A 120,546-nucleotide genomic window follows, 5' to 3' on the forward strand; every position below is an offset into this window, starting at 1 on the left:
GGTTTAATAACAGGGGTTTATTGTCTCACAGTTCTGGAGCCTAGACATCCAAGATCAAGGTGTCTCCCGAGGGCCGCTCTCCTTGGTTGGTACATGGCCATCTTTTCCTGTCGTCACACGGTCTTACTCTGAGTGCTGTGTGCTAATCTCCACTTCTTATAAGGAAACCGGTTATACTGAACTGGGTCGACCCATATGCCCACATTTTATCTAATTCACTCTTTAAAGGCCCTAGCTCCAAATACAGGGACATTTTGAGATACTGGGGTTTAGGATGTCAACATATGAATTTTGGGGTGAAACAATTCAGCCCACAAGTACTTTTTTTTTTTTTTTTTAAATTCACTCAAGGACATTTTTCTATTTATCTTTAGACAGAATGGGAGGGGAGGAGAGAGAGAAACATCAAAGTGAGACACATCTCACTTGGTTTCCTCCCACACGACCCCAACCAAACCACAACTGAGGTTCATGCCCTTGACTGGAATAAAACCTGAGATTCTCTGGTCCTCGGGCCGACACTCTAACCACTGAGCCAAACCGGCAAGGGCCACAAGTACTTATTACATTCAGTTGCATATAATGTCAATTCCCCAGATCTCTTCATTGTGAGGATACATGTTTCCCTTCCTAAATTATCTGTAGGATGAAATTTGAATACCTGTGACTTTCCTATTCCTAACCATTCTTTCACCCATTCATTTTTACCATCATCCATTATATTCTTGCCTAAAATATTATTTTAAGACTATAAAGTAGTAGTTTTAAAATTTTACCATCCCTCTACTTTTATAAGCTGTCATCCCTTTGTGAAGGTAAGCCTTCAGTCTTGCTGCACTCCTATTCAATGTTGAGCAACATCAGAGTCAACTTTCTTAACAACTGCTTAAACACTTTGACCCTTTTCCCGGCCCTGAGGGTTAGGTAAAAACTCCCATACATGACCACTAATGGACTTCAGTCTCTTCTTTCCTTATCAGCACTTGATAAATCAGCAAAGGAGTCTGCTGGTTTACTTCAATTCATCCTTCAGGACTCTGCTGTTACTTTCTCCCTGCCTTTCTCCACCAAAACTACCACAGCCTCTTGAGCATTACAGATTTTACTATAGCATATAATGTAACTTTGTAACTTGTGGTTAATTGCCTCATTGAGAGGCTTTAAGCTATCTGAGGATTCACCTCAGTCTTGTTCATTCTTTTTTTTTTTTTTATCCTCACCCGAGGACATTTTTCCATTTTTTGTTCAGATAGAGTGGGAGGGAGAGAGAGGAAGAGAGAGAGAGAGAAATATCGATGTGAAGGGACACATCGAGTGGCTGCCACCTGCGTGACCCAACCAGGGCCAGGGACAAACTGCAACCGAGGTACATGCCTTTAGCGGGAACCGAACCCAGGTCTCTCTGGACCACAGGCTGACGCTCTAACTGTTGAGAGCAACCGGCCAGGGCAGTCTTGTTTATTCTTGTGTTTCCCAGTACCTCTCATAGCCCTTGACACGGAGTAGGCAAGCAGCAATTATTAATAAATTAATGAGCCCCGGCTGGTGCGGCTCAGATGGTTGAGTGTCGTCCCATGCACCAAAAGGTCACCAGTTCCATTCCCAGTCAGAGCACACGCCCGGGTTTCAGGCTTGATCCTCAGTAGGAGACATGCAAGAGGCAGCTGATAGATGGTTTTCTCTCACATCGATGTTTCTCTCTTTCCCTAAAAAAAAAAAATCAATAAAAACATAAAAAATTAAAATAATTAATGAGAAATACTATATACACAAATCTATGTATACTGTGTTTTATGATTGACATATAGAATTTACATGTGTAATTTTAAGTAAAAGTGATTTTTCACATAATTTGTTTACTGGAGGCCTAACCCCTATGGAGGATAAATTTTGCTCTAAAAATAATAAATATTTCCTTGGTATCAATTATATGCAGTCCTGCTCTAAGCGTGAATTATTTTAGATTTAACTCACAGAAGCCCTTCAGTATAGGTACTATTTGCTCTATATTATAGACAAAGAAATTAGAGAATATCAGACGATTAGTAAACAGATTAGATTTGAACCAGATGTCTTTAAATAATAATGACTTTGTAACTGATTACTTTCTTAAGAAGAATTCATTTTTCTCATTAAAGCTGACTATAAATATATCACCTATAGCTATTTACTGAAGCCCATGTTTTTGGTTCAAGTGTATAGACATATAGAATGTAAAGCATTTATAATACTAAATACCGAAGTAAGAAAACTTCAGAGTGCAAAAATATAAAATGTTAGCATGTAATTTATCCCCAAAACTGTGCTTTTACTAAATTTAAGAAGATCTAGGAATAAAAAGAATTTTGAATTATGGTTGTTTGTAGAATTTGAAATGGCTAAAGGGATAAGTTATTTTGACAGGGAGGGAATCTCTTTGTAAAGACCAATTCAAGAAGAAAAATATATTTACAGGATTGATTACAATGTCATATGAAACATGACATTTGCAAAATGGCAAACACATAAGAATAATTTCAAGGTAAGAATTATGACAACAAAGATGAGAGGCCACAAGTACAAATATGGTAAAATTTGAACCTGGATGTGTGAGTTGAATATTTGCTGTATCAAGTACCATCCTTATATTGTTAGCGTAGACAACAACAAAATGGTGATGACACAATGTCATGAGTAAACTGAATAACAAGAACATTTGGAGAAAAATCTGAGGTCTTGTGTGTCTGAACTCAAGTTTCTAGTTGAGATTAGTATGACAATTATAAGACATGCATAAGTAATGCACCCCTATGTTCACTGCAACATTATTTACAATAGCCAAGATTTGGAAACAGCCCAAGTGTCCATCAGTAGATGAGTGGATAAAAAGCTGTGGTATATTTACATAATGGAATACTACTCAGCCATAAAAATGAAGGAAATTCTGCCATTTGCAATACCACAGATGGACCTGGAGAGCATAGTGCTAAGTGAAATAAGCCAGACAAAAACAAGTACCACATGATTTTACTCATGTGTGGAATCTAATGAACAAAATAAACTAGCAAAAAAAAAAAGAAAAAAAAGAAAAAGAAACAGACTCATATATAGAGAACAGACTGACAGCTGTCAGAGAGGAGAAAAGGGTTGTGGGGATGTGTCAAAAGGTGAAGGGATTATGCAAAAAAAAACCATGAAAAACCTCGGCTGGGAAGGTCCTCCATGAGGAGTGAGGAGTCCCTGTCCCACAGCAGGCGCCCACCATCTTGACCAGAAGTCCCGTTATGCTTTATTACATGCCTTTTATACCTTACAGGAAATAGGATCTTCTTGATATAATACCCAGGGCCACAGCAATGCTGTATAGAATTAGTTTGCCTTATGGATAACAGGAATACCCAGGAACACCCAGGTATTTCAGGCATTTCAAGGTACATTGAGTCACACTTAGCCCCGAGCTGCACGAACACAATGTAAGACTGGTTCCTTGACATTGTGGGGAAGGTCGAGTCTCTGACTTAAGACCCCCAAGCTCTGTGGACTCTTGTCAGACACGTAGTGGGCTCCCAACAATTTCTTGGTTCAGGGAGTATTCCAATTTACTGATGTTGTTTTGACTAAACAGGTTCAGCTAGAGGGCATACAGTGACTTTCCCAATCATCAATTATGGAACAGCACAATAATTTACCAATCATCATTTATGGGGTTATAAACACGCCAGCACAGGGGGAGGCAGCTTGAAAGGCACCAGAGACATATGGGGAAGAATTGAGTTGTTTGGCATTGGGGCAAGGGCTGGAAAGGGGGTTTTGTCCTGGACAGATGTGCTGTCAGGGACCTTTGCTTCTTTGGGGAACCCTTCCCTGGGGTGGCAGACAGCCGCCATATCTGGGACTCCAGCAACCTGGCTCACACTGTTTGACCCGCCCTAGTGATTCCCTGAGGCCCCATCCCACCCAACTTTCAGGCTCACCCAAGTTGTTGTCAGTTGCTTTACCATAGGATTGGCCTGTCTTATTCAGGTTTTCTTGATTTTTTTCAAACAAGCAGCATCTGGTCTCAGCTGGCCCCATACTTCTTGTTAAGTAATACTTAAAAACAAACACAGGGAGGCAGCCAAAACGAGGAGACAAAGAAACAGGTCCCAAATGAAAGAGCAGAACAAATACCCAGGAAAAGAACTAAACAAAACAGGGATAAGGAACCTAAGAGATGCAGAGTTCAAAACACTGATTATAAGGATGATCAATGAACTTAGTGAGGGCCTCAAGAGCAAAAAAAGAGGACCAGTCAGAAATGAAGGATGCACAGTCAGAAATGAAGGAGGCACTACCTGAAATAAAGAATAATTTACACAGATTCAATAGTACAGAAGGTAAAACCAAGAAGCAAATCATTGATTTGGAATATAAGGAAGCAAAAACACCCAATCAGAGCAGCAAAAAGAAAAAAGAGTATAAAAAAAATGAAGATAGTGTAAGAAGCCTCTGGGACAACTTCAAGCATACCAACATTCACAACTTGGGGTGCCAGAAGGAGAAGAGAGAGAACAAGAATTTGAAAACCTATTTGAAATAATAATGATAGAAAACTTCTCTGACTTGATGAAGAAAACAGACACACAAGTCCAGGAAGCACAGAGAGTTCCAAACAAGATGAACCCCAAGAGGCCCACACCAAGACACATCATCATCAAAATGCAAAAGGTTCAAGACAAAGAGAGAATCTTAAAAGCAGCAAGAGAAAGGCAGCTAGTTACCTACAAGGGAGTTCCCATAAGACTGTCAGCTGATGTCTCAAAAGAAACTTTGCAGGCCAGAAGGAAGTGGCAAGAAATATTCAGAGTACTGAAAAGCAAGAACCTACAACCAAGATTACTCTATCCTGCAAAGCTGTCCTTTAGAATCGATGGCCATATAAAGAGTTTCCCATACAAGAAAAAGTTAAAGGAGTTCATCACCACCAAACCGTTATTATATGAAATGATGAAGGGTCTTTTTGAAGAAAAAGATAAAATATATGAACAAACAAAATGGCAATGAATACATATCTATCAACAATGGAATCTACAAACAAAACGAACAGGCAGAACAGAAATATTTTTATAGATACAGAGAACATTTTGTTGGTTGCCAGATGGGAGGGGGGTTGGGGAAATGGGTGAAAAAGGTGAAGGGAAAGAAGTACAAACTGGTTGTTAGACTGACAAACCTCAAAGGGAAGGGGACTGGGGTGGGAAGAAATAAACCAAAGAACTTATATGCATATATGCATAACCAATGGACACAGACAATAGTGTGGGGAAAGGCAGGAGGAGGGCGGGAGTGGAAAGGAGGGGGGTCAATAGGGGAAAAATGAGAAACATCTGTAATACATTCAACAATAAAGATATGTTAAAGAAAATTTCTGTAAACAAACAAAAAAGAAAAAAAAATTAAGAAAGGAAAGATACTACATAATGTATGCTCTTTAATGAGAAGTTACTGAAAAATCAAAATTATGTGCTGTATTTAGAATTTAATTCTTACTTTTCCCCAGAAATGTAATTTATGCAGTCAGCAAAACAAATCAATGTTTCTTCTCTCTCTTTCTCTGTTTGTCTCTAAAATCAATCAATAAAATAATTAAAAAATAAAAGTACAGGGATGGATTCTACCAGTTATAAAGATTGAAGACCTCTTTGTCAGGGTTTCTTTCTTTTTTTTAATCCTCACCCTAAGATATTTTTCCATTTATATTCAGATAAAGTGGGAGGGAGGGAGAGAGAGAGTAACATCGTAGTGAGAGGGCACATTGACTGGTTGCCTCCCACATGACCCAAACCGGCTGGGGATGAACCACAACTGAGGTACGTGCCCTTGACCGAAAATTAACCCATGACTCTTTGGTCCGCAGGCCAACACTCTAACCACTGAGCAAAACCAGCCAGGGCTGTCAGGGTTCTTCATGTGAAGTTCACAGAGCACTATGGGTTCTTTGAGCCTGATAAAATTACGTAAAATCCATTGTGTGCATATGTAGTTTCTGGAATGCATTCCATAACTTCTTAGAAATTAAATTCTCAGAAGAGGTTCATGACCATCCCCTCTACCTCCCCAAATTAAGAATGATTACTCTGGAAAAAGAAGTATTTGCTTACAAATTGGTAATATTTGGCTTAGTTTCTTGTTACCAAGAAAGAAAGATCTATTTAGTTTTATGATCTGGTATCTTGTATTTTCCATTTCATTTTTGTGTGTAGGAGATGACATTAGTTTACACAAGTTTCCATTATCAAACAGGTGTGGTTTACATTTTAAAACTATCAAGTTAAAAAGGAATCCGGGTTTGCAAATTCCATTTTAATCTCTGTTGCTGCTTATCATTTTGCTTGGTTTCTTATTCAATTCAATTCAAATTTGGAAGGGTTGCTCTTTCTTTTAATTGCTTTATGATTTAAAAAAAAAAAAACAAAACATAAAGAAAATAATTCCTTTTAATTCCCACAAAGTCTTTCCTCTTATTGAATGAAGAAATTTGAGGATTCTATCAAACATTTTCACTGACCCCTTTTCAAAACTAACAGGAAATTAACAGAAATGTGTCATCTCTGTTAGTCAGGGTTTTATGGAAAAACAGTACCAATAGGATATGTAAGTATATAGAAAGAGATTTATCTTGAGAGATTGGATCACTTGATTTTGGAGACTGAGACATTGAACCAGACTACAGTGGGTCCAGGCTGCCTGTCACTACTTGAGACAGTAAGCAGAGACACAGTTGAATCATATATGAGCATTTATTCCAATATTGCCAGCAGTATAGGAGAGCAGCGAGGTAGATCACCATGCAAAGATCTGCCCTCCACTCCCTCCATAGCTGGTCATTTATATTGGGTATTACATGGGGAAGTAGGTAAAAGGGTATATCAATGGGTAAAATGGTTAGAGATTACAGGAACAGGGAAGGAATGGGAGCTGGGGAATGTGGGCTGTCTACAGTGCACCCCCCCCATGACTCAAGTCTTTCCATGATTGGGGGCAGAGGGTGAGGGTAGGGGGTTGGGGGCAGTTCTCAGGTAAGGAGAATGGAGAGCATTCCTGAGGTAAACTCCCGGGGCATACAGCTTCCAGCCAGGTCAGAATGGGCTTTCTTTAATCATAACAACGCAATCATGATTAACAGAGCAAGGATGTTCAGCATTTCTTATAACTATGGCTAGCACCCCACTATGATCCAGTCTCCATTATTCTCTCCCATCCCTTTCAAAGTCACTCTGCAAGCTGGAGGTCCAGGAAAGCTTGTGGTGTAGTTCTAGTCTAAGGCCCAAGCTCAGAGGCCAGAGACCAGGACAGCAGAGGATGGATATTCCAGCTGAAGCAGAGAGAGTGAATTTGCCCTTCTTCTACCTTTGTGTTCTATTCAGGCCCTTAGTGGGTTAAATGAAACACAACCAATTCAAATGCTAATCTCTTTCAGAAACAACCTTATGGACACCATACTTGAGTAGTCTTTTTTTTTATCCTCACCAGAGGACATTTTTCCATTTTTTGTTCAGGTAGAGTGGGAGGGAGAGAGAGGAACAGAGAGAGAGAGAAACATCGATGTGAAAGGAACACATTGAGTGGCTGCCACCCGCACAACCGACCAGGGCAGGGGACAAACTGCAACCGAGGTACATGCCCTTAGCGGGAACCAAACCCGGGTCTCTCAGACCGCAGGTCGACGCTCTAACCGCTGAGCCAAACTGGCCAGGGCTTGAGTAGTCTTATTCAAACAGTTCTATTTCACAGTCTATACTAATAAAACTTTTTTTAATTAAAAAAATTTTATTTATTGAATTCATTGGAGTGACATTGGTTATTAAAATTATATAGGTTTTAGGTGTCATGAAACTTCATCTTAACTACCATGTGGCATTACATAAAAACACAAATTAGAAATGATAATGCTTTTCAGTGATTAAGTATATATTGCTAAAGAAGAGATGCCTTTAGTCTCATTTATACTACTGAGAAAGAGGAATTGCATATTATTGTGGGAAATAATTCTTCCAGCAGAGAGAAAGTATGGGGACACACAAATAAAGTCTATTCGATTATGGTGTTTGAACTCAGCTGCTCCAAAACTGAGATGACTAGGAAATAGGCCTAAGATTTCCAGACAGTTGCTGAGTCAAGGTATTTTAAGATAGGAAAATAAGGAACCCTTTGATTCTAACTTAAAATATCAATATACTTGAGACAAAAAAGTATAAAAATGTTTGGATGTTTCAATGACCTATTACTGCATCATAAACTACCTCCAAAATGTAGTGGTTTAAAACAGCTATTTGATTGTATCTCATGATTTCACAGGTCAAGAATTTGAGCCACACTTGCTGAATGATTCAAATTTTATCATTTCTTTCTCATATACTAATTGGAATACTTTTTATAAAGAAACAGTTTCCTTCATCTAGTATTTGATTACTTATAAAAGGCGGAATAAAAGCTTGGTTCTTTTCCTCTTCTTACCAGATTCCATGATAATGAATTTTCTTCCTTTCATTCTCCAAAGACAACCAGTTAAAAAAAAAAAAAAATCATAAAGAACTCATGTATTTGATGGCTTTCAAAAAATTGTGATTTTTAATCTTATTAAAGTTCAAATCGCCGCATCTTTTGCCAGTAGTGGAAGCCTCTGGAAGTTGACTCCTGATCTTTTGAAGTAATGCTAGTTAATGGTCTTTGATAACTTCCTTGCTTTTTGGTACAGAAAAATATTCCAGGTTCATTCTGAATATTTCCTATCCCAGACTGGAATCTGTCCTTTTTACAAAAAGTTGTGATTTCCTTTGGTGCTAAATGGTATTTCAAGACCACCATCCTGGAGGTAGGGATATATATTGGGCTAGTCAGTTCCTAGGCCTTTTCGGTGGACACAGATAGGAAACATACACACACACATCATATATATATGTAACTAGTATGTGTGATTGCATAAAACCTCATAAGTTTCTACTGATATTTCCAATTCAAAGAAAAGACCATGCTGCACTTAAGGATTTGCTAACTCCTTTGTCACATCTGTATCTTCTTCCTTCTTTTTGGTAATTTTCGAAGAAACAGAAATGATATTTATTTGCTTATCCAACAATATACTCAAAATGGTCTCAGAATACCACAACTAATACATTTACTCCAATATAACTACTAAAAAGTTAATTATTTTGTATATGTTCCTACCATTCCCTCTCCATTTTAACAGGTGTGTATTGACAGATCACTTAAGAATTATATACTATAATATTTTCCTTTTATTTTTTTAAACAAAGTTTTTATTTTGTTTGTGTTTTATTTTGTTGCTTTTTTATTTTTATTTTTTATAATCAATTTATTTATTTTTATTACAGATGTTTCTCCCCCCCCCGCACTAATTCCCCCCTACCCCTCCCTGCCGCCCCATCCCGAGCTTTGTTGTCCATGTCCATTGTTCATGCACACATGCATATAAGTTCTGTGGTTTATTTCTCCCCCACTGCCCCCTCTTCTGGGGATTGTCAGTCTGTACCCCACTTCCATGTCTTTGGGACTACCCCATTCCTCAGACAGTTATGTTTATTATATTCCACAAATAAGTGAGATCATGTGATATGTGCTTTCTCTGTTTGGCTTGTTTTGCTTAGGATAATACTTTCCAGGTCCCTCCATGTCATCTCAAAGGATAAGAGATCTTTCTTTCTTACAGCTGCATAGTACTCCATTGTGTATATGTACTACAGCTTTTTTAGCCATTCGTCTACTGATGGACATTTGGGCTGCTTCCAGATCTTAGCTATTGTAAATAGTGCTGCTATGAACATGGGGGTACATATATTCTTTCTGATTGGTGTTTCAGGCTTCTTAGGGTATATTCCTAGAATTGGGATCACTGGGTCAAATGGAAGTTCAATTTTTATTTTTTGAGATAATACCATATTGTTTTCCATAGTGGCTGCACCAGTCTGCATTCCCACCAGCAGTGGACTAGAGTCCCCTTTTCTCCCCACCCTTGCCAACACTTGTTGTTTGATGATTTGTTGATGGCGGCCATTCTGACAGGTGTGAGGTGATACCTCATTGTTGTTTTAATTTGCATCTCTCTGATGATTAGTGATGTTGAGCATTTCTTCATATGTCTCTTAGCCATTTGTATGTCCTGTTTGGAGAGGTGTCTATTTAGTTTCTCTGCCCATTTTTTAATTGGGTTCTTTGTCTTCCTTTTGTTGAGTTGTATGAGCACTCTATATATATTGGAAATTAACCCCTTATCTGATATATCATTGGCAATTATGCTCTCCCGTACAGTGTGTAGCTTTTTCATTTTGATGATTGTATCTTTTGCTGTGCAGAAGCTTTTGAGTTTGATGTAGTCTCATGTGTTCATTTTCTCCTTTGTTTCTATTGCCTTAGGTGATATATCAGTGAAAATTCTGCTGCGTATGATGTCTGAAATTTTGTTGCCTATGGTTTCTTCTAGGATTTTTTTGGATTCATGAGTCACATTTAAGTCTTTTATCCATTTTGAGTTTATTCTTATGTAGGGTGTAAGTTGATGGTCTAGTTTCATTTTTTTGCATGTAGCTGTCCAATTATCCCAAAACCATTTATTAAAGAGGCTGTCTTAACTCCACTGGGTGCTCTTGCCACCTTTGTCAAATATTAATTGAGCATATTGCCTTGGGTCTATTTCTGGGTTCTCTGTTCTGTTTCACTGGTCTATATGCCTGTTCTTGTGCCAGTACCAGGCTGTTTTGATTACGGTGGCTTTGTAGTATAAACTGAAATCTGGTAATGTGATCCCTCCTGCTTTGTTCTTCTTTTTCAAAATTTCTGTGGCTATTTTCAGGTCTTTTTTGGTTCCATATGAACTTTTGAAGTATTTGTTCTAGTTCTGTGAAGTATGTCGTTGTATTTTGATGGGGATCGCATTGAATCTATGATTGATTTGGGTAGTATGGACATTTCAATGATGTTAATTCTTCCAATCCATGAACAAGGTATGTGCTTCCACTTTTTTATATTTTCCTTTATTTCCTTTTTCAATGACCTGTAGTTTTCTGCAAATAGGTCCTTTATTTCTTTGGTTAAGATTATTATTAGGTATCTTAATTTTTTTGCTACGATGGTAAATGGGATTGTTTACTTAGTTTCTTGCTGTGTGAGTTCATTGTTGGTGTATAAGCATGCCATCGATTTCCTGACGTTAATTTTGTATCCTGCTACTTTACTAAATTCATTAAGTCTAGTAAATTTTTGATGGAGTCTTTGGGGTTTTCTAAGTATAGTATCACATAATCTGCCAATAATGACAGTTTCACTTCCTCCTTTCCCATTTGGATGCTTTTTATTTTTTCTTCATGTCTGATTACTGTGGCTAAGATTTCCAGTACTATGTTAAATAAGAGTGGTGAAAATGGGCATTCTTGTCTTGTTCCTGTTCTTAAGGGAAATGCTTTTAATTTTTGCCCATTGAATATGATGTTGGCTCTAGGTCTTTCATATATGGCTTTTATTATGTTGAGATATAATCCGTCTATTCCCAGATGATGAGCGTTTTTATCAGAAATGGGTGCCAGATTTTGTCGAATGCTTTTTCAGTGTCTATTGATATGATAATATGATTTTTATCTTTCATTTTGTTTATGTGGTGTATCACATGTATTGATTTATGAATATAGTACCAGCCTTGCATCCTGGGATGAATCCGACCTGGTCATGGTGAATAATTTGTTTGATGTATTGCTGTATTCGATTTGCTAATATTTTGTTCAGTATTTTGGCATCCATGTTCATCAGGAACATTGGTCTGTAGTTTTCTTTCTTTATAGTGTCTTTTTCTGGATTTGGAATTAGAATGATGCTGGCCTCATAAAACGAGTTTGGAAGTCTTCCTTCTTCCTGAATTTTTTGAAAGAGTTTGAGGAGAATGGGTATTAGTTCTTCTTTGAATGTTCAGTAAAATTCCCCCATGAAGCTGTCTGGGCCTGGGCTTTTGTTTGCTGGGAGAGTCTTGATTACATCTTCAACTTCTTTTGTTGTTATTGGTCTGTTCAAGTTTTCTATCTCTTCCCAGTTCAGCTTTGGGAGTCTATGTGTTTCTAGAAATTTGTCCATTTTGCTTGGATTGCCAAATTTCTTACATTGCCAAATAATTGGTCATAATATTTGTTCACAATCTTTATATTTCTGTGGTGTCAGTTATTATTTCTCCTCTTTCATTTCTGATTTTGTGTATTTGGCTTCTCTCTCTTTGTTTCTTGGTGAGTCTACCTAAGGCTCCATCAACCTTGTTTATCTTTTCAAAGAACCAGCTCTTTGTTTCATTGATCCTTTGAATTGTTTATTTTGGTCTCTATGTCATTTATTTCTGCTCTGATCTTTACTATTTCCTTCCTTCTACTTTCTCTGGGGTTTTCTTCTTGTTTGCTTTCTAGTTCTTTATGTTGTGAGGTTAGATAGTCTATTAGAAATTTTTCTTGCTTCTTAAGGTAGGTCTGTAGTGCTATAAACTTTCCTCTCAGAACTGCTTTCACTGCATCTTATAGATTTTATGTTGTGTGTTTATTTTCATTGGTTTCCAGGAAGTTTTTAATTTCTTCCTTGATCTCCATGGTAATCCATTCATTGTTCAATAACATGCTATTTAGCCTCCATGTTTTCAAATGTCTTTTCATGTTCTTGTTGCAATTGATTTCTAGTATGCCATTGTGATCTGAGAAGATGCTTGATATGATTTCAATCTTCTTGAACTTGTAGAGACTTAGTTTGTGCCCTAACATGTGGTCTATCTTTGAGAATGTCCCATGTGCACTTGAGAAGAATGTGAATTCTGCAGTTTTGAGGTGTAATTCTTTGTATTTGCCATGCAGAAGTTTTTTAGTTTGATGTAGACCCATTTATTACTTTTTTTTCTTTATTTCTCTTGCCCTAGGTGATGTATCAGTGAAAATTCTGCTATGTATGATGTCTGAGATTTTTCTGCCTACATTTTCTTCTAAGATTTTTATGGTTTCATGAGCTACATTTAAGTCTTTCATCCATTTTGATTTTATTCTTGAGTATGGTGTAAGTTGGTGGTCTTCAAGAACATTTTTTTTCTTTTTTTTTTTTATGTTTATTGTTTAAGGTATTACAGATGTTCCTCGTTTTTCCCCCATTGACCCCCTCCTCTCTACTCCCGCCCCCCTCCTGCCTTTTCCCATACTGTTGTCTGTGTCCACTGGTTATGCATATAAGTTCTTTGGTTTATTTCTTGCCACCCTCCAACACCCTTCCCTTTGAGGTTTGTCAGTCTAACAACCGATTTGTACTTCTTTTTTTTTTATTCTTTTTTTTTTTTTATCCTCACCCGAGGACATTTTTCCATTTTTTGTTCAGATAGAGTGGGAGGGAGAGAGAGGAACAGAGAGAGAGAGAAACATCGATGTGAAAGGAACACATCGAGTGGCTGCCACCCGCACAACCGACCAGGGCCGGGGACAAACTGCAACCGAGGTACGTGCCCTTAGCGGGAACCGAACCCGGGTCTCTCAGGACCGCAGGCCGACGCTCTAACCGCTGAGCCAAACCGGCCAGGGCCAATTTGTACTTCTTAATCCCTTTACCTTTTTCACCCATTCCCCCAACACCCCTCCCATCTGGCAACCAAAAAAAAATGTTTTCTGTATCTACGAGATTGTTTCTGTTCTGCCTGTTCATTTTGTTTGTAGATTCCATTGTCGATAGACATGTATTCATTGCCATTTTGTTAGTTTATATATTTTATCTTTTTCTTCAAAAAGACCCTTCAACATTTCATATAATAATGGTTTGGTGGTGATAAACTCCTTTAACTTTTTCTTGTCTGGGAAACTCTTTATATGGCCATTGATTCTAAATGACAGCTTTGCATGATAGAGGAATCTTGGTTGTAGGTTCTTGCTTTTCATCACTGAATATTTCTTGCCATTTACATCTGGCCTGCAAAGTTTCTTTTGAGAAATCAGCTGACAGTCTTATGGGAACTCCCTTGTAGGTAACTAACTGCTTTTCTCTTGCTGCTTTTAAGATTCTCTCTTTGTCTTGAACCTTTTGCATTTTGATGATGATGTGTCTTGGTGTGGGCCTCTTGGGGTTCATCTTGTTTGGGACTCTCTGTGCTTCCTGGACTTGTATGACTGTTTCCTTCACCAAGTTAGGGAAGATTTCTGCCATTATTGTTTCAAATATTGAAGTTCTTTGATTTCTTGTTCTCTCTCTTCTCCTTCTGGCACCCCCAAGATGCAAATGTTGGCATGCTTGAAGTTGTCCCAGAGGCTCCTTACACTATCCTCATTTTTTTAAATTCTTTTTTCTTTTTGCTGTTCTGATTGGGGATTTTTTGCTTCCTTATATTCCAAATCGATGGTTTGCTCCTTGGATTTACATACTCTATTATTAAAGCTGTGTAAATTATTCTTTATTTCAGTTAATGCTTCCTTCAATTCTAACTGTGTATCCATGATTTCTAACTGGTCCTTTTTTATGCTCTTGAGGCCCTCCCTAAGTTCACTGAGGTTCTCTCTAAGTTCATTGAGTATCCTTATAAGCAGTATTTTGAACTCAGTATCTGTTAGGTTGCTTATCTCCATTTCGCTTAGTTCTTTTATTGGGGTTTTGTTCTGTTCTTTCATTTGGGACCTGTTTTTTTTTTGTCTCATCATTTTGGCTGCCTCCCTGTGTTTGTTTCTGTGTATCACTTAACGAGAGGTATGGGGCTAGCTGAGACCAGATGCTGCTTGTTTGAAAGAATTTAGGAAAACCTGAAGCAGGATCCAAGACAGGCCAATCCTATGGTTAAGCAACTGGCAACAGCTTGGGTGGGTCTGAAAGTTGGGTGGGGCGGGGCCTAAGGAAATCATCAGGGCAGGGCAACCAATATGAGCCAGGTTGCTGGAGTCCCAGATATGGCGGCTGTCTGCCATCCCAGGAAAGGGCTCACCAAAGGAACAAAGCCTCTGACAGCACGTTTGTCCCGGAGAAATCCCCCTCTCTAGCCCTGGCTCCAATACCAAACAACTCAATTCTTTCCTGTATGTCTCTGGTGCCCCTCGAGCTGCCTCCCCTCCAAGCTTAGAGAGAGTGAGTCTGATAAGTTTGTGCACAGGCCCTTTAAGAGGAGCTGCCTGGGGCTCCAGGTGCCTCAACCTCCCTGAGCCAAAGTTCCTGCTGGTTTTCCCAGCCAGAAGTTATGGGGATTCTTTTCCAGGCACTGCAACCCTGAGTGGGACACCTGGTGTGGGATGGGGACCCCTCAGTCCTCAGGGAGGACCTTCCCAGCCGAGGTAGCCTTCTGATTTTTATTCACCACACATGGGTGTGGGACCAGCCTGTCTGCCTCCATCTCTCCTACCAGTCTCGATGTGGCTGTTTCTTTAATTCCATAGTTGCAGGACTTCCATTCAGCTTGATTTCAGGCAGTTTTGAATGATGGTTGTTCTGTAGTTTAGTTGTAACTTTGATGTGGTTGTGGGAGGTCACGATACCGCGTTTACCTGCGCCACCATCTTGACTGGAAGTCCTCAAGGACTTTTTAAAGTTTCTCTTTAAAGCCTAAGTTTTCTTAGAATATGTCTTGGTTTGGGCATCTGGGTTGATGTGCTTAGATACACAGTGTTCTCTTTCAATATATAGTTTGAAATTTTTATAATTTTCTGTAAATAATTTTTGAATTAAAGGTTTTAGGTTTCTTTGCCTTTGCCTTGGTTTTTTTCTGTAGTGACTCCTATTGTAATTATGTTGGATCTTCTTTGCTTGTGTTCAATATTCATTATTTTCTCTTTAAATCTATTTACCTTTTCTATTTTTATTTTAGTTTCTTTCTCTTTTTACTCTATTTTTCTTAAGGCATTATCCATTATGTTTATCTATGCATTACACCTAGGTTAATCTTCATTTCTAAGAAAATTTTTTTCTTTTACTTCTCTTTCTTTCTTACGTTATGTCACCACTTTTCTGAAATTTAAAATCTCTGGTTTATATTGTTCTTCCATAGCATGTATTATTCTGAAGATAGTCAGTTTATTTTCAAATTTATTTGTGGTTATCTGTATTCTTAGGCATTTTACCTAGTTATTATTATCATTCACTTACTCAACACATATTTATTAAGCATGTACTATATGCAGAAAGGCACTGTAGCCTGAAATTGAACCACACAGTTATTATTATATTTAGATTATTGTTAAATGCAACTAAAGTTTTGTGATTGTTTGCCCTGGCCAGTGTGGCTTAGTTGGTGGGCATTTTCCCATGCACTAAAAGGCTGCTGATTCTATTCCCAGTCAGGGCACATGCACGGGTTTCTGGCTCTATCCTCCATGAGGGCCATGCTGGAGAAAGCCAATTTATGTTTCACATCGATGTTTCTCTCTCTCTCTCTTTGTTTCCCTTCCTCTCTCTCTCTAAAGATCAATAAAGACATGAAAAGAAACAAAAGTTTTGTCATTGTTTGCTATTCAACAAAAAGCTAACATACATATTTATAATTATTAAGTCCTGTATTTAGTCTTCATGGAATCCTTTTACACCACGAATTCTCTGTTCTTGAAATCCTCATTTTTGACCCTGTCAGCTGAATTTATGTCTTTAGAAACACATTAAGAAAAATATATTTTCCAGGAATTAAAAGTATGAAATTGAATTTTTCTTCCCTAAATGAATAATATATATGTGATCTAAAAAAAATAGAGTCACAATACTTTCTCTCCGGATCTTTGTAGATTTTGTATCATTACCTTCTGGCATATAGTAGAATTTTGATAGATTAAAAAATATATTTTTATTAATTTTGAGAGAGAGAGGAAGGGAGAGAGGAAGAGAAAGGCAAACATCAATCTAAGAGTGCTATATCATTCAGTTGCCACCTGCACACCTCTCGCCAGGGATCAAGCCCACAGCCGAGCATGTGCCCTGAACCAGGAATGCAACTGGCAACCCTTTGGCACACAGGACGATGCCCAACCAACTGAGCCACACTGGCTAGGGGACAGGTTTTTTTTTGTTTTTTTTTTTTGTCGTTTTGTGGGCTGCAGGATTTTTCTGAAAAAGAAATAACAACACACACACACACGCACATACATGCACACACAGACACCAAAAAACAACAACCAAAAGAACAAAAACTTACAAGGCATTTTTTTCCCCCAGAAATTAAAAACAAGCCCTGGCTGGTTTGGCTCAGTGGTTATCGTGTTGGCCTGTGGACCAGAGAGACCTGGGTTCGGTTCCCGCTAAGGGCACGTACCTCGGTTGTATTTTGTCCTTGGCCCCAGGTGAGGTCTTGTGTGTGGCAGCCACTCAATGTGTTTCTCTCACATTGATGTTTCTCTTTGTCTCTTCCCCCTCTCTATCTGCTCTATCTGAAGATAAATGTAAAAATGTCCTCAGGTAAGGATATTTTAGTTCATAGTTTCTTTTAATTGATTCTGCCTTGAATTCAGTGAGCTCTTTCACTTGCAGATTAATGAGAGCTCATAAACATATTCTACATTTTTCATTATTTATTCTGTTCATTTGTGCATATGGATTCTTTTCTTTGATTATAGTACTAATCAAAGTTCTCAGTTCTCTGACTCCTACACCATTTCTTTAAATCTCATTAATTTCATCCCTTTGTCTTTTTCTTCTGCATTCTAGGGGGAGATGTGGTTTTTAAATATTTCTTCCATATCAATAATTAAATGTTTATAGTCAGTTAAAAAAATGTTAGGTTTAATATGTTATAATTTATAAACAGTAAAATTAACCTCTTTAAGTCCATAGTTGAGTAAGATTTGACAAACACATTTAGTCACCACCATAATCAGTCCACTCTCGGAAAGAGTCGAGTGAGAGAAGTAGAGGACCAAGAACTGGACTTTGGAGAATGACCGTATTTTGGGTCAGTATGAGACAAGCTAGTAAGCCAGGACAAGTGGAATAGGGACACTGAGACAGATAGCTAAATGGCCAAGCAGTTTAAAGCAATCTAGTAAATCACAAAATCTTATCTTCCCTAAACCAAGGACACTTACGAGTAAATGGTTTATGTTTCTTCCCAACAGACATTGATGCAAGAGAGAAACATTGATCAGTTGCCTCCCACACGTGCCCCAACCAGGGATCAAACCCTCAACCTGGGTATGTGCCCAGACTGGAAATCAAACCCAACACTCTTCAATGCATGGGATAAGCTCCAACCAATTGAGCCACACTGTCCAAGACTATGCCTTAACTTTTCTACAAGGTTTTGAGCTTTGAAATTTCTGTTCACACAGATCCAAGAAAACTAACTGACTTTTCCCCAGGTCCTTCCTGTTGAGGGCCAATGCGCTTCCAGTATCCATATCCTTAGACCTAACATGTAGTAAAAGGCCCCTATGCCCAAGAGGTATCCAAGCAATGGAGTATGGGTAGGTTTGCCAAATAAAATACTGGATACCTTGTTAAAATGAACATCAGGCAGACAACTGATAATTTTTTGGTATAAGTTAAATTCTAAATATTACATGGGATAGTCTTGAACTAAAAGACAATTTCTTGCCCTGGCCAGTTTGGCTCAGGGGTTGGAGTGTCAGCCTGCGGTCCAGAGAGACCCAGGTTTGGTTCTCGCTAAGGGCACTTACCTTGGTTACGGTTTGTGCCCGGCCCTGGTTGGGTCATGTGGTTGGTGATCACTCCATGTGTCCCTTTCACATCGATGTTTCTCTCTCTCTCTCTCCCTCGCTCTCCCTCCCACTCTATCTGAACAAAAAATGGAAAAGATGTCCTCGGGTGAGGATTAAAAAAAAAAACAACATTTCTTGTTTATCTAAAATTCAAATTTAAGAAAGGATCCTTTTGCCCTGGCCGGTTTGGCTCAGAGGTTAGAGTGTCAGCCTGCGGTCCAGAGAGACCCGGGTTCAGTTCCCACTAAGAGCGCGTACCTCGGTTGCAGTTTGTCCCTGGCCCTGGTTGGTCGTGCGGCTGGCAGCCACTCAATGTGTCCCTTTCACGTCGATGTTTCTCTCTCTCTCCCTCTCATTCTATCTGAACAAAAAATGGAAAAATGTCCTTGGGTGAGGATAAAAAAACAACAACAAAAAACAGAAAGGATCCTTTTTAAAAAAAATATGGCAACCCTAGGTGGTGTCAGAGTTGGACATTTGAGTTGTGTGTCCATATGTGTGAGCACAAGGGATCTAATTCTATTACAGTGGGAGCAGGTAACATAGGGAAGGCAGGATACATGGGCCAACCAATTCTCCTTGAATCACTCACATTTTGTCTGACACATAAATTCAACCTTTTCCAGGTCATTTTCAAAATAGGACAATATAATATATTTTATTTTTAATTTTTTGTTAGTCCTATTTATGATATTTAAATATTTAGACATATGGTATGTGAGTCTCCATTTGTCACCGAAAACTGTCCTAATAGTCATTACAAACCACATTTAGAATATGGGGAAACTAAGGCTTAGGGAAGTTATATATAATTTTTCCAAAGTCATTTACTAGTAGGATCCATTTTCAATGTTCAATCTCTCTGAATATAAGGCAAGTATTCTTTTTTATTGATTGATTTTAGAGAGCTAGAGAAAAGGGGAGAGAGAGAGAAACATCGATTTGTTATTCCACTTCTTCACACATTCATTGGTTGATTCTTGTATGTGCCCTGACAGGGGATGGAAATTGCAACCAACTGAACCACCAATTTTTCATGCTTTGATACTGACTTTTATGGGTCCAGACACTTATTTTATGTGTGCCCACGTTTGTAAATTTGTGGGTTTGTGTTACCGCTCAAAACACTGATTTATAAAACAGAAAAGCAATTTAAGTTTACAGTGACCAATGTATTTGGTAGATTAGTGATTTGTAGTAATTCCTTTTTAACCAGAGGAGCAAATTACAACTCAGAAAACTGCCTGTTTCTTCTAACGTTAGAATGGGAGTAAATATTCTTAAGGTAATATTTCCATCAAGATAGGTGAATTGTCATATTCCACTCTAAGAACAATCCAGCCAACGGTGTGGAGGCAGTTTGCATGCTTTGAAGCTGAACATACCCCGTTTCTAACTCCTTACTAATTAACTAGTCAACATCTGCAGGCCTCAGGTTCCTCAGGCTTCTTTGTAAGAGTTCCTATTATAGACAAAACATTTAGCACAATATTGTTATACTATCTCTATGTTACCTAACATATATTATAACATATGTAACATTATATATTATTGATATGCTACCTATTGTCATTGTGCTTTTTATTATTGTTCTATTTAAGAACTCTCTAGCTGACCTAGAGAAACAGGCCATAAAGCCCTCTTCCCAGGCAGAGGCGGGTACGAGTTACCATGGCAACAGCGCGCGCCCAACCATTTTCCGCTCGCGCGTCGCTAGGGAAGGGAAAAAAGGCTTTGCTGCGTGTTGCGTCATCACTACGCGCTCGTTGGCTTTCTCCGTGCTATTTTGGACGGTCCCGGCTGGGCTCCCGTCGCCCACGCCAGGAATTATTTTTTTTCTTTTCAACCTTTGTTACATCGCACGGAGACTGCAAGACTGTAAGTACTGAAGGAAGGAAGGAAGAGAGCGAGCACTAAAAGAGATGCCCCAGCACTCCCCACCTCTGAACCTTCCCTGTGTTTTCTTGATCCTATCAGCTTCCTCTCAGCTGGGATCGCGCCGCGTCAACTTCCGGGCGGGTGCCCGCCAGCACGGCCTCCGCCGCTCCCCTTCTTTGGCCCCTTTGTGTCCCCGCAGTGCCGAGGCGCGGGCCCTGGCACGTCCTTTCGCCAGGCAGGCAGCACCGTAGTGCAGGGAGCCTCTCGCTGTGGGCGGGCGCACGGCTCACAGGGGGGTTGGAGTGGGGAACGTGCCTGCGCGTGCTGGGGTAAGAGGTTGCACGAGGGTCAGCTTGTGGTTTGAGGAAGGAGGGGTGTGCGTGGGGTGGGGGGGTGGGGAACGAAGGGGAGTGAAAAGAGCAATGGAAAGGTTTTTTAAAGATACCTCTGTCCACCTCATCGTTGTGGCCTAACAATGAAGCGCAGCCATAATAGTCATCCTGAGCCACTGGCACAGTTGCGGTCTCTTAATTGCCCTGGGAACGAAGTGCTATGGCTTTGTATTTTATATTGTCTTCATGGCCTCATTTTCTCTGTATATTTTCTCCCTGCAGATAGTTCATTTAAAACTCCCAATCCCACAGGGTGGTGGTTTCTACCAATATGAATCTTTTCAACCTGGACCGTTTTCGTTTTGAAAAAAGGAGTAAGATTGAGGAAGCTCCGGAGGCAACCCCTCAGCCCTCGCAGCCTGGCCCTTCTTCACCAATTTCTCTTAGTGCTGAAGAAGAGAATGCTGAAGGGGACGTTAGCAGGGCAGGCACCCCTGATTCAGATATAACTGAAAAAACAGGTGAGTTACAATGTTACAGATTGATGGGACATGAAGAGATCTTTTTAAAAGATGGAAGGCAGAAGAGATTCTAATTTTTATTCTTGATGTCATACATGTTAATGCATTGTCTTTCACCATGCTCTTTTAAACACAGTTTTGAGACTGCCCTAGGCACCATGTACCTCCTACTGAGCGTCCATCGGTAACTCCTTCACTTTTATATGAATTCTTGAAATATGGCCCAATGATGAAAGTTGAAATCAGAATTTAGGTCATCTTTAGGTCAGTCCTATGAATCACCTAATTATTTGGCCACACGTTTACACTGATTCCAGTATTTCTCCAAAAAATATTGATCACCTTCTGTGAGCTAGAGTATTCAAGGTGCCTGAAGACAACCTCTGTGAACAAAAGAAGATCAGATCACATTCAGATTTTGCCACTACTGGACTTCCTGGAGATCCCCGAGTGCAAAAGAATAATTGGTATTTTTCATGGTGAATGAAGCATTTTTAACCTGCAGCAGGTTGTCAGGGACAGTAGGGTTTGAGAAGCCCAGAATTAGCATTTCCATTTTAATCTGTTATTCAAACAGTTAAAAATTAGAATATATTTGAAATTTTACTATGTTTAGACTTAGTGCTTAGGCTTCACATTCTCTCATTTCATTAGCACGACAGTCCTATGAGATATCCACATTTTCCAGCCATGAGAGCCAGAGAGGTTAAATTGTCAGGAAGTAGGTAAAACCAGAATGCAAATCCAAGCAATCTAATTCTTGAGGTGAAAGATATGTTACAAGATTTATTTTAATGTTTATTCCAGTAATCTCCCTTTTAATGCAAAACTCACTATTTCACAAAGTTTTAAAATGAATGTGGCCCTGACAAGATTAGTAATATATATGTCTTAACCCTTGTTATCTATTTTGTTTGCTACTCTTCTGTTTAAATAGTGATTTCAAAGTTCCTACAAGTTATCATTGGAACAACGTTTTTAAATACTTTGGTGTCAATGGAACATGGTGGAATGATTTGGTCGGTCGGATTAAGTAGTAATTAGGAGTCAGATTTTGAAAGGCTTTGTCTAAAGAGTTTTGAACTTGTCTGAATTATGTGGGGAAGCACTGAAGGATTTTAAGCACAGGAAGGGAATCCCTGTGATTATTCTTTCAACAGATAATTTGATTTGCATAACATGCTATAGTTAATGTCTAAATATCTAGGTACTTTACTATTTTAACAGTGAATAAATTAATCTGTCTCTTATGTAGTTAGGGCAGGGAGAGTTGTAGGCATGGGATTTTGAGTCCTTAGAAACTGCTTTTCATCATTATAGTTAAATGGGACATTGGACAAGTAACTTAAAATCTGAGATCCACAATTTTTTGGTATGTAAAATAAAAGCACTTTGTAAACTGGAACTCAATGGAGTGTTTAGTTATTTGTCAATATTAGTAATGATAAATTCTTGATTGCCTTTTCTAATCAGAGTATTCTTTTCTGCTTTATTTTTTGTTTCTGTCTGAGGAGCTTCTCTTCTTTTTATTGAGACGGGTTTTTTGGTACATAAATTCATCTTGGAAACTGAGATTACTTTTAGGAATCATATGGTCAGTCTTGATAACACTGGAAAATAAGAAAATTAAGTTTCTTTTGGAAATAGTGAGAATTCATCCTGTTAGGAATAGAGAGCTTTGCTTTAAGAAGAGATTATTGTAAATGTATTATGAATTTTGAAGAATCTTGAAAACTATGGCTAAGTTTTTAATTTACATTATAGGTAGTAGGGATTTATTTTTTTTTTTATTTTTATTTTTTTTAATCCTCACCTGAGGGTATTTTTCCATTTTTTGCACAGACAGAATGGGAGGGAGAGAGAGGAAGGGAGAGAGAGAGAGAAACATCGATGTGAAGGGACACATAGAGTGGCTGCCACCCGCACGACCAACCAGGGCCGGGGACAAACTGCAACTGAAGTACATGCCCTCAGCGGGAACCGAACCCAGGTCTCTCCGGACCGCAGGCCGACACTCTAACCGCTGAGCCAAACTGGCCAGGGCGGTAGTAGGGATTTATTAAAGACTTTTCAGGTGGAAAGGTAAAATGATGAAAGTTTAGTAAAAAAAGATAATCTAGAAGTTGTGAGTACTATATATTTTTATTATTTATTTATTTATTTTTTGGTACGTGCCCCTAGTGGGAACCGAACCCGGGACTCTCTGGTCCACAGGCTGATGCTTCAATCGCTGAGCCAAACCAGCCACGGCAATACTATATATTTTTAAAGGGTAGGGTTTGAAGAGAAATCATTTAGGAAGCTTTTATAGTTCAAACTTAAAGATGGTACTAAAAATGGAGAAGAAAGAAATGTGAGAGTTTTCAAAGTAAGAAAGGGCAACGTTTTAAACTAGATTGCTGGGGCCTGGCCGGTTTGGCTCAGTGGTTAAAGCGTCAGCCTGCGGTCCAGAGAGACCCGGGTCCGGTTCCCGCTAAGGGCACGTACCTCAGTTGCAGTTTGTCTCCAGCCCTGGTTGGTTGTGCGGGTAGCAGCCACTCGATGTGTTCCTTTCATGTCGATGTTTCTCCCTCCTTTTCACTCTATCTGAACAAAAAATGGAAAAATGTCCTTGGGTGAGGAAAAAAAAATAAAAAATAAACTAGATTGCTGGGCCCTGGCAGGTTTGGCTCAGCTGTTGGCGCATTGGCCTATGGACCAGAGAGTCCCAGGTTTGGTTCCCACTGGGGGCATGTACCAAAAATACCCAAAAGAGTAAACTAGATTGCTTGTAGGAATGAGATAAAATGAATGATAAAATTTTTAGTTAGGTAGTTGGAAAAAAACGGTTGTTTTTTACATCAGGATAGATATGAAATATCCATTGTAAGCCATTGGGCATGCCTTTAAAAATTAAGAATCAAAATCTTGTCCCAAACTAGCATTTCGGAGTAGACCAAAGACAACTTAGCATGGGGAATGCAGATGCTGCATTAAGTGTATGGGCTTTGGGCTGTGAAGAGCACAAGATACCAAAGTTAGGTTTAAGGTCAGGACTGATACAGGATTGGAGAATTATCGGTGGGATACAAATGTTTATCTTACTTCATCATCATATGGTAACTTCATATTCTGCCATTGTGGGATATTGCTGTATTTGTTTATTTATAATAGAGTGTTAGAGTGTTATGGGATAGGAATTTTAAAATACTACCTGTAGTCACTCTTTTTAAGCTAATCCTGTTGTTTATCTAATTTGAATTAAGATTTTTCTATATATATTTTTACTGATTTTTAGAGAGAAAGGAAGGGAGAGGGAGAGAGAGAGAAACATCTATGTGAGAGGGAAACATTAATTAGCTGCCTTCTACTGGGGATCAAGCCCGAAACCTGGGCATGTGCCCCGATTGGAAATTGAACTGGCAACCTTTCGGTGCACAGGACAACATCCAACCAACTGAGCTATTCAGGCCAGGGTCAAGATTTTATTTCATACCACTCTCCTTTAGTTACTGTGACACAGCCACATCATTTCTGGAAAGTTCCAAACACAGACCAAGCTTTTCTTCTGCTTCCAAGGTTCTGCTCATATTTGCATATGACAGTCAGCTTCTTCATTAGGGCCTAGTGAAATGTTACCCTTTTTAGAAGGTCTTTCCTTGATCACTCTTTCTGAAGTAACAATTCCCCTCCACCCCCAGCTTTACTCTTATGTATTTTATCACTGCCTAACATTACATTATGTATTTGTGATCCTCAAGGATCACCAGGGGAAAAGGACATGTAAATATATATAGCTAAAATAGATATTAAACAGTGTAGGATCACAGTCCAATTCACAAATGATCATTCGTTCTTCCTGGGAGGATCAGAAAAAGCCACGGAGAGATGACTTTGAGTGAGCCCTAAGCAATGAATCATTGTTTATTCGGTAAATGAGAAAATATATGTTAACTTAAAGAGTCTGGGCTGTGTTTATGGAAAGGGGGAGGTTATCAATGGACGAGGAGGTTTAGGGCAATATAGATGAAACTGAAAAGAGAAATATAAACTGCTGGGTTTTTAAAGACTTTGTATGTTGTGAAGGGAGAACCGACTTTATTTGGCACAGATTGGAGAGCATTTCAATATGACCAGACAATGCAGCTATTTCATTTGAAGCCTAAATATAGGGAAATGACAGGGATGATACAGGGCAGTTTAGAGAATTTATATATGACATGTATTTTATGGTATTTGGGAAAGTTTAAAGATAAATCTTTCTTGCTTAAACAGCTGGGTGATTGATATTATCAACTGAATTAGGCATTACACTTAGAAGGACGATACCAAATCATGTTGCATTTGAGTTAGCTTTTATATTTAAGTAAAGAGGTCAATTTATTTTATTTTTTTTGTGGTACGTGCCCCTAGCGGGAACCAAACCCGGGACTCTCTGGTCCGCAGGCCGACGCTCAACTGCTGAGCCAAACTGGCCAGGGCAGTAAATAGGTCTAATAGGGTTGTACAACGGAGTTTGGAGCCTGAGAAATCAACTTTGGAATCACAGTTGTGGTAGTTAACTAAAAATGTCCTAACAAGGTGTATAGTAAGAAACATCAACATTTAATGATGATCAAAGGAAGTGAAACCAATGACATTTGTAAAAGATGATCACCGTAGTCATAGAAATGATAGTATCCTGGAAGCTAACGAAAGAGTTTACAGTTTGGTGTATAGTGAACAGTATCAAATGTAGAGAAGTCAAGTTGGATAGGGACTGATCAGGGACCACTATTCTTGGAAATTAAAAATTACTGTTGATCTTTGTTTCAATAGAAAGGTAAGGAGGTGGCTGCTCTTGAAGAAAGGACAGAAAGAAACAGCTTGACAGGGAAGCAATGTCAAGAAAAGATGTTTCAGGATTGTTGAAAATTGAGTATTTGTAGAGACATCTTAGGTGGGGAGGGGAGTGAAGGAAATAAAAATAGATGGGTTCATATATTGAGGATGGAATGAAGGAAAGTTTTAGTATATGCTTGGTGAATTTCTTTTCTTGGTGACATAAATGCCATCTAAAGTGGTTGCCATTTCAATGTGGTTGTTCTGTTGAAAGTAACAGTTGTTAATAAGTGAGAGAAGAATTTTAAATTAGTTATCAGAAAAAATTTTCAGAGAGCACTGCTCTGCCACAAAGAAATGATATAATCTTGGGTACATCAGTGGTTTTGGACTTCATTTCCTTTGCCTAGATGTTCTCTGAAGGCCCTGCAAACAGTAAAATGGATATGATCCTTCGAATGATGACACAGAAGATAGCATTTTAGCGTCATGATTCTATAACCATTAGGTGTTACTCAGTCTTTTTCAGATGTGTGTATCCAAAATGTGAATCATCACTGTATCTTTGTATAGTCATTCTGGCGTCTTAACGTCTGCTAGTGTAAGCTGAAAATCAGTACTTGGTAAAAGATTTAGTGTTGAATTGTTCCATTAGAAAAATACAAGTACTCATACTTGAGCAAAAATCTTAGGTACATTTAAAATATACATTTTTTTGTGGTTTTTTTTTTTTTTTTTTATACCTTTTTACTTTACATGCTTACCTATTGTTCAAAATACAATGTTATAAAAAAATTAAATGATACAACATTGTGAATTGAAGGGAGCATTTATACTATTCCTGTCAGTTCATATAGAATATGCTATACCTCAATTTTTTTAAAAATGACTAGAGTATCTTACTATATAGATATATTGTAGTTCATGTAGAGTCCCACTAATGGATATTGGTTATTTTAGTTTTTGTCTTCCTTTTTTTTTATTTGCTATCAAAAAATGCTGTATTGACCATCCTTTTACTCAGATATTTTTACGTGTGTATAATCTCGGAAAATTCCTGGAAATGGAAGTGTTAGAGCAGAGGGAATAAAAGTGATATTTTAGTAATTGCTAGATCAACCTACACAAAAATTTTACCAGTTTGCACCAGAGTACAGCTTGGTTTTCAGATGTCAGGTTTTTAATACTAGACCAAAATATTGTGAACTTTTTTTTTTTTTTTTTTTTTTTTTTTATCCTCACCCGAGGACATTTTCCCATTTTTTTGTTCAGGTAGAGTGGGAGGGAGAGAGAGAGAGAGAAACATCGATGCGAAAGGAACACATCGAGTGGCTGCCACCCGCACGACCGACCAGGGCCGGGGACAAACTGCAACCGAGGTACATGCCCTTAGCGGGAACCGAACCCGGGTCTCTCAGGACCGCAGGTCGACGCTCTAACCGCTGAGCCAAACCGGCCAGGGCATTGTGAACCTTTTTAATCCTAACCAGGCCAGTAGGGAATTATATTGCTTTATTTTTAAGATTAAGTGTATTTTCAGTGTATTAGCCATTTGGTATTTCTATGTTTCTTTGTCTCTTTTTCTGATAAATGATTTATAAGTTTTTAATTTTCTTCTTTTAATTCCCTGTTTGTTGTTTGCTATAGAGAAATTTTACATTTTTATGTGGTCAGTTTGTTCTTTTCTCTTTTTTTCAGTCCTCCCTGGAGGATATTTTTCCATTTATCTTCAGATAGGGAGGAAAGGAGAGAGAGATTGATGTGAGAGAGCGAGAGACATCGATTAGTTGCCTCCCACACGACCCCGACCAGGGCTGGGGAACAAAACTGCCCTTGACCAAAATTGAACCCAAGACTCTTCGGTCCTCAGGCTGATGCTCTAACTGCTGAACCAAACCATCCAGGGCTATTTGTTCTTTTCTTTAAGGCTTTTGTTTTTAGATCCTGAAGGACAGGCATTCCCTACTACCACATAAATACTTTATTCATATTTTCTTCTAGCACAACTGTGTTAACTTTATTTTAATTGTTGTAAAATACACATAACATAAAATATATCATCTTAACTGTTTTTAAGTGTACAGGTTAAGGAGTGTTAAACATATTCACATTAGTGTACAACCAATCTTCAGAACTCTTCATCTTGCAAAATTGAAACTTTGTATTTATTAAACAATTTACCTCCTACCCTCAACCCCTGGGAGCTACCCTGTATTTTCTTTAAAAAAAAATTTTTTTTTAATTGCTTTTTGGAGAGAGAGAGATACACAAAGAGAAACATCAATTTGTTGTTCTACTTTATGCATTCATTGGTTGATTCTTGTATGTGCCCTGACCAGCTTTTAAGATCAAACCTGCAACCTTGGCATATTGGGTCAACCCTCTAATCAACTGAGCTACTTGGCCAGGGCTTACCCTTACTTTCTGTCTCTGTGAATTTGATTACTGTAGCTATGTCATAAAAGTAGAATCATACAGGATTTGTCTTTTTAAACTTATCTTTTTTATTGAAAGTATTACAGATGCCTCCTTTTTCCCCTGTTGACCCCCTCCTCCCCACTCCTGCCCTCCTCCTGCCTTCCCCACACTTCCCTTACATTTTTGCCCATTCTTCCAACCACCCTCTCATCTGGCAACCAACAAAAAGTTATCCGTATCTATGAGTCTGTATTCTGCTGTACATTTTGTTTGTAGATTCAATTAGTGATAGATATGTATTTATTGCCATTTTATTGTTCATATTTTGGTTTTTCTCTTCTTCAAGAAGACCCTTCAACATTTCATATATTACTGCTTTGGTGGTGATGAACTCCTTTAGCTTTTTCTTGTCTGGGAAACTTTATATGTCCATTGATTCTAAATGATAGCTTTGTAGGATAGAGTAATCTTGGTTGTAGGTCCATGCTTTTCACCACTTTGAATATTTCTTGCCACTCCCTTCTCATCTGCAAAGTTTCTTTTGAGAAATTGGCTGACAATCTTATGGGAACTCCCTTGTAGGTAACTAACTGCTTTTCTCTTGCTGCTTTTAAGATTCTCTCTTTGTCTTGAACCTTTTGCATTTTGATGATGATGTATGTGTCGTGGTGTGGACCTCTTTGGGTTCATCTTGTTTGGGACTCTCTGTGCTTCCTGTACTTGTATTTCACCAAGTTAGGGAAGTTTTCTATCATTATTGTTTCAAATAGGTTTTCCATTTCTCGTTCTCTCTCTTCTCCTTCTGGCACCTCCATGATGCGCATGTTAGTATGCTTGCGTTTGTCCCAGAGGCTCCTTACAGTATTCTCATTTTTTTGGATTCATTTTTCTTCTTGCTGTTCTGATTGGGTGTTGTTTGCTTCCCTATAATCCAAATCGGTAGTTTGCTTCTTGGCTTCACCTGCTCTACTATCGATTCCCTGTAAATTATTCATTTTTTTTAATCCTCACCCGAGGACATTTTTGCATTTATTTTCAGTTAGAGTGGGAGGGAGAAAGGGAGGAAGTGAGAGAGAGAGAGAAACATCAGTGCGAGAGAGACACATCAACTGGTTGCCACACACACGACCCCAATCGGGGCCAGGGACAAACTGCAACAGAGATACCTTCCATTAGCAGGAACTGAACCTGGGTCTCTCTGGTCTGCAGGCCAATGCTCTAACCCCTGAGCCAAGCCAGCCATGGCAGAATCCCTGTAAATTATTCTTTTTTTCAGTTAGCGCATCCTTCATTTCTTACTGGTCCTTTTTTATATTGTTGATATTCTCACTTAGTTTCTTGGAGTTCTCATTAAGTTCCTTGAAGTTCTTACTCGGTTCATTGAGTATCCTTATAACCAGTGTTTTGAACTCTGCATCTATTAGAGTGTTTATCTCCATTTTGTTTTGGTCTTTTCCTGGGGTATTGTTTTTTTCTTTCATTTGGAACATGTTTGTCTCCTCATTTTGGCTGCCTCCCTGTGTTTGTTTTTGTGTATTAGGTGGAGTTGCTATGTCTCCTGGGCTTTGTAGGGTGGCCTATTGCAGTATATGTCTTGTAGGGTCCAGTGGCACCCTTTATCACCCCAGCAGGGCCCTCGAGGTGCACCGCTTGTATGGACTGTATACCTTTCTGTTGTAATTGAGTCTTGCTTGCTGTTGGCACCTCAGTGGGAAGGATTTACTCATGCTGATCAGCTGCAAAGACTGGCTGTGGCCACTAACCACTGACCTCTGACTACCTTGAAGGATTAGCTGTGTAGGCGACCACCACAAAGAGCAACACTTATTTCAGTAGGCCTCTGGTACCCACTGAGTTCACCCCTTGGGTGTGTTGCTCATAGAGGTGGTTGGGTGGTGGTGCTTCAACATGGTCTGAAGTTGTCCATTGGGTCAGCCACTGCCTGTGTTTTCTCCTTGGCAACCAGGCATAAGCTACAAAGTAGTCTGCAGATGGCTGCTTCTTGTGCTGGACCTGGAGGTGCCCAGGAAAAGCCAAGTTGTGAACCAGGGCTGGCTGCTTCTAGTGCCAGGCCTGGGGCCACTTAACGAGAAGTATGGGGTCGGCTGAGACCAGATAATGCTTGTGTAAGAGAACTTAGGAAAATTTGAAGCAGGAGTGCAGACAGGCCAATTCTGTGGTGAAGCTACGGGAAACCGCTTGGGTGGGCCTGAAAATTGGGTGGGGCAGGGCTTCAGGGAATCACCAGGGCGGGGCACACAATATTATTGGAGTCCAAGATATGGTGGCCTTCTGTGGGCCCGATGGGGAAAGGGCTCACCAAAGGAACAATGGCCTCCACCAGCACGTCTGTCCTGGAGAAAGCTGTCTCTCCAGCTCTCGCCCCGATGCCAAACAGCTCAGCCTCAATTCCCATTGGTTTTTACAGCGAGAAGTTATACAGACTTCTTTTTCTGGTACTGGAACCCTGAGCTGGGGGGCTTGGTGTGGGACGGGGACCCCTTGCTCCTCAGGAAGGACCTTCCTAGCCGAGGTATCCCTCTGATTTTTATCCTTCACAAATGGGTGTGGGACCAGCCCATCTGCTCCTCTGCCCTTCCAAATAGTCCCAATGTGGCTTCTTTAATTTTGTAGTTGTAGGACTTCCGTTCCACTTGATTTCAGGTTATGAATGATGGTTGTTCTGTAGTCTAGTTGTAATTTTGATGTGGTTGTCGCGAATGACTTATTTCACTTTGCATAATGACTTCAAGTTTCATCCTTCTTGTAGCATGTCAGAATTTCCTTCCTTTTTAAGGCTGAAAAATACTCCATTGTGTGTGTGTATATATATATACTTATTTTGTTTATTCATTCATAAATGGATACTTGGGTTGCTTCCATCTTTTGACCCTTATGACTAATGCTGCTATGAAATACGTGTCCAGATCCATCTTTGAGACCCTATTTTTAGTTCTTTGGGGTATATATTCAGAAGTAGAATTACTAGATCATGTAAGAAACCACCATATGTTTTCTATAGCAGCTATACAATTTTACTTTCCCACCAGTTGTGTACAGAGTTCCAGTTTCTTCACATCCTTGCCAACACTTGCTATTTTCTGTTGGTCTTTGTTTTGTTTTTGTTTTTTGATAGCTAAACTAATGGATATGAGTTGGGTTTTGTGTTAACTTTTTCAAATAATAAATTTTTTTTTTTTTAATCCTCACCTTAGGACATTTTTCCATTTTTTGTTCAGATAGAGTGGGAAGGAGGGAGGGAGGGAGAGAGAGAGAGAAACATCAATGTGAAAGGGACATATTGAGTGGTTGCCACCCGCATGACCCAACCAGGGCTGGTGACAAACTGCAACCGAGTTACGTGCCCTTAGCGGGAACCAAATCCAGGTCTCTCTCGACCGCAAGCCGACGCTCTAACCGCTGAGCAAAACCGACCAGTGCTCAAATAATAAATTTTTTAAAAATATATTTCTATTGATTTTTAGAGAGAGAGGAAGGGATAGGGAGAAAGAAACATCAATGTGAGAGAGAAACATCCACCAATTGACTCCCATACTCATCCTAACTAGGAATTGAGCCTACATCCTGGGCATGTACCCTGACTGGGAATCGAACCAACAACCTTTTGGTGCATGAGACCTTGCTCAACCAACTGAGCCACATGGGCCAGGGCTTGTGTTGCCTTTTTTAGCCATAATCTCATTTGGAATTCATTTTGTTATAAGAACTACAGAAAGGGTGACACAGGTTTCCCCTTTACTCTTTGACATTTACAAGTCAGTTGTTTCAGAACTATGATATGTATTGACAAATCTTTTTTTTATATTTGAAATATCATTAAAGTTTTATTTGCATCTTATGACCCATTCATCTGTTTCTTTAATCTTACATTAGCTTACCACATTAATTGTTTTAAGTGTTTTTTTTTTTATCCTTACCCAAGGACATTTTTCCATTTATCTTCAGGTAGAAAGAGAGAGAAACATTGATGTGAGAGGGACACATTGGCTGGTTGCCACCTATACGACCCCTACCAGGGCTGGGGATGAACCACAACCGAGGTAGGTGCCCTTGGCTGGAATTGAACCCAGGACTCATTGGTCTGTGGGCTGATGCTTTACCACTGTACCGGCCAGGTCAAGTTTTGTTGTTGTTGTTGTTTTAAATCCTCACCTGAGAATATGTTTATTGGTTTTAGAGAGAGAGGGAGAGAGAAAGAGAAACATTCGGTTGCCTTCAGTACAAGCCCTGACTAGGGATTGCATCTGCAACCTAGGTATGTACACTGACTAGAAATTAAACCTGGAACCTTTTGGTGTATAGGACAATACTCCAACCAACTGAGTCACCATACCTGGCCAGAGCTACCACATTATTTTCATTGTTGCTGTGTTATGTTTTATTTATATATAATGTATTGTTGATTTTTGTAATAGCTTTCTTGATTTTTCTTCTGTTTTTACCTGAAATTTCAGTAAGTGGTGTTATGGTTTTTATTTCTTTAAATTTCCAAGTGGCTCAAATTTTACTTTAATGTTTTTATTAACATTTACTTCTAATATCACTTTTCTGGGGCCAGAGAATGTGGTCTGCAATATTTCTTATTTGGTGAATTTATTGAAATTTTCATTGTGGTCTAATGCACAATTTCTGTAAAGGTTCTAAGAGTACTTCAAAAGAAGACATAATATAATCCAAATATAGATATAATGATGTGCCAACTAATAGATAAGTTTGATTATTTATATCATTTTTTCCCACTGGATCACAAATGTATCATAAATTCAGTTTCTTGGATCCTGACAAAATACATACAACTAATTTTTTTTTTTTATCCTTACCCGAGGACATTTTTCCATTTTTTTGTCCATTTTTGTGGACATTTTGGGAGGGAGGAGGGGAGAGAGAGAGAAATAAACATCGATGTGAAAGGGACACATCGAGTGGCTGCCACCCACACAACCTAACCAAGGCCAGAGACAAACTGCAACCAAGGTACATGCCCTTAGCAGGAACAGAACCCGGGTCTCTCTGGACCACAGGCCAGTGCTCTAACCTCTGAGCCAAACTGGTCAGGGTTATAACTAATTTTTTAATGGAGTATAATGAATATAATTATGAAAGTATATCACTTACAGTAAAGCCTCTGAAACTTTTGTTTCAGTTATACATGTCTGCCTAACAATTTGTGTGTTTAGGGTTATAATCTAAACTGTATCTCTTACAGTGGGTCCTAATCAAAAATATTTGGGAAAGTACTGTTCTATATCTTAATTATTTTTTGTTCTCTATTCAGAGAAGAGAGTTATAGCCTCATATTTATCTCTGTTAACTGTTTGCCTTATATGTCCTGCAGTGTTTATGCATTTCATTATTAGTATGTAGTTGAGATATTTATATTTTTCTTTTTTTTTTTCTTTTTATTTTTTATCCTCACCCGAGGACATTTTTCCCTTTTTTGTTCAGGTAGAGTGGGAGGGAGAGAGAGGAACAGAGAGAGAAAGAGAAACATCGACGTGAAAGGAACACATCGAGTGGTTGCCACCCGCACGACCGACCAGGGCCGGGGACAAACCGCAACCGAGGTACGCGCCCTTAGCGGGAACCGAACCCGGGTCTCTCAGGACCGCAGGCTGACGCTCTAACCGCTGAGCCAAACCGGCCAGGGCGAGATATTTATATTTTTATTTAGATATAAATTGATATTAAAATTACCTTTCAGGTTTAATACTTTTCCTTTGTCCAACACTAATAGCATGACTTTCTTTTCCTTTACACTTTTTGTATTTCTCTTTTCTTTTTATTAAACTTATCTTTGTTGTTGAATATATTACAGATATTCCTCTTTTTTCCCCTATTGACCCCCTCCTCCCCGCTCCCGCCCCCCTCCTGCCTTTCCCTACACTGTTGTGTTTGTCCATTGGTTATGCATATATGCATATAAGTTCTTTGGTTTATTTTCCCCCACCACCACCTCTGTTCCCTTTGCGGTTTGTCAGTCTAACAACCAATTTATACCACTTTTTTTAAAAATCCTCACCCAAGGACATTTTTCCATTTTTGTTCAGGTAGAGTGGGAGGGAGAGAGAGAGGAAGAAAGAGAGAGAGAAACATCGACGTGAAAAGACACATCGTGTGGCTGCCTCCTGCACAACGTCACCCGGGGCTGTAGACAAACTGCAACCGAGGTACATGCCCTTAGTGGGAACCAAACCCGGGTCTCTGGACTGCAGGCCGACGCTCTAACTGCTGAGCCAAACTAGCCCGGACCCAATTTGTACTTCTTAACCTCTTCATATTTTTCATCCATTTCCTCAACACCCCTCCCATCTGACAACCAACAAAATGTCTGTATCTATGAGAATGTTTCTGTTTTGCTTGTTCATTTTGTTTGTAGATTCAATTGTTGATAGATATGTATTTATTGCCATTTTGTTTGTTTATATTTTTTATCCTTTTCTTCAAGAAGATCCTTCAGCCCTGGCTGGTTTGGCTCAGCAGTTAGAGCATCGGCCTGAAGTCTAGAGAGACCCGGGTTTGGTTCCCGCTAAGGGCACGTACCTCATTTGCACTTTGTCTCCAGCCCTGGTTGGGTCGTGCAGGAGGCAGCCACTCAGTGTGTCCCTTTCACATCGATGTTTCTCTCACTCTCTTCCTCTCTCTCCCTCCCACTCTATTTGAACAAAAAATGGAAAAATGTCCTCTGGTGAGGATAAAAATGAATGAATGAATGAATGAATGAATAGAAAATTTAAACCAAAAAAAAGACTCTTCAACATTTCATATAATACTAGTTTGGTGTTGATGAACTCCTTTAGCTTTTTCTTGTCTGGGAAACTAAATGGCCATCAATTCTAAATAACAGTTTTGCAGGATAGAGTAATCTTGGTTGTAGGTTCTTGCTTTTCATCACTATGAATATTTTCTTGCCACTCCTTTCTGGCCTGCAAAGTTACTTTTGAGAAATCAGCTGACAGTCTTGTGGGAGCTCCTTTGTAGGTAATGGACTGCTTTTCTCTTGCTGCTTTTAAGATTCTCTCTTTGTCTTGAACCTTTTGCATTTTGATGATGGTGTGTCTTGGTGTAGGCTTCTTGGGGTTCATGTTGTTTGGGACTGTCTGTGCTTCCTGGACATGTACTTCTGTTTCCTTCACCAAGTTAGGGAAGTTTTCTGTCATTGTTATAAACTAGGTTTTCAATTTCTTGTTCTCTCTCTCCTTCTGGCAGCCCCAAGATGTGAATGTTGGTACGCTTGAAGTTGTCACAGAGGCTCTTTACACTGTCCTCATTTGTTTGGATTCCTTTTTATTTTTTTATCCTCACTGGAGGACATTTTTGCATTTATCTTCAGATACAGCAGGAGGGGGAGAGAGAGAAACATTGATATGGGAGAGATACATTGAGTGGTTGCCACCCACATGACCCAAACTGGGGCCGGGGACAAACTGTAACTGAGGTACGTGCCCTTAGTGGAAACCAAACCTTTGACTCTGGTCTGTGAGCCGACACTCTAACCGCTGAGCCAAACTGGCCAGGGCTGGATTCTTTTGTCTTTTTGCTATTCTGATTGGTGTTTTTGCCTCTTTATATTGCAAATTGATGGTTTGCTTCTTGGCTTCACCTACTCTACTATTGAATCTCTGTACATTATTCTTTATTTCAGTTAGTGCCTCCTTCATTTCTGACTGATCCTTTTTTATGCTCTTGAGGCCCTCACTAAGTTCATTGAAGTTTTCACTAAGTTCATTGAGCATCCTTATAAGCAGTGTTTTGAACTTTGCATCTGTTAGGTTGCTTATCTCCATTTCAGTTAGTTCTTTTCCTGGAGTTTTGTTCTGTTCTTTCATTTGGGACCTGTTTCTTTGTCTCCTCATTTTGGCTGCCTCCCTGTGTTTGTTTTTGTGTATTAGGTAGAGTTGTTATGTCTCCTGGGCTTCCTAGGGTGGCCTATTGTAGTAAATGTCCTGTAGGTCCAGTGGCACAGCTTCCCTGATCTCCCAGCTGGGCCCTCGAGGTACACTCCTTGTGTGGACTGTACACCCTTCTGTTGTAACTGAGTCTTGATTAATGTTGGTACATCAATGAGAGGGTTTTACTCAGGCTGATCAGATGCAAGGATTGGTTGTGCCCACTAGCCACTGACCTCTGACTGCCTTGGATGATCAGCTGTGCAGGGGCCCACCACATAAAGCAAGACTTACTTCAACAAGGCTCTGGTACCCACTGAGTCCATTCCTTGAGTGTGTTATTTATGGAGGTGGTTGGGTGGTGGTGTTTTGAAGTGGTCTGAAGCTGTCCACTGGGTGTGCTGGCTCTGGGGCCAGGTCAGCCACTGCCTGGTGTTCTACCTGGGGCCACCAGGCAGAAGCTACAAAGCGGTCTGCAGATAGCTGCTTCTTGTGCTGGGCTTGAAGGTGCCCAGGCAAAGCCTACTTGTGAACCAAGGCTGGTTGCTTCTACTTCCAGGCCTGGGGCCACTTAATGAGAAATATGGGGCTTGCTGAGACCAGATGTTGCTTGTTTGAAAGAGTTTAGGAAAATCTGAAGCAGGATCCAAGACATGCCAAATCCTATGGCACAGCAACTAGCAACAGCTTGGGTGGGCCTGAAAGTTGGGTGGTGAAGGGCCTCAGGGAATCACTGAGGTGGGGCAAATGGTGTGAGCCAGGTTGCTGGAGTCCCAGGTATGGCTGCCCTCAGCCTGCCCTGTGGGGGAAGGGCTTATGAAAGGAACAAAGGTGCTTGCCAGCACGTCTATCCAGGAGAAAGCTGCCTCTCCAGCCCTTGCCCCAGTGCCAAACAGCTCAGTTCTTCCCCATATGTCTCTCGTGCCTTTTGAGCTGTATCCCCCATGTTGGAGCCTGGAGGGTGTGAGTCCAAGTAAATCCGTGCACGGGCCCTTTAAGAGGAGCAGCCTGGGGCTTCAGCCACCACAGCCTCCCTCAGCCTCAGTTCCCGCTGGTATTACAGCCAGAAGTTAATGGGGACTTCTCTTCCTGGCACTGGAACCGTGAGCTGGGCGTGTGGTGTGGACGGCGACCCCTCAGTCCTCAGGGAGGACCTTCCCAGCCTGATTTTTTTTTTTTTTTTAATCCTCACCTGAGGACATTTTTTGTTCAGAAAGAGTGGGGGAAAGAGAGAGAGAGAGAAACATCGATGTGAAAGGGACACATTGAGTGGCTGCCAACCACACGACCAACCAGGGCCGGGGACAAACTGCAACCGAGGTACGTGCCCTTAGCAGAACCATTCCCGGGTCTCTGGACCGCAGGCCGACGCTCTAACCACTGAGCCCAAACCGGCCAGGGCCCACCCTGATTTTTATTCGCCACATGTGCATATGGGACCAGCCTGTCCGCGCCTCTGCCCCCCTACCAGTCTCAATGTGGCTGCATCTTTAATTTCATGGTGGTTCTGTAGTTTAGTTGTAACTTTGATGTAGTTGTGGGAGGAGGCGATACCGTGTTTACCTTCGCCTCCATCTTGACCAGAAGTCTTTATGTTTTTTTTTGACTTATGTTCTTCTTTCTCATTCATCTTAGTGTGATGTGTAAGAAACTACTCCTCAGTCTTGTATTGAATTTATTTTTCATTTTCAGAGCCTTCATCAGCGAGACAGTTCTGATGTATCTTTTATAAGATGCTAAAGGTATTTTCCTATCTAATGTGACATTCAAATTAAAAACTCCCAAATTTTATAATCTATTGTTTTGGTAATAACCCTTTTAAAAGGGCAAATATATGATGTGTTTTACTTGCCGTTTAAAGGAACTACTTTGAAATTCAGTTGCCATGTTAAAGAATTGAACTATTGTAGAGCAATACACAATTAGGAATATCAGAAATGGCATATTTTGTTAAGTCTCCAGATGAGCATGGAGGCTTATGTGTTTTCGTTTTACTTTGGGAAATCACTTTATTTGTGGATTATCAAATTTATGTAGACTATTTCTGTTTGAACTCATAATCTCCTTGTAGTGATTTTGTTTTGTATATGAGAGGTCCTTGATCTTGGATCAGTGAAATCAAGTGGTGAAATCAGTGGCATGCTTAAATGCTTTTGTTTCATGGTAGACTTAGATATGAGAATGAGTATAAGTATACTAGAAAAATTTGGAATGTACAGTTGTCTTCTCATATGCACCCCACTAATGGGGAATTTTATTTGGAATTACCCCCTGGAATTTTGGAGTCTTAGACCTTGCATATGCTAATTATTTAGGTTCCCATTACCTTTGGTAACAAGAAATTATCATCATCTTCTATCCCCAAAACATAACAGGCTTTTAAATTGTTTTTATATGAAAGGACAGGCTGTTTTCCCTCATGTTCCTATAGCATTTTGTTTATTCCTCTCTTGCATTACAGATTAGATCTCATAACAGTTATTTGTTTTCATGGCTACTTAGCTCCTATTATTGTGGTTTTTTTTTTTTACGGCAAGTTGAACTATAACTTGCCTTTTTTTCCCTTTATATCCCCCACTTCCTGGTAACAGTGCTTTAAATACAGAAGGCATTCAGCAAATGTCAGAGTTGAATAGTATCCAATGTCTTTATAATTGTTTTTTCATCTTTCCTATCTTCATTTGTGTGTGTGTGTGTGTGTGTGTGTGTGTGTGTCCTTGTCTCCTTTGTGCTGCTGCTTAAAAATGCTGGTTTGCTTTGGGTTGAAAAGCATCATTGCATCAGAAATATCTTAGCTATTTTTGCTGTTTGCTCATTTCTAAAAATAGTCCATACAAATCTAGATATTCAACACTATTCTAATTATAGATTATTGACTATTTTGGAGAGTTGATATTTTATACAAACAAATCTTTACTGTATCCCATTAGTTTTCAAAGTGTGATCTAAGAACCTTTGGGCTCCTTCAGGTCAAAAGTATTTTCATAGTAATAAGACATTACTTGCCTTTTCCACTGTGTCGATATTTGCACTGTGATTATACAAAAGCAATGGTAGATAAAACTGCTGGTGCTTTAGCACCAATCTAGGCCAAGACTCCAAACTGTCCTAGTAGTCATTGTATTCTTAAAGATTTTTTAAATACCGGTTTCACTTAAGAATATTCCTGATAAAGCAGTAAAAATTACTAATTTCAGTAAACCTCATCTTATCAGTAGGCACTTTTATAATATTTGTGAAACAAAATGTGAACTACCTTTTGCCACATACTGAAATGCAGTGGTTATTTCAAGGGAAAGCATTTGAGCAATTGCTTTGAGTGGTAAGCTGAACTTGATTTTTTTTTCCATAGAAAACCATTTTTACTCGAAAGGATGATCGACCAACAAACCATAGTTATGCAGACTTCGGTATTTAGTAGACATTTAAAAAAAAAATGAATAGCAATATCAAGGAAGACAACTGATAGTATTTATTGCTAGTCATAAAATTCTAGTTTTCAAAGGAAAATTTGGATTTTGGGAAACAGGTATTCACGACTGGGAGTTTGACAATCTACATATTTAGCGATCAGTGGTGATATTATTGAGTCTAATTTTTAAATATGAAATATGTCAATATTTAGCAGATCTACATTAATCAAGGAGTGAACCAATATTTTTCAAATGACCAATTCACAGTATTACAAAATAATGTAGGGATTAAAATTCTATTAAAGTGCAAGGTAGACCAATGGGTTTTAATATAATGTAATGCAAAAGTTTATTCATATGATTTCCGATTCTAAAATTTAACCTTTAAAATATTACCACCTGTCCATTCGGTGTGGCTCAATGGATTGAGTGCATCCCATGGACTGAGGGGTCCCAATTCGATTCCCGGTTAGAGCACATAGCCAGGTTGCAGGCTCAATGCCCAGTAAGGGGTGTGCAGGAGGCAGCTGATCAATGTTTCTCTCTCACATCAATGTTTCTCTCTTCCGTCCTCTCTCTCCAAAAAAACAATAAAAACATATTAAAAAAAAATACCACCTGTCACATTTGGGTTTAGTGTCAAAGAGGAACATCCACAATAATGTAAAAAGGCTATAGAAATAATCCTTTTCTTAGTTAGATAACTGATGAGGCATAAACCAAAACAAAAACAGTATGCTGTAGCAGATTAATTGCAGAAACAGATAAGAAAATCTAGCACTCTTCTATTAAACCAGAGATTTTCACAAATGTAAAACAATACTGCTCTAACCCTGGCCGATGTGTCTCAGTGGTTAGAGCGTCAGCCCTTACACCAAAGGGTCTCAAGTTTGATTCTAATCAAGGGCACGTACCTGGGTTGCAGGTTTGATCCCTGGCCCCAGTCCCGGCTCATTTGGTAGGCAACCAATCAATGTGTCTCACATCTATGTTTTTCTCTTTCTCCCGCCCTCCCTCTTCCCCTTTTCCTCTTCCACCTCCTCCCCATCCCTCCCTTCCTCTCTAAAAGTCAGTGGAAAAAATACCCTTGGGTGAGAATTAACAAAAAATCAACAAAACAAACAAGCCAATAATGCTGCTCTCTTCTCACTAAATTTGGTGAGACATGGGGGAGGAAAGAGGGTATGTAGTTTTCATAAAAATATTTGTTAATATATGAAGAGTTTGTTTAATAAGTAAATATTTAAATATTTTCTGAATTTCTGTTCTCTAGTATAAATGTCATAGTTATAACCAACATGAACATACTCTTTGGGACCTTTAATTTTTAAGAGTTCAAAGGGGTCCTGAGTTTGAGAAATGCTATTGTATTGTAATCTTTCCTTAACCTCCATATTATCAAACTACTTCCTCTAAATGCCACTTGGTTTAGTGCAATATACATGTTTAATGTATATATTTTGATGGTATATATTATATATCCAATAAAAACTATCCAGTAAAAGCTCTAAGTAACTGAGTACATGATGCAGAGTAAGCCACTTTTCCTTTGTATTTTTTGTCTTGTTAGTTAAACATATTAAAACATTAGTTTTAAAAATTGGTATGTCTTCATATATTTTGTAGTATAAAATAAAGGGAGACAAAGAAAATAAGAATATATAATTAAGTTCAAGAAACTAGTTTTCCTAATACACCAGAATTTTTAGACACCCCCCCGCCCCGCAAGCACTTAGACATTTAAATGACTAACCTTGAAAAGATTATTCTCCATTTTATATAAAGAGACTGTGAAGAAAAGACAATCCAAATCATTTTGCCATAAGCCCTTTTAAAATATAAGAAAGCAGGACACTATTATTTAAGTGTTCAGGTGATACACATTAGCTTTAGGTCAAATTTTGATACGTTAAAGATCTAATTTTTAGTTTTGTGTATGATTTGTGTGATACACCAGGAGCACTTCGTGAAAGCAGAATCTATATAGTACCATTATAGTTATTTTACAGGAGTTGGATTATAATTTTATTACTTTACATAATTATAAGAATTTGTAAATATCTTCATATTTATGACAGTTAACGCAGCTATGTTTTGTTCCAATGTAGAGTTCTTAACCCAGGGCACACTCAACATTTATAAAATTGTTCTTTTGGAAAAATATTTGCTTTTTAATAGAGATATTTTCATTGATTTTAGAAAGAGAAGAACGGGAGGGGAGAGAGAGAGAGAGAAACATCTATCAATTGCCTCTTGTACACACCCAGGATCCAACCCACAACCTGGGCATATTCCCTGACTGGGAATGGAACACGACCTTTCAGTGTATGGGACAACTGCCTCAACCTATTGAGCCACAGTGCTGGGTTTTTAAGTGTTGATGGGACTTCATTGTAAGAAGTAAAGAAATGTTTTTGTTTTAGTGCCCTCTGGGGAGGACAAGAGTTTTAGAGTACTAGAAAGATTTAGGCTTTCAAGCTTGGATTTCAGATCTGCTTTCTCCTATATAACTGAACAAGTTGCTTTCTCTCAACCTGGGTTTATAAAATGATGTTAAAATGTGTGCCCTAGGGGTTATTGGAGGATTAAAAATGTTTTACTTGAGAACTTGAAATTCACCTAAAGAGGAGATAATGGTAGCTATTTTTTTCCGTTTTGAATTTTTGGAGGTGACTCTGGTTATCAAAATTGTACACATTTCAGGTGCACAATTCCACAACAGGTAGCCATTTTTTTAAATTGACACCTTTGAAGTAAAGAGTTATCTGTGGTCTTATTTTTTTTTTGATCACTAGACCAAGGAACTGACTGCTTTAACTTTCACGTGAATTCCTTAAATCTGATCTCTTCCTCCTTGAATATATAAGGGAGAATAATTTTGGAACTCAGCCTTTGAAGAGAGGAGACCTTGGTAGAATACTCACCTGTTCTGGGCAGACAGATGAGTGGTTTTTTGTTTTTTTAGTTTGTGAGGGCTGCGATAACAAAATATCACAGACTGAGTAGCTTAAACAATAGACATTTAATCTTCCCACAGGTCTGGAGACAAGAAGCCCAACATCAAAGTGTTGGCAGATTTGGCTTCTTTTGAGGCCTTTCTCCTTGGCTTGCAGATTGCCACCTTCCTGCTGTGACCTCATGTGGCCTTTCCTCCATGCCAGCACATCTTTAGTGTCTGTCTCTTAATGAGGACATCAGTCATATTGGATTAGGGCTCCACCCTAGTGGCCTCATTTTAATTCAGTTACCCCTTTGAAGGTCCTATCTCCAAATACATTACATTCTGAAGTACTGTGGGTTCGGAACTTAAACATGAATTTTGGAGGGAACATAATTTAGCCCATAATACCACCATTACGTAAGAATGATTATTGGCTACTGGCTGTGTGCCAGTATTGAACTAAATGCTTAATATCATCTGATTTTATGTATATATTAGCCCTGTGATTATTAAGCATCTGTATATTTTATAGGTGAGGACACTGAGGCTTAAAGGATTAAGTAATTTGGCTAAGAAACAGGGTTGAAGTTCAAGTTTTTTAGGCTCTGGTGTCCATGTTCTCTTAGGTAAGACCTGAACTAGGAAATAAAGCACAGAGAAAAGGATTAGAATATAAAACACAAACCTCACTTTTGCAATTTTTCACCACGGTTTTGCTAATAAATAACCTGTGAAATGGAAAATCATTTAACACTAGCCTTAGTTGATTAGTAATTTTTTTTTTTTCTTTAAAAAGGTGTAGAAATGTTTGGTTTTAGAATGGAAATGGTGAATGAAGTTAAGGATATTTAGTTCATGATTCTAATTATCAAAAATGTTTTATTTTCAAGTTGCTCAAAATGCCTTTCTCTTTTTCTTTTTGCAGAAGATTCTAGTGTTACAGAAACTACAGTGAACGAAAGAAAACCAAATATATCATATTTCAAGAATCAAGGAGGAATACAATATATTGATTTGTCTTCTGACAGTGAAGATATTGTTTCTCCAAACTGCTCCAATACAATTCAAGAGACAAAATTTAACAAAGACACAGTGATTATAGTGTAAGCAGCTTAATAGATTCATTATATCTGCATATGTAAGAGGGTTTTTGAGAAAAGGTTACTTAATTTTTTTTTTTTTTTTAATCCTCACTCTAGGACATTTTTACATTTATCTTCAGATAGAGCGGGAGGGAAAGAGAGAGAGAGAGAGGAAGGGAGAGAGAGAAACATCAATGTGAGAGAGACACATTGAGTGGTTGCCACCCACACGACCCCAACCGGGACAAACTGTGACCGAGGTACGTGCCCTTAGCAGGAACCAAACCTGGGACTTTCTGGTTCGTGGGCTGATGCTCTAACCACTGAGCAAAATCAGCCAGGGCAAGTTACTTAATTTTAAATACCTTTTTTGCCTTTTTCCTGCTACATCTTAGTTATTTTTTCCTAAGTTAGAAATGTAGAGAGGTTGTATATGTATGTGTGTTTCTGGATAACAGTGATTTTCAGTAAATTTAGTGAGAGCAGATATTTAATTTTTTAAAACTCTCCATAGGTAGAATATTTATTTTAACAAATGCCTTTTTTCATTTATAACTGCTTTATGATTTGTTCTTGAGTCCCAGAGTCAAATCATTTAAATTTTTTAGGCATATTCTGTGGGGTAGCACAGAATTTCTATTGTAGTCAGGTAGAAATATAATAAACATAAAAAATACTATATGTGCAATAATAGATACTGTGGGCAAAAGGGGAAAGGAAAAAACATGGAGTCCAGGGCCAAGGGTAGTGCATGGTTTCTTAAGAGCACAGTTAGTAGAAGGCTTCATTGAGAAGATGATAGTAGAGCAAAGACTTAAAGGGGTAAGAAAATGAACCATGTGGAAAGGGGGGCAGAGGATGTATTTCAGCCATTGGGAATCACCTGTTCAGTGACCCTGAAGTGGTTTTATACCTGGCATTTTTTGGAAAGTTAGGGGCAAATGATGCAGAGTAAAGCTCCTGAAGTCAGAAGGGGTAGAAGAGGGGCTTAATCATGTTAAGCCCATAGGCTGTTTGTCTTTTATTCTGGATGAGAAGGGAAGCTGATTAAGCAGAGGAGTAAAATTATCTGACTTATATATTTGAAAGGTCTTTGAGGTTGTAGGGGAGCAGTAGTGGAAGCATGAGTGTTGTTTTAATAACCCAGGCAAGATGATGAAGGTTTAGACCTGGCTAGTACTTGTGAAAATGATGAAAAGTGATAAGATTATGCATATACTTTAAAGGTAGAGCAGAGAGGATTTATTGACGGATTTCATGTGAGGCGGGAGAGAAAGGAGTCAAGGATGACCAGAAGATTGTTGGCCTGAACAATTACAAGAATGAAGTTACAATTAACTGAGATAAGAAGACTGGGATGTGGTAGGGGAGCTCATTTTAAAGGAAAGATTAAGTCTTGAATATGCTGTGATCGAGAAGTTTCTTCGACATAAGCAGAAATGTCAAGTAGGCAATTGAATGTGACATTTGAATTCTGGAGAAAGATCTAGGTTACATACCTAATTTTAGAAGTTGTCAGAATATAAATTTTCTCTTTTCCTTTTTATTGAATTTAATGGGGTGACCCTGGTTAACAAAATCATACAGGTTTCAGGTGCACAATTCCTGAAACCTGTATAATCTGTACCCTGTATTGTGTGTTCACTGCCCCAAGTCAAGTCTCCTTCCAGAATATAGATTTGATACTTAAAGCCGTATGGTTCGATGAAATCACTAAGGGACACTAGTAATGGAAAAGAGATCTCTTGGATTTAGATTTAACAAGTAACATTTTTTTTCTGTTAGTTTTATTTATTATTGTCAGTGGTTTTCAACCTTTTTTTGTCTCATTGCACACATAAACTAATTCCTAAAATTCTGTGGCACACCAAAAAATATATTTTATATTTTGCTGACCTAACAAAAAAAAATAGGTATAATTTTGATTCATTCACACTGGATGGCTATTGTTGTGTTGGCTCTTGTGATTTTTCTATTCGACAATCTAAGGGAAAAGGGGTCAGTGCCCTTGACTATATAGTTAGGTATTGCATGTTTTAAAAATTATTGCAGCACAATTGTTCAAAATCGCTAATTATTATTATTATTGGCTGACATATATTAAAGTAAATTACAAACATCCCAACATTTCTCCCTTTAATACTTAGTTATACAACCCCCGTCCTCCCCCCAAAACCAATACTGTTATCAGTGAATAAATCTTTACTGTCATTCCCAGTTTATGTTCAGATTTGATATGTTTTGTACCAGGATCCCAACAAGGAACATGCACTGCATTTGGATGTTAATAACTCTTAACTCTGTTTTCATCATAAGCAGTCTACTCCCTGCCTCTCCTCTTTTCTAAGCATTTTTAACTTATTGAGGAGATCAAGTATTTTCTTAGAGAAAATAGGTTTTTCTGATTATTTCCTCATGATGGTATTGGATTTATTTCTCCCCCATCTCTATTGTTTGTATTTCCTGTGAACTGGACATTAAATTCAAGGCATGATCAGATTTGTCGTCAGCCTGAATATTTACATCAGGAGACACATGAGTTTGTCTCTCTGAATGGTCATGTTCTTGGTCATTAGCGTTAGGTTGTCATGCAGAAGAGTAAGGTTTTGTGAAAGAGGAGGTCCAGAGCAGAAATTGTAAAAGGATTCCAAACTGAATACTTTTATTTCTCAGTAAACTAGGAGACAAAATCAGATAGGAAACATGAACTTAGTGAGACAGAATGAGAATTCAGAGTTGAGTACATTAGGAATGAGAAGTCTGGGTGTAATGAAAAGGGAGACACTTGTAATTGTCATCAAATACTGAAGGACAGGCATAGTGACAAAGGAAGAGATTGATTTTACCTTGTTACCTTAGAGCAGCTTGTCAGAGCATGGTTCAAGAAGTCAACCTAAGAAGCTTAAAATACATGTTCCTGCCCTGGCCGCTTTGGTTCAGCGATTGGAGTATCGGATGTAGGCCAAAGGTTCTCGGGTTCAATTCCAGTCAAGGGCATGTACCTGAGTTGCAGGTTTGATCCCTGGCCCTGGTCAGGTGAAACCAATCGATATGTTTTTCTCATATCCATGTTTCTCTCTCCCTCTCCCTCCCTTCCACTCTATCTAAAAATCAATGGAAAAATATCCTCAGGTGAGGATTGACACAAACAAACAAACAAAAAAACCATGTTCCTGCCAGTGCTCTAATAAGTACAACTGATCTAATGTGACTAGGCATAGAGAAGTTACTAAACTACAGGTTCTGGATACGTGTCTGAGAGAGCTGTCAAAAAATAGAACTAGCTGCATAGCAAAGTCTGCATACACTCTCTGATATCCAGAATGCCTACCATGGTAGAAAACAAAAATTTCAAAATGAGATATTTTTTTGTTTGGGAAATAGATAAATAAAATTTGTCCCCTAATGTCTTTTATAACAGGCTAAACATATAAACTGAAATGGAACATGATTAAAGTTAGTTGTAGAAAAAAGCCTCATGGAATAAACGTTCCCTGTTTGCTAAAGAAGTTATTTGGTTCCTGATATTGATGGGACCATTTCAGTTTTAACACAGATTCTAGTCACCTAGGCCACGAATATTATTTTTTCTCTGTATTCGTGTAGGTTTCATAATTTCTCAGAAGCAACATGACAACACTCATCTGATATGCAGAAAATAGGTGAAAAATGTAGAAAAGAGAAATGGGCATGCAATAAATGTGTGTGTATCTTAAAATAAATGCCAGTATTTTGTTCTTTTTCATCCCAGCCCAGGTAATTTGAGATATTTTCAGAGTATACAGATTTTAGGGATGTAGATTTATATACATAAACATTTTGAAATGAAAAAGTTTTAATTTTTGACAGATGTAGATTTCATTTAATATTGAAAAGAACTGCAGATATGCTGTATTTCATATATACACACACATATATACACAATTACAATGAAATAATATTAATATATTAAAATTTTTTTCTCTGAAAATATTTTTAGTTCTGAGCCATCTGAAGATGAAGAGTCCCAAGGCCTTCCTACCATGGCAGGTAGACATAATGATGATATTTCAGAATTGGAAGATCTTTCAGAATTGGAAGACCTTAAAGATGCTAAACTTCAGACCTTGAAGGAACTGTTCCCACAAAGAAGTGACAATGATTTACTTAAGGTTATACCCTTTTTTAGTAATTGGTATACTGTAGCTGTAATGATGATTAAAATCTCTCTTGTATCTAGTGCTGTATTTAGTCAGTTTTTTAAAGATACTTTATGTTTTAAGATAATTATTAACTTTTATTTTATGTAATAATTAAGGAAAATGCCAGAGATTTACATGAAAGTGTTAGTAATATGTGAGGTTATTCGCCTATAAGTAATATAATAATGTGAGTTTTCCCCAATAGCTCTCATACCTAGCTTGTGAATTTTTGTGTGCTTGAATGGTTTTATTTTATTTTTTAATATTTTTTTCTTTATTGCTTTTAGAGAGAGAGGAAGGAGAGGGGGAGAGAGAGAGAAACATCGATGAGAGAGAACATAGATTGGCTGCCCCCTGCATGCCCCCCACTGGGGATTCGGTCCACAACCTGGGCATGTGCCTTGACCCGCATTTGAACCGGCAACCTCTTGGTGCATGGGTCTACCTACACTCAACCACTGAGCCACACACATCGGCCAGGCTGTACTTGAATGGTTTTAAAATGGGGATACTCACCTCTCCCTCAATCTGTCAAAGAAGCTCACAAATGTCAGGAGGCTTTTTTTTTCATAATGACAAGGGGTTGCTATTGATATTTATGGTGGACACTGGTATAAGGTATAGTACATGCGCTTTCTAAAAGAAATAGTTGCTCTTTAGCTGCTACAGGAGATGGCCATGTGATCATCAATGATAGCCCATTTTTATCTGACATTCTGATTTTTAAAATAGAGTGAAAAGGATGGATTTTTATTTAGTGTTGATCATCAATTTAATAGTTTTATTGAGATATAATTTAAGTGTTATAAAGATTGCCTATCTAAAGTATATAATTTAGTAGCTTTTACTCTATTTACAGAGTTATACAACCATCACTATAATCTAATTTTAGAGCATTTTAATCATTTCAAAAAGAAACCTTATACTGCCCTGGCCGGTTTTGCTCAGTGGTTAGAGCATCGGCCTACAGTCCAGAGAGACCCGGGTTCGGTTCCTGCTAAGGGCACCTACCTCAGGTGCAGTTTGTCCCCGGCCCTGGTTGGGTCATGTGGGTGGCAACTACTCGATGTGTCCCTTTCACATCGATGTTTTTCTCTCTCTTTCTTCCTCTCTCTCCCTCCCACTCTATCTGAACAAAAAATGGAAAAAATGTCCTCGGGTGAGGATAAAAAAACAGAAAGAAACCTTGTACTTATTAGCAGTCACTCTTCATTTCTCTCCCCTAGCCGTAGGCAACCACTAGTCTCTGAATTTATAGATTGGTCTGTTCTGGCCATTTCATATATGGGATCATATAATAATGATCTTTTGTGACTGGCCTCTTTTCACTTAGCATAAGGTTTTGAAGTTCATCCATGATTATCAGTACTTCATTCCTTTTTATGGGTAACTACAGAAGAACAAAATACCGTTCAGGGCAAACAAAATAAGTCTGAACTGAAGGTATTCTGGGCCTGCTAGTTTGAGCTCTGAAGTGTAGATTAAGTTATTCCTATTCCGTTTCATTTTTAACAGGAATCTTTTTGTCCCCCTAATATCATTTTGATAATTTCTCAGTGTTAACTAAAGGAAACTTCAGTGTTATCTTGGGTGCACATTTTTTTTTTTCTGCTAGCAGTATTATTTACCTCCTTCTTATTCCCTAGAATAAGTAAAACAAGAAATGTAGATACAGGGGTGTTGGAACGAGTTTCCAACAGAATAAACATGGAGTTCTAAAATATTCAAAGAAACAAATCTCAGTTTCAAAATACTTTTTAGCTTGTTACCAAATTTTTATGTGGTTCAAGGGGATTTTTTTTCCTGTAGAAATATTTATTTCTAAATTTATAATTTTAATGGGAAAACAGGTTTGATACACAGACTTTATTTATATGTTTCATCAATCAAAAATTTTTGGAATTTAGCATATCACTCACCCCAAAGCAGAGCACTCTCTTGAGGTAATCTGGATTTCAAGCTATCTCTCTCATTTTAAGAGATTTTCAAAGGTGACATTTATAAATTACTTTACACAGGTTTTTAGACCTATATAAAATAATTCAGGTTATAAAATACATATTTAGACTTAGACTTGTTAAGCATATGCTTTGTATATTTTGAAAAGGAAGAAGTACTTGCAGGATATGTAAGATTCCAAGATTAGGAAAACTAGTATAGAAGACAGCATTCTCATTTGATTGGAACCTATTTATATTTAATACAAAAACAGTGTATTTTAAAAAGTAAAAAAACATTTTTTTAATCCTCACCCAGAGTTATAGTCACTGATTTGAGAGGAAGTGGGAGAGAGACAGAGAGAGAAACATTGATTGGTTGCCTTCTGCATGCCCAAAACGTAGGTAAATACCCTCACTGGGAATCAAACCCACAACCTTCTTGGTGTATGGGATGATGCTCCAACCAACCGAGCCACCAGCTAGGGCAAAACTAAAATCTTTTAAAAACAAATAACCTATTGGAAATATAGAAAACTTTAGCAATAGAAAATTATGGGTTATTCAGTTTCTTTTGAGATTAAAATGTTCCAGACCTGTGTAAAAATGTTATATTTAAAATGTTAATTAGCCCTGGCCAGTTTGACTGAGTGGTTAGAGCATCAGCCCTCAGAATAATGAGTCTCGGGTTCAATTTTGGTCAAGGGCACATACCTCGGTTGTGGTTCTTCCCCGGCCCTGGTCAGAGTTATGCGGGAGGCAACCAGTGTATGTGTCCCTCTCGTGTCGATGTTGCTCTCTCCCTCCCTCCTTCCCACTTTATCTGAATATAAATAGAAAAAAATGTCCTCTGGTGAGGATTGAAAAAAAAAAGTTAATTATAGCCCGGCCAATGTAGCTCAGTAATTGAGCATCAACCTACCAGTGGTCAATGGTTCGATTCCTGGGCAGGGCACATGCCCAGGCTATGGGCCAAATCCCCAGCAGGGGGCATGCAGGAGGCAACCATTTGATGTTCTCTCTCATGCATGTTTCTGTCTCTCCCTCTCCCTTGCTCTCTCTAAAATCAATTAAGAAAATTATCTTTGGAAAAACACTAATTATAGAAGTAATATATAAGTATGTTCTTGAACAAATTCAGACACTTCAGAAATAGAGTACAAATCAAAAGAACCCTTTATCTTACTCATCTAGGAAGTATTAGATTTTTTTTTTTTTTTTTTTAATCCTCATCCGAGGACATTTTTCCATTTTTTGTACAGACAGAGTAGGAGGGAGAGAGAGGAAGAGAGAGAGAGGGAAACATCGATGTGAAAGGGACACATCGAGTGGCTGCCACCCGCACGACCAACCAGGGCCGGGGACAAACTGCAACCGAGGTACGTGCCCTTAGCGGGAACCGAACCCGGGTCTTTCCGGACCGCAGGTGGACGCTCTAACCGCTGAGCCAAACAGGCCAGGGCAAGTATTAGATTTTTTAAAAAATGATTGCAGAATTATGATATGCCAGTGTCTACTGTTAAATGTCCGTTAAAAAGGAATAATATAAATGTCTGTCAGTCTTCCCCTCTCCCTACCTTTTCTTACCCTTCCCTTCCCACAACACACTCAGTGCCTGGAAACATATATCAAAAGTGTTTAAGGCTCCAGTGCACACCATGTAATTAAAATAACAAAAACTTTGAATATGCTGTATATATTTATGTTTTCATTTTTACTTTGTAGTGATGATGAGTTAAGTTGATTCATTTTATGGTATGCTTAGATAAGTTCATACTTTTAGATAAACCAAGTTGTCTGAGAATTTATCTTAGGACTTTAATGAATTTAAAACTATGACATACAGCCCTGGCCAGTTTGTTCAGTGGTTAGAGCATCAGCCTGATGACTGAAGAGTTGCGAATTCGATTCCCAGTCAAGGGCTTGTGTCTTGTTTGCAGGTTCGATCCCCAGTCCTGGGAGTCAACCAATCGATGTGTCTCTTTCACATTGATGTTTCTCTCTCTCTCCCTCCTTTCTTCCCTCCCTTCCATTCTATCTAAAAATCAGTGAAAAAGTATCCTTGGGTGAGGATTAACGAAAATATAAATAAAATAAAACTATTACATATTTTCCAACCTTATATATATTTAATATGTTTGTTCTTTAATATTTTGGTAAATGAAATAATTCTCAGTGTTATTTTTTAAAATATTAATCTTTTTTTATTCTGTTAGTTGATTGAATCAACCAGCACAATGGATGGAGCAATTGCTGCTGCCTTGCTGATGTTTGGTGATGCAGGTATGCCTGACTTAGTTTCAAGCCATGTTGATTTATTACATAATATCTTTTCATTTTTAATATTGCTTTATAATTTACTAAGTTCCTGCATGAATTTTTATAGGATACTTACAAGGTATTAATAAGTTCTGCATTTTTAGATGAAGAAGCTGAGTCATAAGGTTAAGTGACTACTTACCCAAGGTCATACAGCTATTTGGGAATCAACCCAATATTCTAGGTTGATTCTCCCCGACCCTACTCCCCCAAAAAAGGGAAGGATAGCTTTTCATTGGTAATTTTGTTTGTTTTCTACAGATCAAATCTCATAACTGAAGTTTTGGAAGGTATATAATTTTTTCTTAAGTATCCTTTCTAATTTCATTGTGGTTTTATTTACAGGTCTACAAATCTGAGTCAGTAGGAACATAATATCTTGTGGAAAGTCCTAGCTGGTAATCAGCATTCCTTCATTTAGTAGATATTTATGCTATGTTCCAGGCTTGGGATATAAAATAAATGCATTTGAAGGAGCTTGCAGTATAAAAGCAATTTTTAAAGTAAATGCTATTTTGATTTTTTAAAACTTGTACATAAGAGGTAAAAATAATTTGTAATCTCACTACCAAAAATGTATTTAAGGAAGGAAAGCAAACCCATACTTCATTAACCATCTTAAATTTGTTCTGTATCATTTTCATCTTTTCCATTGCTTATACATACCATTATACAACACACATATACTAGGTTATGAATGTAATTATAATACTGGTTTGCATTTTTTTTTAAATTAAATCTATTTGGTAAACATTTGTTAATAACATTATATAGGTTTCAAGTGTACAGTTCTATATACTGCATTGTGTGCTTACCACCCAAAGTCTAGTCTCCTTTGGTCGTCATATAGTTGACCTCCTTTACCCTCTGGTAACCACCATACTGTGTCTCTGTCTATGAGTTTGTTTTTGTTCATTTGTTTCCGTTTTATATTCTACATATGAGTAAAATCATAGTCTTGTTCTTTTTCATCTGACTTAATTCCCTTAGCATGATACTCTCAAGATTCATTCATGTTGTTGCAAATGGCAATATCTCATCCTGGAATAGTAATATTCCATTGTATATATGTACCACATTTTCTTTACCCAGTCATCCATGGGAAGACACTTCGGTTGTTTCCATGTCTTGGCTACTGTGAATAGTGCTGCAGTGAACATAGAGGTACATTGTCTTTACAAATAAATGTTTTCAAAATTTTCAGGTAGATTACCAGAAAAGGGATTGCTGGGGCATCTAGTAGCTCTGTTTTTTATTATTATGAGAACTTGCATAATGTTTTTCATAGTGGCTATACCAATTTACATTCCCACCAGCAATACATGAAGGTTCCTTTACATCTTCACCAACACTTATTATTTCTTATGTTGATAAAAGCTATTCTAACAGGTGAGGTTAACTCCTGGTTTTGATTTGCATTTCCCTTATAACTACTGAATTTGAGCATCTTTACACACATCTGTTGGCCATTGTATTTCTTCTGGGAAAATATATACAAAATAAATGCAGTTCCTCTGTTCAGTTCCTCTGTCCATTTTTAAATTGGGTTGTTTGTTTTTTTGTTGTTGAATTATATGAGTCCTTTATATATTTTGGATATTAGACCCTTACTGAAGGTATGATTTGCAAACATCTTCTCCCATTCTTTGGTTGGCTTTTTGTTTTGTTGACGGTTTCTCTTACTTTACAGCTTTTTAGTTTGATGCAATCTATTCATTTATTTTTGCTTTTACTTCCCTTGCCTTTGGAGTCAAGTTCATAAAAACCTCTCTGAGATCCTTCAGATCCATAAGTTTACTACCTGTGTACCTATGTTTTTTCTATGTATTTTAGTTTTTCAGGTCTTTTTTTTTTTTTTTTTTTTTTTTTTTTTTTATCCTCACCAGAGGACATTTTTTCCATTTTTTGTTCAGGTAGAGTGGGAGGGAGAGAGAGGAACAGAGAGAGAGAGAGAAACATCGACGTGAAAGGAACACATCGAGTGGCTGCCACCCGCACAACCGACCAGAGCCGGGGACAAACTGCAACCGAGGTACGTGCCCTTAGCGGGAACCGAACCCTGGTCTCTCAGGACCGCAGGCCGACGCTGTAACCGCTGAGCCAAACCGGCCAGGGCAGTTTTTCAGGTCTTATGTTAAGTCTTTTTTTTTTTTTATCCTCACCCGAGGTCTTTTTTTTTTTTTTTTTTTTTTTTATATTTTGTTCAGATAGAGTGGGAGGGAGGGAGGGAGGGAGGGAGAGAGAGAGAGAGAGAGAGAGAGAGAAACATCGACGTGAAAGGGACACATCGAGTGGAGAGAGAGAGAGAGAGAGAGAGAGAAACATCGACGTGAAAGGGACACATCGAGTGGTTGCCACCCACACGACCAAACTGCAACCGAGGTACATGCCCTTAGTGGGAACCGAACCCGGGTCTCTCTGGACCTCAGGCTGATGCTCTAACCGCTGAGCCAAACCGGCCAGGGCTTATGTTAAGTCTTTAATCCATTTTGTGTTAATTTTTGTGAATAGTGTCAGCTAGAAATTGTTTCATTCTTTTGCATATGGCTTTCCAGTTTTCCTAGCACCATTTATTGAAGGGGTTTCCTTTCTCCATGGTATGTTTTTGGCTCTGTTGTCAAAAGTTAGTTGCTCATGTATGTTGCTTATTTCTGGGCTCACAGTTCTGTTCCATTGGTATGTGTGTTTATTTTTCTGTCAGTATCTTATTTCTGGGCTCGCAGTTCTGTTCCATTGGTATGTGTGTTTATTTTTCTGTTAGTATCTTATTGTTTTGTAGAATAATTTGAAGTCAGGGAGTGTGATACCTCTGACTTTGTCTTTTTTTTTCTTCAGGATTGCTTTGGTTATTCAGGGTCTTGTGTGGTTCCATACAAATTTTATGGGGTTGCACTAAATCTGTATATTGCTTTAGACAGTATGGCCATTTTAACTATGTTGATTTTTTTCCCAATCCATGAACATAGAATATCTTTTTGGGTTTTTTTAAATGTCTTTCAACACTGTCTTATAGTTTTCAGTGTATAGGTCCTTCACTTCCTCTGTTAAGTGTATTCCTAAGTATATTATTATCATTTTTTGTTTTAATTGCTGATGTGATTGTTTTCTTCATTTCTTTTTCTGATATTTCATTGTTAGTATATAGGAATGCAGCAGATTTTTTATTTTCTTTTTAATTAAAAATTTTTTTATTGATTCCAGAGAGAGGAGGGAAGGCGGTGGCGAGGGGGCGGGGTGTGTTGGCTGCCTCCCACATGTGCCCTGACCAGGAATTGAACCCTCCATCCTTTAGTGTACAGGACAACACTTCAACCAACCAATTGAGCCATATTGGCTAGGGTGGAATGCAGCAGATTTTTGTACATTGATTTATATTTTACTGTATTTATTTATTGTTTCTAAGTCTTTTAGGTTTTCTATATATAGAATCATGTTATCTGCAAAAAGTGAGTTTACTTCTTCATTCCCAATTTGATATTTATTTCTCTTGCCTGATTGCTGTAACTAGGACTCCCAGTACTGTGTTGAATGACAGTGGCAAGAGTGAGCATCTTTGTCTTGTTCCTAATCTTAGAGAAAAAGCTTTCAGTTTTTCACCATTGAATGTGATATTAGCTGAGGGTTTGTTATATGGCCTTTATTATGTTGAGATAATTTCCTTCTATACCCTTTTTATTGAGCGTTTTAATCATAAGTGGATGTCATGTCTTACCAGGTGCTTTTTCTTTATCTATTAATATAATCATATAATTTTTATCTTTTATTTTGTTCATGTGGTGTTATCACATTGATCAGTGTGTACACGTTGAACCATTCTTCCATGGAAAGCTCCCCCATTTGATTGTGATGTATTGTCTTTTTAATGCATTATTGTATTCGATTTGCTAGTATTGTTTAGGATTTTTACATCTTTGTTCATTAGCTATATTGTGTGTGTGTGTGTGTGTGTGTGTGTGTGTGTGTTTCTTGCCAGGTCTTGGTATCAGCTAATGTTGGCCCCATAAAGTGAGTTAAGAAGTATTCCCTTTTTAATTTTGGGGGAGTTTGAGAATGATAGGTATTACATCTTAATTGAATGGTAGAATTCACTAGGGAAGCCATCTTATCCTTGACTTTTGTTTTTAGGAAGGTTTTTGATCATTGTTTCAATTTTCTTACTGTTGATCAGTATGTTTAGGTTTTCCAGTTCTTCGTGGTACAGTCTAGGAAGATTGTTGTCCATTTCTTTAGGTTATTGAATTTGGTGGCATATAGCCTTTCACAGTAATCTCATATAATTCTTTGTATTTCTATGGTGTCTATAGCAATTTCTCTTTCATTTCTGGTTTTATTTATTTGAGATTTTTCTTCTTTTCCATAGTGAGTCTAGCCAAGGTTTGTCAAGTTTATTCGTCTTTTCAAAGAACCAGCTCTTTGTTGCATTAATTAAAAAAATATATTTTTTTCTTTATTGATTTTAGAGAGTGAGGAAGGGAGAAGGAGCGAGAGATAGAAACATTGATGAGAGAGAACATTGATTGGCCTTCTCCTCCATGCCCTCCACTGGGGATTTGGCCCACAACCTGGGCATGTGCCCTGACAGGGAATCGAACTAGTGACCTCTTGGTTCATGGGTCGATGCTCAATCACTGAGCCACACCGGCTGGACTGCATTAAATTTTTCTATTATCTTTTTGTTTCTTTATTTCATTTAATTCTGCTCTGATTTTTAGTATTTACCTCTAGTGACTTTTCACTTCATTTATTCTTTTCCAAATTCTGGTGTTGTGTGTTTTTTTTTTTTTTTATTGAGTTTTAGAGAGAGAGGAAAGGAGAGGGAGAGATAGATAAAAACATCAATGAGAGAAACATTGATCAACTACCGCCTGCATGTCCCCCACTGGGAATGAAGCCCAAAACTCGGATGTGCTCTGACTGGGAATTGAACCAGCGACCTCTTACTACACTAAGCCTTGCCGGCCGGGCTGTTCTTTTTCACATTCTTTATTATTATTTTTTTTTATCCTCACCTGAGGACATTTTTCCAGTTTTTGTTCAGATAGAGTGGGAGGGAGAGAGAGGAACAGAGAGAGAGAGAGAGACATCGACGTGAAAGGGACACATCGAGTGGCTGCCACCCGCAAGACCAACCAGGGCCGGGGACAAACTGCAACCGAGGTATGTGCCCTTAGCGGGAACCGAACCCGGGTCTCTCTGGACCACAGGCCGATGCTCTAACCGCTGAGCCAAACCGGCCAGGGCTTTTTCACATTCTTTAAGTTCACATGCTAGATTGTTTACTTGAGATTGTTCTTGTTTTTTGAGTTAGGCGTGTAATGTTATAAACTTCCCTCTTAGTACTGCTTTTCCTGCATCCCACAAATTTTGGTGTGCTATATTGCCATTCTCATTGGTCTCCATGTATCTTTTACTCTCTTATTTCTTCTTTGTCCTAGTAGTTCTTCAGTAGCATGTTGTTTAATCTCCATATATTTGGTATTTTCAGTTTTCTTTTTGTAGTTAATTTTAAATTTTATACTGTTGTGGTCAGAGAATATTCTTGGTATGATTTAAGCTTAAATTTATTGAGACTAATTTTGTGTCCTAAGATATGGTCTGTCTTTGAGAATGTCCCATGTGCACAGGAGGAGAACATATATTCTGTTGTTTGGGGGATGGAAAGGTTTACAAATTTAACAATTATGTCTATTTGGTCTAAAGTGTTACTTAAGGCAGATATTTTCTTATTTATTTTCTGTTTGGGTGGTCTATTCATTGCTGTCAATGGGATATTTAGGTCCCCTGTTATAATTGTATTTTTGTCAGTTTCTTTTAGGTCTGTTAGCTTTATATATTTTGGTGTTCCTAGTTTGGGTGCATGTATATTGATAAGTATTATATCTTCTTGATGTATTATCACCTTTATAATTAGAAATTGTTCATTGTTTTCTCTTGTTACCATTTTTATCTCGAAATGTATCTTATATAAGTACAGCTACACTTGTTTTTCTCTGGATGCTATTTGCTTTGAGTATCCTCTTCCACACCTTCCTTTTGAGCCTGTTTGTCTTTGAAGCTGAGGTGGGGCTCCTGAGAGAACACGTGATTGGGTCTTGTTTTTTGATCCATCATGCTACTCTGTGTCTTTTAATGGGTGAGTTTAGTCCATTTCCATCTTGGGTGATTATTGATATCTGGTGAGTTACTATAGCAGTTTCATCTTTTGTTTTCTGTTTGCTCTATGTCACCATTGTTTCTTTTCCCTGTGTTTCTGTCTGCTATTTTTGTTTGGTAATATTCTATAATTTTTTCTTTCCATTTCCTCTTTCTTTGTGTCTCAGTTCTAGCTTTTTGTTTTGTGGTTACCGTTAGGTTTATGTAAAAAAAATTTATACGTACAATAGTCCTTTTTCTCTGATTTCATCTTATGTTCCTTCACCTGTGCAAGTTAAGTTCTTTTTATCCCTTCCACGTTTATGTTTTTGTTGTTACAAATTGTCCCTTTTTATGCTGTGTATTCATTTCCAAATTGTAGAAGCTATGGTGTTTTTTTTTAATGCCTCACCCCCTTTAACCTTTATATTATATTTAAGTATTTAATACTCTATTCTGAATAAGAGTTGCAATTTTTTGCTTTTGTCTGTCTGTTATCTTACAGTTTTGTTTCTTTTTGTCTTTTTATTTCAGGTAGAAGAGACTCAGTATTTCTTATGTAGGTCTTATGGTAAATTCCCTCAGCTTTTGTTTGTCTGGGAAAGCCTTTATTTCTCCTTCATATCTAAAGGATAATTTTGGTAGATACATTATTCTTGACTGGTGATTACTCTCTTTTCAATATTTGAATATTTGATTCCACTCATAGCAAAATGATGATAGCTAATGGATTTTTTTTTTTTTTTTATAGGCTACAGTCTTCCTTGGCTGCCTTGAGAATTCTTTCTTTGTCATTAACTTTTAACACCTTTAACATAATGTGCCTTAAATAAGGCCTTTTTGCATTGAGATAATTAGGTGCTCTGTTAGCTTCTTGGATTTGAGGGTCCAGCTCTTTCCATAGGTTTTGGAAGTTCTCATTTATTATTTGTTTCAGTAGGCTTTCTGTTCTCTTTTCCCTTTTTTCTTCAGGTATACCCATTATTTTAATACTGCTCTTTCTAATGGAGTCAGATAGTTTTTATAGATTTCTGTCGTATTTTAAAAACTCTCTATTCTCTCTTTTCTTCATCTGAGTCACTTCTAGATTAGATCACTAATTCTTTTTACCATGTTCTATTTTATTCCCTAAGCTCTCTAAATCATTCTTTTTTTTTTCTTTATTGATGTTAGAGAGGGGAAGGGAGAGAGAGAGAAACATTGATGAGAGAGAACATTGATTGGCCACCTCCCACATGCCCCCCACTGGGGATTGGGCCCACATCCTGAGCAGGTACCCTGACCAGGAATGGAATCAGCGACCTTTTGGTGCATGCTGAACCACTGAGCCACACTAGCCAGCACATACTACTTTTTAAAAAGGTTTTGCCAATTTATTCTTTCATTAACTGTGAATAAATGCCCATTTACCTAAATGAACATATTTTAGCTTTAAATTGTTCTGAAACCAAAAAATACACAAAAGTAGAAACTATATAGTGTATTCCCCTGAGCTTCTCATCCCTCTTCAATAGTTATCTACATCATGTTTTACCCCCACAACAGATATTGTATTGAGTGGATTCCAAACTTGATATTATCTTATCCATATGAAATATTTAAAATCTTTAATCTACTCCAAGGGAACAGTATTGTGCTGTGTTGGGGCTACCTATGCAGAATAAGATCCTCGTGTTTCTTCCACTTATTGTGTGGCCTTGGACGGAGTTATGTAACTGTTCTGTTTCTCTGTTCTTTTAGCACTAAAATAGTATAAGAATAGTACTGTAGTACTGAACTGATAGGTTGTTGTAAAGAAGTGATGAGGTCAGTGTAAATTTCCTGCTGTGACACATAGTAAGTACATAGTAAATATTAGCAATTAGTCCCTCATAATTGCCATATGATGATAGGAAATGGTATAAGAGAACGTTGACTCTCTTTCTTCTTACCATATCCCAGCACTAATTGTAAAAGTTTCTAAAAATTTGTAGTTTTTTTAAAAAATTAACTAATTAATTAATTTTTGTTACAGATGTTTCTCCTTTTTCTTCCATTGACACCCTCTTCCCCATTCCTCCCCATCTCCATCTTTGTTGTCCATGTCCATTGGTTATGCATACATGCATATAAGTTTTATGGTTTATCTCCCCCCACCCCTCTACTGAGGATTGTCAGTCTGTGACCTACTTCCACGTCTTTGGGACTACCCTGTTCCTCAGACTGTTATATTCATTATATTCCACAAATAAGTGAGATCATGTGATATGTGCTTTCTTTGCTTGGCTCATTTTGCTTAGGATAATACTTTCCAGGTCACTCCACGTTATCTCAAAGGATAAGAGATCTTTTTTTCTTACAGCTGCATAGTGCTCCATTGTGTATATGTACTACAGCTTTTTTAGCCATTCGTCTACTGATGGACATTTGGGCTATTTCCAGATCTTAGCTATTGTAAATAGTGCTGCTACGAACACAGGGGTACATATATTCTTTCTGATTGGTGTTTCAGGCTTCTTAGGGTATATTCCTAGAAGTGGGATCACTGGGTCAAATGGAAGTTCAATTTTTAGTCTTTTGAGGAAGAACCATAGTGTTTTCCGTAGTGACTGCACTAGTCTGCATTCCCAAAATTTGTAGTTTTAATAACCATCTGTTGAGTTACAAAATGGTTTGGAAGAGTTTAGATATTCTTACTTGTTCACATCATACCTCAATAATCCATAATCTTTCCATTGAAAACTTTCTGGAATAACTATTCTGCACTAGTATTTAATCTTTTTTCCCTTGAGCAATATATATCTATTCAGCTTACTCATTAACTTAACAGTTATTTATTTTGCACTTAGTACTACGTGCCAGGTGCTATTTTAGCCACCGAGGGTGCATAAGGAAGAAAAATGGGCAAAACCTCTACCCTCATGGGTTTACAATGCTCATTAAATTTGAACTTCAACTTTTTTTCTTTCTCATTCTGTAATATACTTCAATATTATTTCTGTTTTAAAAAACGTTGCCCTGGCCTGGTGGCTCAGTTGTTTGGAGCATTGTCCTGTACACCAAAAGGTTGCAGGTTTGATTCCTAGTCAGGGCACATAACTAGGTTGCAGATTGTGTATGGGAGGTCATTGATCTATGTTTCTCTCCCTCCTCCCCTTCCTCCCTCCCCAAAATCAATAAAAACATGTTCTTGGGTAAGGATTAAAAAAAAAAAAAATGTTGTCAAGTGGCAAGTTACGAGGAAAGGAAAAAATTAGTGTTTCCTTGTATTTTAAGTAAACTTCCATACTTCATCTTAGAAAGGACTGGACAGTCATATCAGTCATCTTCATCTTTAGTACTATACATAGAATGGTGGCTTTGTCTTACCAAGATAACATAATCTTTAGTGTATGAAATCATTAAGATGGGAAATTATTTTGGGTATATTTAGACAATTTTCAACAAAAGGCTTTTTTAAATAACCAGTAAGAGATCTTGGACAATTCCACAAGCCATGATGTTGAACATTGGTTTTACAACAAATTTATCTGCGATAGACAGTATCATCTTGCATATTAAATAATAAGGGTATCTTTTATACATTGCTTTCTGAAAGTTTTTATTTTATGAATACTAAGTTACAAAAAATAATATCCAAAATTTTTACCCTCATTTTAAAAGGTACATATATGAATTTATTGATGTTGTCAGGAGTTTCACCAGCTATTTTTTCTACTTCTTTATATGTATAAGAATAGGCAAGGCATTTTTATGTGTTTATTATCCTATTATACCTGCTGTTTTATAACTTATTTATTAGAGACATCTTTACTTTTTTTTTAAGTGCCTCTTTTATAAGAGTGGCATTTATGTGTGTATTCTAATTTGTCTAACATCTTAGGCATTTTGGTAACATTTTCGTATATATGCTTAAGCAAACATTTCCATCAGTTCTGTGGAATGAATACATGGAAAAGGAATTAATTGTTGGACTAAAAGATATATAGAGCTAAAATTAAGAGATGTGTTTCTAGGGTTGCCTTCCAGAAAGGCTATTACAATGCATTAATTCGCACTATTTGCCTTGGCTCCATTTACTACTCTTTTTTTTATTTTTTAAATTTTTTTTTTTTTTAAGGGAGAGAGAGCTAGAAACATCGATGTGAGAGAGATACATTGCTCCTGCACGCCCCCTACCAGGGATCGAGCCCACAACCTGGGCATGTGACCTGACCGGGCATTGAACCAGGACCTCTAAGTCTATGGGACAACGCTCAATCCACTGAGCCACACCAGCTGGGCCACTTACTACTCTTTTTAATCTTAGGATGAAAAAAATTATTATTTTATTTAATTATTAATTAGGTTGAGCCTCTTTTAATTTTATTTTCTGTTGAACTGCTTTTTTGTCCATGTTTTTATCAGTTTCATGGTTCATCTTTTATTTTTAAATATTGACTTTACATGAGATTTATTTTTATATCTGGGGTTTGAGGTACATCTTTTTTTTCCTCCCTTAAAATTGGTGATAGGTGCTCTCAATAAAAGATGAGAATTTATGAGACACATAATTTGAAATAGATGTATAGTGTAGCATGTTAATTTGTTTTCTTTAGATATGTAGATGTTTAATTAATAATTATAAATAGAATAGCTTTAGAGATAGGTATCCAAGCATCATGTGCTGTTATATAACCTTTCGTACTAAAATTTTAGTTTTGAATTTTTTCCCACATTTAATTGCTAAGTTTTGCCTTAGTCATTTTATATACATGTAAAGATATGGTGTTCTAATATTAACACACCAAAAAAACCCCCAAAAAACGATGTATAAACAAATATTTAACGCTATAGAATTCTGTATTGACAAAGCAGTTTTTGTTTTTTAGGAAAGAAACATGTCTAGGTCACATGGCATAAATTACATAATTTGAAGTTTTTTCAGACTTAGACTATTCCTAACAGTATTCACTTAACCCCAACAAATATATGGGTGATGATGGGGTGGTGGTTATATTTACCCCTTCTTAAAGTGGATGCTGGAAGTTAGTTGGCATATGTATGATGCACATTTATGTTATGAAATAAATTGAAAAATATTTATGCTAACATGTATTAAACTTTAAAAGGTTACTAGCATTCAGTTTATTTTATTATAGTTATATTATGAAATTTTCAAGCTTATAACTTAAAAGTTGTCACATTTATATTTATTTTGAATATTATATTTCTACAACTTTCATTTCTAACTGCATAGTTAGGGTACTGATATAATTAATACTGAAATCTTAAACCTTTGTGAACTTAACTATTAGCACAGTAGTTTAACTAAGGAATTTGCTCTCTGAAAGAAAAAGATCATTGTATACAAAGTACAAATAAGTAACAGCTTTTTAAAATCCTCTACAGTGAGTCTTTTTTTCTTTTAGAATATGCAAATATTTATTACTGTTTGACTCTTGTGTTATACTTATTTTTAGTTTAAGAGCATTAATTGAGCTATCTATTTTAGTTCCTCTTCATTTGTTAAATGAGACTATTACCTACTTTGTAAGTTTATTTTGGAAAGTAAATGAAACATTAGTTTATAAAAGCCCTCTGCAAAGCCTGGTACATAGTAGACATTTATTAACGTCAGTGATATTGCTCAGATAAGCCACTGTGAGGGGACTCAACTTTTTGTTACTGATGAACCCTAAGTCACTGGGGAGAACCCTTCTTCCTCTCAGTATCGCTCTGAAGAATTACTCGTCAATTTAATGATGTACACTTTTAGCATTAAATGTGATGGTTTACAAATGCGTTATTACAGTGATTTCTACTTTTAAAAGACTGAAGAGTCTCTGATTATTTTTCCTTTAATTCTGTTAACATTTGCTGGGAATACATTTTATGTCGAAGAAACAACATTGGACCTGAAGTCAAGAGAACTGTCTACAAATGTATTCATTATAATAACATTTTTGCTTTTGTTTTGCATTAATTATTCTTATACTTATCTGTGCAAATTTTGAGTGTTCTTCTCTGTTTTAGAAGGTGGTGGGCCCAGGAAAAGAAAATTATCTTCTTCTTCAGAGACATATGAGGAAGATGAATTTAATGATGATCAGTCCATAAAGAAGAAAAGGCTGGATCATGTAAGTTATGTTCCTAATGCAGTATCAAAATTAGCTGCTTAAGCACAGAATATATTGTTTATGAACATCAGACCTGAAAATCCACCTAAATGAATCTTCTTTTTTCTGTCTCACTGCCACGTCAGAGAATCTGTTTTTGCATTTCATTTGTGACTCTTGTTTTCCTTTTATCTAGTATTTATTGCTCATCTCTGAATTAGAAAATTAATTTTAAGAAATATTCTAATGGTATATAATACACTTTTAAATTTATTTCACAAAAGTTGTACATATATATGGCTATATAACACTGAGGAAAAACTGCTTTTGCCAATACCAGCACCACTTCCTCCTTCCCAGTGGCAGCTACTTATAACTCTTCTAGATGACTCTTGATATTTAACTGGTTATCTAAAATAGTAGTGGTTATGCTTTATTGAGTTACTCTAGTTTTTTTTTTTTTTTTTTTATCCTCACCCGAGGACATTTTTCCATTTTTTGTACAGATAGAGTGGGAGGGAGAGAGAGGAAGAGAGAGAGAGGGAAACATCAATGTGAAAGGGACACATCGAGTGGCTGCCACCCGCACGACCAACCAGGGCCGGGGACAAACTGCAACCGAGGTAGTATATGCCCTTAGCGGGAACCGAACCCGGGTCTCTCCGGACCGCAGGCGGACGCTCTAACTGCTGAGCCAAACCGGCCAGGGCGGGTTACTCTAGTTTTTTATTTTATTATTAATTATTTTTAAAACTTTTTACTGATTTTTAGAGGGGGAGAGAGAGAGCGAGAGAGGGAGAGAAACCAACTTGAGAGAAATATCAATCAGCTACCTCTCGCATGTATTCCCACCAGGGATCAAACCCACAACCTGGGTATGTGCCCTGCCTGGGAATCTTACCCAACACCTTTTGGTGTATGGGACAACACTCCAACTGACTGAGCCACACCAGCCAGGGCGACTCTAGTTTTTTATTAACTTATACTTATATTATGAATAGAACTACTAAGAGGCCTCCCAGTGAAACCAGATATAATCTTCCCTATTTCTGCACTCAGACCACATAATTTCTTGGTAATCGAAATCAAAATAAAACACTACAACTAATACAGTAAGCTCTTTCTTTGACTGTGATTTAGGTAGTGTAAGAAGCTCAGGTGGCATTCTCTACCTTAATTTAGTGGGACAGTTGGTTATGTCCCTACATAGAAACATTCTTCCTTGGGAACTAATACTGAAATTCTGTGAGTGGGTTTTTAGGTATGAGGAACAGCTGTAGTGTGAGCGATGAGGCCCACATGTTAGCTTATAGACTTAACGTATAATGACTATAGGAAAATAGCATCATAATTATTGCTGATTCTAAACATTTACCCTGCTTGTACATCCTGTTGAACAGCACATCATGGTGTTATCTACAAGTTCATGTGCTGAACTTCCACTAAATAATACTACTGTCTGTAAGCCAGCTGCTCCTAGGTGTTGAGGCACATGGCAAAATCAGTGAACTTCTTGAGCATTATTCCATTGACGTACTTGTCTTCCTGGTGAGAAACACTGTTGTACTATGACTGTGAATCAGGCTTTCTGTGTATCTGTATTAGATATATTAATTCTCTAGGGATGCCATAACAAACCACAAACTGGTAGCTTAAACAATAGAAATATATTGTCTCACAGTTCTGGAGGCCAGAAGTCTACGATAAAGGTGTCAGAAGGGTTGATTCTTTCTGAGGGCTGTTCCATCCCTCTCCTAGATTCTGGCAGGTTGCTGGCAACTTTAGTGTTTCTTGGCTTGTAGATCTCTGTCTTTACCTTTACATTGCATGCTCCCTGTATGCATGTCTTTCTCCAAATTTCCCCATTTTATAAGGACACCAAACATTAGATTTGGGCTCACTCTAATGACCTCAGCTTTACTTGATTACCTCAGGAAAGACCCTGTCTCCATATAAGGACACATTCTCAGGCACTGGGGTACAAAATTAAACATATGAATTTTGAAGGGACATAGTTCAACCCATTACTGGTATTGCCAGAAGCAGATGAATAGGGAAAATAGATTCAAACTCAGCGCAAGTTTCTATTACAGTCTTTTCCCTATGAAAGGGGTTCAAAGTAGTCAATTTCCCGCCAGACAACTGGTTGAATCTGCCAGAGAATGGTGCTATCATGGGAACTCTTTGTTGGCTCTGCTGTTTGTAGGTTGAGTACTCAGTAGTAGTAGTGGTCAGATAAATACTGCTATGGGAAAGTCTTATCTTGTTGATCTGGATGTATAGTCCCAGTCCCTGTTGTAATACCATTTTTTTTATATAGAACCATTAGGCAAGCATCCAAGTGGCTATGATCTTATTGGTGTTCACAGAGTGGATCATCTTGTCTACCTGATTATTAAAAATCTCTGCAACCTTTACTGAGTATTCACATGGAACACTATTAGTTTTGCATTCTGTTTTCAGAAAAGCTCCTAAGAAGTTTAGCTTTTCCCAGACTTCTGGTCTCTGATCTTCCACTCTTGTTCTTTTTCTTAGCTACTGTCCATGATATATCATTGATCTGTACCTCTGGCCATCTTTTTCTGTACAAAATGGACAGCAAGGTACACTGTCCCAAGTTGTGGACAGGGCTTCTCTCTTAAATGAGATTTTATATATGTGTAGTTGTTCACTTTCAGCTTCTAACAATTATGTAAACCCTTTGAAAACCAAGTTCAAGATTTTCCCCTCACTTAATCCGATCATAAAGAATTCCCCACAAACCTGAAACTTATATAATCTTATTAACCAGTGTCACCCCAGTAAATTCAGTTTAAAAAAATTCCCCAAAGTGCCGTACATACTAGCTGAGTCTGAGACTTGTTTGTACCTTGAGTCTGAGACTTATTTATACCTTATTATTTGTACTTGCAACTTATTGGTACCTCATGTCCAGTCTCAAATATACCATTTCCATTTGCTGATGCTCATGCTCAGTGTTAGGCTTGGTGGGTCAGATACCCAAATCACATAACAGATCAAGTCTCATGGTCAGTTGATGTCCCATGGCCAACCATTTTTCTCCTCTCAGGACTCCCTATCAAGCCAACAGTTGTTTCACAAAGAGATCAGTCCATTCTGTTTTACAAATATGAATTGTTCTAATGAAGTAGATATGTTAAGAGAACAGTTTGAGTATTATCTGAATTTTGCAATGTCCATGTACAGTTTTGTTTATGATAGATACCAAGCATATGCAGAAAACTACACCCAGCCGAACTGGACCACATAGGAATACATAAAATAATGCACACACCTCAAAATATCTACTTGCTGCCTCATTTCACTGTGTTTGTATCCCATGAGGTTGTATTTTACGGTTGTTTCACATTTGTAAACTTCACTGTTTGAAAAAAGCAGTCATTCAACATCCCAAACATATCTAAGCATTCTGGTTCAAAAATACCAAGCAGTGCATACAAAAGGAAAGTTTTAAGTGTTGAGGAGAAGCTTGAAACAAATATTTGAAAGAAATGAGAACATGTGATATATCCTGAAGGAATCCACGATGTCACAAAAATAAAATAGCCGGTGTGGCTCAGTGGATTGAATCATCCCATAGACTGAGAGGTCCTGGTTCAATTCCTGGTCAGAGCCCGGGTTTGAGCGCGATCCCTGGTAGGGGGTGTGCAGGAGGTCAGTGTTTCTATCTCTCTCTAAAAAAATTAAAAACATAAAAGTATATGACTGGACCACCTTCAAATGCTGTGAAGTCATTAAGAACAGGTAGAAAGCCTCTATGGAAAATAGTTTGGAGTTTCCTCAACTAAAAATGGATATACCATATAGTCCAGAAATTCCAGTTTTGGGTATTTATCTAAAGGAAACAGAAATACTAATATGAAAAGATATATGCACTCCTATGTTCATTGCGGCATTATTTACAGTATCAAAGATATGGAAGCAACCTAGATGTTCATTGATGGATGAATGGATAAAGATGTGGTGTGTGTAGCCCTGGCCGGTTTGGCTCAGCGGTTAGAGCGTTGGCCTGCGGTCTGGAGAGACCCGGGTTCGGTTCCCGCTAAGGGCACGTACCTTGGTTGCAGTTTGTCCTGGCCCTGGTTGGGTCGTGTGGGTGGCGACCACTCGATGTGTCCCTTTCACGTCGATGTTTCTCTCTCTCTCTCTCTCTCTCCCCCCCTCCCACGCTATCTGAACAAAATATCGAAAAAATGTCCTCGGGTGAGGATAAAAAAAAATAATAATAAAAGATGTGGTGTGTGTATATATAATGGAATATTACACAGCAATAAAAAAGAATGAAACATTGCCATTTGTGACAGCATGGATGATCTAGAAGCTATTATGCTAAGTGAAATAAATCAGGCAGAGAAAGACAAATGATTTTACTTACATGTGGAATCTGAAAACAAAACATAACAAAACCAGACTCATATAACTAATATAAGATTCTATATTAACTATACTTAAATTAAAATATACATTTTTAAAAAAGCAATACAAGAAAAGTTTGTTCAGCACTTAAAGACCAAAGAGTGAAAAAATCATAGCAGCCTTTTTCACTTGTGTCTTTATATATAAAGACCTTAAACAGAAGTCGCGTATCTTACAGAAGTAGCTCCTTTTAGTGCCAGTAGTGGTTGCTTTAGTAGTTTCAAACAGTGCTACAAATTAATAAGCCATCATCTGTCACACAAAGCCACGACTGCAAATGGGAAAGCTGCAAAATAATTTTCCGACAGTGATACAGAAGTAAACTGAAGAAGGCGGCTATACATTGAATTAAATTCTCAGTTTAATGAAGCAAGGATCTGTTATGTATGCATACTTTAGAGTACCCAAGTCTGAAGACAGAAAACATACTCTTGGATTTAAGACTTGGAAAAGTAGCATTGCTGTGATGCTTGGTTACCAGTGTCTGGTAGATGCTTGGAGCTCAAGTCAGTATTAGTTTATCACTTCTCAAACTGAGCCTTTTAAAAGAAATACTTAGTCAGCCTTAGAATTTATTACAGGTGGACTGCCCAAATCTGCCTTGATATTTTTACTTAACTCTTAACCTGTTATATAGGATTATTACAAAAATAAAACCAAAACTCCAAAATGAAAAAAACTTAACTTTTAAAATCTTATAGAGCATCAAGTCTGTCCCGCTGTACGAAAGCTGAACTGAACCAAAATTCATTTCTTTTTTCTTCTTTTTGCTTCTAAAAAAAAATCTCTGTTACAGCCTCTTGATAAAAGTATGACAGCAGCATTTATGGCTTATTATTTAAGGTGAACATTTAAAATGTTAATTGCTGTTACTGAAGGTAGGATAGCAGATATGGTTACAGAATTTTGGAAGAGATTTAACATCAGAATAGCATTGCTACCCTTGTAGATGCCTGTAGTGATACTATAAGAGTATTACATTAGATGTGGTAGGAAATTCTCCTTGATTTGACTTGTGATTCTTCAGAGAAATTTTTAAAATTCCAAACAAGTTGTTGACATAGGAAAACAGGTTGGATTTGAGGAGGTAGAAAATGAAGATGTTGAAGAGTTTCAAGGGCCCCATTCTGATTTAGCCACAGAAGACTTGAAACATGTTGCAGCCGATGGCCATGTAGATGATGATGATGGCCATGTAGATGCAAAAGGTGATGATGATGGTGATGATGATGAAGAAAACCAAGTCTTCACCATGACAATATAATACAAGTTATCAGGTCATTTAAGTATTATTGAAAACAGTCACACTAATTTGAAGATGATGGCTTTACTGCTGAATGTAATAGGCATGGCATCCAGTTCTATTTGGAACCATACAGTATGAATGGAGGAAGCTAGCAAAGCCCCATAAATTTATCTGTTTTTTTAATTCATTATTTATAGTTTCATCCAGGATAGCAGAAATAATACAATTACAATGAGCCATGCCCTTCCATAGCTGGTGTTGCAACTTTCTGTTCATTTTCAGATAGCCCTCCTTCTAACATTCACAAGCTGTGACCCTTCCAGTGCTAACACCCCCAAGAAAATGTTAGTTCATATTTGTCATGCCATATTTATTGTAGTATTTATGTATTAGCCATTGTGTGTAAAATTGCTCCCCCTTTTTTTAAGGTTCCTTGCTCTTTTTTTAATGTGTCACTGATGAAGCTTTTGATTGTTGTGCCTCTAACTGTAAAACCAGTGTTAATTGGTTTATAACTCTAGTTTTTATTTTCATGATTTTGCATAGCACAGTAATTTTTAGAAATGCGTATGTCAAGTTATAGCAGAACAAACTGTAGTCACTGAAGCAGATCTGACCTTGCTTAAAACCATGTGGATCTGTGCTGTGATTTTCCTGTTAGGACTTGCCAGAGACTTAATATAGCATCCTTATTAACCCAGATTCTTTGAGAATCATTACATCTGCTTGCTAGTCATAAAGCCCAAGTGGCAGAGCACATTGTACTGCACCCTCGACCTACATCAGAGTCTTCTCATAATCTGGATCTTATTCATAACTGACAGTCTTAAGGGCTATTCATAAACAGATTAGAGCAGCACACATTGCAATGAAGTACACCTTGCCTCCAGTATCCAGAGGCCAACCAAGTGTTGTCTTCTTTCTGTTTAAGAGTAGAATGTGCAACATACTCCGGATTGGACCGCCATAAAAATCTTGCAAGTGATGGGCCCCAGAATTGAGGGTGGTTATTTCCCACTCTGACATATATGTATCTTACTAAGGCCATGTAAAACACCATTGCTCCTGCTTATCAAGTTCATTCAGTGTGATATCATCAGTGTAGAAGAACCAAGTGATATTCTACGTACTGCGCAAAAGCAAAGTCTTTGAGTACTATGTTATGAAAGAGAGCAAGAGTTACCAAAACCCTGAAGATGGTGAAGGTGTATCTGTCACTGACTTGCCCAATTTAAAGTTGCTTCTACTTGTCCTTTCTAATTGGGACAGGGAAGAAAGCATCTGCCAGATTGATAACTGCATAATTATATTGATCTGCTCCAGAAAAAGTATCACATCTAGTATAGCACCTGCAACTGGAATCATCACCTGTTTGTTTGGAATGATTTTCCAAGACCCATCCAGCTTTTGTATAGGCCAAGGATGCACATTACATTGGGATGGGATGGTGGTGTCAGTTTCTATAGTTCCGTTAGGAATAATGGTATTGCTGGTACTGCTGCTGTAGAGGGGCAAAGCTGAGGACTTGGATTTGGTATTTCCTTAAGTAATGGCCCTTACTCCATGGGTCAAGTAATACCGGATTTCTGCCACTGCCAAATATGCCTGTTCCAATTTTGCATTCTGGAACCAAAAAAATAACTACAGGGTTAATTTATAACCCCTGGACCCACAGAGACAGATTTGAGTCCAAGCTTCAATCAGCTGGCATTTTATAAAGCTCTGGTGTAACCTCTGGACTGCATAGGTATTTTCTTTTCTTTCTTTTTTAAAATTTGTTGTTGAGAGTATTACAGATGTTCCCCACCCCCTTTTTTTTTACCCCATTGCCTCCCTCTACCCAGTTCCCACCCCACCCCAGACCTTCACCACCCTATTTTCTGTGCCCATGGGCAATGCATATATGCATGTAAGTTCTTTGCCTTATTTCTTTCCACCTCCCACCCCCTTCCTTCTCAAAATTCTGTTGCCTTCTGATTAATGACCTCAGTTTGGTACTCCAGGCCTTATGCAGCATTAGTTCTGGGTTGTTTTTTAATTTTTTTTATTGTTGAAAGTACTACAGACCCTTTTCTCCCCATTGACTCCCTTCTTTCCACTCCCACCTCCCTCCTGCCTTCCCCAGCTTAATGTCTGTGTCAGTTGGTTATGCATATATGCATATGAGTTCTTTGGTTTATCTCTTCATATTTTTCAGCCTTTAGCCTATCTATAGTCTCTGTGCTTTAGCCCAAATGGGCCACTTACTATTACAAAAACACATGCAGTTTTCTTCCTGCTCCGAACTTTCATATTTTTTTTTAGTGGTTCATGAAACTTTAATTTCAATTATAAATCTAGAGGTACTGTACATACATTGTACGTAGCATTTTATTTGTCTCTGTCTTGCGGGACCTCATCTTATTCCTGTGTTCAAGTGAAGTACACAATTTATTTTATTTTTTATTGATTAGAGAGAGAAGAAGGGGGGGGGAGAAACATTGATGAGAGAGAACATCGACTGTCTGCCTTCTGCATGCACCCAACTGGGGATCGGGCCCACAACTTGGGCATGTTCCCTGCCCAGGAATCGAACTGGCTACCTCCTGGTGCATAGGTTGATGCTCAACTACTGAGCCCCACTGGCTGGGCTCACAATTTATATTTATCTTAGGTAGTGACAGAAGAAAAATAGAATTCATCTGTTGGATAAGAAAGGAGGTAGAAGAGAAAGTACGAGACTATTTTTCTCTCTCTTGTTTGAATAGCAAGCAGTACAGTTCTAGGCACACTAGACAGATACGTGCTTTTTGATTGGCCGAAATACAAGATTTTTCTTAGGCATGAACACAAGGAATCTTTTTTACTTAAATGTGACACAGAAAGAGGAAAGAGATTGTGTGTATGAGTAACCACAATTGGAATTCCCAGATTGATGTTTAATTTTTATATTGTTTAGTTTCACATAAGGGTTTTTTTTTTTTTTAATTTATTGATTTTTAGACAGAGAGAAAAACATTGATTTGTTGTTCCACTTATTTATGCATTCATTGATTGATTCTTGTATGTGCCCTGACTGGGGATCAAACCTGCAACCTTGGCATATCAGGACAATGCTCTAACCAACTGAGCTACCTGGTTAGGGCCCACATAAGTTATATCACTTTTATGTTCTGGCTGAGTGATTTATATTTAAGCCATTCTATGAATCAACACTGAAGGAAAAGTAAACTTTTTTTTTCCTCACAGTATTTGAAATTGGAAATATGAGACCGAGCACAGATGAGATTTTTTTTTCCCCCATTAACTTGGAGAGACTTCAATATACCTAAATTATTTCAAATTAATTTGGGAAACATTCTAGTTTTGTTTTGTTTTTTCTTTTTAGCTGAGTTGTCAATTATTGGATATGCAATCAAGGTCTTTCAGAGATCTTAACCAGCAATATTTTTTTATCCTTAAAGACTTAAATGTGTTGTCAATTTTCACATGAACAAAAAGAAACATTTTTTTTTATTCTTTTGATCAAATGTGATAACTTCCAAACGAAGTCAAAATACAAATGTAATTTGTTTTTAGATTCTGGGGTTTGATCTCTTACATTGGTTCTCTTCTTTTCCTCATTAGGGAGAGGAGTCAAATGAGTCTGCAGAATCTAGCAATAATTGGGAAAAGCAGGAAAGTATTGTATTGAAATTGCAAAAGGAATTTCCCAATTTTGATAAACAGGTGAGCAGCATACAGAGATTTAATCAATGTGCACTAAATGTTTATATTACAAAATAGTGTTTGAGATAAAAAAGCTTTGGATGAGTCTTGCATTTTTCTAATTAAGTATTTTTATTAATATTATAAAATATTTTATACAGCTTGTTAATTCTTTACATTATTTATCTTTATTTGTGAACTGTAGTATCAGCATTATAACCATAACAAACATAATTGTAGTAACAATTTTGAACTTATATATAAAATGTAAATTATCTAGAAAGCAATCTATAATCCCAAGTCGGCTGTTTTAACTTTTTTAAAATATTCTTTTTCTTTAAATTTCTCATAAAGAATTTTAAAGTGTAATACTGCATTTCATTGTGTTAATATTTCGTAAGCTTTGTTCTATTTGCCAGATAGTGAAAATACTTTCAGAGTTGTTAAAGACTCATACCAAGTATGCCAGTGCTGAAAAGACCACTGTTCTTAACCACGATTGTATATAGAAGCTCATTATTTGTTTAACATTTAGAATACCTTTGTACTTGGCATTTAATTTATTTAGGTAAATGTACAGGTAGTACATATTCTTAATTCTAATAAGCTGAATGCAAAATCTTGCTTCTATACTGCTTCTTTGCATATGTTGAAACTACATGTTTTGAAGTTGACGGTTTGTAAAAGCCTAGCTGCATGTTGAAATTTAATTGAGCAAACACTTTTTGATCTCCTCTGACATTCAGAGCACTTCATAGGGAAAGTAAAAATGCAAAAAATGTCAAGTTTCTTTCCCTTTGATGACTGTTGTATATTTTTAGAGGTGAAATTATATACACAGAAAGCATTTGTAAAACAGCATAAAAACAAGTGTGAAATAATCAGATAAATTCTATTAAGTTTTCAGGTGATTTTCTTATTTTTAAAAGAGCATAAAATATTTCTGTGAGGTGCTAATTTTAGATTTTTAACAAAAACATCAATAACTTATTTATAGGAACTAAGGGATGTACTCAAGGAACATGAGTGGATGTACACAGAAGCCTTAGAATCTTTAAAAGTGTTTGCAGAAGATCAAGGTAATTATCCATTCTGTGTTATTACTAGAGAAAATATATACTTCTATTATAGTCTGTATTTTAGTATATAACAAAATAGTAAACCTATTATTATCTAGTAATTAGAGAATTGGATTATAAAAGGTGTTAGAAATGATAATGTGAAAAAAAATTTAAATGAGCAGTTCCCAAATGTTTTGGCTTATTCTTAATGACAGTGTAAAATGAAACAATAAACATCCTTTTCTGTTTGGATAACTTTCTTAGATATTTATGTCTATTGTAAACTACCATATTTTATTGAGTACAAAAGAAACATTACAGCTCTCTAAATGGATCTTAATGATTGCTGGTGTCATAATCACTGTAATGTAATGTAGATGTCCTAGTTTACACTTCCATGAGTGTCCAGAGTACCAGTATCAGAAACTTACAAAATGGGAATCACTGGCATGGAAGAAAATCCCTGTTCCCACAGTGGAACACTAACTTTAGGAACCAAATGGTATATGAGAAGCAGTGGGGAAGAATTGAATCACACGTGTTTAAAAACATTCTTAAGCAAGAATTACATATACGAGCTCTTTATAATTGGCTTTAGGTTTTTTTTGTTTTTTGAAAATGATTTCTTTTAAGAAAGGCTGTACCACAAGTGCTTTTGATGGCACAAAGAATGATATTGTGTGGAGAAAAGAACGCCACCAATATTACCAGTTCTGAGTCTGAAAATTGATTCAGAAGAGATAGATTATGAGTGTGAAGAAATTTGAGGAATACCTTATTCTGTTTATTTTGTTCTTTTTTTTTTTTTTAATATATGCACAAGAATGAGGGTGTATGATAATCAGAGTGTAGGTCTAAAAGCTTTTTGCGTAAATAAAGCAAAAACATTCTAAATAATAAAGTATCATGTAAAGATTAATTAGTACATATTTTCTTACTGGTACATTAAATAACTGTATATTCAACTACAGGCATCTTAGAAATCTGTGGAATATGATCCATTAATCAGTGATAAAGTAGTGGTGCCTTTTAATATATTTAAATATTAGAGTAATGATGAACTTAGACTAGTTGGAGATGGTAAGGGAACAATTAAGTATGGAAGGTTTTAATTTAGGATGAGCCTTGTTTTTGCTCTGCCCATCAGTTTTGGCATTGGGATGGGCTGCTAAGTAAATCTGGGACATGTTGTGGATATGCAGCTGCCATTTATATTTTCAGGACTTTTGTTAGAAAATGGGGATTTATATGTAATTCACTTTGAAAAAAGAAGTCATTACCTGTTTTTGAAACTAACTATTTTAACTTATTGTATGTAGAACTTCAGATTCTACTTTGGCATTTCTCTTTAGTGTGTATCAAGATTTAACAAATTATAGTTGAATCCTATGTTCAGAAGGAAAAAATGTTTAAATATTTTTCTTATCTCATTTGAAGTGTTATATCTTTATATTTAATTTATATCTTTGTCATTTAGTTATTTTTGTCTTTCTTTGTATACAGATATGCAATATGCTTCACAAAGTGAGTTTCCAAATGGAAAAGAAGTTTCTTCAAGAAGTCAAAATTATTCTAAAAGTGTAACTAAAGCAAAGCTAAAACAGAAATGCTCCATGAAACCACAAAATGGTTTTAACAAAAAACGTAAAAAAAATGTATTTAATCCAAAGAGAGTTATTGAAGACTCTGAATATGATTCAGGTTCTGATGCCGGTAGCTCACTAGATGAGGACTATAGTAGTGGTGAAGAAGTGATGGAGGATGGCTATAAAGGTAAAATTCTTCACTTCCTTCAAGATGCTTCAATTGCTGAACTTACTTTGATTCCTCAGTGTTCTCAGAAAAAGGCTCAGAAGATAACAGAACTCCGGCCCTTTAATAGTTGGGAAGCTCTGGTAAGGCTACATTCTTTTTTTCCCCCTGTGTGTGTGTGTGTGTTTAATTCACAGTACCGTTTATAGTCAATGTGTCTTCAGCCCAGGGAAGCATAGATGGGTGGCCTTATCCTGTGTAGAGTCAAACATTACTTTCATTGTAAGCCAATAGTATTTGAAATAGTGTCATATGACCTAATTTTGAATGAATTAAGGGGTGATTTTCCTGAAAAAACCCAAGCTGATTGGCTGGGCATACTGTCACTCATTCTTTTGCATAGAAACTTGGTTCATTTCACTGCAGAAGAAGAAATTAGAGCTTTCATTTAGAAAGGAGTTGTTTGCTAGCCTGTTCTGATCTGTTACTGCTGAGACACCATGCAGAAAGCAAGAATGTGGCAGAAATTTTACTACAACTACTTGAAGAGCAGTAGCAACGTCCAGGGGAGCTCCATGATTCAAAATGCCAGCCTAAGTGTTTTATGCTTCACTACAAAAGAAGCAATTGTTTATTTTCTTTTTCTTTTAAAAGTGACAGCTCAATTTCTAACATGTTTTTCTTGGTTAAACAACGCGGCCATTTTATGGAATGTAGCAGGCTGCAGCGTTTTTAATTGGAAAGATAGAAAAGTGTGGAAGCCTAGAATTCAAGCGTTAGGTGAAGGGAAGGCATAAGCACTGGTAAGTACATTCTGCATGATCGTTTTCTGGAATTTGATTTCCTATAAACGAGTTTTATTCAAAATACCTGTATTTTGAGTTTTACAGATGTCAACAGTCAGCAAATCTTATTCATACAGAGAAATCTAAGAACTCTGTTTTTAAATTTTTGCTTAAACTTTTGTGAGAATGTGGGATTTGTGGCATGAATTATATATAGGCCCTGCCATGTAAGCAATAGGATTATTTTTTACAGCTTTAGAAGATAAACTAACTCTTGATGGTTTATAAATGTTTAGGTAGTTTTTATTCCCTAATTTAGGAAGTTGCTTTTATGATGAATTTTATACTTGTGACAAACATATATGAGCATACGTTCCCTTGATTAGTGTCTTGAAGTGGTGTTATGGGAGGGTCCCTGAACAATGGTTGTAAAAGCATGATTTAAACATTAAAATACTTGAAAAATATAGAAACAAAATTACGAGTATTTCACAGCTTTATAAAAAGTCATTTGTTTTGCTTGAAGCCTTTTCTCATCCAGAGAACATCTGTCAAAGCAGGCCTTTTCAAAACGTGTTCAGCTTTGCCTGAGTGATTTATTTGTTAAAGTATTTGCTGAAGGGCTTTCTTGTTCTTCTTTTCTTTCTTTTTAAATTTCTTTTCATCTTTAATGGTCTCCTATGTTATTGCAGGGTCTCATTGCTCAGGCTTGTTGGGATTCTAACTTATTTAATAAGGAATGCAGTTATCTGTACTAGTGTGTTCAGTCACTGTAACCACTTGCCCAAATACCTTACAGTAACAGTAAATTAAACCAGAGTTCTATGTGCCAGATGCTTTTAAAAATATTCAGCAACTTAACATGTAGAAAGCATATTTCCTCTACTAATTAATTGGCGTAGTTTAAATTAGTCTTTGCATGAATTTGTAGATTATGTTACCTACTTAAACCTTGTCCCCTTTCTAAAAGTTGAATACAAAGACTATTTTTTGCTAGCTATACATGTAAATGTTGATTATTTTATGTAACATTTAAAAGGTAAACTTACTACTTGAGTTCAGTGAATTCAGGGCTTTGCTGTCCTGAACAAAGTAGGTAAATGAAGAAGTTTTGAAATGAATAGTTAAAATTAACAAGTCAGTGTAAATAAGCTTTAGTTTTAATAACTTAGAACTTTAAGCTTCTACTTTCAGTTACTTTGGAATTTTGAATATGACTGATTATAGAGCTATTTAATATCTTAAAATTATCAAGAAAAGGAACAAATATTTTGGTAAAAAGCTATGTAATTTACTCCTTCCCTGTTCATCAGAGGTTTGGTAATGTAATTGTAAACAACTTCAAAATGAAACAAAAGAAAAATTTCTATGAGAATTAGTTGAAATTTTAATTATGTTACTCAGTCATACTTAATGAAAATTACAACACATTATACAAGGTATGGCAAAAGTAGGTTTGCTGTAGTGAGTACGTGAAACAGTTTATTTTTTATTGTTATTTATTATTGTATTATTTTTCATACAAACAACTAAACCTACTTTTGCCCCATCCTGTATATTAAGAACAGCATGCAAAAGTCTAGTAAACTCTTAACATTACTGTTGAAATTTATTTGGTCTTATGGATTTGGAATTTGGTAATTTTTATTAATATTTCATTAAAATGCATACTAAGCCAACAAAGCAGTTACACATATGTTTTAATTATGAATTTGGTTAAAACTGAAGTCTCTATAACATAGGTTAAATGCAACCATTAGTATTTCATTGTCTTATTTTAAAAATAACTTGAATGTGAACTTATGTTAGTACTGCCTTTTAAAAAAATTTGAAAAGTTATACATCATTGTTAGGACTTTATTTTTAGAGAATTAGACTTAAAAATTTTACATGACTAAAATTTGATTATTTAACAAAATTAGTGCATTAGATGAGGTTGTTTATGTTTGTAGCTTTATACCCATTTTTTCTTAAATCAAAACTTAAATATTGTTTGTCATGTTTTCATTTTACTTATTTTTCAGCTTAATAGCAGTAAAGTATATGCTTATTATAAGAAACCACATCATTAAATCATGTAGACTTTGGAAATATAGCAAGCCAAAAATGTCATTAGTTTTAAAATATGTACTGTTAATATGGCAAAATTGGGATTTTTGTTGGTAAATTTCACATGTTTGATGTTATCCGTTCACCAGTCACTTACTGAATTTTTTATTGGCTTTGTGTAAAGTGTGATAGAGATGCTATTATGTCTGTACATTGCATCTTTTATTTTATTCATGCATAACTGATTCATGGACAGCTCAACCTGCAAACTTCATGTATGCATCTACTTCCTTAACATTTAAATCAGAATATAGTTTTCCTCCTTGATTGTTAATATGCAATCCAGGTTGAGTTCATTTTTTAGTTTATTTATGCTCTTCACAGAGCTGTTCCATCTACTAGAAACAGATCATGGGTTTTCTTTTCTTGCTTTGTTTTCCCAGTAGTAGTATAAAATCCTGTCTAAATTTGTCACTTAAAGCATTGTAATGCCTGCTGCTTTCTTCCTGATAAGAGTGTCTTCAGTAAATTTGTGTGTAAGATTACAGTATTCAGCTTTGTTTTAATTTTTATAAGTTTGATAAACATTTTTTTTATTACAAATTTTTTCTGAGTACTTTGTAGTCTGCTGCCCGGTATTGATAGCAATGAATAAGATTAGTATTCTATCCTCAAGACTGTTACTTGTTAGATGGGGAATTAACATCGACAGGTAAACAATTGTCCTGTTCCAGTAGAAATTCAAAAAATGTTTGTGCTGTAAGAGTGACACACTGTGGTAAGAGAGAGGTACTTCAGTTTATGGGTATTTTTATTTGTTTTTAATTTTTTTTTAATTTTATTTTTTGTTTCACTTTTTTTTTTTTTTTTTTTAATCCTCACCTGAGGACATTTTTCTATTTTTTGTTCAGATAGTGTGGGAGGGAGAGCAAGGAAGAGAGAGAGAGAGAGAAAAACATCGATGTGAAAGGGACACATCGAGTGGTTGCCACCTGCATGACCCAACTAGGGCTGGGAACAAACTGCAACCGAGGTATATGCCCTTAGCGGGAACCAAACCCAGGTCTCTCTGGACCCCAGGTCGACACTCTAACCACTGAGTCAAACCGGCCAGGGCTGTTTCACTTATTTTTTTATCTTTATTGTTGAATGTATTACAGATGTTCCTCATTTTTCTCCCATTGACCCCCTCCTCCCCACTCCCGCCCTCCTCCTGCCTTTTCCCACACTGTTGTCTGTGTCCATTGGTTATGCCTATATGCATATAAGTTCTTTGGTTTATTTCTTCCCACCCCCCAACCCCCTTCACTTTGAGGTTTGTCAGTCTAGCAACCAATTTGTTCTTCTTAATCCCTTCACCTTTTTCACCCATTCCCCCATCCCCCCTCCCATCTGACAACCAACAAAATGTTCTCTGTATCGATGAGAATGTTTCTGTTCTGCGTGTTCATTTTGTTTGTAGATTCAATTGTCGATAGCTATGTATTCATTGCCATTTTGTTTGTTCATATATTTTATCTTTTTCTTCAAGACCCTTCAACATTTCATATAATAACGGTTTGGTGGTGGTAAACTCCTTTAACTTTTTCTTGTCTGGGAAACTCTTTATATGACAATTGATTCTAAATGACAGCTTTGCAGGATAGAGTAATCTTGGTTGTAGGTTCTTGCTTTTCATCACTCTGAATATTTCTTGCCACTCCCTTCTGGCCTGCAAAGTTTCTTTTGAGAAATCAGCTGACAGTCTTATGGGAACTCCCTTGTAGGTAACTAACTGCTTTTGTCTTGCCGTTTTAAGATTCTCTCTGTCTTGAATATTTTGCATTTTGATGATGACGTGTCTTAGTGTGGGCCTCTTGGGGTTCATCTTGTTTGGGACTCTCTGTGTTTCCTGGACTTGTATGTCTGTTTCCTTCACCAAGTTAGGGAAGTTTTCTGCCATTATTGTTTCAAATAGGTTTTTGATTTCTTGTTCTCTCTCTTCGCCTTCTGGCACCCCCAAAATGCGAATGTTGGCACGCTTGAAGTTGTCCCAGAGGCTCCTTACACTATCCTCCTTTTTTTGGATTCTTTTTTCTTTTTGCTGTTCTGATTGGGTGTTTTTTGCTTCCTTATATTCCAAATCGATGGTTTGCTTCTTGGCTTTACCTACTCTACTATTGAATCTGTGTAAATTATTCTTTATTTCAGTTAGTGCCTCCTTCATTTCTGACTGGTCCTTTTTTATGCTCTTGAGGCCCTCACTAAGTTCGCTGAGGTTCTAAGTAAGTTCATTGAGCATCCTTATAGGCATTATTTTGAACTCAGCATCTGTTAGGTTGCTTATCTTCATTTCGCTTAGTTCTTTTCCTGGAGTTTTGTTCTGTTCTTTCATTTGGGACCTGTTTCTTTGTCTTCTCATTTTGGCTGCCTCCCTTTGTTTGTTTCTATGTATTACTTAACGAGAGGTATGGGGCTAGCTGAGACCAGATGCTGCTTGTTTGAAAGCATTTAGGAAAACCTGAAACAGGATCCAAGACAGGCCAATCCTATGGTTAAGCAGCTGGAAACAGCTTGGGTGGGGCGGAGCCTCAGGGAATCACCAGGGCGGGGCAACCAGTGTGAGCCAGGTTGCTGGAGTCCCAGATATGGCGGCTGTCTGCTGCCCCAGGGAAGGGCTCACCAAAGGAACAAAAAGGCCTCTGACAGCACGTCTTTCCTGGACAAATCCCCCTCTCCAGCCCTCGCTCCAGTGCCAAACAGCTCAGTTCTTCCCTGTATGTCTCTGGCGCCCCTCGAGCTGCCGCCCCTCGAGCTGCTGCCCCTCCAAGCTTGGAGAGAGTCCATTAAGTCCGTGCGCGGGCCCTTTAAGAGGAGCTGCCTGGGGCTCCAGCCACCTCAGCCTCCCTGAGCCTCAGTTCCCGCTGGTTTTTCCAGCCAGAAGTTATGGGGACTTCTCTTCCTGGCACTGCAACCCTGAGCAGGGCACCTGGTGTGGGACGGGGACCCCTCAGTCCTCAGGAAGGACCTTCCCAGCCGAAGTGTCCTCCTGATTTTTATCCGCCACACGTGGATGTGGGACCAGCCTGTCCGCCTCTAACCCTCCTACCAGTCTCGATGTGGCTGCTGCTTTAATTCCGTAGTTGTAGGACTTCCATTCAGCTTGATTTCAGGCGGTTTTAAATGATGGTTGTTCTGTAGTTTAGTTGTAACTTTGATGTGGTTGTGGAAGGACACGATACCCAGTTACCTGTGCCACCATCTTGACCGGAAGTCTCAGTTTATGGGTATTTTTAAAGGGAAAATGTTCTTAGAGTGATACTTGAGTTTTTTATCAAAGAGATAATTATTAGGGCCATATTGATGTTTTTTCACGTAACTGTCCAGCACATAGCAATTACTGTTTTTTTCTTCTCTCTGGAAAAATAGCTTTACCAGTTTTTTTTAAATGATTTGTTTTCCTTGTTTAAAATTTAAACAGTACTTGCAAGAACAAAGAAGAAAATAAAGTTTAGTCAAAATTTTACCAAAGATACCCACCACTTAATAACCATCTAGTTTTCATCTGTTTATACATACATTTTTATATTTAATATTATATAAATAGAGTCATATTTTCTATGTCATCAATAACTTTAAATGTACTAGCAGATCTTACATTTACAGAGTACATTGTATTTTTTAAATTTGTTTTGGTGAAGCTAAGTAATTTACAGGATAGTTAAATGCTTTTTGTCTTTAGAAAATAGTAACAGAATAGTAAGAGTGTTATACCTTTCCTTAAGCACCAACATCCCTGTTACTCCCCCCCTCCTTACACACACATATACTTAGTGAAGATATAGTGGAATTAAAGATTAGGGTTTTAAAACATATTTTGATTTTTTAAATCATTATGCATGTATTTAGATTAATAAGTTTTAAATAATGCTATAGGCTTGTACTACTCCAAATCCATATCTATCCCTTTCCCCAGCCTATTTTCCACACCACAGGTAACTTCTTTCACTTCTTTTGACTTTCATATCTCTGGGTAATATAAAAAACATAATCTTATTTTTTAGTTGTAGGCTTTATCTGTTGACATAACATTGACATCATAACATTATTGTAGAATTAGCTCTTTTCTCACTCTCTATCTTCCCTATTGCCCATTTCCTGTTTCCCAACCCTACCAATATGGTAATTTTGGTGATCATTTTTTAGTATCTACATTGTTATGACAGTGTAAATGCCTTTCAGAGCTGAGCCACGTAGTATACTAAATGCTTGCTTTATTTCCTTGCTCACCATTTTGTATAGTTATTTTCTTTTTTTCCGTTTGCTTAGATTTCTATATAGTTGTTACTTCAACTCTAAACTCCTCCCCAGATGTTTAAATGTACCTTCAGTCTTTAGATACTTAAGGTATCTTGGCATTTTTATATTCTCGAGGAAGTGTTTTTTAGAGTCTTATGAACTACTCTGAATTAGACGGGTTGTTTTATAGGCCAGCTGATCAGCTGTGGCCTTGGGATCTCATTTCCTTGACACCTTAAGGAATCCTATTGTCTGTCTTTTATTGAATCTCTTTTTTCTGAATGTCATGCATGCCTCTTCATTTATTCCCTTGGTTTTGTAAGTGCTCACCAGGAGGGTGAAGAATACAGTGGAGCAAGACGGCCTGGTTTGGGATTCTAATTTTGATATTTTCCAGTTATTTATATAACCTTAAGCAAATTCACTTCTCTATTTCTTCATCTGTAAGTGGGGTATAATTATGGTACTGGCCTTTGGGGATGTCTAAGGATTAACTAAAATAAAAGCCCATTTAATTGCCTGGCTCTTATAAAATGTTAGTTGCAAGTATCCACAATATTTTGCACTGGAAGTATATTGTATATACCATTTGTTGTTTTCTGTTTCTCTCCCAATATCAGTTCTAGCCATATTATATCACTTTGTTGGATCAAACTATTTTTCTCTCTTTTTAAACCCCCTCTAGGCTTTTAAACAGATTTATGGCTGGTTACATTACCCACAGTATATTAAGACTACAGTTTTCAGCCTTCCTTGTGGTAATTTGGCAAAGTTCTATACAGTGGGATGTAAGCAAAAATATATTATGGTTTTTGGAAAGTATCTTTAAAGGATCCCTTCTTCATGTTGGGTGAGATGTCATTGTGATAATGGGAACCATATATTGATGATATTGAAGAATAAAGTAGAATTCTTGGTTTTGGAACCACTGTACCTTATTTGAACTGCTTCCTTGAGTACTTGTTTATATGACAAAGAAATACATTTATGTTTTATTTATACCCCTGATGTTTTGGGTTTGCTATCACTCATAACTGAACCTAATCCTAATAGATTCATCATTCAGTGCTACTTTCTCCTTGAAAATCTACTGATGTTTTACGTTCATGGACAGCATATCATTACGAGATAGATCTAAATTCTAAACTAGAAGCAATAATTTGGATCATCTCTAATGTCGGTTGGTTTGTATGGGAGAAGGGTGAGGAGACTACCCTTTCATTACCCATACAAGAATTTCAAACATAAAAACTAGAATAGTATAATGCTCATCAGGACCTTCAGTTACCAGCTGATACCTGATCTTGTTTCACCAGTACCCTCATCTACTTCCTTCCATCTCTTACTATATTTAAGCAAATCTCAGACTTCAGTTTATTCCTAAAAATTGAGATATATACTCAAAAAAGCTTTTTTAATCCCTTAAACTACAGTAACATTGTCACACCTAATAAAAAATCATCGATAATTTGTTAATATGAGAAAATATCCATTCAGGTGTTCAAATTTCTAGTTTCTCATAAATGCCATAAATATTTATTTGTGTGTTTGTTTGTTTGTTTATAGTTAATTAGAATTAGGATCCAAATAAGTTTCACATATTGAGATGGCTTGATAGGTCTTTGTAACTTTTAATCTGTAGGTTCCTCATCTGACTATCTTTTTTTTGCTTTTCCTATAATATCTTTGGAGAAAAAACTGGATTATTTGTCCTATAGCTTCCCAGTCTAGACTTTTCTAATTAAACCTCCCTGGTATAATTTAACACGAACATATTTTTCTGAACCAGTTGTTTTCTGTAAAGTTATAATTAGAAGGTTAAATGCTCCCACCAGTACTGTTACATTGTTGGTGTGTTCTTTCCTTTTTTGTAATGTTAGCTTATCTGTTAATTCTTTGGGTTCTGACCTAATGAATTGATCTTCTGTGAGTCAAAATAGTTCATTCTTATTTCTGGCCTTATTACTCTGAAAGGACTTCATTGATCCTAGATTATATTAGTCTCCTTGTGAAAAAGTGCCCATGAAATTTATTCTTTCCCTTGTAATACCAGTTGTTATGCTTAAAATAAAATTATTTGTTGCATGTCTTTTCCAGTTATCATAAACCACATGAGGACAGGGACTGCGTATATACGCCAGGTACCTTCACCAGTCAGGATAGTACTTGGCTAAAACTAAGAACATAATAAATGGTAGTTGGTTGCAGTTAAAAAGTTTCTTGATTTGTTTGTTTAACTTCTAAGTTCTTAAATTCTAATTATTTAGGGAGGTACTAGTTATAGTGAAAAGAAAAGAGCATGTATTTTGGAATCTCTTACCTTGCTTTTTCACCTTGGAAATTGAAGCTTAATCTATTCATCCAGAATTGGTGGACTGATCTTGTAATTGCTGTGAGGATTTAGTGAGTTAGTGAATAAAATACATCTAGTAGTTTCTAGCACATAAAAAACAGAATATGTGTTCCTTTTTTATTTTCTGTAATTTTTTGTTGGTTTTCTCACACAAATACTCATCACAAATACACACACACACCACAATAGGCATGATACTGTTTTTTGTTCTAAAGGACTGATTCTCATATATCCTGCTATTTACATATAAATCTTTTCTCTGGAAAGCACAGTGAAAATGTAAAGTAGTATGCAGATAACTATATATTTTACAATGCCATTTTGTGAGGTGGTAAGTTTTTTATTTTTTTAACCCTGCTGTACATTGATAATGGTTTTCTAATAGGTTGGAGATTTTGTTTCTTACCAACTTAGTCTAGGTTGGATATGAAAAAATATATATTATTACGAACTGCATTTTAATGAAATTATCTTAGTATATCCAGTAAACATTTAATTTCTATTGCTTGAGATTCTCTATGAATTTAGAAATACATTCATAGGGATTATTTAGGGTTATTATTGTGATTCTTGTTGTAACCTGAAAGGATATGTAAATAAGATTGACATGAATCAAAATCATGTGTGGTTTTATCCTAACGGATGATTTTACTTTATTTTTCTTTATTCCATTCTGTATTGTGGGCTTTTTCTTTTTGCCCACAAGCTTTCCGACGGCTATTTGGCTTTCTAATCCTTTCACTAAAAGTATTTTTTGTAATGTTCTTCAGCATATATTTTTTTCAGCTACCTACATGGCAACTTTTTAATTCTGTTACAGCTTTTACATTATGATGTATTCATTGTGTTCTTAGAAAAATACATACAAAAACATTTTGAAATAAATTTGAATATTTACACAGAACAGATGTATTGAAATTAATTTTTTTAAATGTTTTATCAAATTCTTGAATGGGTTATAGTTAACTTTGATTCATGCAGTATCTTTCCAAGTAATACTCTAAGCTTAGCAGTAAAATATCTAGTGACGAATAATAATTGGAGTTTTGAATACTAAGATATTATACTGATGATAGGGGAAAATATGTTGTAGGAAGATTAATCATATAGTAATATAGTTATAGGAAGTGACAGAAATGGCAGGTGATCAGGTATGTAGTTATTACATTTGGTATTATTACCTTTAGTACAAAAGGTGAATCTGAGATTTGAAGACGAAAGTTGAGACATTAACATTTACTTCAGAGTTTCTCCTATAAGAGCACAGCTACTAGGGTCAAAGTAAAAATTATGGAATTGTGTATTTGGGGAAAAAATATATTTTATGTCAGTGTGCTAAGTTTGAGGATACAGGATTATCAAAGTGAAACATGGGAATTTAAATGTAAACATGAAGAATCAGGTTTTCTTAGCACTTGATTAAAGTCATAAGTAGCCCTGGCCAGTTTGGCTCAGCGGTTGGAGCGTCGGCCTGCGGTCCAGAGAGACCCGGGTTCGGTTCCCGCTAAGGGCATGTACCTCGGTTGCAGTTTGTCCCCGGCCCTGGTTGGTCGTGCGGGTGGCAGCCACTCGATGTGTCCCTTTCACATCGATGTTTCCCTCTCTCTCTCTCTCTCTCTCTTTCTCCCTCCCACTCTATCTGTACAAAAAATGAAAAAATGTCCTCGGGTGAGGATAAAAAAAAAAAAAAAAAAAAAAGTCATAAGTAAAAGCTTAAATTAAACTTTTTCCCTCATAAAGAAAGAAATCAATACTGGCTTTCTGTTTACTAGATCTGAATTGTTAAATTATTTTTTTTTTTATGCCATAGTTCACAAAGATGTCCAAAACTAATGGCTTATCAGAAGATTTGATATGGCACTGTAAAACATTGATCCAAGAACGGGATGTAGTTATAAGGCTTATGAACAAATGTGAAGACATTTCAAATAAATTGACAAAACAAGTTACCATGCTCACTGGAAATGGAGGTGGATGGAACATAGAACAACCCTCCATTTTGAATCAAAGGTAATATTTGTTTGTGCACATCTATTCATTATTTCACCACAGTTGTATACAATTTCTGAACTTATTTCTGTAATATGCCTAGGGAACTTAAATGTGGAAGTGATATGAAAACTAATGTTAAAAGGGAAACCCAAGGTTTTTTATAATGGCACATAAGTGGTATATGAGTTGGTTTTCATTGATTTTTCCTTCTCCCCTGAGTTAGGATATTTTGCTTCATCGTATCATAAATTAGAGGGAGGAAATGTTATGGTTCTTTTATAACCTATGTTTTTCTTATCTGATGACAGATAATTTCATATATAATCACAGAAACTGAAAAGGTGGTTTTATATAGATAGCCCTTTCCATAATTTGGTACTTCAGGGAAAAAAAAAAATTAGCTGCTTAATTGCATCAGTGTAAAAATTTCTGTGTTAGCTCAATATCTTTCTCTCTTTTTTGAAATTGATTTTTAGAGAGAGAGAGAGAGAGGAAGGGAAAGAGAGAGAGATAAAAACATCAGCCTGTTGTTCCACTTAGTTATTTATTCATTGCTTTATTCTCCCTGACCAGGGATTGAACCCACAACCTTAGCATATCAGGATGACCCTCTAACCAACTGAGTTTCTCAGCCAGTGCCTGTTTTTAATCATAAATGAAATGGTTGAAATATCCTATATCTATGATTAAATGCTTTCAAAAGCCCAGATTTATAAATAATTTTTTAAAGGGTAGAAACACATCAAAAATAAAAAGGATACTTTTATTAAATAGATTATATAAGGAAAGATTGTTCCCCCAAACTGTTATTTCAGTAAATGCCTTGTCATAATTCTTGCGAAAAATAGATGCTGAATTATTTTTACTGAAACATTGGTCAAACGACCAGTACATATTAAACCAGTGTTTTGTAATTGTAAAAACTCCCATTTTGCATGGTGTTGGAATATTAGTATGGAGGAAATTATTTCGAACTTTCTTTAAAAGTTTATTTACTTTTAAGTGGTTTGGGAACTCAGACTTTTCAGAATACTTCCTTTAAAAAAAATGTATAAAATTGTTTACTGTAATAATATTGTAGAGGCAAAAACATGGGAAAAAATCTCTGGCCCGCAGGCCGACGCTCTAACCACTGAGCCAAACCGGCCAGGGCCATGGAAACGATCTAAGTTCCAAAAATCAGAGAACAGTTAGAATGAATTATGGTATGTATATATATATACACACACTATGCAGTGTTATGCAACTTTAAAAATGAGTGACATTTGTTCAGGATATTTTTGATAAGTATTTAATAAGACTAGCACCAGGGCCCTGGCCAGGTGGCTTCGTTAATTGGAGCGTCATCTTGTGCACCAAAAAGGTTGCGGGTTTGATTCCCAGTCAGGGCACACACCTAGGTTATGGGTTCGATCGCTGGCCCAGGCACATACAGAAGCAACAAATTGATGTTTCTCTCTCATTCTTTCTCCCTTCCTCTCTCTCTAAAATCAATAAACATATCCTCGGGTGAGGATTAAAGAAAAAAGATTAGCACTAGGGCCCCATCAAAATTAATTACCTTAGTTGGTGATTTTATTTACTTATTTTGGTAGTTTTCCAAGTTCATGATCAAAGCATATTTGCTGATCATTGGTTAATGAAAAGTCAAGGTGTGGTTATTGGCCTTTAATAGTAAGCTACAATCTTTTCTGTGCCCTTCTAGGGTGCTATGGGATGGTGTAGGGAAACGTGATGCAGTTCTCACAAAGAAGCTCTTTTCTCTGTTGCATAGAAAGAACTATGGCCATGTCAGCAAATTCATCTCCTAAAAGTGTAGTTGGAGCTGCTCCTTCTTGTTCTACAGCATTGGATATGGGGAGTTCTTCACTCTACAAGACTTACCCAGTTGAGTCTACTTTATCATAATTTGGAGTTTAAACAAATCAAGTGCTTTATTGCATCACTTAAAAAAATTTCTCTCTTAAATCCACATTTACAAAGTCTTGTTATTTGTAAATAATATTATCAAGTAATAAATAATCCTTTCCATTAGACTGAGGATTTTTTAGTGGAATTTTTAATAGATGATAAAGTGGGGTGTTTTTGGTGTTTTTTTTTTTTAAGTTTTTTGTTTGTTAGGATCTAGTCCGAAGTACAACTTCTAAAAACCTGTATAGATAGTCTCTATAGAATATTTATAGATGCACTTTTAGGGGGTGAAATTTGTTGTCTTGGTTTTTGTTTTTAGCCAAGGTTAGAGTTGGACAAGCAGTTTTACTCATACTGTCCAGGCATCAAGAAGTCTGTACTTCTTAGTATACAAACATTTAAAGTAGTTTCCTTGCCTTGGGAAGCAGTTTATTTACACAAAGCTATTAATTAGGCTTTTTCTTAACAAAACAAATTCTTTGTAACAAAGTTTACTTGAAGCAAAATTGTATTAACTGTTTATAAAAATAAACTTTTAGAAAACTATTACAAATTTATATGAATTATATAAGAAGGAAAATGTCTTTTAGAAATAAAGGAATTACATACTGTAACTTCTCATTAAAAATAAGGTCTTTGCAGGGAAAAATAAGATTGTTCTTATGTATCTCAAAACCATTATGATCATAATCTTTATTTTAAAATGGCAAAACTAAAATTACCTGAAGGAGAAAAACCTTATATCGCCTTTTTTTTTTTTCATGCCATAGATATGTACCCATCTCTGAAGCTTTAGCAGTTTATCTAAAATTTATTAAACTTTTAACTGAAAAGATTTTTTTCTGTGTTTAATATAAAATGTGTTCTGTCTTCCTGGGCTAAATTTAACAAGATTTTTTAGATCCTATTCTCCCTCAACTTGACAGGGTGGTCTTCTATCCTGTTCTTAAACAGTTGATATGAAACCATTTGACAGTAGTGTGATGCAAATCTGTACTATAAGTGTGGTTTGAGTAACTCAAAGTACTATGCTGTAAATATTTTAGTAATTTGAATACTAGTTTTAATATACACCAGTGTTGTCGCGGTATTTTCAGCAGCCCTGTCACACTTATGGGACATAAACCTTTGGTCAACTAGCATTCTTAATCTGTTTCATATGAGTTACTTTCAAACCAGGCTCTCTAGCCCTGTGTTTCTCTGTATTTTAAACTTAAATTTAACACATTGTATGCCTCCTGTTGTTTCTATTTCAGACCTTTCTTACCTTTCAGAAATAATTTTTATACTGGTTTCTCTGACAAGAGATTTAAACCTAATTTAAATTTTACTATGAGGAGAAATCTTAGTAATTCTGGATGGATTCTCCCCTCCCCCCTAATAAAACAAGTAATTTCAAAATAACATGCTGCCTCATTTACTTTTATGGCCTTAAAAATCTTAAAAAATTTTTTTTTCTTAGTGAGAGGTAAGAAAACCTTAAAGATATTTATAGTCCCTGTTGAGAAGAGAGCACTTAACTAATTCGGAAGGCCTGGGCTGTAGTTCTTATCACTTGGATAACCTTGGCCAATTACATGTGCATTCTACACGTGCAGACATGAAAATCATAGAAAACTGTAGCATGTTGAAATAAAGGGAAGATATGATTGAATAGCATCAAAATATTAGAACTGCCCCTAGAGAAAGAACACAGCTGCTCTCTTTTAAAAATTTGTCACAAGTGAATTGGATTTAAAAGGCCTTTGTGCCCAGCTGGTATGGCTCACTGCATTGAGTGTCTACCCATGGACTGAGAGGTCCCGGTTCGATTCCTGGTCAGGGCACATGCCCAGGTTGTGGGCTCAATCCCCAGTAGGGGGAGTGCAGGAGGCAGCTGATTGATGTTTCTATCTCTCTCTTCCTCTCTAAAAAATCAGTGAAAACATACTTTAAAAAAAAAATCTTTTTAAGGCCTTTGTCAAAACTGCATTTTCATTGATCCTTTTACATTCTGAAGAAAAAAATTATGAATAGGCATCACTGTTGTGATATTAAGCAATAGAAAGTTACTTGAAATTTAGATCAATTTAGCAGAGGAGCAAATACATACACACACACATTTTTAAAACAAACATTTCAAAGCTCTTTAATGTCCTGATCAAAACAGCTACCAGAGCTGCATTGAGATTGTGGATGAAACAATTTTATTTGAATGAAAAATTCTGTGTAGTAGATTCTTCTCAAAATTCCCTCATTACTTTTAAAGTTTTATGTGCAGTGAAGAATATTTTTATAGACTTGTTTCTCAACATGTGTTGGTAATGAAGAAATTTAGTAACTTTTATTTTTTAAGAATATTTCTTGGCTCTTTGTGATTTAGATTGGGATAGCATGTTCACCCTTGAATGCATTCATAAGTGATGTAATATGCCTACCTCATCACATGTCATCATTTTCATGGAATGTGGGGGATGATTTAGCATTGTGAAGGATTCAAAAATAATAGAGACCTCAGTTTTGACCATAGCGTAGAATGGGTGGGTCAGGGAGAAGAGTGGTTAAGTGCTGAGCACTGGCTCGGTCCTGGATTGGATACCAGCTCTGCCGCTGCACACATGGATTTGGTTAGCTGTACGACCTTGACAAGTTACTTACCTTCTCTTAGCTCCAGAGAACTTCTTATCTGTGAAATCAGGATGATAATAGTATCTACTTTATAATGTAAATTAAATGAAGTAATAATGCATGTAAAGCCCATAGTAAAGTGCCTAAATATTGTAAACATTACAATACTAGCATTTATTCTCACCACTACTGTAGTAGAAAGAATTCATTTGTATCTGGAAGTTAAAATATCTATGATAATATCTTGTATTTATTATTTCTTTTGTAGTGGCATAGAAAAAATACTTTGTCTAAAAAGCAATGAACTTTAGCCCTGGCCAGTTTTGCTCAGTGGTTAGAGCATCAGCCTGCGGACTGGAGAGTCCCGGGTTCGGTTCCCACCAAGGGCACATGCCTCGGTTGCAGTTTGACCCCGGCTCCAGTTGGGGTCGTGTGGGTGGCAACCAGTCTATGTGTCTCTCACACATTGATGTTCTCTCTCCCCCTCCCTCTCTCCCTCCCGCTCTATCTTAAGATAAGGTAAAAATGTCCTCAGATGAGAATAAAAAACAAAATTTAAAAAAATAAATAAAAAGCAATGAACTTTAAAATGAATTAAGACTTGAGCAACACTGCTGATTTTTTTCCCTACCTATACTTTTTATTTTTTTCAAATGAGAAATGTTTTATGGATATTATACCTGTTGAAACATAGATTCTGATTTAAGAAGACTATCATTTTACTCTACATCATTTACCCCTTTTCTAATTAAAGTTTTGATTTCAGAATCTGATCCCTTAAGTATTTATGCCATTTTATGTCCAGGCCCCTTCTCTATGGGCATCTAGGATGTGTGTAACAGGAAATTAAGGGACAGATAAAAAGCTGGAGAATTGGACACATGGCCGTGTCCTAGGTTTTCATGTTAGATAGGTTGTATGCCGTCCTTATCAGAATGAGAAAAGAGTTCTCCAGTGAGATAGACTTCCTGAGTTAAAACCTTAGCCATACATTTTGTAGCTATGCAACTTTAAGTTACTGAGCCTCAGGTTTTTTCATCTGTTAAAATGACGATATTAGCTATTTTTATAGGGTGTTAAAAGATTAAATGAGGTACTGTTTGTAAATGACATATCTTTGTGTATCTGCATATCGTAGATGTCCGTAAATAACTGTTAGTTTTTAACCACTTGAACTTTTAGGAAAAAACTACTGTTTTCATCCATTATAATCCTTCCATTTTACCTTCCAAACAAGTTATTCCCAGGGACTGGCCTGTTTATCTTATTTCCAAATTAAATAAGGTTTTTGACACTTGCCTGCTACTTTTCCCTCACTGATATTTGTTGATGTCCATCAAATTTACATTTATACATAGTTTAAACATAAATACACACATGCATACATATATACTTCAGAGTTAGACATACCACTGACATGAGAGGTGCTTGGCATTGATACAGAAAATGTTTATTAAATCAACCTGGCAAGTAGCAAATTATGCTTGTGTTTTTGTCCTCGTACTTTAAGTTTCTTAATGTGCTAAAATTCAAATCACTACAATACAATTTTATAGTATAAATATTAGCTTAGAAATATGTTATTGTAGTTAATAATGCAGTTATTAATTTGGTGACATTGCCTTCTGACTGAATATGGGAATATTTTTTTAAATTCTTGTTGCTAGAAGAAATAAATCAACAAATACAGAATAAAATTTGACAAGTTAAAAAATATATTTGGGGCTCATTTTCTTAAGTAAGTATAAATAGTTCATAACAACAAATTAAAAGGTAAGACTAGACCTAGTATTTCAATTTTTGTGTGCATTGTAAACCTAAGTCTCATGTGAGAAAACTAAGAGAAGTATAATTCTATAACATTTGGTAACACTCTCTTTATCAGTTTATCACTGAAGCCCTATCAGAAAGTTGGTTTGAATTGGTTGGCACTGGTACATAAACATGGACTCAATGGCATTTTGGCAGATGAAATGGTAAGTAGTAACTCTATTTCTAGGATTTTTTATGAAAAGATTTGACATTCTTGCTGTCATTTAAAAAATGAAAATTTCCCTTGACTCTGTAGTTTATTTTCCTCACCTCAATATCTATATCCCTTTCACTCCTCCTGGTTTTCTATTGCTTATCTTATTAGCTCTAGCCTCCTCACTGCCCAACCCCCAGTGAATATGGGTTTATTATCTGTCTGGTTATCAAATTAATAAATATGCTTATATTATTTATACATGTAAAATACTAAATGAGATTGTACTATATGTGCTTTTCCATAGCTGCCTTTAAAATTTATCACAGATATCTGTTCTTGTTAGTAAATAAATTCATATATTTATCAGCAACTTCATCAACATCATTTCAGCTATTTTACTTTTATTAGATGTCTCTGAGTTTCTATTTTTTCCAGATTACATTTGCTTGAACTAGACTTGGTAAGTTTATTGCAGCAAGTAGTCCAGGTACTGGCACATAGAAACTTGACATTTAATCTTACCTTCCTTCTTCTAGCCAGACTTTTTAAAAAGTGTTTATTAAAAATGAGTCATGTTCTGCAGAGAAAATGTTTATTGATAATACATGTGTATTACATTGTGTGTTCAATTTCCAAAATAAAAGTTAACAAAGATAGTGATCTTTGCTTTCCAATTAGCCTCTAGTAATCTTGAGTGCTTTAACTATTTCCACACATATATCATATTAAAGTAAAGATGGTATTTATCTGATAGAATAATATATGCTGGATTTCGAAATAGGTTTAGCAATTAGATATAGAATATAGAACATTACAGTTGTGGGAAAACTGCACTTGGGAATTCAGTCTGGGTTTTGGTTCCCAACTTTGCCTTTCAGGGCTCTCTGCTGCTTACCAAATGACCTAATCTCTCAGAGCCAATATTAATAAACCAATGATTTTTATGTCATAAAAATATTATATTTGGTATCAAATGAGGTATATTATGTGAACCTGTTTTTGTAACCCGTAAAGGACAGTTATTGTGATAAGTTAGTGTCTTAGTCTGTTGAGGCTTCCACAGCAATATCAAAGATTGGGTGGCATAGAGAGCAGAACTTTATTCCTCACATTCTGGAGGCTGCAAGTCTAAGATGAAGGTGTTGGCAGGTTTGGTTTCTCCTAAGGCCACTCTCCTTGGTTTGTAGATGGCCAACTTTTTGGTATGTCTTCACATGACCTTTTCTGTGTGTCACACATCCTTGGTATCTCTTTCTCTCTCTCCTTTTTTAAATCCTCACCTGAGGATATGCCCATTGATGTTTAGAGAGGGGCTGAGGGGAAAAGAGAAACATCGATGTGAGAGACATTGATTGATTGCCTTCTGTTCTTGCCCCAACTGGGTATCGAACTCAAAACATTTTGGTATACAGGATGATGCTTTAACCAGCTGAGCCACACTGGCCAAAACTGTCTTTCTCCTCCTCTCCCTCCTCCTCCTCCTCCCCCTCCTCCTCCTCCTCCTTCTTTAATATGTTTTTATTGATTTTTTTTTTTTTGAGAGATAGGAAGGGAAAGAGAGAGAAACATTGATCGGCTGCCTCCTACTGGGGTTCTAGCCCACAACCCAGGCAGGTGCCCTGACCAGGAATCAAACCAGGACCTGTCAGTCCATGGGATGATGCTCAATCCACTAAGCCACACTGGCTGGACATGTCTTTCTCTTCTTTTAAGATGGGGATTGGGTTCCTACCTTTGTGACCTTATTTAACCTTAATTACTACCTTGAGGGTCCTATCTCGAAATATAGTCCATTACACTGGGTGTTATGGGTTTCAACGCATGAAACCTCCTCAGTAGCCTTCTAAAAAATCCTAAAACTTGATTGGCATATAATTTACTTGCAGTGAAATGTGCAAATGTTCAGCTTGGTCAATTTTTACATACATGTACCCCCATGTGATCATGTCCCAGAATCAACATTTTCATTATTGCAGAAAATTCCCTTATTACTACCACCATTTGGATGCCTATCACCATACTAATTTTTTCTAATTTTGAATGTTATATAAATAGGACCATGCAGTATATACTGTTTATTTTGGGTTCTTGTAATGCATCACAAAGTTACTGAGATTCATTAGAGTTTTTACATGTATCTGCATGTACAACTTGTTTATCCATTCTCATGTTGATGGACATTTAGGTTATTTCCAGTATTCAGCTGTTATACTAGAGCTGGTATGAACATTCTTACCCAATTTTTTATATGGAAATATGCTCTCATATCTCCTGAAGATAGTTTTAGGAATGGAATTGTTAGCTAATGGGGCATATGTTTAACTCTAATTAGTCATTGGAACATTTTCCTCAATCCACTTAGTGTATATATATATATATATATATAATTTTTTTTTCTTCAATGATTTTAGAGAGAGAGGAAGAGAGAGGGAGAGAGAGGTAGAAACATCAGTGAGAGAGAACATCGACTGGCCGTCTCCTGCATGCCGCCACTGGGGATCAGGCCCACAACCTGGGCATGTGGCCTGACCGGGAATCAAACCGGTGACCTCTTGGGGTATGGGTTGATGCTCAACTACTGAGCCACAACAGCCAGGCCCACTTAGTATATACACTTAGTATATATCAAATATTTGCTTTATATAAATAGTTACCAAAATTACATCCTTTTTATGCAATGCAAAGGTCTTCTATATAAATGTATGTCACATATTAACTTCCAGTTATGGGCCCTGGCCAGTTTTGCTCAATGGTTAGAGCATTGGCCTGTGGACCAGAGTGTCCCAGGTTCGGTTTCTGCTAAGGGCACGTATCTCGGTTGCAGTTTGTCCCTGGCCCCAGTTGGGGTCATGTAGGTGGTGGCTACTCGATGTGTCTCTCTCATGTTGATGTTTCTCTCTCTCTCTCCCCCCCTCCCTCGTTCCCTTCCACTGTATCTGAAGATAAATGCAAAAAAAAAATGTCCTCAGGTGAGGATAAAAAAGTAAATAAATAAATAACTTGCAATTATGGTACATCTTCCTCATTAAACTAAGTTGTAGTTTCATTTGGAAATTTGGTTTTTTTGAGAACTGAGAACCTAGTAGAAATTCTCATAGAGTTGCATTATGGGGAATCAAATAAAACCAGGAATACATATTTTTCCTTTTGTATTTTCTAAGATTTTTGTTTATTTTTACATTTCATATGTTGTCTTTTGAACTTTTAATTTTAGGGCCTAGGAAAAACTATTCAAGCCATTGCATTCCTGGCATACCTCTTTCAGGAGGGTAATAAAGGTCCTCACTTGATCGTTGTTCCAGCATCAACTATAGGTTTGTAGTACTATGGACAACCATACTTGACTATACTATTTTATGTAGGGAGAAGAAAAGCCATGTGTGTATGTGTGATTCCTTAGTTTATGGAGGCAAATAATTTCTGTGGTCTCCTTACTGGTTTTCCCCCCCTTTATGGATATATGTGTGTTTGATTGTACTAGAAGTCTTATAAAGAAAATAACTAAAGTATAAGTCTGTTATACATCAAAGACCATTTGATAAAATTTATTATGTTTCCATAATATGAATTGTTTTAACGAATAACTAAGAGAAACTAAGTGCATTTAAATTTATAATTAAACATTTATTGAGTCAGAAAGTATGGAGTTCATCCCCATTACATTCTTGCTCAATTGATTGGATATAGAATAGAATAAGAGAATGTATGTGTGAACATAACCAGAAATACCGTCTTTTTAATTGGAAATCAGTAATCACCTATAAATACAATGGTTCGTTCTGTCCTTCATTTGATGCCACCTCAAAACCTCAAATAATTGTAATCATCAGGAATAAAATGGGAAGGCTCTGTGATTTTTTTTCTTTTTTTAAGTCACCTTGTATTATTTTATAAAAAAATAATTTCTGGGCACAACTTGTCAAACTATAGTGTTCGTTTTACTGCTTACACATATCCTATTGAAGCAGGTGCAAGTAATATCTCTCTTGTTTATAGATAACTGGTTAAGGGAAGTTAATTTGTGGTGCCCCACTTTAAAGGTGCTCTGTTACTATGGTAAGACTGTCATTTTTCTTTTAACTTCAAAATTTATTAAAATTTTTAGCATACAGTAAAGTACAGTAAGTACAATAAAAATGTGTATATTGTTTTAAATTCCAGGTTCTCAAGAGGAACGTAAACAGATAAGATATAACATTCATAGTAAATATGAAGAATACAATGTAATTGTGACCACGTAAGTATTGAGAAAATATATTTGGAAAGAAATTTGGTGCAGCTCCCAAATTTGAAAGAAATATTAGTAGTAATATGAAGGAAAGTTTATGCTAAGAACTGTGCAGCAAAAATAATGGAATGACCTCTGATGAGGATTCAGGCATTTTTTAGCTTGGTGTGTAACATCAAGATAGCAGTTATTTGCTAGTACATCAGGTGAGTTACTGACTGCAGTTATGAAAAGGTTTTATCCACTTGATTGAAAGTGTAGTCTTATAATAATACTCTCTTAGTTAAAATAACATTTAAACTCATACAACTCAATAGCAAAAAAAAATAAACAAAGGACATGAAGAGACATTTCTCCAAAGAAGAGACACAGATTTCCAACATCACTAATTATCAGGAAAGTGCAAATTAAAACCATAATAATGTACCACCTCACACCAGTCAGAATGGCTATTATCAAAACGGCAACAATCACCTGTGTTGGCAAGGCTTTGGAGGAAAAGGAGCCCTTGTTCACTGTTGGGGACTGCAAATTGGTGCAGCCACTATGGAAAGCAAACTGGAGATTCCTCAAAAAATGAAAAATAGATCTCTACAACTCAGCAATTCCACTTCTGGGAATTATCTGAAAGAAAATAAAAACACTAATTTGAAAAGATATATGCACTCTTATGTTTATTGCATCATTATTTACAATAGCCAAGATACGGAAGTAACCTCCATCAACAGATGAATGGATAGAGAAGATGTGGTATATATGTACAATGAATATCATACAACAATAAAAATAATGAAATCTTGCCATTTGCAGAAATGTAAATGAACCTAGAGGGTATTATGCTAAGTGAAATAAATCAGAGAAAGGCAATTACCATATGGTTTCACATATGTGTAGAATCTAAAAAAAATAAAATGAAACAGACTCATAGAAACGGACCAGAGGGATGGTTGCCAGAGAGGAGAGGTGTAGGGAGATGGGTAAAAAAAGGTGAAGGGGAATATAGTTAATAATTTGGTAAGTTTCTATGGTGACAGATGATTACTAGAATTAGTATGTGATCACATTATAAGGTATAAAAATGTCAAATCACTGTCCTGTACACCTGAAACTAATATAACTAATATTGTATACCAACTAAAATAAATAAACTTTAAAAACAAGCATTTCTTTACAAAATAATAATAAAATAACACAAGATATTTCACCAAGATGACTTACAATATTGCTAACGTGTAAGCGTTAGTAATAAATGCAACAAGCCCTGACCAGTTTGGCTCAGCATTTAGAGCTTCGGCCTTTGGACCCAAGGGTTTTGGGTTCCATTTCTGGTCAAGGGCATGTGCCTGTGTTACAGATTCAATCCTGGCCCTGGTCAGGCTACTAATTGATGTGGACACATCATTGTTTCTCTCTCTCCTCTCTCCCTCCCTTCTACTTTATCTTAAAAAAAAAAAAAATCAATGGAAAAATATTCTCAGGTAAGGATCAATAATACATAAATAATAAATAAATGCAATGAAATCTCAGTGAAAAATTTGGGTTAGAATAGAAATAAGGATGGACAATATAACTGAACAAGTTAATCATTACTTAGTAGCTATTTGGCATAAATATCTAGCAGAGAACTTAATGCTATCATTTATATATAGGTTATTTTAAGCATATTAAGTAGATATTTTATTATTTCTCTACTGACTTCTATAGGCCATGGTTAAAATAATTTATTCAAAATTATTTTTTTTCTTAATAGACTCAATTTTTTAATAGTCTTGTAATGCTAGCTGTTATTAACTTATTTCTTGGATCTGCTCTGCTAATCTAATGCAGTAGTATTATGTTCTTAACAGAAATGTCTTAGCTTAGTGTCCTTTTTCCTGCTGCTTGTTAAAATATAACAGTTCATGAAGTGATATGTATAACAAGTGCAGATTACATATAAATTACCAAAATTGGATTCTTCCTAGGTGTGTAGAAATTGTCTGATTACAGTATAACATTTAAATTTTTTTTTTAGCTACATATGGCAACTTTTTTGTTAATCCTCACCACGGAGGGGAGAGAAACAAACATCCCTGTGAGAGAGATACAACGATTGGTTGCCTCCCGCACGACTCCAACCAGGGCCAGGATTGAACCTGCAACCCAGGGCCCTTGACTGGGAATTGAACCCTGCGACCCGTTGGTCCTCGGGCCAACACTAACTGCTGAATGAAACTGGCCAGGGCTATGGCAGCTTTTTTAACTTGGTTACATATACATCAATAATTATTGAATAAAGTACATTAGTATTTATTACAGCACCAGGTAGTGGTATCTTTTTATTTTTTTTCTGCTCATTACAGGCCCAGCTCCAAGGGTTCATAATGGTATCTTTTAGATACCAGCTATTAGAAGTGTATAAATAAAGATAATTTTACAGCACTGGCCGGTTTGGATCAGCGGTTAGAGCGTCAGCCTGCGGACCAGAGAGTCCCAGGTTCGGTTCCCACTAAAGGACACGTACCTTGGTTGCAGTTTGTCCCCAGCCCCAGTTGGGATCGTGTGGGTGGCAACCAGTCGATGTGTCTCTCTTGCATCGATGCCCCCCCCCCCCCCCCCGAAGATAGGTGCAAAAATGTCCTCGGGTGAGGATAAAAAAAATAGTAATAGCCCTGGCCGGTTTGGCTCAGTGGTTGGAGCGTCGGCCTGCGGTACAGAGAGACCCGGGTTCGGTTCCCGCTAAGGGCACGTACCTCGGTTGCAGTTTGTCCCCGGCCCTGGTTGGTCATGCGGGTGGCAGCCACTCGATGTGTCCCTTCACGTCGATGTTTCTCTCTCTCTCTCTCTACCTCTCTCTCCCTCCCGCTCTATCTGAACAAAAAATGGAAAAATGTCCTCGGGTGAGGATTTAAAAAAAAAAAATAGTAATAATAATTTTACAAAGCCAGTAAATCTTACTAGCAGCCAGGCTCTTAAAGGTATAACCCTAGAGATTCCTTTTTTCTTTTGATGACAGGTATAATTGTGCAATCAGCAGTTCTGATGACCGTGGTCTCTTTCGACGATTAAAACTTAATTACGCAATTTTTGATGAGGGCCATATGCTGAAGAATATGGGCTCCATTCGCTACCAACACCTTATGACAATTAATGTAAGGAAGTGTTTTGTGAATTTTTTCGATTATGATAACATTTCATATTATGTATTTTAATGTAGATAGTATTTTGTATCAGGGGTCAGCAAACTTCTGTAAAGTTTAATGCTTTACATAAGCATTAAATAGCAGTTTAATGCCTCTGTCACATGTTCTTTGTTGTTTTTTTACAACCCTTTAAAGTTGTAAAAACCATTCATAGCTCATGAGCCTCAATTTACCATCTCTGTCCTGTATGATAAACTGAATATTAAATATAATCTACTTTCGTTACCTCATGAAGGTGATCTGGGGATGCAGGTTACTTACTTATAAAAGAAAACCATTAATTTTACTCATCCTGCTTTACAGTAGAATAGACTATAACTTTTCTAATTACTGATCTTTCATTACAAAATGTTACATTATTAATAATGGTTTTAAGTTTTTTCTCTCCACTGAGGAGGGTAGAAAAAGAAGAATGTGGCTCTAATTTAAAAAACTAATCTTAATTTTACCTTCATTCACAGGCAAATAACCGTTTGCTGCTCACAGGCACACCTGTACAGAATAATCTGTTAGAACTCATGTCGCTGTTGAATTTTGTTATGCCACACATGTTTAGTAGTAGCACAAGTGAAATACGAAGAATGTTTTCCTCTAAGACAGTAAGCATAAATTTATATTTTCTCCCAAATATGTTACTTTGTGTTTTACCTGAGTCATTCTTCTATTTTGTCTTTTTCCTTGTTTTCACAGTGCATATGCACTATGAAATTTAAATAGTTGATATTCTTATCCTTGGGTGAGTTGAGAAGTCAGCCAAAACACGGTGGGAATTGAATTGGTGACTTCTCTGATCAGTGTCCAAAAGTTTGGGTTTTTAACATCCTAATTTTCTGAAGAATGACTATTTTAAATTAGTGGAGAGTTCTGGTATATAATAGTTGGGGAAAGTTTGATTATTACTTTTTCTTTATTAAAATTAGTCAGGAAATTAGCATTTTTTTATAGGTAAACTAGGATTAGGCAAAGGTTGACAATTTCTATACAGGGACATCTTTTGAAATAAAAGTTCATAAATACAAAACTAATAGTTTCTAAAAAGTTACAATAAAGAAATATTTTAGATGAAAATCTTGTTAATTTTCTCCCAGTTGCTTAGAAAAAGTACAGTATTAGTCTTCAAGAACTCCAAATTCCTCAATACAGCAGTGTTTATATAGACTCTTGATTCTCCTGTCACACATACTTTGCAAGAATTTTCTTCTACTGCAATTAACTTGCTTTTTTAACTCTAATGTATTTTCCCCAGTTGATGGCCTAGTAGTTGATAGGATATGGAGGATTCCTTTATGTTTAATAAAATATATATGTTCTCATTGACTTTTAGAGAGAGGTGAAGGAAGAGAGAAAGAGAGAGAAACATCAATGAGTGAGATACAGCGATTGGCTGCCTGCAACCTGGGCATGTGCCCCGACTGGGAATCAAACCAGCAACCTCTTGGTGCATGGGCCAGTGCTCTACCACTGAGCCACGCTGACTGGGTGGATTCCTTCACATTTTAGAATAAAATTCCACTTCTTTAATTCTCCAAAATTAACAGGTTTTGACTAACAACTATCCCTGTTTTTATTTTTATTTTTATTTATTTATTTTTTTTATCCTCACCCGAGGATGTTTTTCCATTTTTTTTGTACAGATAGAGTGGGAGGGAGAGAGAGGAACAGAGAGAGAGAGAGAAACATCGACGTGAAGGGACACATCGAGTGGCTGCCACCTGCACGACCAACCAGGCCGGGGACAAACTGCAACCGAAGTATGTGCCCTTAGCGGGAACCGAACCCGGGTCTCTCCGGACCACAGGCCGACGCTCTAACCGCTGAGCCAAACTGGCCAGGGCAACTATCCCTGTTTTTAGACCATGATTTGCATCGCTTGTGTACTAGCTTTCTTTTAGGACCATTTTCCACAAATAAATACAAGTTTTTTACCTCTCTTTCACACCCCTCAACTCACCTCCCTCCTTTTCTCTCTCTTGCACACACACTTTTTCATGAAGCTCTGTAGGTAATCAGTAATGACTCATCAGTTAATGACTTCTGAAAACGAACCTAGTACAGTTCAATTTTATTCTTCAATAGAATATACAATTACTTGTCATGAAACCTCAAAGTACATATGGAGCGTTAAGAAGTAGATTATATCCCAGAATTCAAGTGTGAAGTTCCCTCTAGAATAAGTTGAGTCTCTGTGGAAAACAACTCAGATATTCATGTTGTATAATATTATTGTGATCATTTAAATGAATGATTTCTAAAAGGATATATTCTTATTTTACTTAGAAATCAGCAGATGAGCAAAGTATATATGAAAAGGAGAGAATAGCACATGCAAAACAAATTATAAAACCATTTATTCTCAGAAGAGTAAAAGATGAGGTAATTTATCTGCATATTTTTTATTTTGATAGCTTTTTAAAAAATCTGCATTCCTCTTTATTTGAATGATTTACTGAAACTGGTTTCCTTTCTCAGGTTCTCAAGCAGCTACCCCCCAAGAAAGATCAAATTGAGTTGTGTGCAATGTCAGAGAAGCAGGAGCAACTCTATTTGGGTCTTTTCAACAGAATGAAAAAATCTATCAATAACTTGGGTATAATCTAAGTTTTACAGTTTTATGTGACAAATAATCTTGTACTGGGAAAGCATTTTGTTTAGTAATATTATAGTGGCCTTTTCATTTTTTTTTAAATTAGTTGGAATTTGAGAAAAAATTTTTTTTTTTTTTTTTTAATCCTCGAGGATATTTTTCCATTTTTTTGTACAGATAGAGTGGGAGAGAGAGAGAGGAAGGGAGAGAGAGAGAGAAACATCGACGTGAAGGGACACATCGAGTGGCTGCCACCCACACGACCAACCAGGGCCGGGGACAAACTGCAACCGAAGTACGTGCCCTTAGCGGGAACCGAACCCGGGTCTCTCCGGACTGCAGGCCGACACTCTAACCGCTGAGCCAAACTGGCCAGGGCGAATTTGAGAAATTTTTAAACGTTGTTTGCATTGAGTATATTTCAACAAACAGCTAGCAGCTTGTTTTTTGTGTGTTTAAATGTATCTCTTTGGATCACAGAAAAAAATACAGAAATGTGCAATGTCATGATGCAATTGAGAAAAATGGCCAATCATCCTTTATTACATCGGCAATATTACACAGCTGAAAAACTCAAGGAAATGTCCCAGCTTATGCTGAAGGTAAAGATTTCATCTTATGCTAACACTAAGCTTTATTAACACTGTTAAACATGAGGTTAAATTGTTAGGCTAAAAATCAGACCATCGAACATAAAGCATAGTAATAACCATTTAATCTAATAACCATTTAACCACATTTAAGAAAAATATGTTTTGAGAAAGTTCAAAATAATTTGGGGGACATAAGAGCCAAGAAGGACTGACATGCTGCATCAGGAGTCAGCCAACTATTCCTCTTAGATGTAGCAGTGTCTTTTTTTGTTGTTGTTGTTAATCCTCACCTGAGGATATTTTCCCATTAATTTTTAGAGTGGGAGGGAGAGAGAGAGAAACATTGATGTGAGACAGACACATCGATTGGTTGACTCTTCCGGGTTGGGGAACAAACTTGCAACCCACGTACATGCCCTTGACCAGGAATCAAAGCTGCGACCCTTCGGTCCGGGCGTAATGCTCTGACTGCTGAGCCAAACCAGCCAGGATCCTTGTTTCAGTGTTGTCTGTGATTGCTTTCTTAATATAAAGGCAGAGTTGAGTATTTGCCAAAGAGATCATTTAGCCTACAGAGTCTAAAATATTTACTCTCTGGCTCTTTACAGAAAATGTTTGCCAACTCTTGATCTAGATTTCATAATACACTTCTTTATTAATTTATTTATTTTTACCAAAAGATTTCTCAGATTTTATGGCCTGAGTAGTGAGTCATTTCTCTCTCTCTCTGTTTCATTTCTTCCTTATTTTCTCAGTTTTAGCCATTACTCTTTATTTTACCTCATTCTTCTTTAGCATCTACCCTTATTTCTCCTTATAGGTCATTTTGTCGAAAACAACCATGTGTTTTTTAAATTTTTTAAATATTATTTTAAACTTACTATGGAAAATTTCAAACATGAAAGTAGAGAGAATTGTATAATGAAATCTTCTGCCTGTATATCCTTCACACATTTTCTACAGTTATTATCTGGAATGACACTATTAATTATTTAATATTCTTTTTTATCTATTTATTTAAGTATAGTTTATATATTATAGTAGTTATATTAATTTCAGGTGTACAGTATAGTGATTTTACATTTTTATACCTTACAATGTGATCGATCACACACTAATTCTGTCCATTATCTGTCACTGCAAACTTATCACATCATTATCGATTATATTCCTCTTCATTTTTTCACCTACCTCCTTTCTTTCCCCCTCGGGCAACCATCCCTTTGGTCTATGTTTTTATGAGTCTGTTTTGTTTTTTTGTTTTCGTTTGGTTTTTACATCCTATATATAAGTAAAACCATATAATATTTGTCTTTGTCTGACTTATTTCACTTAGCACAATACCCTCTAGGTCCATCCATGTTGTTGCAAATGGCAAGATTTCGTTCTTTTTTATTGCTGTGTAATATTCCATTGTACATATATACCTCATCTTCTTTAGCCATTCATCTATCGATGGACACCTAGGTGCTTCCGTATCTTAGCTATTGTAAATAATGATGCAGTGAACTTAGAAGTGCATATATCATTTTGAGTTAGTGTTTTTGTTTTCTTTGGATAATTGCTAGAAGTAGAATTACTGAGTTGTGTAGTTGATCTGTTTATTTTTTTATATATCTCCATAGTGTTACTGTGATCATTTAAACAAATGATCATTTAAATCAGTAAGCAGTCCCACCAACAGTGCACAAGAGGAGCACTGCTCGTTTTGTATAGTACTGTCTAGACCCCTCCCCAAGATTATTTTGAAGTAAATTCTAGACTTTATTTAGTCTGTAAAGATTTCAGTATGTCTATTCTAAAACAATAAGGACCTCCTCCTTTTATGTACCAAAAAAATCAATATTTCCTTTGCTAAATATGTTGCCCTAAAATTTCTATGATTTATCATATGTGAACAATTTTATTAGATTGTTTTGATCATATAAATTATCTTAATTTTGAAGTATGTGTATTGTTTTGTTTTGTTTTGCTTTGCTTTGAGGAACCTACACATTGTGAAGCTAATCCTGACCTGATCTTTGAAGATATGGAAGTTATGACAGACTTTGAATTACATGTACTTTGCAAACAGTATCGACACATTAATAACTTCCAGTTAGACATGGACTTGATTTTAGATTCTGGAAAATTCCGAGTTTTGGGACGCCTTTTGTCTGAACTGAAAGAAAAGGTATTAAAAAAGAATGCTACTTGTTTGTATTTTCCCAATTAGTTCAACTTTTTTAAAACAATTCTAGCATGATTTGACTTTCTTGAAGTTCTAGCCTTCGTCTGTTCAACATTCTTCTAGAATCTAGTGTTTTGAGCATTTGGGGAATATACAGTAGTCTCCTCCCGCCCCCCTTATCTGCCCTTTTACTTTCCATGGTTTTAGTTACCAATTGCCAAACATGGTCCAAAAATATTAAATGGAAAATTCCAGAAATAATCAATTCATAAGTTTTAAATTGCACATTGTTTTAAGTTTTGTGATGAAATCTTGTGCTCGAGTCTCACCTTGGACTTGGATCATCCCTTTGTTCAGTATATTACACTGTGTACACTACTTGCCCATTAGTCACTTAGTAGTCCTTGTGGTTATCAGATCTATAGTCAGTTATCAGATTGTCTGTGTATTGCAGAACTTGTGTTCAAGTAGCCCTTATTTTATTTATTAATGGCCCCAAACTGCAAGAGTAGTTATGCTGATAATTTGGATATGCCAAAGACAAGCTATAAAGTACTTCCCTTGAAGTGAAAAAGTATGTATGTAAGGAAAAAACAGTATATGCAGGGTTTGGTACTATCCATTGTTGTAGGCATCTACTGGGGATCTTGAACTGTATTCCCCACAGATAAGGGAGTTCCTCTGTATATGGGCATATATCTTCCTGATTACTTTTCTTCTGTCGAACATCCAAAAGAAAAATACAAGTTAGTAGAATACGTTTATATTAATGTTTTTTAAAAAATAATCTTGTCATTATTTTATAGGTGACTGTCTGTAGTGTTGCTTCAAAATTAGTATTTTGAAGATACTTTGTTAAATAGTTATTTAAGTAATACTGCAATTTATATGTGAAATAGCTTAAATTTGTAAGATCACAATTCAGATAGTACTTTGTAGCTATTTCCATTAACTGTCCTTACAAATCAAAACGGAAAATTGAATTTTAGTTAAGTTTATAAATTAAGTTTATATACAATCTAAAATAATTTTACCTTAGTTATGATTACTTGATTTTTATTAAAGAAGCAGTCAATCATTAGATACTTATAACTTTTCTTTTCATGTATCTAATACATATATGTATTTTTACAGGGTGATAGAGTTGTATTATTTAGCCAGTTTACCATGATGCTGGATATTTTAGAGGTTCTCTTAAAACATCATCAGCATAGGTACCTCAGATTAGATGGAAAGACTCAGATTTCTGAAAGGTTGGTATACTTTACTTTAGTTTCAAAACATATCTATCCATCTTAACCTCAAGAGTAAATGTTTGAATTTTAAACATCTAGAGCATTTGAGAGAATTGTGTGTTGCTTTGAGTCTTCTGTATCATTACTTAAGATAAGGAACTTTTCATTTAATGTTTTTTGGTCTGAATTGCATACAAATATATTTTGAAACAGTTTTATAATTATATACTTATCAGTGTTTTTCTATTTAAAAATCATTCAAAGTCTAAAGCACCTTATCTTTAAACCAAGACTGTTGTAAAATCTCAGCCTTTCATATTTTAAGGGTAATTAAGTTTGGTTTAAAAAGTTGTCTTAAAAAGGGAATGCTTCTTCTAGAGTGTTTAAATTGCATTATATCGTTTGGTTTATTTTTTATCAGCCAGAGTGAACTTTCCCCTGCATTAGAGCGAGGGTGGAAGTCATACTAAAAGAGATTACTCCAGTACAGCTTGATCTGGAGATTGAGTTCATAGTTACATTGTCTACCAGTAGCAGCTGACAGACTTCTGAGAAGGTTAGAGATCAAAACACCATATGTAGAATTTAGAGAAGCCAGAGATATTAAACAAAGGACAAAACAGTCTTTCAAGAATTAATCAAATCTGAATAGTATAATTAAGTAAGACTTAGTAGAGATAAATGGTATAGAAAAGAAATTGGTGAATTGGAAAGGTCTTTCAATAAAGTAGCTGCAGGTAAAGTAGCTAAAATACAGAGAGCATGTATTTACATCTTCAGGTTTATTTTTCATGTAATATGATTGTTTTCCATTTTAACTATATACCTTTTGGTAAGATTTAACCTAATATATTTATCCTACAGGATTCATTTAATTGATGAGTTTAATACCGATATGGATATCTTTGTGTTTCTACTGTCAACAAAAGCTGGTGGCTTAGGAATAAACCTGACTTCAGCAAATGTTGTTATACTTCACGATATTGACTGTAACCCTTACAATGATAAGCAAGCAGAAGATAGATGCCATAGAGTAGGCCAGACTAAGTAAGTGTTTTCAGTAAAATGTATTTTTAATCAAATGCAAGTTTAATGTGTTTAGAATATTAGAATATAGTCTGTCAGCTGTCCTGCCTTAGTTTTTATATTTTTATCAAAGCATGGCTGCTGATGTATTTTATACCAGCAGTGTTGAATATGAACTTCACTATATAACATGTTCAATTTCTAGTAATTAAAACAAAATAACCTCCCACCCCAACCCAAATAGTTCTGCAGCTAATAAAATAATAGTATCAGTAATCCAGTGCCTTTGAAAAAATTAATAATTAAAAAGAGCCAGATAGATTTGGTAATATATGTACTTTTACTACCCTATTACTCTTTAGGAAATAGATTATTTGAGTTGTAGATATTTTAGGTGAAAGTTAATTTTGACAAAGGACCATATAGAGGTGAAAAAAATACCTACACTTCAATTCTATTTTCACATGTAAACAGCAGACAGTGTTTTCTTTGTGGAGTATTTTATAGTATTTCCAAAAGACTGATATATTCATTTATAAACCAAATATTTATCAGTACCTAGTGTGGAACTAAAACCTCCCATGTAATCTTTGCACTTTACTCTGCTTCCTTTTTGTACTGAATTATTTCTTGAAACCTGATAATTAAAGCATGTTCTGAATACAGAACTGATTGTTGTAAACACAGCAATTTAAAAAAAAAAGTTTTTATTTATTTTTTTAGAGAGGAAGGGAGAGAGAGGTAGAAACATCGATGTGAGGGAAAGACATCGATTGACTGTCTCCTGCATCCCCCCCTTACTGGGGATCAAGCCCACAACCTGGGCACGTGCCCTGACTGAAAATTGAACCAGGACCTCTCAGTCCATGGGACGATGCTCAATCCCCTGAGCCACACCGGCCAGGCAACCCAGCAATTTTTAAAGTACAGAAATCTTACTCTCTTCTCTTGGATCAGTAGGAAAGTATGTTTAAAAGTCACATGCTCAGCCGTGGCCAGTGTGTTCAGTGGTTAGAGCATTGGCCTGTGGACCAAAGGGTCATGATCAGTGTTTCTCTCTCCCTCCTTCCCTTCCACTCCATCTAAAAATCAATAGAAAAATATCCTTGGGTGAGGATTAACATTAATTAATTAATTAAAATAAGTAAACAAACGTGACATGCTCAGAAAATGTCCATCTCAAGTAGTTTAAATAAAGAAATTTAAATTTATGGATATACATCCCGGCTGGTGTGGTTCAGTGGATTGAGCATCGTCCCTTGGACTGAGAGGTCCCAGTTTGATTCCTGGTCAAGGCATAGGCCTGGGTTGTGGGTTGATAGGGGACATGCAGGAGGAAGCTGATCAATGTCTCTCTCCCACATCGATGTTTTTATCTCTCTCTCTAAAAAAAATTAATAAAAACATATTTAAAAAATAAATTTATGGATATATTTGTTACACATTTTCAAATATTCCTGTAGAACTCTTAAGATTTATATAGTTCATATATATCCAAATAATTTTATATTTAGTGACCAATGGACATGGCTTTTTATTTTTTAGAGAAGTACTAGTTATAAAATTAATAAGCCAAGGGACGATTGAAGAATCCATGCTAAAAATTAACCAACAGAAATTGAAACTAGAGCAAGATATGACCACAGTAGATGAAGGTAAGTTGTCTATAAGCAGAAACTTTAATATTGATTCATATGGAAATATGACAAATTAGCAATACCAAGGGGATAACAAAGATGGTCTGAGTCCTTATCTGGCATACAATTTAGGGATGGCATGGGAGAAGGTAAGCATACTTATTTCAGAAGTGCTACTATAAGTAAGATCATTTTGCCGAATTGATGAAAATAAACACTTCAATTTTGGAAAATTCAGTCTATTCCATTCCTTATCTCTGACACCAAAACATTCCAGAAATAAATTTAAATTGGATCTATTATTTTATCTACAATTTTATGATTTATTTACTACATAAGTGATATTTATGAATCAAAAGATTTAAATTTGATGGAATAATATTAACTTATTTACATTAATTTTATTTGAGTGCAATCAAATGCATTTTTTCAAAAATTTAATAATTTCAGATTGAAGTAGTTGGCTCTAGAAAAAACCTTCAAGAGAACCCTCTTATTCTACCTTTTGGAAAAGAATTTTTGAAATTTTTATCTGTTTAAAATTTTAAACACATATATATATGAAAAGATACACATTCACATAGTTCAAAATTCAAAATATATAAAAAGGCAAACAAAGCCTCCTACCATATCACCTCGCTTCCCCTAAAGGTGACATGTTAGCTTTTTTTTAGAGCCTTGCCAGTTACTGTACGCAGATAACAGTAAGTATATGTATTCTTTCTCTTTTTTACAGAAGTTACCATGCAGTCTTCGGCATTTGCTTTTCTTATTTAATGTAAAGTTTAATAGAAAATAAACAACTTTATCATTCTAATAAGGATATTTCTAATATTGATAATGGTTTTTTGCAATTTAGCAAACTTCTGTTGAATATTTACTATGTTTCAGTATTTTGTTAGGCACTATGTACTATAAAGAGACCAATGCGTTTTAGTCTTTCTTCAGAGAGAGAGAAAGATGTATGATGAAATCAGTGTATGTCCTTCCATTTATTTTAGGGTGTTGTGCCAGCGTGCAGAGGCAGACATTAGAGAGAAGCAACTGAGTTAGACCTTTAAGGCTGTGGATGAGTAGGATGAGCATAACTTACACAACTAACAGTAATTGCTTGACTTTATGTGGGTGTGGCAACTTGCCAATTTCAGATTATCCAGCAAAAGTGAGAGTGAACACATAAGGCAGATTCCATTGGGCAATGTTTTTTTCCTGATTTTTTTTAGGCCATCTTTTTGTATTTGGTAAAGCAATTAAATGTCTTAATCTTTATAAAACAAGAGGTCATTTCTCATGGGCTAGTTTATTTCCCCAGAATGATGTTCTCCAGTCTCTTGTGAAGTGAAGATTGTGGGAGAGGTACTATAAGCCTACTGATTACATTCTCAGAACTAAGGGGAAAGTTGTGGCTGTATTCAAATAGTTAATTTTTCTATTTCCACTACAGCTTCATTGTCCTCTACTGTCCCCATTTTCAGTGCTCTTTTGGTTCAAAATTTTCAGAGTAAACCTTCCTTTGTACATCTGGGGTAAATGACTGGCTCGGCTGGGAAAGCTGTGTGTGTCCTACCTCTTCCACGTGTTTTGCTCCGTATGTTCTCCACTTTTAGGAGCACCCATTCCCTTCATGTTCTGAGCTTTGGGGGTTCAGGGCAGGGGTTCTGAGCAGAAGTACATAGCCTTGCATTGTTTTACCACCTGCCAACACTTAGGTTTTACTGTGTTAATTCTGCTAAAGTCAGTTTTTATTCTTTTATCTGCTTTTTATCTTACAAAATTTGTTGACAGCTCTCCCTCTCCACTGTTGTCTTTTTCTTATGTTCATTCTGTTTTGTTGAATGCTCCTACTTTTTTCTTCATGGTATTTTAATTGTATTTCAGATGAGAACAGTCGTGATATGTATATTCAGTCATTTCCAATTATAATTCATGTAAATTGTTTTTATAAATTTGCTTAGGCTAAAATTTTACCTATTTCATGTCAGGTATGTCTGTTAAAATGGCAACTCATTAAATAAAATAATAGAAAAACTAGAAACATTAAAAAAAATAGTTATTTCAGCTATGCTCTCAGACCATTAGTTTTAAAATGTTTAGTTATGAAGAATTTTCCCATTATCACTCTTCTATTCTGTAGGAACTTTTTCTCCTTTGTCTTACTAAAGCTATTTATATATCAATTATTCCCAATAAGTGTTTATTGGGTAGATGAAGGATACAATAATGTCTTTTATTTGAATTCTTAACTACATATGATGATTTTGCCTTCAGCTTTGCCCCTGGTTTCATTTAAATAATTTGACACTGGCCTGATGAGAGTACATGTATGCCCTTCTTTTCATCTCTCACAGTGTGGTCCTTTTCCTCTGTAAACACAGGTGTATTTATAATTGAGGCTGTATTTGCTTTTTGTTATGTGTATGCCTCCTTTTCCATGAAACTGAAAGATTTAAGACCATGATTGTTCTCAGATATGCTTGTCAGATTTTTGTATTTCTGGAGCTTGCCTTAGTGGTGGTTCTCAAAGTACAGACCGTGGACCGATAGCAACATCATCACCTGGGAAATTGCCAGTTTGAAATGTAAATTCCCAAGCCCAACTCCATTCCTACTCAGTCAGAAACTGAGGAGGGGACTCAGTCTGGTTGGTGTTTCTGATAACATGTTAAAGTCATACAAAAGTGTTGAAAGCATGGTATGAATAAAAGTACAATGATTGAACAGTTGTAACATTTTGCAATATATGCTTTATCAACCTTTTTAAAAATTGTATTCAAACTATGTATTTTAAAAAAAAGGAATGTTGCCCTGGCTGGTGTTGCTCAGTGATGAGAGCGTGGGTCCATGCACTGAAGGGTTGAGAGTTCAATTCCCAGTCAAGGGCACCTACCTCGGTTGCAGGTTTGATCCCCAGCCCAGTCGGGTTATGTGCAGGAGGTTGATGTGTCTCTTTCACATCAATATTTCTCTTTCTCTCCCCTCTCTGTCCCTCGCCCTCCCTTCCTTTCTCTTTCTCCCTGTCCCTCTCTCCCTTCCTCCCAATCTCAAAATCAGTGGGAAAAAATATCCTCAGGTAAGGATTAACCAAAAAAAAGAAAGTTGCCAGCATTCCAGAAGCGCCTCCTTTGCCCTTCCCTGATCATAATCCCCTTTTATTTCTCAGAGGTAATTACCATTCTTTTGAGTCAATTATTTCATTGCTTTCATTTTTATAGTTGTATCACCTGGGATGCATCCTGAACAATATAGTATTGCCTGCTTTTGTTTTTATTTTAAAATTGCCTGCTTTTGAATGCTTTAAAAACAGATTCATATAGTATTTATTTTTTTGTCTTTGGCTTGTGAAGTTCATGTTGTTTCACATAGTTGTAGCTTCCTGTAGCTGTAGTTTATTCATTGTTGTTGCTGTATAATGTTCCATTTTCCATTGCAGTTCGATAGTTTTGTTGCTGTGTAGATATCACAGGTTTTTGGTGGTGTTGTTACTCTTCTCTGAGGATAGTTTCCCATTGATTTTAGATAGAGTGGGAGGGAGGGAGGGAGAAACATTGATGTGAAAGAGACATCATCGATTGGCTGCCTCCCGCACAACCTCGACCTGGGCCAGGGATCAAACCCACAACCCAGGCACATGCCCTTTACTGGGAATGGAACCCGAGACCCATTGGTCCACGGGCTGACACTCTTAACTGCTGAGCCAAACCGGTCAGGGCAATCACTATGGTTTTAATGCAGTTTCTGATTAGCAGTGAGCTTGAGCACCTTATATATTTATTGGCCATGTGGATTTCTCCATTTTAAAAGCAACTGTTCAGTAGTTTTACCCACTTTTCTATTCAGATGTTTGTCTTTTGCTTTAGTTCCTACATATCCTGGACACTCCTGTTGTCAGTCATATGCAACCATCATAGCTCCTCCCACTCTGCAGTTTATGTTTTTATTTTTTTATGATGTATTTATTTTAATGTAATCAAATCTGTCTATTTTTCTGGTTAGTGCTTTTTTTTTTTTTTTTTTACATATCCTTACCCGAGGACATTTTTCCACTTTTTGTTCAGATAGAGTTGGAGGGAGAGAGAGAGAGAGAGAGAGAAACATCGATGTGAAAGGGACACATCGAGTGGCTGCCACCTGCACCACCCATCCAGGGCCAGGGACAAACTGCAACCAAGGTACGTGGCCTTAGTGGGAACCGAACCTGGGTCTCTCCGGACCACAGAACCAAACTGGCCACGGCCTGGTTAGTGCTTTTTATGTCATGTATCCCTATCCATTTGTTTATGAAGATGGTCTGTGTTATTTTCAACAAGTCCTAGTTTCAAGCTCAGGTCATTGATCCATCCGAAATTGTGTTGGGGGGTGGGGTGGGAAGTCTTTTCTTCCCTCAGTACAAGTCACTCATTGCCCCTCAGCTTTAGGTGCCTCCTTGGTCGTGACCCCAGGGTCCTTGTTTAGAATCATTTCACAAAGTGCTATCCATTCTCATCACACAGAAGAGCTCTGTATTTTGCTAATACAGGCATGTTTTTGCTTACAACAGTATTTCTTATACTGTCCTTAAGCGTTTTGCATTAAGGTTTTCATCATTTTGTGTGGAAACGCCTTTGCAACCTTACTTGGCCTGGAAACATTCAGGGAATGCATAAATACCTTGGCCCATAGTTGCACATCGTTCCTTGGGGGTCCCACTGCGAGGACACCAGTGTCTGCCTCCTCCAAGACAACTCTTGACCCCTCTTTCTGTTTTTTCAGTGAACCATTTTAGCATCACTTGTAGGCAGGCATGACACTTTATTCTGAATATTTTAACATATTCCTCTAACTTGCCATTATTAACTTGCCAATAAATAACCATTATTACATCCAAGAAAATTAACATTAATTTTCAGATATTATCATATATTGTCTATATCTGAATTTTTCCCATTTTCACCCTTAATGTATTTTATAGCTTTTTTATGAAAAACAAACAAAACAAAAAACAGGATCCAAAGAAAATTCACACATTGCATTTTATTGTATTATTTCTTTAGTATCCATAAATTTAGAAGAGTCTCTTCACCCTTTTCTTTTTTTCTCCTCTTCCTGAATTCCTAATATTTTAATTTTGGGGAGTCTTGTTGTCATGTAAATTGGTATTGTCTGTTGTATTCTAGATTTGTTCAATTATTTATTTATGGTGTCAGTTAGTTTAGGACAAGTGTCAAGTTAGATTTTATAGGCTTTTTTAAAATCAGAGGAATTTCGAGGCAGAGATGTCAGTGAGTTTCCTGAGAGTTTGTTTAATGCAATAGTTTGTGTTCTGGGCATATGATTTTTACTAAAAAGAGAAGAGTAGATATAAGTACTCATAATTTTAGATTTTAACTTGGAGGGGGGTGAAGTGATTGAGAGAGAAGTGATTAGTTTTGCTATATTTTAGCCATTTCTAATTTATAAGATTATTTGCAGCTACAGATGTACAAATATAACAATCTGAGTGATTAACAGAATTAATCAAGAATGACTTGATTCTGTGGTCCCTTGACACAGATGTTTTCACATCTAAGAAAATCCTGAGTAATTCCTGGATAGTGTCTAGGTAGTGGGGATTCCCATTTAATTGAAACATGGGACAAACACTGGGAAAAGGTTAATTTACAGCGAGCACTTTAATCCTCACTATTACTCTGTGTTCAAAATTTTGTTTTGATGTGTTGGTTAAGTCTAAGTCAGTAATTGTATCCTGGAACTGAAAATAAGGGTATAGATGAAATGATTTCTGTTTGGTCAGGATTTGGGGGCTTTGTTTTTATTTTCACTGTTCAGTTTGTTATGTGAATGTTTTCACTTAGCAAACATGAGGAGTAAATACTTTGTGGATTTGAATAGGATATGATCCAAACTATCTGTCTGTGTATCTTTATATGTCTATATCAAGTCATAAACAGCATGTAGGTGCTGTGCTGTGGTTATGAACATGAGCACAGAGTAGTAACCCTAATATACACAGGGATTTGGAAAGGTGTTTGAAGGAAATGACACTTAAGCAAACCAGGCCTTGAAAGATGATTAAGGATTCACCAAAGCAGAGAAAATTGGAAAGAATATATTTTATAATGTGTCTTTATTAAACTTTTACTGTCACTTTCTGACCTGCAGGAGACGAAGGGAGCATGCCAGCAGATATAGCCACATTACTAAAAACGTCAATGGGCCTGTGAAATAAGAATTGAGAATTCCTGACTGATGACAAAGTATCAACTTGGTGCACTCAAGGACATTTACATTATGATGACCATGGGGTTTATGAACATTTGTAACTTTTTATAATTTCCATATTACATTTCTCATAGTATGGACAACTTTTTTGCCACTAACTGAATTCTCCCGATGCTCACATGTGAAATTTCAATAAAAGCCACAAATATGTAGTCCTAAAGATGTTGAATAATCATTTTACAAAGCAGTTTTCTGAATGGGGATTAGTTGGTGATTGTTTGTAACAAATATGCTAATGCTTTAGAAATGTCAGTATTTTTGTAATTATTTCTACCTCCAAATATATATATATTGTCTTTCACTGGATAATGTGTGTAGATTTTTACATGTGCCTTATTTGACAATGCTTAAGTCTTGTTTTTGCTTGTCTCATTTGAAGTTCTTTTTTATTACGTTAGTTTAAAGAATGCAGCTGTATAGATTATATAGCTTTCATTTTATTGCTATTTGAAGCAGATGTTCACCAATGTCAACAAGAACTCAACCTGAATTTAAAGGTGGCATTCCATATACTAACACCCCCAGGTCCTCCCAAGTACTTCTGTTAAAACAAATTTGTTTGGCTAGGCACTAAGTTGTTTTCCAGTGAATAGTAATTAAAGAAGCCCTTATCTTGCTCCATGGATTAATTAATTCCTTCTGTTCATTTCCCCACTGCACTAATTGTGCATATTACTCTACCTATTGTGCATGTGTTCATTGATTTCCCTCTCCTGGCTTTTGCTTCTCTTGAAACTGTTGCCCAGTCACTTCTGCTCCAGTTCTATTTACTCTGAATAGTAGTTTATTCTGCCACATCTCCACACATCACTAAAATGTTGGTGACATTTTTTTCTAGCCTGGCAGAACAGATTAACAGGCTATTTCACTTCAAAGCAGACTGTGATTTCATTATTAAAGAAGCATTAGGTACTGCATGGAAATACATTACTAACGACATTCTTATCAAAATATGATTTACCAGTTTCCAGAATTTCCAGTACAGGACCTCCTGAAGAGAGAGCCATTGTTCAATTCCAATTCAGTGTGGGTGACAAAGTGAAACTTAGAAGAAGTAAAGTTGTCTACTTGATATTTAACTCTTTATTAAGTCTTTCTTTAAATTTTTGCCTGTCAGTCTATATTGCTGTTTTTATTACACATCGGTTTCTTTGTATAACTTGTGAGTTTCATGTGCTTTGTTTTTATTATGTAAATATCATTATAAATAAAGTTATTTATAAATCAAAGATTTGTTAATTATTGGAGATTGTACTTTCAAGGCATCCTGACTTGCTAAAATGCGAAGGTAATATAGTCCTCTGGAGTTAGAAGGCTAATCTTACAGTGATTTTTGAGATATGATGGGCTCTGAAAACTCATGACTCAGTGGACTTACCCAATCTTGATGGTATGTTGAACATATTCCATTTATTATAGTATAATGGCAGCTAAAGGAATCTGAAAATATGATTACCACTTCCTCCTGCATCAAAGTACCTGAATCACTTCCTCAAATTTGGGGAAATAATTACCTTTTAAAATCTTACAATTGCTTTCTCATAACTTTTCTGTATTAATGTACCTTCAGTGATAGGCTATTTCTTTTGTTAAATCCATATTTTTATCTTTAATAAAATGTAGTTGGGTTCTATCTGTAATAATTTATCATATCTTGGGCTTAATAAGAATATTTGTCTTCCTAACTTGTATTTTCACACCCCTTTTAATAGTTTCTAACCCTCTCTCCCTTTACCCTTAAAAATAGATAATATTGAGTACGAATGAGATCATATTATGTGCTTAATACTGTCTATTTCTCAATAATCTGGAATTTATTACTTAGGGTCTATTCTCATTAGCCCCTTCATTGAACTGATATCAGTAAATATACCCCATTAATTAGTAAAGAGCATATAAGGTCATGGGGTTGGAGTAGGTATATTTGCCAACTGAAGCGACTTGAACATTTTTGGTGTAAGTCACACAGAGATGGAAGACATATACCTTATATGTTTTTATAACTGTATTCCTAACCCCATTGAATTTTAACTTTAGGCAAGTAGATATTTATATTGAAACTTTAATATTGTTTGTAGTTGTTGGTGTTACTGTGTAATGGTTAGATAGGAGTATCGGGAGATTTGGTTTCCATTTGTGTGATCTTAAGCAAAAAATAAATGGTCCATAAAATTAATAAATTGTTTTTTTTTAACTATTCCCAAAATATATGGGTTTTTTTCTGATTATAACATGGAATTAAATTTCTGTTCTGATTTCATTCATATTCTCTCTCACTTGCTCAATTTCTCAGTAAGGAGACATTTGAATACAAAATATGTTGTCTATCAGTGAAAAGGGACAACCTAAAAGATTATGGTGATGCTATGATTGAGATGAAATACTTCCTTATGAAACCTGCTGTGACTGCATTTATTTGAATTGATTTGTGTAAACAAATGGGACTGATTATCGTATTTTGAATTTTCATAATTTTAGATAAATGTATGTTACTAAATTGTTATTAAAGCTTTTCAGAATGTAATTAAGTACAGGAAAATGAACATGCACAAGAAGAAGGAAAAGTTACTACCTACATGATCTAGAGTACTATTTAAGTTTATTTTGTGAAAAGACACTTTCTTTTCTTTAGACTTCCTTGACTTGATGAGTATTTTGTAATGAGATTCACCTATAACCTATTATTTACTGTACTTTCATCTTTGTTAGTAAGACCCCTTTTTCAGTTATTCACTTTTGTAAAATGTCAAATGGTTTATCACTGATAAACAAACAGGTGATACCACTAAACGCTATGGTCTGTGCTGAATAAACGTGCAGTGACCAGTCACAGGCTTTGAGAGAAGAGGCGTCATCGGTCATGGTCCTGCTGTGCATCTTATTTACATAGTGATTTGTGGACTGAAGAGCTAGCAGCCAGG

General features: G+C 36.5%; 1 protein-coding gene across 5 annotated transcripts; it reads left to right on the forward strand.

The window, feature by feature from the left end:
* The first annotated feature begins 20,398 nt into the window (after nucleotides 1-20,398).
* Nucleotides 20,399-119,302, forward strand: SMARCAD1 (SWI/SNF-related, matrix-associated actin-dependent regulator of chromatin, subfamily a, containing DEAD/H box 1). Of its 5 annotated transcripts, none has more exons than XM_036263148.1 (24): nucleotides 20,399-20,525; nucleotides 21,140-21,378; nucleotides 43,783-43,960; nucleotides 47,919-48,090; nucleotides 52,274-52,340; nucleotides 64,506-64,606; nucleotides 73,875-73,976; nucleotides 74,953-75,034; nucleotides 76,520-76,911; nucleotides 88,044-88,243; nucleotides 94,629-94,719; nucleotides 97,927-98,026; nucleotides 98,709-98,768; nucleotides 98,874-98,949; nucleotides 101,936-102,071; nucleotides 102,584-102,721; nucleotides 104,400-104,495; nucleotides 104,592-104,709; nucleotides 105,187-105,308; nucleotides 107,284-107,472; nucleotides 108,604-108,722; nucleotides 109,569-109,751; nucleotides 111,276-111,385; nucleotides 117,506-118,854. In XM_036263148.1, the coding sequence occupies exons 2-24, from the start codon at nucleotides 21,189-21,191 to the stop codon at nucleotides 117,565-117,567; spliced, it is 3,084 nt and encodes a 1,027-aa protein (XP_036119041.1). In that variant the 5' UTR covers nucleotides 20,399-20,525; nucleotides 21,140-21,188; the 3' UTR covers nucleotides 117,568-118,854. The 5 variants fall into 5 exon arrangements, with proteins under 5 accessions (XP_036119041.1, XP_036119032.1, XP_036119023.1 ...); XM_036263139.1 differs by lacking the exon at nucleotides 20,399-20,525 and adding an exon at nucleotides 20,654-20,854 and having other exon boundaries at nucleotides 117,506-119,302; XM_036263130.1 differs by lacking the exon at nucleotides 20,399-20,525 and having other exon boundaries at nucleotides 21,092-21,378; nucleotides 64,503-64,606.
* The last annotated feature ends 1,244 nt before the right edge of the window (nucleotides 119,303-120,546 follow it).

Source organism: Molossus molossus, unplaced genomic scaffold (genome assembly GCF_014108415.1).
Source record: "Molossus molossus isolate mMolMol1 unplaced genomic scaffold, mMolMol1.p scaffold_m16_p_1, whole genome shotgun sequence".
Lineage (NCBI taxonomy): Eukaryota > Metazoa > Chordata > Mammalia > Chiroptera > Molossidae > Molossus > Molossus molossus.

Excerpts from the sequence above, each read along its gene's own strand:
- SMARCAD1 (XM_036263130.1), top strand. The coding sequence starts at position 21,189 with ATGAATCTTTTCAACCTGGACCGTTTTCGTTTTGAAAAAAGGAGTAAG. Across the intron at positions 73,977-74,952 it reads TTCCCAATTTTGATAAACAG|GAACTAAGGGATGTACTCAA; the intron begins GTGAGCAGCATA and ends ACTTATTTATAG. Across the intron at positions 98,027-98,708 it reads TGTTCCAGCATCAACTATAG|ATAACTGGTTAAGGGAAGTT; the intron begins GTTTGTAGTACT and ends TCTTGTTTATAG.